The sequence below is a fragment of the Ornithorhynchus anatinus genome, chromosome 1 (genome assembly GCF_004115215.2).
Source record: "Ornithorhynchus anatinus isolate Pmale09 chromosome 1, mOrnAna1.pri.v4, whole genome shotgun sequence".
Taxonomy (NCBI): domain Eukaryota; kingdom Metazoa; phylum Chordata; class Mammalia; order Monotremata; family Ornithorhynchidae; genus Ornithorhynchus; species Ornithorhynchus anatinus.
This window is the reverse complement of record NC_041728.1, coordinates 92,087,605-92,231,783: the sequence shown is the minus strand read 5'-3', so window position 1 is coordinate 92,231,783 and position 144,179 is coordinate 92,087,605. Positions and strand designations below refer to the sequence as shown.

The following is a 144,179-nucleotide window of genomic DNA, read 5'->3' as shown; positions in this document are numbered from 1 at the left end:
TATATAGCATAGCCTAGTGGAAAGAGAATGGGTTTGGGAGTCAGAAGACCTGAGTTCTAGAGAAGCAGCATGGCTCAGTGGAAAGAGCGTGGGCTTGGGGGTCAGAGGTCATGGGTTCTAATCCTGGCTCCGCCACTAGTCAGCTGTGTGACCTTGGGCAAGTCACAACTTCTCTGTGCCTCAGTTTCCTCATCTGTCAAATGGGGATTAAAACTGTGAGCCCCATGTGGGACAACCTGATCCCCTTGTATCACCCAGTGCTTAGAACAGTGCTTTGCACATAGTAAGCGCTTAACAAATACCACAATTTATTTAATTCCAGCTCCACCACCTTGACCTTGGGGGAGTCACTTAATTTCTTGGCACCTCACTTTCCTTATCCTTGAAATTGGGACACAATACCTGTCCTCCCTCTTAGTTAGACTGTGAGACATGTGAGATACGGACTGTGTCTGACCACGTTATCATGTATCTTCCCTAGTGCTTAGTTTAGTGCTTGGCATGTAGAAAATGAATGTCAAACAAATGTTATGACTATCATTGTATGAAGCATAAATAATCTCTTATTCAGTGCTCTGCAAACAGGAAGCATTCAAATACTTTTGTTTAATATCTAAGTTAAATTTTAATCAAGTCAATGCCATATTTATTGAAATCTTAGTGTGTACAAAAGCACTGTACTAAGCACTTGGGAGACAGTACGATATAGCATAATTGGTAGACACAATGAGCTTACAATCTAACGTAACATCACAACATAAATGTGTAGTATCCTTTTGAATGGCTGCAAAATCTGTCAATTGTATTTACTGAGCACTTAATGTGTGCAGACCACTGTTCTAAGAGCATGGGAGAATACAGTATAACAAAGTTTTTAGTCATATTCCCCACAATGAGCTTACAGTCCAGAGGTGGACAGACATTAATATTAATAAATAAATCATGGCTTTGAGTATAAGGGCTGAGGGTGGGGTGAATAAAGGGAGCAAATCAGGGTGATGTGGAAAGAAGTAGGAGAAGAGGAAAAGAGGATTTAGTCAGGGAAGGCCTCTTGGAGGAGATGTGCCTTCAGGAAGGCTTTGAAGGTGGGGAGAGTAGTGGTCTGTCAGACAAGAAGAGGTAGGGTGTTCCAGACCTTACAACATGGGCAAGAGGTAGGTGGTGGAATAAACAAGATTGAGGTACAGAGAGCAGATTGGCACCAGAAGAGCAAAGTGTGTGGGCTGGGTTGTAGTAGGACAGCAGTGAGGTGAGGTAGGAGTGGACAACGTGATTGAGTGCTTCGGAGCTGATGGCAAGAAGTTTCTGTTTGATGCAGAGGTGGAGGAGGTTCTTGAGGAGTGGGGAAACATGGACTGAATTGTTTTGTAGAAAAATAATCTGGGCAGCAGAGTGAAATATCGATTAGAGTGGGAAGGGACAGGAGGCAGGGAGGTCAGCAAGGAGGGTGATACAGTAATCACAGCGGATGGGATAATTGCGTGGATTAACGTGGTAGCAGTTTGGATGGAGTGGCAAGGGGAGATTTTAGCAATGTTGTGAAGGTGGAACCAACAGGATTTAGTGATAGATTGACTATTTGGGTTGAATGAGAGAGCTGAGTCAAGGATAATGTCAAAGTTATGGGCTTGCGAGACAAGAAGGATGGTAGTGCCATCTACAGTGATGGGAAAATCAGGGTGGGGACAGGGTTTGGGTGGGAAGATGGGGAGCTCTGTTTTGGACATGTTAATGTGTGAGGTGTTGGCAGGATATCCAAATAGACATGTTTTGAAGGCAGGAGGAAATGCAAGACTGCAGGGAGGAAGAGGAATGAGGGAGGCTAGAGATGTAGCTTTGGGAATCAACTGCATAGAGGTGGTAGTTGAATCCTGGGGACCGAATGAGTTCTACAAGGGAGTGGAGAATAGAAGGGGTCCCAGAACTGAGTGTTGAGGGACTCCTACAGTTAAGGAGTGGGAGGCAGAGAAGGAGCCTCCGAAAGAGAGTGGAAATGAGCCACAAAAGTGGAAGTTATACTGACTGTAGTTTTCCAACTTTAGTGACAAATTTAAAATGTTTAAATTGGACAATTAATTGCCTTCATCTTCTTACACAGTCCCTTGTAGGATGGCAACTCCATGTGGACTCCTACAGGTTGGACTCCTACAGGTCAGGGTTTTCTATTATTTACACATTCATCAGCTTTTTGAAAAATAGAGACAAAGTATCTTATTCCTGTAGTTTTAGCAGCTGGTGGAGAAACCATAATCTTATGTTTTGTCACCATGCAATGATACATTGAATCATGAAGGCATCTGACCATATCTGTTGTATTTTCTGTGTTTAAGTATCTTGGGGTGGCTGTATTCTTGGGAAAGGAATCAAACTGTAATGGGTTGATCTCTGAGTTGTCTGTATCCTGGAGTGGCTTTGACCTGGGGTATGTCTGTATGTCACAATTCTTTGAGCTCAGATTGAGAAAGATACCATCACTATCTTAGACATAGGAAAAGACTGAGGCGCAGATGAGCTGAATTACCCCAAATCATATCACACCTGAGTTTTAGGCCCAAGTTTTCATCATCAATCAACCTATGTGCAGATTATATGCGGAACACTAAATTAAGCTTTTGAAAGGGCACAGTACAACAGAGTTAGACATGTTCCCTGCTCACAATGAGCTCTTCAGGTTGAGAAGTTGAGAATGAGTGTATTTGTGTACTTCATGATGTGTACATACACACACATCAAGAGTTAACAGATATCAAATTGGTTGCTTTTTTTTTTCCTGCCCATAAGAAATTCTAAAATTGAAAACACACTCAGGATGGAATCTAAACTTTATTCATGCATCTGTTTAGATTATCCATTTTTCTTTGGAATGCTTGTTCAAATAAATTTTGGTTAGATTCCAGGGTTGGGGATTACCTAAAAGGATATCAATTGACCACATCTAAAGGATGTTGTATTCTTTGGTTGCTCCTTCTGAAAGGAGCTGCCAAGGAATGGAAATCCCATTTCATCATTTGCACCCACTATCGATTGCCTCTTCAAGTTTCCTCTCTCAAAAACTGGACGACTCATGTGTTTATTGAAATATGCAAAAGTAGTAGACTTTCAGGCATTGAGTAATCATATATGCTCGGTGTTCCAAGTACACATATGCCCTGATAGTGCTGTTCTGTAGGTTTCCATGTTGAAAAGGTGTCAAGATATTCTATTTTCAGTATACTATGTGTGGGGTGAGAGTATTACTTTTTTTAGTGGTATTTGTTAAGCATTTATTATGTGCCAGTCACTGTTCTAAGTGCTGAAGTAGATAAAAGCTTATACAGTTGGACACAGTCCCTGTCCCACATGGGGATCACAGTTTTATTCCCCATTTACAAATGAAGTAACTGAGGGACAGAGAAGATAAGTGATTTACCCAAGGTCAGATGGTGGAGCTGGGATTAGAACCCAGGTCCTTCTGACTCCCAGGCCCATGCTCTATCCACTGGGCAACACTGCTTGTCTATTACTTCTTGTTGAGCTGCTTATTATATTTATTATTATGACATTTAAGTGCTTACTATGTGTCAAGTACTGTTCTGAGCACGAGTGTAGATACCAATTAACCAGGTTGGCATAGTCCCTGTCCCCCTTAGGGCTCACAGCCTGAGTTCTAATATAGCAGAAACATAATTTGCATCTGAGTGTTTATAGCCCAAGTAATATTAGTCCCTGGACATCTTTAGGATTGCTCTTTGTGCATGATCTCTGTGTAGCTGCACTTAATGTTTCAAGATGCTCCATCTAACAGCTGCAGCAGTTCTAGTTGAAGTGATTAGAAAGGCCCTCATTTGATTGTTGTTTATCTCCCCCCCTGCAAAAAATGCTATTTAATATTGTTCTAATATAATAGAATATGTTTTTAAAGAAGTATAATGAATTCAAGTTAGTGGATTTTCCACAATAATGATAATTGAATGTGAGTGTGTTTCAGGCTTTGCCTTTTGGGTCAATCCATTTTACTGATAAGTGCTATATCAGTGAGAGAAATATAGTAGGCATTCTGGCAACCGAGTTGCTGTGATTTCCAATTTTATTTTAGTATGCTTACAAATTGTGGAAGCCCTCCTTCCCCCCTCCCCCCCCCCCCGCCCCTCGTATTTTCTACTTAAAGCATGGTAACCTACAGAGGACCAAAATATAAGAAACTACAAATAATGTTGTTGAAATGGTCTAGCATTTGGGTTTTTCAACCCTGTTTCCCTGGTTGTTCTATATCTGTTTTGTTTGACTTTTGTTTTGTTTACTTCTTTTCTCATTATTTATGGAGTGTTTAAGTACTTACTAAGTGCCAAACATTGTACTAAGCACTAATGTAGGTACAAGCTATCAGGTTAGACACAGTCCCTGTTCCACATAGAGCTCAGAGTCTTAATCCCCATTTTACAGATGAGGTAATTCAGGCTCAGAGAAGTTAAGTGACTTGCCCAAGGTCACACAACAGAAAAGGTACAGAGCCAGATTTAGAACCCAGGTCCTTCTGACTCCCAACCCAGTGTTCTATCCATTAGGTCATGCTACCCCTGGTTTCTGTCAGGATTAAAACAGGGCTGGACTGGTTTTCTGAGATGCCCAGATAATCTGAATTCCCTGACACTTTCCTCTCCTGGTTTTCCTCATATGTCTGGATGCTCATTCTCAGTCTCTGTAACTGGCTACTCTTCTGCCTTCTTCCCTCTAACTGTGGGGGTCCCTCAAAGTTCAGTTCTGGGTTCCCTTCTACTTTCTATCTACACCCATTCCCTTGAAGAACTCATTCACTCCTGTGGCTTCCACAACCATCTCTATGCAGATGATTCCCAGCTCTGATCTCTGAAGTCTAGTATTTCCTTGGCCTTCAGGATATCTCTACTGGATGTCCTGCCAACACCTCAAATTTAATTAATATATAAAATTAATATATTAATATATGAAACAGAACTCCTTATCTTCCCACCCAAACCCAGTCCGTCCCTTGACCTTTCTGTCACTGTAGACAGTACCACCATCCTCTCTGTCTCACAGGCCCATGACCTTGGAATTATACTGGACTCATCTCTCTCATTCAACCCACATATTCAGTCTTTCATCAAATCCTGTTGGATCTACCTTCATAACATCGCTAACGCCGTCCTGCCTCTGGCATTCCAGGCCAGAGGCAGGACGTGGGCAAGGGGTCGGCAGCGAGATAGGTGTGATCGAGGAACAGTGAGAATGTTTAATGGAAAGAGCACAGGATTGGGATTCAGCGGTCGTGGGTTCTAATCCTGGCTCCGCCACTTCTCAGCTCTGTGACTTTGGGCAAGTCACTTCACTTCCCTGTGCCTCAGTTCCCTCATCTGTAAAATGGAGATTAAGACTGTGAGCCCCATGTGGAACAACCTGACGACCTGCCTTAGAACAGTGCTCGGCACATAGTAAGCGCTTAAAAGTTACTATCATTATTATTAGAGGAGGGAAGTGTGCATTCTGGGCTGTAGTAGGAGAGTACAAGGTGAGGTAGGAAGGGGGAAAGGTGATTGAGTGCTTTGAAACCAATGATGTGGAGTTTTTATTACACCGTAAACTCGTTGTGGGCAGGGAATGTGTCTGGTTATTGTTTTGTTGTCCTCTCCCAAGCATGTAGTGCAGTGCTCTGCACACAGTAAGTGCTCAATAAATATGATTGAATGAATACTCACGTGGAGGTGGATGTGGAGGTGGATGGGCACCCCTGGAGTTTTTTGAGGAGTGGAGAAACATGTTCTGAATGTTTTTTGTAGAAAAATGATCTGGGCAGCAGAGTGAAGTATGGACTGGAGTGGGGAGAAACAGGAGGTGGGAGGTCAGCAAAGAGGCTGATACAATAATCAAGGCAGGATAGGATAACCAATTGTATTAATGTGGTGGCAGTTTGGAGGAAGAGGAAAGGGCGGATTTTAGCAATGTTGTGAAGGTAGAACTGACAGGATTTAGTTATGGATTGAATATGTGCAATTTGATTGTGTATATCCTGGTGCTTAGTACAATGCCTGACACCTAGTGAGTGCTTAAATGCCACAATTATGATTATTGTTAATATTATTATTACTATTGCTCTGCGCAGAGTAAGTACTTAATAAATGCGATTGAATGAACGAATGAATGACTGAACCTCTCTACCTCAGTTTTCTCATCTGTGAAATGGGGATTCCCTCCTGCCTAGACTGTGAGACCCAAATAGGACAGGGACTGTGTTCAACCTAATTATTTACCCCACCACTTAGAACAGTGCTTGGCATAGAGTAAGCACTGAACAGACACTATTATTATTATTATTATTATTATTATCCTTATCTGTCCCTCCCTCAAACTGTAAACTCATCCTGGGCAGGGAACGTGTCTTTCAACTCTGTTATATTGTAATCTCCCAAGCCCTAGGACAGTGCTGTGGACACAGTAATTGTTCAATAAATACCATTGATTGAGTGATTGATTGAACTTGAAGACTGCTGGCCTTAGCTAATCTGGTTTGCCTATGATTCCAGGCAAATTCTCATTTGATTGGGGCGGGAAGGCCTTCTCTGCAGGCCCTTCCTCTTCCCTTCCTCCCCACTCCTCACTCTTAAGCCTTCTGGTAGATTTCAGGTAGTGATCGAGGAGCCATTTTGACTGTTAAAATCTGTCTTAAATCATTTTATTTTGATTAATTTTGATTCTGCTCCCAAATATTTTGCACAAATATTCCAAGCTGGGTTCTGCTCTCTGGAGAATACTCTGTATCTTGAATCCATTCATTAACCTTGTAAAATGGTATGCCAGAACTAACCCCCAGGGGAAATAATAATTCTATATGTAAGCTGGTTATAGTGAAATCAGTCTTCAAAGGGATTTACAAACATTCATTTTCCCCCACCACACCCTTGAGAGACATCCAAGTATTATTATTTCCTCTTTACAGGTGAAAAAACTGAGGCCTAATGCTAAAATGACTTGCCTTAGGCAAGTTAGCATAAGATCTGCAATTAAAGTCTCCCTGACTCAGACTCCAACTCCCGGTGCCCACACCATGCCTCAGTGCTGGTGTTCAAACCTCACTCAGATTTCACGACTTGACAGCAAAAGTAAACCATATCACAGAAGTCTAACACTCAGAGACATGCTATAGAGAATAAAGAACATGTTCTTTTCCATTTGCATGTCTCTGTTTTACCAAGAGTGAGTTCTCAGCACTGGAATCACATAGTGTATTATTTTCAGGTGGTATTTTTACATCACCCAAAGAAAGAGTGGAAGCAAAAATTCTGGATGCAAATCAAATAGTCACGAATATTTGGGGAGATTTTATTATGGTTTTCAGCCCCAGGAGCTGAAACCTTTTTATCTTTACTTCCCTGCTTTTAAGATTCTTCCTGTTCTTCTTCCTGTTGGGACATGTTGCTATTATTATTATTATTATTATTGTTGTTATGATTATTATGTTGTTTTAGATTGGGAGCCCTCAAGCCAGGGACTCCGATTCTTTCCTGAATATTATTTCCCAGTGTTTAGTACAGTGCTCTGCAGGTAGTAAATTCAGTAAGTACTACTGGTAGTAATCCTGTTTATTAAGAGCATAGTGTGTATAGAGCCCTGCACAGAGCACTAGGAGAGTATCCAGGTGGGAATTAGACACGGTCCCTGTCCCTCGGGGGGCTCACAATTTAAGTTCTATTACTACTACTATTCTTGCCTTCTCTTCCTCTTCATCTGCTGGAGAAGTTCATTGCTTAGATGCCTACCAGTGGAATTATCAGGAGACAGTGTGTATGAGGAGACAGAATTCTGCTGTCCTGAGCAGACATTCCCTGCGGGTATTCAGGTGCAGGCTGAAGCCTTTTTCTCTGTATTTATCCCTTCCAGTATTCTGTAGGCATGTGACATCTGTGACTTTGTAACCAATGGGGCTCGATTTGGCGCCCTTTCAGCATTTAGTGTGATTTTTTTTGTTCCTGCAATATTTTTGAAGGGACTTTTCCAAAATGATTCAGTTAGGTTGTCCTTTTCATAGATAGCACATACCTAAAAGAGGGTATATGTGGAGACTGAATCAGGTTGACAGGGTGGTTTTAATACTCTAATTTTCAAGGCTCTGACCTTCAAAGTCATTTTTCTGGTATGTTTCTGTGGAGCTGCATTGATTGTTGAACAAAAGCAGCATTCAATAATTCAGATGTGGGAGGCACACGCTGACACATATCATGGATTATATATGGAATCGTAAGTACTAAATTACCCAAGTATGCATTTTAATGGCTGTTCTGTAACAGGCTGTCACAACTGCTCCTGGTCGCCAAAAGAGAAACCAGGGTGCTAGTGACATGGCAGGAACGTGAGGAAACGAGGTGCCAGAAAAGCCACCTCTCACGCAGGCTCCGGAGTTCTTTGTTTCCAGCGTATTCTTTAATATCGTGTTCAGGGAGCGTGGATCGTGTTCAGGTAATGGCACACACTCATACACAGTCGAGTAGATGATGTGAGGAGGCCTGCTCTCACACAGCAGTGGGGGATGGGAACCTAGCTAGGGCAGAGCTCACAACGGTCGGGATTCATGCTGCCCTGCTGAAGTGAACAGTCATTGTCGTGAAGCTGACTTCCTTCTGGCTCTGCCCATAAAAGGAGAAAAGTGCTGCCATCTGATTTGTATTGGAGAGGAAGACTGATTATACATTTTTAAGGTGTGAATTTCCTTCAGCAAGGCGGCATTTGTATTTTCTCTTGGTTTCATCGGGCCTCCATCGCACATATGCTAACAGATGGTATTCTGTCTTGTATTTTATTTCATGGGAGGTGTTACAAGAGATAAAATTGAAAGTTTGTGCATCTGTGCCTCTGAATTTTTTTTTCTTTCTTTCATTTGAATGGTCTGATAGGGAAGGTCGCTTGTGGTTTATCCTATTAATAAAGAAAGGAGTGGTTGGAACTCTTTTTGGCTTCCCTCAAAAGCAACACACAAAGGAATCATTTTGACATTTTAAAGATGTATATTTCTCCCCTCCATTTAAATGGCTCCTATCGAAAGTGGAACAAGCACAAGGTACTCATTAATAATATATTAAGGAGCATTGCCACCCTTGTTTTAGACTTTAGACACAATTTTTCGGGGTTAAAATGGAATGACACAAATTGCTCTTGCAGAACCAAATTTGAAAAGCATTTTGAGAAAGCTCTAGACAGATGCTATGCTAATAAGATTAGGTGCAATTGTTGAAAACCATTTCCTTATGTGCAAATGCCTTTTATGCAGTACTACCATTTCCCCTCTTACTGCACATGCCAGGTATTTATAAAGATGTGTCATTTGGGCTTTGTTGGGTTATTTTAATAGAAGCTCAGAGGAGCTGTGAAGTGAGGGCTTGCAGGAGAAGAAAAATTAACTTATAAAGATGAAACTATGATTTTAAACCTGTAGTTATGACTCATTCTTTTGTATTGAGATATACCATAAATTTATTATTTTACCACTATGCCACAGATACTTCACACATGGGTAAAATTTCCCCTTGGGGGTGTGTGTGTGTATGTGTGTGTGTTTGTGTGTGTGTCTTTAGTGCTGCAGCTCTGTCACTTTAGTCCAGACTATGACGGTAAAATCAAATTGTGTGAAGAAGTTATCTGGTGCAACATCTGACCTCTAAGGAATTCTGAATGGATGGTTGCCTGAAGTATCACTCTCTTTTAAAAGATATCCCCTTTACCTCTTTTTCTAACTTATTTTAGGGTAAATATTTAATCAAAAACATCTTCCTTGTGTCCAGGCTCTCTTCTGCAACAAGTTTAAGTATAAATATATGAATTAATAGTATGTATGTGGGTCGGAGACCACTCGACAGCATAAAACAAGACATTGGGTGCAGAGCACAGCACTAAGACTTAGGAGAATACAATCCAGGTAGTAGATTCCCTGCCATCAGGGAGTTTACCATCTTCTGTTCTCCTAAAACATGGAGCTTGTGTTCTCACAAAACCCTGCCTTGTGGGCAAACTTACCCTATACCCAAATAGGCTTGTGTTGTCCAATCAACTAATTCCTCCACAATGCTCTAGCCAAAAGATGTTGTGAAAATAAACTGCTGGTTGTGACGGAACTGGGTGTAGTTTGGATCAGTCAATACATTCAGTTGACTGAGTCCCTACAGTGAGTGGAATAGGTACTTAGCATATGGGAGGCAGTGCTAAGCAGCAAGAGACATGGTCCTTAACCTTAGGCTCTTGCAGTCTAATAAAGGGTGGTAGGAGATAAATGCCACACAGGGCAATTACATGGACTTCTTCTACAAACGTTCTCATTCTGTATCTCCTCCTCTAGACTGTAAAGTCCTTGTGGGCGAGGAGTGTGTTTACTAGCTCTGTTGTGTTATACTCTCCCCAATGCGCTGCACAGCACTCTTTACCTCTTTGCAGTGCTCTGCACTCAATCATAATTATTGAGTGCTTACTGTGTGCAGAGCACTCTACTAAACACTTGGGCGAGTACAAAATAACAGACACATTCCCTGCCCACAACATGCTTACAGTTTAGAGAGGGGAATTACCATTGATTGGGAACTGAATATAGAATTACAAGGACCTCTGCAGATATGAAGATATTAGAAAATCAGGTGTCTTAGCATGGTTAAACATCCTCAGTCTATTAACCTTAACAGACAGACTTTTCACTCTTGGCCATTCTTCTCTGAACGCTGACCAGTTTCTTTACACCCTTTAAAAATAACACTGGGCATGGTACTCTTATAATCAGAGTCTGATGGAGTCAGAATGCAGTATCAGAGTAACATCCTAGGCTTTACATGTGAAATCATAACAAAACAGTGCCATCCTTTCAGGTAACAGATCTAGCACTGACTTACCCATGTTATAATTTGATTGTCATCTCCCTGAAGGCTTGGAGCATGTCACTTATCCCAACTGTACTTTCAATGCTCTGCACACAGTAGTTGCTCAAATACTACTTTTGGCCACAACCCTCAATATTTTTTTCTGTTTTATATTAATCCAGCCTGACTCTCCTGCCAATCCTCTATTTGTTTCAAGGCTGAATCCTGGGATTCCCAGCTAGTTATGAACTCCAAAGCTGAATACGACTGTAAACATGTTCTATGAGATCATCAACCTAGTGGGAGTATGGAGAGGAACATTCTTTCCCAGCTGGTCAGTAAGTGCAATTAATCAATCCGTGGTATTTATTGAGTCCTTACTCTTTGCTGAGCACTATATTAGGCACTAGGGAGAGTACAGTAGAGGAAGTCCACACAATTCCTGCTTTCAAGAAGCGTATTCATTCAATTGTGTTTGAGTGCTTGCTATGTGTGGACCACTGTACTCTGTGCTTTGGAGAGTACAACACAACAATAAATAGACACATTCCCTGCCCACAACGAGTTTACGATTCAGTGTGGGAAGGCAGACACTAAAATGAATTATAGTTAGGGATTATATGTTATACTAATATCTGTCTCCCCCTTTAAACTGTTGTCTCATTTTAAGCAGGGAACATATCTACCAACTCTGTTGTATTCTTCCAAGCACTTAGCGCTGTGCTCTGCACAGGATGAGTACTCAATAAATACCACTGTTGATGAGGTATTAGATGATGATTCTCAGATCTAGCTCTCCAGCCCTGATCTCTCTCCTTCTCTGCAGTCTCACATTTCCTCCTGCCTTCAGGAATTCTGTACTTGAATGACACACCAACACCTCAAACTTAATAGGTCCAAATTGGAACTCCTCATAGTCTCACTCAAATCCTGTCCTCTTGGCCTTCACTGTAGACAGCACTGCCATCCTCTCCATCTCAGAAGCCTGTAACTTTGGCCTTATCCTCAGTTCATCTCTCTTTCAACCCACAAATTCAGTCTATCATAAAATCCTGTCAGTTCAACATTCACAACATTGCTAAAATCTGCCCTTTCCTCTTCATTTATTTATTCCCCTCTGGACTGTAAGCTAATTGTGGGCAGAAACTTGTCCATCAACTCTGTTGTATTGTACCCTCCACAGCACTTTAGTACAGTGCTCTGCATACAGTAATTGCTAAATAAATATAGCTCAATAAATATTGAGTCCATCCTAACTGCTACTACTTTTATTTAAGCACTTATCCTATCCTGTCTTGATTTCCCCACTCCTCAAGAACCTCCAGTGGTTGTCTATCCCCCTTTGCATCAAACTCCTTACCATTGGCTTTAAATCACCTTGCCACCTTCTACTTTACCTCCCTCATTTCCTACTATAACCTACTCAGCCCTCACACTTTGCTCCTCTTACGTAAACTATTCACTGTACGTCATTCTTGTCTGTGTCACGTTGACCTCTGACCCATGTCCTGCCTCTGGATTAGAATGCCCTCCTTTTTCTTATCTGACAGAGAACCATTTGTTAAAATCACATCTCCAAGAGGCTTTCCCCACCTAAGCCCTCATTTCCTCTTCTCCCACTCCCTTCTGGGTTGCCCTTGCACTTGGATTTGAACATTTTATTCACCCCGTCTCCTCTCCCCACAGGTCACTGTCAGCAGGGAACATGCCTACCAACTCTGTTATATTGTGCTCTTCCAAGCACTTAGTACAGTGCTCTGCACTCAGTAAGCCCTCAGTAAGTGAGGCTGATTGATTAGTAAGAGAAACAACCTGAGTATAAGGATATATTTGTAAATGCCTTGTGGTTGGAGCTAAGTGAACGAGTGAGGGAATAGGGAGGGATAATAAAATGGGAGGATTCATTCATTCACTCAGTCGTATTTAATGAGTGCTTACTGTGTGCAGAGCACTGTACTAAGTGCTTGGAAAGTACAGTTCAGCAACAAATTGAGAAAATCCCATTCCACAATGGGCTCACAGTCTAGAACAGGGGACACAGATATCAAAACAAGTAACAGGCATCAGTAGCATCATTATAAATAAATAGAATTATAGATATATATGCATAATTAATAAAAATAAATAGAATTATAATTATAAATATGTACATATATACACAAGAGCTGTGGGGCAGGGAGATCTAAGTCTTGGAAGACTTCCTGGAGGAGATGTGATTTCAGTAGGGTTTTGAAGATGGACGAGCCGTGGTCTGTAGGATAAGTAAGGGGAGTTCCAAGCAGCTAGGAGGATGTGAGCGAGTGGTCAATGGCAGGTAAGGAGAGACCATGAATAGCTTGGTACTAGAGGAGCTCAGTGTGCAGTCCGGGTTGAATGAGAGAGGAGTGAGGATGAGTAGTATGGAAGAGAGCTGACTGAGCATTGAGAATCTGATGGTGAGGAGTTTCTGCAAAGGATAGGTGCAGTGTAGTCTTGCATTATTTATATTCAGTACTGGTATCCAATCAATCAGTCGTATTGAGTGCTTACTGCCTGCAGAGCCTGCACTAAGTGCTTGAGAGAGGAAAATAGTGAGTAAACACAATTCCTACCTTCAAGGAGTTTCCATTCTAGCAATGTAGTCCCCAGTTTGTTGGATATGAGGTGTTCAGGCTCAATCGGCTTATATTTCTCTATAAAAGGTTCCAAAAGTCTGTGCTCTGGGACAGTGTCCAGGTCACACATGATCTTATAAATGCTTGACTTGACTAGGACAGGGCTATTCCTAACCTTTGTCTTTCTGATTTTGGTTAGGATGATCTATATTACTGTAAAGACAGTGAATGGTAGGTCAGGGCTCTGGTAATACCACTGATTGATTGCTGGGAATCCAGGGGAAGGAATTTGCTTTCTGAAATTCTTGGGCATGGCTTATTCCTCCAGCAAGGCTAACTGGAATGGAAGGTGCAGAAGTCTGAAACAAAGGCACATAATAATAATAGAAAAAATGGTATTTAAGTGCTCGCCTATGTGGCAAGCACTGTACTAAGTGCTGGGCAAGATACAAGGTAATCATACCCTACATGAAGTACAGTGTCTAAGTAGGCGGGAGAACAGCTACTGAATCCCCATTTCACAGATGAGGGAACTGAGGCACACAGAAGTGAAGTGACTTATACAAGGCCACACAGCAGACATCTGGCTCACTTCCCTGGGACCAGTAACAGGCTCCCAGCCCAGGTAGCAGTTGATGCCTTTGTCTGGCTGAGGGAGGTTTAATCCCGAGGTTTAATCTTGGCCCTCATCAAGGACAATAATGATGGGGCAGGGTTAACATTACCCTGCTCTCTTATGGTATGTGCTAAAGGTGAGCAAGATCAATAAATCAATCATATTTATTGAGCGCTTACTCTGTGCAGAACATTGAACTAAGCACTTGGGAGAATATAGTGTAACATTTGATAGTCACGTTCTCAAGATCCTTCTGGATGTTCATTCTAGTACGCTTAACACTGGCTTATGACCTGATGATATGGGCAGCATCAGAGTTTTTACTTATTTTGAATGCTTCTGAATGTCAGCACCATGCCCTGAGTTCAGTCAGGGCTGCTGCTGCTGCTGCTGCTGCTCCTTTGAGAAAGTTGCCCCATTCCAGCATGGCTCAGTGAATAGAACCGCGGGCCTGGGAGGCAGAAGGACCTGGGTTCTAATTCTGAGTCTTTCACTCGTCTGCTGCGTGACGTTGGACAAGTAATTTCACTTCTCGGTGCCTCAGCTCTCTCATCTATAAAGTGAGGATTAAGACTGTGAGCCCCACATGGGACAGGGACTGTGTCCAACCTGATTATCTTGTATCTACTCCAGTACTTAGAGCAGTGCCTGACACATAGTAAGTGCTTAACAAATACCCCTATTATTATTACTTTGCATGGCCCAAGATCTTGTGCAGGTAAGCAGTGTGGCAGAGTGGCAAGAACATAGGCCCAGAAGTCAGAGGACCTGGGTTCTAATCCTAGCTCCATAACTTGCCAGCTCTGTGCTCTTGAGCAAGTCTCTTAACTTCTCTTTGACTCAGTTTCGTCAGCTGTAAAACAGGGAATCAATACCTGTTCTTCCCTCCTACTGAGACTGTGAGTCTCATCCATGTGCAACAGAGAGTCTGTCTGACCTAATTACCTTGTATCTATCCCAGTGCTTGGAACTGTGTTAGTTACCAACTAACTGTAACCAAATGTTAGTGGTTTGCCCAGCACCACTGCACTCCCTCATCTCTGCTCCTCTTGTTCCTTCCAGGGCATTGTGTGCAGCAAGCACATAGATGGGCCAGACTGGTCCAGTCTAGTACGTGCAAACAATTTTTACGTTCAGGACCTAGTTTCTGTCAAAATAACCACCATGCAGTGATAACATTGTGCCGAGGTACCATTTACCCACCAGGGCAAAAAATGAAAAAGAAAGGCAGGCCTTCATAGCCACTGTGTTCTCTGCAGTTTGTATATAATAGCTACCTTTTTCAAGATTCCTGCCAGTCCTCTTCACCTCTGGAGTGCTCTAGCTGTTTCTTTAGTCATAAGCCTTCACTGCTATCCATCGATACTATTTTGCACCTATCTGTAATTTATTTATTAATGCCTGTCTCCCCGTCTCTAGATTGTAAGCTCATTGTGGTCAGAGAATGTCTACCAACTCTATTATATTGTACTGTCCCAAGTACTCAAGTGCTCGGCACAATCCAAATCCAAATCCAATACAATACAATACAAATAAATTGAGCATTTAGTGCCAAGCACTAAGGTAAATTCTTGGAAGAGTACAATAGAGTTATTAGGCACGAGACCGGAACCCAGTTCCCTTGTTTCTTAGTCCATATCAGCAGAGCACATTGTAGGAACTCATTAAATACTGCTAGCAGTGAGAAGAGATGGAGAAGTATGTGGCCTATAGGAGTGGACTGGGAGAAGGCAAAAATGCTAACTTGGTGGCAATATTTGATTCAGTGGCATGATTTGATGATAATGATAGCTTAGTTTATCTCACCACCCTTCAGCCTTTTGGGACAAGTAGCTTACTATTCATTCATTCAGTCAGTCAGTCATATTTATTGAGCACTTACTGTGTGCAAAGCACTGTACTAAGTACTTGGGAGAGTACATTTCTACATCAGACACATTCCTTTCCACAATGAGCTCACAGTATAAGGTGGGGGGGAGACAGACATTAATATAAATAAATGAATAGATAAATTACAGATATATACTAGGCCTGGGAATTGATGTCAACCTATGATAATAATAATGATGATGATGATGATGATAGTTTGCATTAAGTGCTTACTCTATATAGAGCATTATTCTAAATGGTAGGGTAGATACAAGGTAATTAGGTTGGACACAGTATCTGTCCCACATGGGGTCCACAGTCTTAATCCCCTTTAAAGAGGAGGCCCCGAGAAAAGAAGTGACTTGCCCAAAATCACACATCAGGCAGGTGGTGGAGCCGGGATTAGAACTCCGCTCTGAGAAGCATTGTGATCTAGTGCATAGAGCACAGGCCTGGGACTCAGAAGGACCTGTGTTCTCTTGCCAGCTCTGCCACTTGTCTGCTGTGTGACCTTGGGCAAGTCACTTCATCCCCTTTATGCCGATGAGGTAACTGAGGCATAGAGAAGTGAAGACTTTGGATGTGGACTGGGTCCAACCTAATTAATTTGTATCTACCCCAGTGGTTAGTACAGTTCCTGGAACATATTAAGTGATTTAAAAAATACCATAAAAAAACAACCAGATCCTTCTGACTCTCAGGCCCATACTCTATCCAGTAGGCCATGCTGATATAGTTTGGCTACCAGGGGATAAAATGGCCTGAACATTAGGATATGGCTTAGCCCTATTTTGTTCACTGCTGAGTATCCTGGACCCGAAGACAGAGATGACACCTCTGGTGCTAAGAGGGAAGGAGAAAAAGAGGTAGATTTTTCACCCTTCCCATCAAGACCTGAGACAGTGGGGATGAAGTCTTTCTCCCCCTTTCCTCTCAGCCATTTGGACATGAGGGAAGCCGTAGTGTTAACAGGGGACATTAGCTGTAGGTTTAGGAATTAGCTATAGGCCGTCCCAGGCTGCTTCTCATCACCTTTAAACAACATACCTAGTTCCTGACCAGAGCCCTAGGGTCTAATTTGCACACTTCCTTTAGTTCAGTAAACATGTCTCACTCTTTTTGCTTTTACATGGTATTTGTTAAGTAGTTACTATGTGGCAGGCACTGTACTAAGCACTGTAGTAGACATAAGATGATACCCCACATGGGGCTCACAGTCTTAATCCCCATTTTATAGTTGAGGCCCAGAGAAGTGAAATAATAATGATATTTAAGCACTTACTATGTATCAAAGCACTGTTCTAATGACTTGCCCAAGGTCACATAGCAGACAAGTGGTAGAGCTGGGTTTAGAACCCAGATTCTTCTGACTGTCAGACCCCCGCTCAGTGCATTAGGCGACCCTGTCTCTCACTTCTTTCCTTCATCTTCTTTGGCTGGGTCTCTTATCTTTCCTCTCTTTCATCTTTCCATGGACTCTCGGTAGTAGTAGAAATAATCATAAGGATTATGGTATTTGTTAAGCGCTTACCATGTGGCAGGCACTGTACTAAGTGCCGGAGTAGATGCCAGAAACCCAGGTCATACACTTTCCCTGTCCCATATGGGGCACACAATTCAAGTAGGAGGGAGAACAGACATTGATTCCTCATTTTATGAAGATGAGGAAAAGTTAGGCTTAGAGATGTGAAGTGACCTGCTCAAGGTCACACAGCAGGTAAATGGCAGTGCTGGGATTATTCATTCATTCATTCAATAGTATTTATTGAGCACTTACTATGTGCAGAACACTGTACTAAGCGCTTGGAATGAACAAGTTGGCAACAGATAGAGACAGTCCCTGCCGTTTGACGGGCTTACAGTCTAATCGGGGGATTAGAGTCCAAGCCTCTGACTTCCCGGCCCATACTTTTTCCACTAGACCACTCTGTTTTTGCTGAATATCTACTGAGAGTACAGCAGTTTTTTTCTTTTTCCAAGCACTCAGAAAGCATAACAGAAGCCCAAAACACACTATCTATCCAGAGGGAATTTATAATCTGATAGTCATTCCTGGTTTGTCTCTGGAGCCTGGCTGAATCTCTTTCTGCTGTTTCTTACTTGTTCTTACAGAGACTTGACTTCATGAATTCCTGCACTCACACCCCATACTAAAAGTTTGAGAAGCAGCGTGGCTCAGTGGAAAGAGCACGGGCTTAGGAGTCAGCGGTCATGAGTTCGAATCCCAGCTCTGCCACTTGTCAGCTGTGTGACTGTGGGCAAGTCACTTAACTTCCCCGTGCCTCAGTTACCTCATCTATAAAATGGGGATTAAGACTGTGAGTCCCACATGGGCCAACTTGATTCCCCTGTGTCTACCCCAGTGCTTAGAACAGTGCTCGGCACATAGTAAGCGCTTAACAAATACCAACATTATTATTAAAAGTTGAAAGGTAGTATCTATAGCTGATCACATTGACCTCTTCTCTTTGGGTATATTCTATTTAGAGGAGCAGCATGGCATAGTGGATAGATCATGGACCTGGGAGTCAGATGGTGATGGTTTCTAATCCTGGCTTAGCCACTTGTCTTCTGTGTGACCTTGGGCAAGTTACTCCACTTCTCTGTGCTTCAGTTACCTCAGCTATAAAATGGGGGTTGAGACTGTGAACCTCACATGGGATAGGGACTGTGTCCAACCTGATTTCATTGTATATACCCCAGGACTTAGCACAATGCCTGGTACATAGTAAGTACTTAGGAAATACCAGAATTATGATTGTTATCATTATCATTTTGTACATCACAGTGAAGAAGGCATCCATCTTGTTTCCCTATTGGAATTTAGTTCTGAAGGCTCTCCTTTTCCTATATTGAAGCACTTCTTCTCATCACATTCAGGAAGGGAATACAGTCTTCCCCTCTTCCTCAAAAGGACATTTAAGATTATTTCACCATCATCATGTGCCCTACAATTAGCCTGCTCCCTGAAAGAGAGGGAAAATTGACTATCTCTAGTGTCAGCAGATTTAAATTGCTCTAGCTCAACTTTTTCCTTTACAGACCAACTCAGACGAATGTATCTGCTCTTCTTGCACTTATATTTTAGGGCACAGCCAGTGCTCTTGACTTTCTGCAGGAGTGATGGGAAAAAGCAAACAATCCAAGGGCTGTCCCTTTAATTCTCTTTGTAATTAGCAATGGTGTAGAGAGGTCAGAAAAAGGCAGCACACTAAAATACACAGAAGTAAAGGCAGAGGATCTAAGTGTAATCTTTTAGGAATGCCAAGATCTGTTGGGCCTTGCAGTTGTAGATTCCGCAGTGGAAATATTGACAATCTCATTAAACTACACATATCGAACACATTCTTTGTTTTTGTTTTCCGTTGCTGCTGTTGATTTTCAGATGAAAGGGAGTGCCTTGCTATCCTAATTCACATAGTGGGGGAAATGAGATGTCAAGGGGACTCTAAAGTCTGGTGGGAACAGGTATTGAACTCTTTGAAGATAGCAAAACAAACATTAATCTTATAGATTCTAAATGTGCAGAGTGGTAATGTTCCAGATTTGGATATGTTATGGGTGAAGAGTTAGCCAAGACAGACTTAATGAAAGGAAATGTACAGTAAAATTGGGGTGAACAGGGATTGATGGAGAGACTTGGATTATTTGGGGATAGTTTGAGAACACCAACAGGCCATTATTTTAAACCTGTCGTCAGAAGCAGCATGTCCTAGTAGAGCACTGACCTGTAAATCAGAAGGACCTAGGTTTTAATCCTGGCTCTGCCACTTGTCTGCTGTGTGACCTTGGTCAGGTCACTTAACTTTGCTGTGCCTCAGCTACTTCATTTGCAAAATGAGGATTAAGACTATGAGCCCCATATGGGATATGGATCAGGTTAGCCTGATTAGCTTGAATCTACCCCAGCACTCAGTACAGTACTTGATACATAGTAAGCACTTAACAAATACTGTATTAAATAATCAATCTTATTTAATGAGTGCATACAGTTTGCAGAACACTGTAAGCTAATTGTGGGCAGGAAAATATCTGTTTATTGTTTATATTGTACTCTCCCAGTGCCTTGCACACAGTAAGTGCTTATGCTTTGCACATAGGAAGTGATTAATAAATACAATTGAATGAATTAGTGTATACTAAGCATTTGGGAAACAGACTTGCTGGACATGTTCCCTGTCCACAAGGATCTTACAGTCTAGAGTTCGTGGTTGTTGAACCTGCATATAGGAAATTATATCTTGGAGTTCCAAGACAGTAAAGAAATGAATTTAGAGGTATAGCTTGAATCATGGCTTTCTATTGCATGTGTCAAGTAAGAAACTTAATAGTATGGATGATGCCTGATGGAGAAATATTAGAATCTAAGTGGTTGAGAAGTGCTGTGACCTTGTCACACCAGTGGGGTGTCCAATCCAGCATTCTGCCATGGACAGTAACGTGTGGGCAGGAAATGTGTCTGTTTATTGTTCTATTTTACTCTCCCAAATGCTTAGTACAGTGCTTTGCATACATTAAACACTCAATAAATGCAAATGAATGAAAGAAAATGTTTGAAGGAAGAGTGTGGTGATTGCTCTGAATGACATCCTCATAGTTAGGGAGCGATCATCTCACATCCCTAAAATAATCCTGTTATGGATTTCCTCTCTATGAACGTATTCACATCCCTCATGAATTTAACTGGTATAGTCAACCTTGATAGATTCCTCTGATAAAACACTACTGTCACCTCTTTTCTCTGAAGAAATCTTTCATTTCGTCAACCGTCGTTGTGCTATGATTTTTTTTGACTAGATGTAGTAGTAATGCTACTTATGAAGCATGTATTGTGAACAAAGCACTGTATTAAAGAAGTCTTGGATGAGATATTTAAATGGTCTCTGGCCTCCAAGGGGCTCTAATCTAAGAGTATCTTGGAGAGAGAGTTGGCCACAGACACGAAAGAAAGGTGAAATGACAATATAAAGAAGTATTGATAATAAATGTGTCAGACTCAGACCAAGATACACAGAAGTCACCAGCACAGCTGGGGTGGTGGCCTGCCCAGAGGTCGAGAAGGCCTCAAGCTGCCACTCACTGTGTGAGGCCTTTCTGGGCTGGAGCATGGTCTGATTGGAATTCCTATGGCATGGGAATTGGGCAGCCTCTCTCGCACTTGGCAGTTGTAAGGGTGGAGGGCTTTCATGGCTGTTTGTTTTTTGTCTGTTTGTTTTAATGGTATTTATTAAGCCCTTATTATGTGCCAGGCACTGTTCTAAGCACTGGGATAGATTAAAAAGTAATTATGTTGGGCTCAGCCATGTCCCACGTGGGGCTCACAGTCTTAATCCCCATTTTACAGATAAGGTAACTGTGGCTCAGAGAAGTTAAGTGACTTGCCAAAGGACACACAGATAAGGGGCGGATCCAGGATTTGAACCCAGGTCCTCTGACTCCCAGGCCCACACTCTATTCTGAATTTCTCTTGGGCAACAATTCTATGGACTACCTGTGTGTGATTTTGCAAACCTCCTTGATCTTCTCTTTCCAGCTTCACCTCTATGGACTCATAATACTTAATATTTTCATCTCTTCTTAAACCATAATCTTCTTCATCTCCCTGATTGTTTGTCCATCTCCCCATAGTCTCTATTATGTCCTTGTTTGGGTCTCCTAGACTGAGTCTAGAGAATTGGGTTCTAGTTCCAGCTACCTGTTTGGCCTGCTGTATGAGTTTGGGCAAGTCACTTCACTTTTCTATCTTCAATTTCCTCTTCTGTAATACAGGAATAAGGTAAATTGTGTCCCTGTGTGTGATGGGAGTCTGTCCAATCTTTTATCTACCCCAGTGAATAATACTGTAAGATATAGTAATAATAATAATAATAAGAAGAATAGTGGCATTTGTTAAATACTTACTATTTGCCAGACACTGTTTTAAACGCTAGAGTAGATACAAGGTAGCTGGGTTGGACACAGTCCCGTACCCACATAGCGCTCACCCTTTTAATCCCCATTTTACAGATGAGGGAACTGAGGCACAGAGAAGTCAAGTGACTTGTCTAAGATCACCCAGCAGTCACGTGGCAGAGCTGAGATTAGAGCCCAAGTCCTTCTGACTCCCAGGCCCATGCTCTACCCACTAAGCCACAATATCAATCTTAGTGATCACAGTACCTTAGTCCAGTGCTTGAGAGAGAGAATACAGTAGAACAGAGTTGGTAGACATGTTCCCTGTACACTGGCATTTACAGTCTGGAGGGGGAGACAGACATTAAAATAAATTACAATAATATATGCATAAGTGCTGCTGTGGGGTTGAGGGTGATGTGAATAACAAGTGCTTAAAGTGTATAAATCCAAGTGCATCAGTGGAAAGAAGAGGTAGAAGAAGGAGTAGGAGAAGGAGTAGGGAAAATGAGGTCTAAGATAAGGTTTCTTGGCGAAGAAGGGATTTTAATAAGGCTTTGAAGGGGAGGAGAGTGGTGGTTTCTTGCCCAGATTATGGGCTTGTGAGCACTTTTCTAAGGGCTGGGGTAGATTTAAAAAAAAAATAAATCCAACACAGTCCCTACCCCACAAGAGACTTAAAGTCTGACTAGGAAAGAGTACAGATACTCAATCCCTATTTTATAGATGAGGAAAGGGAGGCACAGAGAAGGTAAGAAACTTGTCCAAGTTCAGACAGAAGGTCTGTGCTCTGTCTACTAGGCCACATTGCTTTTTTATTGAAGCAGCTACCAGGCTGTATAGCCCACTGAACTGTGGTATCCCATTCAATTGTCTTAGTGTGCTATTCTCTAAAAGTGAGTGTCAGCAAACAGCCAAATTTATTGAGCACTTAGTATATGCAGAGAACTAAACTAAGCGCTTGGGAGAGTACATTATTTTTGGGGGGCAGTCAGTTTGTCTATATTTGAGCCTCATTTTGAGGGCACACGACCCAAACCAGTTCAGTGAGTTCCACTGTCTAAAACCTCTGAATAGTCAGAGCTGAGGGCATAGTACAGAATCACTCACTTGTTTCCTCTCCTGCAGTCCTCCCTTCCTCCTTCTCCCACAAATCGGGCCAGCTTCCTACAGCTCTGCTCTGATTGTCCAGTTGTAGTCACTCCCCTGCTACACCAAGACAGCTGTGAACCTCTCTCAGGTCATTGATTTGGCTAAAGGTATTTACTTTCTGTATGTCAAAGCTTGCTTTGTCCCAGTTGGGGATAGGAGAGGGAGGTTTATGTGTGTGATATAAAAGTTGTTTTTTACTCAGATTCAAATGTGTCAAACCGTAAAGGTCCCTGTTACAGTCACCTTATTAACAACAGTCTCCCCAGGGAAGAGTTAGAGGTTGTACTTATTTCTAGATGTTTTCTACTTAGAAAAGAACTACTGCATTGGCGATAGATGTGCCTAGGTGATCACAAAGTCTTTATCGTATGCAACTTCAATCCCTTCTTGATGCAAATTAAGGTTATTTCCTCTTGTGCTGGTAGAGATGGATTATCAGTGCCCTCCATATAATAACCCTTCATTTACAAGAAAACCTTTTATTAAGTCACCTATGAAGTTTCCATTCTTCAAGCTAGATAAACCCAGTTCCTTTCATCTTTCCTTGGGACACTTCTGTAACCCTTTAATTTTATGCATTTTTCTTTTCTTCTGGACTTTCTCCAAGTTCTCCACATCCCCTTTTAAATCAGAAAGCCTCAAATTGAACCCAGACGTAAGAAATACAGTTCCTGGGGTGGGTGGAGATGTTCAACTCTATGGCTGGTGGTGCCTCCCAGCTTCACCAAAGCCCTTGCGGACTGAATAAATGCATGAAGAGAATGCTTGTGGAGGGCAACGGGTTGGCTGTGTTGTCTAGGAATTTTAAAGACAAAGTTAGAATTCAAATTGACCGTGGTTCAGTTCGTGGTCTCTCCTTGTGGGCAGGGAATGTGTCTGTCTATTGTTGTGTTGTATTCTCCCAAGTGCTTAGTACAGTTCTTTGTATTCAGTAAGCACTCAATAAATACAGTTGGATGAATGAATGAGTGATCAGAAATCCCAAGGTGAGATACTGCATTGGTTACAGGTCACAATTGGTCCAATTTATACCCCAAATTGGTGCCCAGGTGATAATGATTATTATTATGGCATTTAAGCACTTAACTATGTGCCAATCACTGTTCTAAGCCCTGGGGTAGATATCAGGTTGGACACAGTCACTGCCTCACAGGGGGCTCACAGGCTTAATACTTCCAATGGCAAGAAGAGTTGGTGCCTGATATTAATGTTCTGAAGATTGAAGGACTACTCAATTATTTTGACTTTTCAAACTGTAGCTGTTGACTGTGTTCTTCTCCATGTGATATATGGACAGCTACCCCACTTCTCTGAGTCAGGCAAGCCTCTTTGATGTTCCCAGCATTCATTGCTCTCTTTTCGTTATGTGTTTATTCATCACTCAGTAACTTTTAACCGAGCGATTACTGTGTGCCGAGAACTGTCTTGGGCTGTTGGGAAGACACAATAGAAAGATTGAGAATCAAAGCAGTCTAGTGGAAAGAGCACGGGCCTGGGGGTCAGAGGACCTGAGTTTTTATTCTGGTTCCGGTGCTCGTCTGCTGGGTGACCTTGGGCAAGTCACTTTAATTCTCTGTACCTTAGCTCTTCTGGAAAATGGGGATTAAATCTGACTTCCTCCCACTTAACAGATGCCATAATTATTTACTATCATTATTATTAAGTGCTTACTATGTGCCAAGCACTTTTATAAGTGCTGGGGTTAATACAAGGTAATCAGGTTGGACCCAGTCCCTCTCCCATCAGGGCTCACAGTCTCAATCCCCATTTTAAAGATGAGGTAACTCAGGCACAGAGAAGTGAAGTGACTTGCCCAAGGTCACACAGCAGACATGTGGCAGAGCTGGGATTAGAACCCATGACATTCATTTAATAGTATTTATTGAGTGCTTACTATGTGCAGAGCACTATACTAAGTGCTTATGACATCTGACTCCCAAGCCCCTGCTCTTGCCACTAAGTTATACTGCTTCTCTAGACTCTCAGTCCCATGTGGGACAGGGACTGTGTCTACCTTGGTTACCTTGTTTCTTCTCCAGTGCGTAGTAATTTTATCGTATGCCACTTCAGTCCCTTCTGATGCAAATTAAGGCTATTTCCTCTTGTACTGGTACAGATGGATTATCAGTGCCCTCCATATAATAACCCTTCATTTACAAGAAAGCCTTTTATTAAGGCACCTATGAACTTTCCATTCTTCAAGCTAGATATGCCCAGTACTATTGAATGAGTGAATGAATTAGTACAGTTAGTACAGTTCTTGGCACATAGTAAGCACTTAAATAGTACTATCAAAAAAAAATGATACAGTTCCTGACCTTGAGGACCTTACATATAATGGAGAGAATAATAATAATGATAATTATTATCATGGTATTTGTTAAGCACTTACTATGTGCCAAGCACTGTTCTAAGCAATGGGGTAGATTCAAGGCAGTCAGGTTGTCCCACGTGGGGCTCACAGTCTTAATCCCCATTTTACAGATGAGGGAACTGAGGCACAGAGAAGTTAAGTGGCTTTCCCATGGTCACACAACAGGCGAGTGGTGGAGCAGGGATTAGAACCCATGACCTCTGACTCCCAAGTTCGTGCTCTTTCCACTATGCCACGCTGTCATCTCATCTATCAAGCTTTCCACAGGTTGACTCAAACAAGTCTGTTTCCAGATTCTTCTGTTTAGAGAAGGGTAAAACGTAACCTGCAATCATCCAGTGGTATAAACACCTTTTATATGCAGAACACTGTAGTTTAAAGCTTGGGAGAATACACTAGAGGTGGTAAACTTGATGCCTACCCTCATGGATCTTGCAGTCTACCTACAGATGCTAAAATTTACAGGTAAGAGGCAGCAGTAGAGTATAACAATATGTAAGTAAGTCATGTGGCAGGGCAGGGAATGTATGTCTCTACTGGTTTATTGTAGTCTCCCAAGCACTAGTACAGTGCTCTGCACACAGTAAGTGCTCAAGAAATATGACTGGCTGATGGGAGAGAGTGATCCGACTTGAAACTAGGCTCAGAGGTCTCAAACTCTCCCGAATGAAATTGTTGTTTTTCAGCAGTTGTGATGGGTTACATCTCTCTAGACATCCGCTCCTTTAGCAATAATATTAATAAGTGCCGTCGAATCATTTCCGATTCATAGTGACTCTCTGGAATATGCTCTCTCTGGAACATCCTGTCCTCTGCCAAAATCTGCAACCTTTCTAATGGTTCTTCTATTATCGTTGTTATGGTTTCTATCCATCTAGCTGCCGGTCTACCTCTTCCACGTTTTCCCTGGACTTTTCCTAGCATTAGGGTCTTCTCCAGGGAATCAGCCCTCTTGATAATGTGTCCAAAATTTGCTAATCTAAGTCGAGTCATTTGGCCTTCCAAAGACCACTTTGGTTTAATTTGTTCCCAAATCCATTTGTTTGTCTTTCGGGCAATCCTTGGAATTCACAAAAGCCTTCTCCAACACCACATTTAAAAAGAATCCATGTTCTATCTATCCTGTGTTTTCACTGTCCAGCTTTAGGATCCATACATTGTCACTGAAAACACCATAGAGTTGACAATTCATATTTTTCGTGGCAATTGTTACATCAGCATGTTACATCAGCACATTTCATGACTTTTCCCAGGCTCTTCATAGCAAGTCTTCCTAACATTAATCTTTTTCCCAACATTAATTAGCAATAGTACACTACTGTTTTTTTTAGTTTTTACTATTGCTCTGGTCTTATGTACTTTTTTTAGTCCTGCTCAGCTTTGTTTCGGCACTCCTTTTGGTCAGGGAACACACCTGCCAACTCTGTTGTATTCTATTCTAAGCACAGAAGCAGCGTGGGTCAGTGGAAAGATCACGGGTTTAGGAGTCAGAAGTCATGGGTCCTAATCCCCGCTCCGCCGCCTGTCAGCTGTGTGTCTGTGGGCAAGTCACTTAACTTCTCGGTCCCTCAGTTCCCTCATCTTGTAAAATGGGGATGAAGACTGTGAGCCTCACATGGGACAACTTGATTACCCTGTATCTACCCCAGCCGCTTAGAACAGTGCTCAGCACATAGTAAGTGCTTAACAAATACCAACATCATCATCATCTTCTTCTTATATAGAGAAGCAGTGTGGTTCAGTGGAAAGAGCATGGGCTTTGGAGTCAGAGGTCATGGGTTCAAATTCTGGCTCTGCCACTTGTCAGCTGGGTGACTGTGGGCAAGTCACTTAATTTCTCTGTGCCTCAGTGACCTCATCTGGAAAATTGGGATTAAGACTGTGAGCCCCACGTGGGACAACCTGATTCCCCTGTCTACCCCAGCGCTTAGAACAGTGCTCTGCACATACTAAGCACTTAACAAATACCAATATTCTTCCCCGATTAGACTGTAAGCCTGTCAAAGGGCAGGGACTGTCTCTATCTGTTGCCGACTTGTTCATTCCAAGCGCTTAGTACAGTGCTCTGCACATAGCAAGCGCTCAATAAATACTGTTGAATGAATGAATGAATGAATAGACTGTAGGCTTGTTGTGGGCAAGGAATATGTCACCCAACACTTTTGTACTATACTGTTCCAAGCACGTAATTGTATTTGTTAAGTGCTAGGCACTGTTCTAAGCACCGGGGTAGTTACAAGGTAATCAGGTTGGACACAGTCCCTGTCCCATGGGGGGGCTCACAATCTTAATCCCCATTTCACAGATGAGGCAACTGAGGCACGAAGAAGTCAAGTGACTTGCCCAAGGTCACGCAGCAGACTGGTGGCAGAACAGGGATTAGAACCCAGGTCCTCTGCCTCCCAAGCCTGTGCTTTTTACATTAGGACACAGTGCTTCTCACCAGGCCACACTGCTTTTCAAATACAACTCCAACTCTCTCCTGGACCCCCTCCAATCTGGCTTCCGTCCCCTCCACTCTACCGAGACTGCTCTCTCAAAGGTCACCCATGACCTCCTTCCTGCCAAATCCAATGACTTTTACTCTATCCTAATCCTCCTTGACCTCTCAGCTGCCTTTGACACTGTCGACCAACCCCTTCTCCTCCACAGCTTCTCTCACCTTGGCTTCATGGACTCCATCCTCTCCTGGTTCTCCTCTTATCTTTCTGGCTGTTCATTCTCGGGCTCTTTTGCAGGTTCCTCCTCCCCCTCCCATCCTCTAACTGTTGGGGTTCCTCAAGGGTCAGTTCTTGGCCCTCTTCTGTTCTCCATCTACACTCACTTCCTTGGTGAACTCATTCCCTCCCATGGCTTCAACTATCATCTCTACACTGATGACTCCCAAATCTACATCTCCTCCCCTCTTCTCTCCCCCTCTCTTCAGGCTCGTATCTCTTCCTGCGTCCAGGACGTCTCCACCTGGATGTCTGCCTGCCACCGAAAACTCAACATGTCCAAAACTGAGCTCCTTATCTTCCCTCCCAAACCCTGTCCTCTCCCTGACTTCCCTGTCACTGTGGACGGCATGACCATCCTTCCCATTTCTCAAGCCCGCAACCTTGGTGTCATCCTTGACTCAGCTCTCTCATTCACCCCACACATCAAATCCATCACCAATGCCTGCCGGTCTCACCTGTACAATATCGCCAAGATCTGCCCTTTCCTCTCCATCCAAACAGCTATCGTACTGGTACAAGCTCTCATAATATCCGGACTGGATTACTGCGTCAGCCTCCTCTCTTATCTCCCTTCCTCCTGTCTCTCCCCACTCCAGTCTATTCTTCATTCCGCTGCCTGGATCATCTTCCTGCAGAAACGCTCTGGGCATGTCACTCCCCTCCTTAAAAACCTCCAGTGGTTGCCTGTCAATCTCCGCACGAAAGAAAAACTCCTCACTCTGGGCTTCAAGGCTCTCCATCACCTTGCCCCCTCCTACCTCACCTCCCTTCTCTCCTCTTGCCGCACACTCCGGTCCTCTGCTGCTCACCTCCTCACCGTCCCCCGTTCACGCCTATCCCGCCGTCGACCTCTGGCCAACGTCCTCCCGCTGTCCTGGAATGCCCTCCCTCCTCACTTTGGCCAAACTAACTCTCTTCCCCTTTTCAAAGCCCTACTGAGAGCTCATCTTCTCCAAGAGGCCTTCCCAGACTGAGCTACCCCTTTTCCCTCTGCTCCCTCTCTGCTCCCTCCCCCTTCCCCGCTTCACCTCCCCTCAGCTAAGCCCCCTTTCCCTTTTCTCCTCCCTCTCTCCCTTCCCCTCCCCTCAGCACTGTGCTCATTTTTATATATTTTTATTACCCTATTTATTTTGTTAATGAGGTGTACATCCCCTTGATTCTATTTGTTGTGATTATGTTGTCTTGTTTTTGTCCATCCGTCTCCCCCAATTAGACTGTGAGCCTGTCATTGGGCAGGGATTGTCTCTGTTGCTGAATTGTACATTCCAAGCGCTTGTACAGTGCTCTGCACATAGTAAGCGCTCAAAAAATACTACTGAATGAAATAGAGTGCTCTGCACACAGTAAGCACTCAGTAATCAAATGTATAAATGCCATTCATTGATGAACTGGAATATTGGAAGGTTCTAGAAGAGGTGCCTTAAAAACTCTCTTCTCTAGTGTGAAGCAGGTACACCAGAGCCATAATCTCTCCCTGCTGCTTGGGTCTGGATTGTCAGCCACATATTGGTCCATCATTTACTCTTCTCTTCCCCATCCTGCTCATAGTGATGTGATCTCACTGTCGGTAGCATCATCTTTGAAAACAAAGGCAGGTGCTTATATTCATCTTCACACACAAAAGCACACATGCGCACGCGCGCGCACACACACACACACACCACACACACACACACACCCTTGGTTCCACATTGTAGTCCCCAGTGGGGCCTAGCAAATTTTCAATGATGAGGATTGAAGAGAAAATTCCTTCAGGTTAGTAGAGTAAAACAATTTATCATTGTATTGTACTCTCCCAAGCAAGTAGAACAGTGCTTGTCAAACAGTAATCACTCAGTAAATGCAGTTGACTGACTGACCAGATCAGGAAATGAATTAAGATGATGTTATAGCACTGCTCGTGGAAATTACTTTTTATTGGGGTTTTCAAAGGACATTATTCAAAGAAATGTCATCGGGCAAATGACTTGTTTGAAATGACATCAGGAAATTCATATAGTGGCTACCAGTGAATGCTCTGAGTTCAAAAAGTTGGACTATCAGTAACAAATAGTTTTGTTTTTCAGAACTGTCAAATTTGCTTACAGCAGAAGAAAGCCTTGTGTATTAGAGTAGTAACTTTTCATGTTAGCTATGCAGTTTATTTTGTGTTCAATTAAAGAGACTAAGGTGTTTTTTACATGGGTGTAACTGTTTCCAAAAAATATGATTCCATCACAACCACATTTTCCTATTGCTGAACCAAGGAGTTCTTGCCAAAATGGACTTCTTCATTTCTGACATTTTACATAGTTTTCCTTTGAGGTTGAAGGTGTCATTAGGGGTGTCAAGAGTGAGAAGCAGCATGGCTTAATGGATAGAGCATGGTCCTGAGAGTCAGAAGGCCATAGGTTCTAATCCCAGCTCTGCCACTTGTCTGCTGCGTGGCCTTGGGCAAATCACTTTACTTCACTGTGCCTTAGTTCCTTAATCTCTAAAATGGGAATTAAGACTGTGAGTCCCATCTGGGACAAGTACTCCAACCCAATATACTTGTATCCACCTCAGCTCTTAGTTCATAGGAATTGTATAACAAAAACCACAATTATTATTATTATCATTGTGAGTCTGTGTGGGTGTGTCTGGTGACAGTGATGTTCAACAAAATGCCCTGCTACATCGTTTGCATACAATGCGCCTGGGGCTAAGTTTGTTCTCCTTCCTTTTGTCTCCAATCTTATAGAAGCACTTTGTCCAATATTTCCCATTTCTAATTCCAGTTCACCTGGGTGGTTGATTATCTGCTGACATCTCCCAGCTGTTCAGTCAATCAATCAATGGTATTTATTGAGCATTTACTGTTTGCAGGATCCTGTACTAAGCACTTGGGGGGAGTAGTAATAGCGATTATGGTATTTACTAATCACACATAATGTACTGAGCACTTTTTTAAGTGGTGGGTGAATATTATTCAAGTTAATATAACTTGATTATACAAGATAATCAAGTTGGACACAGTTCCTCTCCCACATGGTGTTTGCAGTCTAGGAGAAGAGCAGGTATTGAACCCCCATTTTACAGACAAGGACAGTGAGGCACAGAGAAGTTAAGTGGCTTGCCCGGTGTCTCACAGTAGGCAAGTGGCAGAGCCAGAATTGGAATCCTTATCTCCTGATTCCCAGGCCTGTGCTCCTACTACTAGGCCACACTGATCCTGTACAACTCTATTGTACTGCACAGTAGAGTAGGTAGACATGATCCCTGCTCTCAAGAAGCTTACAGTCTAGTGGGAAAGACAGCTATTCAGATGATTTACAGATAGGGGAAACAGCAGAGTTGAAAGATATGGACATAAGTGCTGTGGCCAAGTATCAAAGTGCTGAAGGACCTGCGTCAGCAATTGAGGCTTTGCTTCATTACTCTTGTGTCTCTCAAACGTTTCTTCTTTTCTTTTCTATGATTTCCTCTTTCAGCTCACTAAGCAGCAGCTGTTTGTATATCTATTCTTCTCATGTGTCCCACCCCAGGAGGTTTTTTTTTAATGTTATTTTTTTTTAAGCACTTACTATGTGCCCTAAGTGCTGGGTTAGATACAAGCTAATAAATCTAACTTTAGTCCTCATCCCACATGGGGCTCACAGTCTAAATCCCCATTTTACAGATGAGGTAACTGAGGCACAGAAAAGTTAGGTGATTTCCCCAAGAACCATGAGTCAAGTGGTGGAGCCAGGTTTAGAACTTAAGTCCTCCGGACTCCCAGGAATGTGCTCTATCCATTAGGCTACACTGCTTCTGGTTATGGTACTGTGACTTCTTCAGTTGGTAGATTGACTATATCCCTTATTGTTTGTGATACTCTCCTACCTTTTGCCACCTAATTGGTATAGATGAAAGTGTTAATTATGGTGTTTAAGCACTTAATATGTGCCAAGCACTATACTAAACTCTGGGACAGGTACAAATTAATCTGGTCAGACACAGTCCCTGTCCCACCTTGGGCTCCCAGCCTAAATCGGAGGGAGTAGGATTGAATCTCCATTTTCCAGAGACATGAGGTGACTTGCCCAGGTCACCCAACAGATTAGTGACGGAGCCGGGATTAAAACCAGGGCCTCTAAACCCAGGTGTTCTAAAACGTGGGCTTTGTGATAAAGACCGGGTGATAGAATAGGTTGGACATTTCAATTGCTGTGACAGGTAGGTCTATAAATACAGCTTCCACGCACGTACATGACCTTCCCTATGATAACCTTTGTCTTGTAGGCTTTTGATTAAGATCTAGTCATGTACCAGAGTCTCTAATTGATCCCCACCTTCTTTAAGAAATCTTCATTCTCATCATTAATTCATATTCATTAAACAACCCACACGTTCATTATATGGCATATTATTACATCCTAGACAAAACTAATGAAAGACACAGCCTTTGCCCTCTGGGGGTTAGCAATCTAAAGCCGACATCAGTGATGCATAAAAGGAAGTAAAGTGATGTGGAAGGGCGAATACGGCTTTATGACAAACAGGGTGTGAGCCTTTGAAAAGGTCTGGAAAGCATAGCTAACTAAGAAGAAAGGGGATAAAGATGCTTTTGAGAGGTTCCAAGCTGCAATTATGAATATTTTTTCGAATCTATATAAATTTGGCAACTTGACTTCTTACAGGTCAGTAATTTTCAGGGCAGACACTGAAGTCGTGCTGTGTAGGATTAAATAAGGAGCCTACTCCTTTCCGCAGTGGGAGAAGGTGCAAAGATGTAAACATTTAATGCAGTTCTTCATTTTTGAAGCTGACAGTATGTACACACAGTTTTGTCGTAATGCATCCTTTCCTTATATATTTCACTGAAATGTTGACAGGGGATTTGCAATTTTTTTGGGGGGGAGGGGCGGTCTGAGAGTAAGTACCTGTTGTGTTACACCACCATCCCTGCATTGTAAGAAACCATTTGGGTTCTTATTTATAGCTTTGGAAAAGGTATTAGGCTTATTTTCCTTCATTTGGGTTTTATAATAATAATAATAATGTTGGCATTTATTAAGCACTTACTATGTGCCGAGCACTGTTCTAAGCACTGGGGTAGACACAAGGGAATCAGGTTGTCCCACGTGGGGCTCACAGTCTTAATCCCCATTTTACAGATGAGGTAACTGAGGCACAGAGAAGTTAAGTGACTTGCCCACAGTCACACAGCTGACAAGTGGCGGAGCCGGGATTCGAACTCATGACCTCTGACTCCAAAGCCCGTGCTCTTTCCACTGAGTAACGCCGCTTCTCTTTACAAAAGTGCAACCTAGCACTATAGGGAAACTGGGTGTACTGTTCATTCAGTTCGTTCATTCATTCAATTGTGTTTATTGAGTGCTTACTGTGTGCAGAGCACTGTACTTAGCACTTGGTAAGTACAATTCAGCAAAAAAGAGAGAGGTCCCTGCCCACAACAGGCTCACAGTGTAGTAGGTGGGAGACAGACATCAAAACAAGTAAACAGGAATCAATAGCATCAATATAAATAAACAAACATATATATATATATATATATATATATATATATATATATATATATATATACACCAAGACAAGTAAACAAACATTAATACAAATAAATAGAATTAAAGATATGTACATATGTACACAAGTGCCGTGGTGTGGAGGGGTAGGGCAAATACTGTAGAGTTACTATCACAGATAGATAGATACACAAGTAGATCTTATAGCTACATGGCATAGTGGATAGAGCATGGGCCTGGGAGTCAGAACATCATGGATTCTAATCCTGGCTCTGCCACTTGTTTGCTGTGTGACCTTGGGCAAATCACTTCACTTCTCTGGACCTCAATTCCTTCAGCTGTAAAATGGGGTTTGAGACTGTGAGCCCCATGTGGGACAGGGACTACGTCCAACCTGATTACCTTGTATCTATCCCAGTGCTTACAACGGTGCCTGGCACATAGTAAGTACTTAACAAATACAGTAATAGTAATGATAATAATACGAAGATTGGTGCCTTATTAAAACACTATTTCACATTTTTCATAAGAAAGTACCTTGCCTAACTGATTCCTTTGCATCGTTCCCCACCTCTCTGTTTTCTGTGCTGCCTCTTAAGATCACAGTGCTAATTGTTATATTTGTTAAGTGCTTACTGTGTGTTGAGCACTGTGTAAGCATAGGGGTGGATACCACACAATCAGGTCGGACATAGTCCCTATCCCACATAGGGCTCACAGTCTAAGTAGGCTCCCAGAGTCACGATCTCTACAAAGCCTCCACTTAAGTAGAGCTGTCCGCTGTCACTTCTGCCAACTCTTGGATTGTACTCCAAGTGCTTAGTACAGTGCTCAATACATACCACTGTTGGACTGATTATACTGCTGCCTATAAAGTTCATTTTCCTGTTTCATTGCTCTCCTAACCATTCATTGTTTTATCACTTAGTTTGAGGCCGTGCTTCTCTTTGTCTTTAAAATCTTTTTAGTTTTCCACTCTCTACTTCTGTGTGTCCCCTTTCAGTTCATTATACATCAGTTGCTTTTGAAATCGCCTTCCCATTCATATGTCTGTCACCCAGTGGCAATATGTGAAATAGCATTGTGTCATTGCTTTTGCTCTGACCTCGTTGAAGGTAATCTTCTGCTATTTGATGTTGAGAATGATTCATTGGGGATGCCGGTGAAATGGATGTAAAAAGTGGATCCATCTTCTAGAGCTAGTCCAGATCGCGGGTCATATGTAAATTTGACATTACTGCAGTTATACAGACTTTTCAACTTGAAATGAAATCTGATCACTTGTTATAATAATAATGATATTTGTTAAGCACCTACTATTTGCCAAGAACTTTTCAGAGTGCTGGGTAGATACATGATAACCAGACCAGACAATGTCCCTGTCCCCCAAGGGGCTCACATTCTGAAGAGGAAGAAGAACATTATTGAGTCCCCATTTGACAGATGAGGAAATGGAGACGCAGAGAAGTTGACTTGCCCAAACTCACATAGCAGGCAAGTGGCAGCAAATAGATTAGAACACAGGTTCTCCGACTAACAGGACTGTGCTTTTTCCACTTGGCCATGGCACTTCTCTAAAACTTTTTGTTTTTGTAATTCTGTTTTTTATTAGTTTGTCTAGCTATATATCCTTGTGCTGTGTGCTAAGTAGCAGAATTTGGTATGGGATTGGGTTGTGTGTCACCAATGAAAATCTTTGGAGTTATGTAAGGTATCTTGCTTGTTGGCTGGGTCACCCCAGCTCTATTGTGCTGTGTCAGCCTTGCACAGCAGTTAATAATCACTGGCTGAATTTGTTGGGAAAAGCCTCAAGATGAGAGTCACAGCAATCAATAGTCCCAGGTGACTAGAATAAAAACCCTTGATGTTGCAAGTTTCTTTGGATCAGAAGAATGCTTACTTCAGTGTCTAGGTCCCCTGTACCTTCAGGTTTTCACTCAGTTGCATTTATTGAGCACTTACTATGTGCAAAGCACTGTACTAAGAGCTGGCAGCACAGAATCGTTTAAATGGGACAGGACCTATCTCCCAGCCCAGCTTCACTACAGGGGTGATGAGGAAATGGTCAACTCCATTATTACTTTTTTACTTTTTAAGCACTTCTGCCTCTGATCAAAATAATTGATCATTTGGAAGATTGAGCTTACTATGTGTCAAACACTGGGGTAGATACAAGATAATTAGGTTCCACATGGGGCTCACAGTCTAAGAAGAAGGGAGAACAAGTATTGAATCCCCATTTTTGCAGATGAGGGAACTGAGGCACAGAGAAGTTTAGTGACTTGACCAAGGTCACACAGCAGATGTGATAATAGATCCCAGGTGCTCTGCCTCATAGCCCTGTGCTCTTTCCATGAGGCCCATAGCTTCTCCCAAGCAGTATGGGAGAGACAGACATAAGACGTGGCTGAGTGGAAAGAACATGGGCTTGGGAGTCAGAGGTCATGGGTTCGAATCCCAGCTCTGTAACTTGTCAGCTGTGTGACTGTGGGCAAGTCACTTAGCTTCTCTGTGCCTCAGTTCCCTCATCTGTAAAATGGGGATGAAGACTGTGAGCCTCACGTGGGACAACCTGATTACCCTGTATCTACTCCAGCGCTTAGAACAGTGCTCTGCACATAGTAAGCGCTTAACAAATACCAACATTATTATTATAAGAATAAATGCCAATAGTGGAATCTGAAACAGTGATACAGTTGAATACACAAATAGGCACGAGTGCGGAAGATGGGTTAAGTTGGGGTGTTCGGAAGTAGTCATGGAAAGCTTGTTGGAGGATCACGTCTGCAGTGTTGCATTTTGTTCGTAAGCCACCTTTCGATCAGGTAATGTGGAGTTGACTATATTCTGTAGTAGGTCTGCCATGGGTCCTTTGGAAAGAGCCATGCTATGTGAATCAGAAGAGCTGGATTTTGATCCTGGTACTGCCTTAGGTCGTTAACATAATCAAGGGACCATACATCCTCCTCTTCTCGCTTATGCATCTAACCTGCCTAATCATGGTCATCATTATTATTATCATTATTTAAGCACTTACTATGTATAAATAAGCACTGGGGCAGACACAAACGTGAGCCTGTTATGGGCAGGGAATGCGTCTGTTGTTGTATTGTACTCTCTGAGGCACTTAGTACAGTCCTTTGCACACAGTAGGCACTCACTAAATATGATTGAATGAATGAAATCAGTCAGGTGCTCTCCCCGACCTCAAAACCTTATTGAAGGCACATCTCCTCCAAGAAGTCTTTCCTGACTAAGCCCTTTTCTCGTCTTTTCGTACTCTCTTCTGCACTGCTCTTACTTGCTCCTTCATTCATCCTCCCTCCCATCCCCACAGCACATATGTATGTATCTGTATATATCTGTAATTTATTTATTAATTTATATTAATGTCTGTCTCCCCCTCTAGGCTGTGGGCTTGTTGTGGGCAGGAATGTAATATTGTACTCTCCCAAGCACAAGTACAATAAATACAATTGAATGAATGAATGAATGAATGAATGAATGAATGAAGTGTCTCAACTTATCAAAGAGCATCCCCCTACCTTCTGGTCTTGTCATATGCTGTTGAGTCATCTCTGACCCATAGCAACTCCATGGCACATTTCTCCTAGAATGTCCCACCTCCATCTGCAATCGTTCTGGTAGTGGATCCATAGAGTTTTCTTGGAAAAATACGGAAGTGTTGTACCATTGTCTTCTTCAGCGCAGTAAACTTGAGTGTCTGCCATCGACTCTTTCCCGTACTGCTGCTGCCCAGCACAGGTAAGTTTTGACTTGTAGCAGATTGTCTTCCACTTACTAACCACTTCTTAAGCTAGAAGTGGAATGGGTAGGCCTCTGCTTGACTCAGCCTCTGCTTGACTCTCCCTCCAGTAGCCGAGACTGATAGAGTATCGGAAACTCTCCAGGTGCAATCCTGAGAGGGGTCCCTTATCTTCATATCTTAGCATAGCACTTTCCCCGACCTTCTTCCCTCCCTGACCATCATATTCAACTGTTCATTCTTCTTTGCCTATTTCCCCCCTGCTTTCAAACATGCTCATGTCTCCCCATCCTAAATAAAACTCTCCCTTGACTCCATGGCTCCCTCCAGTTATCAATCACCCTATCTCTCTCCTACCATTCCTCTCCAAACCCCTAAAATGGGTTGTCTACATCCTCTGTCTCCACTTCCTCTCCTCCAATTCACATTTTTCACATTTCCTCCCTCCTTCAGGATATCTCCTCATGGATGTTCCTCTGACATGTCGGGCTTAATATGTCCAAAACAGAACTCCTTATCTTCCCTCCCAAACCCTGTCCTCCCAGTGACTTTCCCCTTATTGTATACAGCACCACCCCTAACCTTAGTGTTATCCTCGACTGATTTCGCTCAGTCAGCCTACCCCGTATTCATTCATTCAGGCATTTTTATTTAGCATGTACTGTGTGCAGAGGACTTCATTCTGCCATCAAATCCTATCAGTTCAGCTTGCACAACATCACTCTCCTTCCAAACTTACCACATTAATTCAAGCACTTATCTTATCCTGCATTGATTATTGCATCAGCTTCCTCGCTAACCTCCCTGCCTCCTGTCTCTCCCCACTCCAGTCCATACTTCACGCTGCTGCCCAAATAATTTTTTCTCAATGAAGTTCAATCCTCATATTTCTCCATTCTTCAGGAACCTCCAGTAGTTGCCTATCCACCTCTGCAGCAAACAGAATCTGTTCATCATCCCCATAGCACTCATTTACATATCTGTAATTCATTCATATTAATATTCATCTTCCTCTTTACAGTAGAAACTCATTGAAAGCAAGGAACATGTTTATCAATTGTATTACATCGTATTCCCCCAAGTGTTTAGTATAGTGCTATACACACATCAAGTGCTCATTAGATACAATTGATAGCTTGCTCTGCTCACAGTAGTGCTCAATAAATACAATGGATGGATGGAACGTATCCTGCAAGAATTAATGCAGATGGCACTGTTTCAACCACTAGCACCATAATCTTCTGGGCAGGTTCTCAGCCCTGAAGCCTCCCACCAAGGCTCATTGGTTCATCCTGACTGCAAACACCATTCATCCATTCCTCAGTGGCCTGTCCCAAAGAATTCCGGACATATTCTTGCTGGTAGTCGAAAACACATAAATAACAGTATTCAGTTGCAAAGAGAGTCATGATCTGAAAAAGCTCCCAAGACATACTGGAGAATATTATCATCTTTGCAGAGGGATGACTTCCTGCAGAAAGGACAGGAAAACGAGTTTCCTATATAGCATCTGTTTTTCTCCCATCCAGGGACATTGACCCTTCTACCTTGTGACACAAGAAACCAAGATTATATAGAGAGATACATATGGTTGTGTGCATGTGGAAGGCAGTGGTGAATTGGAAATTAAAGAAAAAAAACAATTTCAGAGCATTAAATGAAGTGTGGAGGTATTGGTGGTGGTGGTGAAGGGAGCAGAAACGATCAGGGCACAGGTCTACAATCGTGCTGAAATATGAGAAGCAGTGTGGGCTAGTGGAAATAGCGTGGGTCTGAGAGTCAGAGGATGTGGATTCTAATCCTGACTACTCCACCTCTCTGCTGTGTGACCTTGGGCAAGCCACTTAACTTCTCTGTGCTTCAGTTACCTCATCTATAAAATGAGGATGAAAACTGTGAGCCCCATGTGGGACAACCTGATTACCCTATATCTACCCCAGCACTTAGAATTTGTGAAGCAACACTTTGTGGGTGCAGCCTCCTGGGAATATCCTGAGAGCGTGTTGGGAGTGCTGTGGTTTTGCTAGCGGGTATCTGATCAAAAGTGGCTAAAGCCAAACAGCCAAGGTCACTATGTTTGAAGCTTTAGGACAATCAGGGTGTAAGACCTGGCTGCAAAAGATTCACAGCACACTCCCTCTAGTATTGGACAGATGACCCCATTTTCCCCTCACCTGTCTCTGTCCTTTGGTGTCAGATGCCACTAGTGATGAGTCTTTATTGAAATGTTTATGATGATGGTGTGGCTGATAGAACCATTATGATTAACAATATTGTATGTATGTGTGTTTATGTGTGTGTGTGTTTGTGTGCCACAACTAGTGCTATCTACATTTCTGAGAACAAGGGTGGGACGAATACATCAAAATCGGGCAGACCCCTTCACCATTGGCAAGGATGAGCCCCTCCCCGTCACAAGTCCATCTTTTCACCCTCAACCTCACAGCCCTTATGTACATCACTTTAAACCATATAGGATAAAGTAGTTATTCATATTAACATCTGCCTCCCCCCCAGAATGTAAGCTCATTGGGGGAAGGGAATATACCTGTCAAATCTGCTGTATTGTACTTGGGCCAGTCACTAAACTTCTCTGTGCCTCAGTTACCTCATCTGTAAAATGGGGATTAAGACTGTGAACCCCATGTGGGACAACCTGAATACCTTGTATCTACCCCAGTGCTTAGAACAGTGCTTGGCACATAGTAAGTGCTTAACAAATACTATCATTATTATTATTATTACTGTTCCAAGAGCTTAGTATAGTGCTGTGCACATAAACACTCAATGAATATCACTTGATGATGATAATTTCCATACACTTCTAGGAAATTCTCTAACCCCATTGTAGAGTGAAAGTAATGTTTATGAGCCAGAGATGACTCTTCCCGAGATGACTCTTCTGTTTGGATGTAGATAAATTAATAATCCTGGCTTTGCCATTTCTCTGCTATGTGGCCTTGGGCAAGTCACTTCACTTCTCTGTGCCTCAGATACCTCATCTATAAAATGGGGATTAAGACTGTGAGCCTTGTGTGGGACAGGAACTGTGTCCATTCCAATTACCTTGTACCTACTCTTAGTATGGTACCTGGCACATAGTAAGCACTTAACAAATACCACACTTATTTATTGTTATTTATGTCAGTAAAGAACTAATAGCAGTGAATAAGTCTTAGAATAAATTTGGGATGGTAGGTGCACCCAGACAACCCAATTTTGTGTTGAGCATTTATTGCTATTTTAATTCTTTGATTTTCATCCTTAAGCACTTAGTACAGTTCAGGTGCCTAGCATAGTGCTGATTAAGCACTCAATAAATACGATTAACTGATACTTAACTTTTGTATAGGAATTCAAATTAAGAAGCAGTTTAATTTTATAATGTGAAAGGATTAAGAAAGTATTGGGGAACTACATATCATATTTCTTATCCACGTGCTTAGTATAGTAAGTGCATGTACTACACAATACACAAAATAAATCAATGATTTATTCCCATTAATTTTGTTATATTGAAAATTTTTTGTTCATATTGACCCTGCATGAAAATATAATTCATTTTTCTATCCATTATCTGCAGAGTATTGATCATATGGTATTTGTGATATTTCACAGCTGGGAACTTCGAAAGCATCAGCTATGTTAAACCATATTGAAATTGCCCTTTTCAAACTGTGGAGTGTAAATTAGACAGAATTCCCAAGTTGTTCATAAGAACATAGGTTTCTGAGTTCTTTTTCATGCTCTACAAAGACATTTTATTTTTGCTCTGTATATTTCAGGCAGCAATAGGTTCGTACATTCTGGAAATGAAAACCAACACGTATTTTGCTTTCTTGAAATTTTGGGAAAGTGGGTTTATCTTAAAAATCAAGCTAAAAAGATAGGCAGTGCCATGGCATAACTTTGTCTTACTCGTGGGGAAAATTAAAGGGAGAGGAGTTTATTGGAAATGCTCAAAACTGTATATATCCACCTTTCCTGAAGATTAGTGTTCTGTGAGTTGTTCAAACTTTCTAGTCTATGTACTTTAATTCATACCAGAACTGATAGTTCACCGCTCTTCCATTGTACAGATAGAGCATAGGCCTCATTTAGTCCTGGGAAACGAGCCAGAATCTATGTGCTTGCGCCGCTCCCATTGCTATGGCCTCCAGGTGTAGCAGAGCAAAGTGGGTGGAAGGGGTTTGAGGGCCAGAATAAACTGGGTGGTGAACTCACCCTTCCCTAATCCTTCCGTCCCCCAGGCTACTGAGTCTCTCCCCATAGTTACAGAGGTATGGAACTTCTGTCTCAAAGCAGCATTTATGGCCTCCTATTTTGTGCTTAAATATTATGATCTTGATAATGAAATCTGCTGTCAGGAGTAATAATTTGTTAAGCGCTTACTATATGCCAAGCATTATAATAAGCTCTGGGATGGATACAAGCAAATCAGGTTGGACATAGTCCCTGTCCCATGTAGGGCTCACAGTCTCAAAACCCATTTTATAGCTGATGTAACTGAGGCCCAGAGAAGTGAAGAGACTTGCCCAAGGTCACATAGACAGGTGGCAGAGCCAGGATTAGAACCCATGACCTTTTGATTCCCAGCCCTGTGCTCTATCCACTACGCCATGCTGCCTCTCTAATGGCTAGTGAGACTCAGGAATGGCTAGTCCGGAAACTGTTACCTAAAACTGTGCCCAGAGGAATTTATTGTAGTGCTGGTGGTTTGCATAGTGCTAGTCACATTTCTTGACCCTGCCAGTCATCTTTCTGCCAGGACTTGGTGTGCAAAAATCCAAGAGATGCTGTGAAGTGTATGTGTGTGGGACTGTCCTTGTATTAACCTGCTAGAAACAGAACCAGAAGTAGAATGCAGGACTCTCAATTCCCTCAGCCATGTTCTTTCCACATGTTCATTCATTCATTCATTCATTCAATAGTATTTATTGAGCACTTACTATGTGCAGAGCACTGCACTAAGCGCTTGGAATGTACAGTTCGGCAACAGAGACAATTCCTGCCCATTGACGGGCTTACAGTCTAATCAGGGGAGACAGGCAGACAAAAACAATAGCAATAAAAAGAATCAAGGGGATGTACATCTCATTAACAATAGCAGAGTTCAAAGCGTGTCAATACTGTACCTGTCAATAGCTATCGATGAATGTCAAGTCAGTCAATGGTATTTAAGCATTTACAGTGTGCAGAGCACTGTACTAATCAGTCAATCAATCGTATTTCTTGAGAGCTTAACTGAGTGCAAAGCCCCATTGTCCTAAACACTGTACTGTCATTTAGACTGTGAACCCGTTATGGGGCAGGGATTGTCTCTATCTATTGCCAAATTGTACATTCCAAGTGCTTAGTGCAGTGCTCTGCACATAGTAACCGCTCAATAAATACTGTTAAATGAATAAGCACTTGGAAGAGTACAATGTAATAATATCAGAGACACTTTCCCTGCCTACAACAAGTTTATAATCTGAACCTAAGTGCTGTGGGGCTGAGTGTGGGGTGAATATCAAATATTTACCAGATCAAAGGACATAGGTGACACAGAGGGAGAGGGAGTAGAAAAAGAGAGAGTTTAATCAGGGAAGACCTCTTGGAAGAGATGTGATTTTAGTACAACTCTCTTGTGCTCACATGCAAAGGAAGTGCTCAGTGAATACAGTTGAATACCAAGAAGACATTTTAATTCAGTCAGTATTCTATTTCCTCTGTGTAGCAATTGTCTTTAGTAATCCTAACGGATTTTGCTACTCCACACTCCTTTAGGGTGGTTTATGATAGCACCCAGATGCTTTTAACACATATGTTATGTAGGGCGCTCTGTATAACATAATGCCATAATATTTTATTTGCTGTCTTTAAGTCCCTGCTATATGACAAACATTACCAAAAGCTGAAGTAAATGCTAGATAATCAAGTAGGATGCAGTCCATACCTCACATGGGACTCACAGTCTAAGGTTGAGGGAGGGTGGTTATTTTATCCCCATTTTATAACTGAGGAAACTGAGGCACAGAGAAGTTACATAACTTATCAAAAGTCAAAAGGCAGGCAAGTGATGGAGGTGGGATTAGAACCCAGGTCCCGTAACATCATCTGGAACATTTTAAAATTTTTATTTTGTTGTTATTGTTCACCTAAGTTCTTCCAAGCATGTTCATATTTCTGGGAAACCCCTGACGTCACCAACTTTGCTCCAAAGTCATCATGTTACTCTCCCAGGCTCTTGAAAACACATAAGGCACTTCAGATTTAAGGAATTCAGAGCCAAGAACCAAGATGGAGGAAGGCAGGGAACTTAATTTTAAATTGCTAATCTTCTGACCGATCAGGGTAATGACTAGCCAAAAACTGGAATGTTGGACATAAAATTGGCTGGAAGACCTCCCTACTTTATGCTTACCAAGGGGCATCATTTACTAATCACTCTGCAACTTTCATTTAAAGTGCCCTTTTGGCCATCCTTGCTTTGTTCCTCTAATTGTGACAGTGGGAAAGAGATAGCACTGCCCTTCAAATGCCATTTATAATTTTTATTTACATTGCTGCCCACCCTGTCAGATCTGACAAAAATGCAGACCTGTTATTTTTACCTTATTTGATCCTTGACCTGCCATTCATAACATTTGCTTTTTTTTTAAATGGTATTTAAGTGCTTACTGTGTGCCAGGGACTGAACTAAGAGCTGGGGTAGATTCAAGGTAATCAGATTGAATGCAGTCCATGTCCCAGATGGGGCTCACAATCTTAATCCCCATTTTACAGATGAGGTAACTGAGGCACAGAGAAGTAAAATGACTTGCCCAAGGTCACACAGCAGATTAGAGGCAGAGCCGTAATAGAACTCAAGTCCTTCGACTCCCAGGCTTGTGCTCTACCCACTAGACCATGCTGCTTCTCTTAAAATGCCAATTAAAAACCTGATTCTTACGGTTGATTTTTAGGGATGGATAATTCTGTTCTGAGTGGGGATGGGATTAAATTACGGCTGCTTACACCAGTAGATATTGCCAGATGCTAATGTATCCATTTTATTTTTCTGTGGTTTTGCTTCTGCGATCCACTCCCTTGAGCCTCTTTATACCTCTTTTTCTTTATCTACAGGTTAAAATGCAGTGGGCAAGTACTTCCACCCTGACAGGACTTTCTAATGTCCCTTGCACTTGATAGCAATTTCTGAAATCTACTTCCCGGCTCAGCCTCAGCCTGGATCCTGAATTCCAATCCCCTGCCCTCATCTCTCAGCTGCATGGAGGAAAATATGGGCTCTCTCTAGCATTTAAACGATTCAGTGTGTCCACCTGAATGCCAGCCAATGCTTCAGTGGCATTGGCATACATCTCTTAGTTTTTGAGTCTGTGCTTGTGTTTCTGAGTGTCATTTTTTGTGGGTGATGGTTTTCTTCACGAGTATACTTGTCGATTTCTACTTGGAATTCTGTTCTCCTAATGAATACTCAGTCTGTGTTAGATTCAAACAGACAGTCACCGTCTTTCAAGTTAGAAAAGCTAGGTTCCGGTCAAAGACTTGTGCTGCATTTAAAAAATGATAATGTTTTTAATAGGCAAGTCTTCCTACTGACATTATCCCCTGCCTCTACTTGATCCAACCTCCATGGCTCATCTCTCTTGGTTAAGAAGCAGTGTCGCCTAATGGATAGAGCACAGGCCTGGGTTCTAATCTTGTCTTTGCCACTTGTCTGCTGTGTGACCTTGGAAAAGTCACAAACTTCTCTGCCCACAGTATGAGTTTAATGAATATGATTGACTTAACTTCTCTGTGCCTCAGTTACCTTATCTGTAAAGTGGGGATTAAGAGTGTGAGCCCCATGTGGCACATGGACTGTATTCCACCTAATTAGTTTCTATCTACCCCAACTGTTTGTACAGTGCCTGGCACATTGTAAGAGCTTCACAAATACCATGGGGAAAAAAAAACCCAACAAACAACAAAAGAGCCTTAAGGGAAACTGGTGAAATCCTTCCACTGGATGGAGGTGTGCCTGAACTCCCAATTTGAGAATCTGGGACTTGTAAAGCAATGTTGGTTGACCCAGCTCATAGCCTAAGTACTTGAAAACTGGAGGTTTTGGAGAAAATGAAGTGTCCTTGTGCAGAAACCTCTAAGCCCTCAAGACTTCAGTAAGCATAAACCTAATCTCCTTTTATGGTTTCACGATGAACAGGGCTCTGACTCAGCACACAACTTCCACTGTGGACAATTATTTTGCAGTAGTGGAACTCTTATGAAATGTTACTCCTGCTAGTGACTTGAGATTCTCTTGTTTCATCATTTTTTATTTCTAATTTACAGAACTGAGTCCTTTGTGGAAGTGTCCAGTTGATGCTGAAGCAGCTGTGAAACTGAGAGGAGGTAAGGGAAGAGGACACTATTAAAAAATCCTGTTGTGGAAATATGTCTGTTTCTGATTAAAAAAAAATCATTGTTCGGTGAACACCTGTCCTTCCCCCTCATATCCCCTCCTTGTTTTGTCATCACAACCCCCTCCAGAGTACCACACTATTCTGGGCATAATCTATGTCATGAAGAAATAATTTAAAGTTCATGCACTGTTATAACACATAGCTATGAGGGTCTTGCATCTCATTCCACAGTCATGGGCTAACGAGTCAGGTAATCATATTTATCGAACACCTGCACTTGTAGAGAACGGTCCTAAGGTTTGGGAGAGTACAACAGATGTCAAATGCTCAGTCTTGACTTCAGGGATCTTAATCAATTGATCATATTTATTGAGTGCTTACAGAGTTGGTAGACACACTCCCTTCCCATAAATAGCTTAAAGCAAAAGACAGGCAGGCAGAAATTATTTTAAAATAGTGAGAGTAGGAGGAAAAAGAAGGATGCAACTGGGAAGTAAGTATGGAAAGATGAAGTAATGAATAAGCATCGATCAATATATACAGTATAACAGATGGCACCCAAAACATGAATTGCTGGAAATTATTGGGGAAAGTTTGGATGAGGTAGGATTTCAGGGGGGCTTTGAAGGATGGGAGAGCTCTGGCCTGGTGGTCTTGATGTGGGGAAGGAGTTTCAGACAGGAGAAAGGCCTGAATGATAGTGCAGAGGTTGAAGATTGATTTTTGGAGTTTGCTGGAGAACACTTGGCTTATCTGACAGAGGTAAAAGAACTATAAAGGAATTGGTGTGTCTAGAACTACAGACTAAACCCTACCCATGAGGTAAATTCATTTTTCAGAGAAAAGGAATGCTGTTTAAATTAAAATCTCAGGAAATCTAGAAGCCCTTTTCTGAGCCTTAAAGCCTGGCGACCCTCTGCTACATCCACACCTGACAACCCTCAGCTACATCCATTTCTATGGGCAAGTGCCACATTTAAATCATCAGCTTCTTTGACTCTTGGCATGGGCAGAGGATGTCATTGAGAGAACAACAACAATTTTGGTATTTAAGTGCTTACTATATGCAGAGCACTGTTCTAAGCACAGGGGTAGATACAGGGTCATCAAGTTGTCCCACGTGAGGCTCACAATCTAAATGCCCATTTTACAGATGAGGTAACTGAGGCACAGAGAAGTTAAGTGACTTGCCCACAGTCACACAGCTGACAAGTGACAGAGGCAGGATTTGAACCCATGACCTCTGACTCCCAAGCCTGTGCTCTTTCCACTAAGCCACGCTGGGAAGAAACATTGGAAAAATGGGATTCGTGCATTGGATCCATTTGCTAAGTAGGCGAGAAGTGGCACTTTTTTGAACGTATAGAGAATCATCACTGCTGCCACTACTGAGCAAGTCTAGAGATTCTGAATGAATGATATGGAAAAAGCATCATTCATCTCAAAGATTAAATTTGTTTTTTACCATCTTGAAAGTAAGGACAGGTACATTTTCTATTACTGCCATTAGAGAAACTCTGTTAGAGGTCTAACAAGCAGAAGAGGTTTTTGTGTAGCGTTGCTGCTGGATTCTACCAACTTGTGTAAAACGACTCTGACGTAGCGCTTTAAAAAACATCTGAGTTCCTGAAAAATTGTCGTCAGAGCTATGATATTAGACATACAGAGAAACGGCTAAATCCTATGCTTCTTCCATACGATTTCCAAATTTGCCCCTTCCTTCTTCTCTACCCCAACTGCTACCGTTCTGGTTTAAACTCTGCTTACGCCTAGTGGAAAAGCTTGGGCCTGGGAGTTAGAGGAACTGGGTCCTAATCCCAGCTCTCCCGCTTGCCTGTTGTGTGAACTTGAGCAAGTCACTTAACTTCTCTGTGTCTCCTGACTTATGTTTTGTATTTTGTATTTTTTGTAGACTAACTTCTTTGTAAGTCGTTCTGGTATGTGTTTCCATAGAATTTTCTTGGTAAAAATAAGGAAGTGGTTTACCATTGCCTTCTTCCACGCAATGAAAACTTCACTCTCTGCTGTTGTCTTGGATCAACATTTTGATCACTCGAACATTCACCTTTGACTCTTTCCCATACTTCTGCTGCCCAGCACAGGTGAATAAACTTTGTCTGATGCTTCAGCTTAGTCCATTCCATTATGGGTAACCCTAGCCAGAGAGTATCTCTCAATGGCATAGCTCTGAACTTCATTGACTTACGCAAACTCTTCTACCACAGTAAGGCATTGACTGATAGGAGAGGCAGAGGCAGGAAGAGGCAGACCAGCAGCTAGATGGCTAGAAACCATAATAATAATAATGGAACAACCATTAGCAAGGTTATGGATTATGGCAGAAGATAGGGTGCTCTTGGAGAAAATATATTCATTGAGTCATTATGAATTGGAAATGATTCTATAACATTTGATAATAATAATACCTGCTCTGGCCATGGTTTTTCCTTCCACTATTTGCAAAGCACTTAATATGCTCCTCATTAGTTTGTAAACTTCTTGAGGTTAGCAAAGGTGTGTCTTGGTTCTTTTGTACTCTCTTGAATTTAGTACAGTACTCCACACTGTGATTAATGATTCATAGAGCAGAGCTGTTGTTTTTTTTAATTGTGGTTTTGCTTTAGTTTAACAAACTTGACAATATGAGCATTCTAATGAATTGTTGGATAACTTTTTCCAAAAGAGCTGAGTTATAATCAAAATATGTCATAAATATTTTGTTTCATTTTATGACTCTTTTCATGGAATTGAGGGAACTTTAGCCATAATTTATTTACAAGGCAAGGAGGGTGAAGGCTGGGGAAACATCCTTGTTCTTTTGGAAAGATTGATATGATATAACAACAAAAAAACCTTTCCAATTAAACGTTTCAGTATTGAATTAAAATTCCACCTAAGCTTATACCTGCTATGAAACTGTCAAACCTTTTCATGATAAACTTTTAGACATTTCTTAGTTAAGATTTTTCTTGGCATAATCCGGTTTGTGTTTCATTTTAGCTGGAAAGTATCATCTATAAAACCAGAGAACTCAGAAGTGGCAAAAATTACTTTCCTCCTGACTGACCACTGTAAAGAGATTTTATCTCATAAGCCTGGATTAGTAAACCCGCATCAGAAGAATTGAATTTCCAGGTAAAAAACTTTCCTAAGTGCTGTGTAAATAGAACATTATTAAACAATTATCTTTTAAAGTTCCAGATGCATCCTTATATCCATGAAGTACTGTTTTATGTAAATGACACATTCCTAGACTTCTGTGAATTAAGAAGGATTGTCTTTAATTTGATATTACTGAGGTAACTCTGATTAACTCCTCCCTATTGCCTTTTTTATTAACCCATATTTCAGAATTGAAATGGCTTCAGCTTGCATGTATTTTCAAAACTTATTTTGATTTTGAACTAAAAGTATTTCACACTATCTTCAGCATTTATTAAAAAAAGTTATACTTTAAAAGTAAATGTTAGTGTGGCTTATAATTTTGAATAGTGAAAGTTAATATTTAAAATACTTGATTTTTTAGCTTGCAGAAAAGTTTATAAAATCTGGAAATAAATCTCAACTCCTTTTTTGTTGTCACCTTTAAAAGTATGCATTGCTTAGGTATTGACTTAAAGCAAGCCACAGTTTTGTCTTTTAAACGATTCCTGGGTATAGACCTATGTGGAAATAAACACTGAAGCCTTTTATTATGCTAATCACATTAATTTATGATAGTAAGTTCGAGAGCCAAAATAAGGTAGATTAATCAGCAATATCATCAAGGGTATGTGTTGAGCTGCTACTAAGTGGAAAATACTGCATTAGAAGTTCAGTGGAAAGCCAGATGAAAATTATTTGATCTCTCCATATCAAATGACTTGGAGTTAATGGGGAAAATGAGAAATACATAGGCAAGAATACCCATCATAGATCATTTTATTTGGATTTTATAGTTTTATTTTCCCATATTCCTCCTCTCCCTCCCATAATCTCTAAACTAGTTTTATTTGGTTATTATATCTCTGATTTTCTTTGCTTTCTGGTGTTTTGTCTTCCCTACAGCTACAGAACTCTTCCTCTCAACATTTTATTCAATGTTATTCAATCAATCTATTAATCAGTGGTATTCATTGGATACATAGTGTGTGTGCAGAGCAATGTATTAAGCATTTGGGAGAGTACAATGCAACAAAGTTGGTAGATAACTACCTTACCCACAAGGAGCTACTGAAAATAGGAATTTTCTATATCTGTTTGGTTTACCCACTGTTCTGATCTCTGGGCATCAATATTTCATAGTGTCCAATAATTAAAAAAAGACAAAAAGAGAAGTGAGAAAATTAAGCAAGTAGGATTGAGACTCAGGGAAAGTTAATACTATCCAGAGGATCTTATCCTTCACCCTGTCATTGCAAGTGATTAGTAACCCATTTTGAATTGCTTGTCCTTGAGTTTATCCCAACTTCTCTTGAACCTGCCGATATTCCAGCCTACACATATTCTTGGGCTTACGTACACCATATATTTGCCTGCACTGTAGAGAAATGGTCCTTTTGCTTTGAACCAATCACCTGCAACCTGTAGTGGGTGCCTCTTTGTCCTTCCATTTGCGGTTTTTGTGTTCATACTCTTCATTATTTTGAAGATTTCATTGATATCACCTCTCAACTTTGCCATTCCCTCCAGAATATTTCTAATTGTTTCAGAGTCTCCTCAGATTCATTCTTTCAGTTGTATTTATTGAGCACTGACTGTGTACAAAGGACTGTACTAAGTGCTCGACTGTACAAAGAGGAACTGAAACAAGTACATTCCCCTGACCAATCAGTGGTATTTATTGAACACTTACTTTGTGCAGAGCACTGTGCTAAGTGGTTGGGAGAGTGCAATATATCAGAGTTGGTAGACTTGTTCCCTGCCCAAAAGGAGCTTACAGACTTGTTTACTTTCTCTATATCTTCTACAGGCCTGATGTGATTTGGAGTTGGTCAGGCTTGAGAGAAAATACCAAAACTAAGAAATGGGCATGAAAATGAACTGCTATTAGTCCTTCTTTCCCACTGACACCAGATTCAATTCTGGGAGCCGTGTAACCTGTTGGCCCACTAAGAGTAGATGCGATCTGGCTGCTTTGAGTTATCCTGAAGTTTCCCTTCAGAGATAATGTTCTTATTTCTCATTAACTCAGAAACACACTCCAATGAATCCTGTGAAATCAAAAGGTTTCATAGCTATTGCAGTTGCCTTGGGTATACTTTTAGGGATGGAAGGAGTAATTGCTAAAATAGCCTAGACTGTGATCCTAGGAGGTGGAAACCTTAATTTAAGAACAACATGCTCTCCAATCACTATCCTTGTTATGCTTTTCGTATTTATTCTTTATTCCCCTTACTATAGAGTACCAACTCTTTCTTATCTCATGTGAGCATTAGCCAAGTCACTTGACTATAAACCCCTGTTCCTTCCAGGAATTAAAAGATATGAGATTTGTCACTGTTGATGTCAGATAAAAAGCAAGGATTGAGCTCAATATTTCTCACTATTTTTCAACAACTCTTACATTGTTGAGCTCTCTGTAGACTGATTTTGCAAAGAAAGAGAAGCAGCATGGCCTAATGGAAAGAGAACATGCCTGAGAGTCAGAGGACCTGGATTCTGATCCCAGCTCTGCTAATTGCTCTGCCACTTACTTGCTGTGTGGCCTTGGGCAAGGCACTTCACTTCTCTGTGACTCCTTTTCCTCAACTGCAAAGTAGGGATCTGATACCTGGTCATCCTCCTACTTAGATTGGGAGCCCCAGGCAGGACAGGTACACAGACTGATCTAATAAACTTGTACCTATCCCAGCACTTAGAATAGTGTTTAACTGTTACAAAAGTGTAATATCCAGTACAAGGGCAAAACGCTATCAAGTGCTGCATAGAAAAGTAGAAAACTAAGTTAAAAAGGCCAACATGTCCTTTTTGAGATTGGCAGTTTGGTTATTTAGAAAGTCAAGCTTCATATTCATCTGAGGTCTGAATAACTGACCTGCTTGCTGGCCTTCTATTTGACTGTGAGTCTGAAGTCTACCCAGGAGATGCATGTGTGTTCATGAACAGTTTCATTAGTGTCTCCAGCAAGCAGTAATAAACATCCAGTGGTAAACCAGGGTCATTAACAATGAGATCCTGGGTATTCGTCACATCCCAATTTTGTTAGATAGAATATCTGAAAAAAGCAAGTTGTTATGGTAAACTGAAAGCATGTGAAAGTCAATATGGGCCAGAACAAATATTTTAGAGTCCATAGTAAAGCCTAATCTGGGTCAGAGCGGTATCACAGCAGGTTGTTAGGAGATAGCGGCAGCAGACAGATCAGTAGGGAGCCCGTCAAATGGCGGGGACTGTCTCTATCTGTTGCCGACTTGTTCATTCCAAGCGCTTAGTACAGTGCTCTGCACATAGTAAGCGCTCAATAAATACTATTGAATGAATGAATGAATGAATGAATGAATTGTTGCTCTTTCTGAAGTTGGATGGCCATTTGTCTGAAAGTCAAAAAAGAAAGCCAATCTGGTTTTCAGGTAGACTGTTGTCTGGTACAGACTTGCAACTGGACACCTTTATATTCGGTATTCATCTTTTCAATTAGACCAGTCTCCTTCGCCTACTTATACCAGCTTATGTAGCCTGGAACCAGTGCCCATATTCAGAGGAACCAAGGAAGGAAATGCAGTGACTTTGAGTTCTGGGTGATTCATGTGATGTCAGGTTCATCCTGGGGTCTGTTTATTTTTGTTGTCACTACCCACCCTACTTGAACAGTGTTCAAGAAGCTCAGAGTACAAAAGGACAGAGTCAAAAGCTGTGGCAAATACTGCAGATGGCAAGGTTATCATCTTACAGACTCAGGTGGAGTATAATTCCCACTAAAGCCTTTCTAGCACGTGAGCATATTTGAATAAAGCTCAGTTAGTAGCATCTACTTTCAATACAAAAGTTAGTAACATGTATGTGTGTAAGGAGAAGATATGGCATATAGAATTTTGGCATAGTTTCCAGGTCACTGGACTCTCCTGATCAGTTCTTGATCTGAACCATTGCAGGTGTCTTCCTTAGGAGTCAATTGTTCAGATAATCCTAGAGTTTCAGAAAGGCTCAGAGACGAGCGCAGGAAAGTTGCACTGATAAGACCAATCTCCCCTCCAGACTGCCTCCCCCTCTAGACTTTAAGCTTGTTGTGGGCAGGGAATATGTCAGATTATTGTTGCATTCTACTCTCCCAAGCACTTAGTACAGTGCTCTGCACACAGTAGGTGCTCAATAAATACGAATGAATGAATTGGTTAATATTGCTCTTCCATCCAAATAGATCTTATATGGTCCTTTTTTTTTTAAGGGTATTTGTTAGGCTCGTATTATGTTCCAGTCACTATTATAAGCTCTATGGTAGTTACAAAATAATCAGGTTGGACACAGTCCATGTCCCACATGGGGCTCAAAGTCTTAATCTCCATTTTACAGTTGAGATAATTGAGGCACAGAGAAGGGAAGTGACTTGCCCAAGGTCACACAGCAGACAAGTGGCAGAGCTGGGATTAGAATCCAGGTTCTTCTTACTCTCAGGCTCATGCTCTATCCTCTAGGCTATGCTGCTCCTCTTTTCTTCTCCTTTCAATATTCCCCCTCCTCAAATATCCACTGTCCACCTTATGGTACATTTTCAGTGTGAGGAATTATTTTGATGTTGCAATATTTGGCTAGTGCTGTGACTCTTTCAGTACACTAGATTATTAAAAGCCACCCTTATTCCTGAAAGCCAGTACTGCATGTGGGGGCAGTAGATGTTTCCCTATCACCGTGGATGGCATGACCATCCTTCCCGTCTCTCAGGCCCGCAATGTCGGTGTCATCCTTGACTCGTCTCTCTCGTTCACTCTACACATCCTATCCGTTACCAAGACCTGCCGGTTTCACCTTTACAATATCGCCAAGATCCGCCCTTTCCTCTCCACCCAAACGGCTACCTTACTGCTATGGGCTCTTGTTATATCCCGGCTAGACTACTGTGTCAGCCTTCTCTCTGACCTCCCTTCCTCCTCTCTCGCCCCGCTCCAGTCTATTCTTCACTCCGCTGCCCGGCTCATCTTCCTGCAGAAACGATCTGGGCATGTCACTCCCCTTCTTAAACAACTCCAGTGGTTGCCTATCAACCTCCACTCCAAACAAAAACTCCTCACTCTAGGCTTCAAGGCTCTCCATCACCTTGCCCCTTCCTACTTCTCCTCCCTTCTCTCTTTCTACAGCCCACCCCGCATGCTCCGCTCCTCTTCCTCCCACCTCCTCACCGTCCCTCGGTCTCGCCTATCCCGCCGTCGACCCCTGGGCCACGTCTTCCCGTGGTCCTGGAACACCCTCCCTCCTCACCTCCGCCAAACTGATTCTCTTCCCCTCTTCAAAACCCTACTTAAAACTCACCTCCTCCAAGAGGCCTTCCCAGACTGAGGTCCTCTTCTCCCTCTACTCCCTTTACCACCCCCCCTTCACCTCTCCGCAGCTAAACCCTCTTTCCCCCCCATTTCCCTCTGCTCCTCCCCCTCTCCCTTCCCATCCCCTCAGCACTGTACTCGTCCGCTCAACTGTATATATTTTCATTACCCTATTTATTTTGTTAATGAAATGTACATCGCCTTGATTCTATTTAGTTGCCATTGTTTTACAAAATGTTCTTCCCCTCGACTCTATTTATTGCCATTGTTCTCGTCTGTCCGTCTCCCCCGATTAGACTGTAAGCCCATCAAACGGCAGGGACTGTCTGTATCTGTTGCCGACTTGTTCATTCCAAGCGCTTAGTACAGTGCTCTGCACATAGTAAGCGCTCAATAAATACTATTGAATGAATGAATGAATGAATGGTTTGTGATTCAGCAAATGTGAACATATTTTATGTAGAAGGTGTTAAATATTGAAAGCAATAACAAAATAGCCCTTTGGAGAGAAACCTTGGAAAGTGAATCCATTTTAAATGAGACATGGTCTAGTTTGGTAAATTCTGCCTAAATGTTTTCTTTGTCTTCATCTCTTAGCCAGTGCTCTCTTATAGTGAAAATAGAGTTTGCTCTTTACATGGGATAGCAGTAGTGTGGAATTTTAATGAAATTTGCAGAGGGGTGAGTCTCTAACTTTTTTTCTCTTTTGTTATGAGTTCCAAATTAGAAGAATGGGAAATTTTTTAGGAAGATTTGTTAAGAAAACCATCAAAAATAGTCATGAGAAGATAAAACCAAAAAAAATCCTTTGACCTACTGAAATTACACCTTGATTTTCTTCTAATTCTCCCCACAACTAATTTTCCTTGTGTATATTGTGTATATTGACTTCTAGTCTGTGAGCCCGTTGTTGGGTAGGGATTGTCTCTATATGTTGCCAAATTCTACTCTTGGATTGTCTCTCTCTGTTGCCGAATTCTACTTTCCAAGAGCTTAGTACAGTACTCAGCACACAGTAAGCTCTCAGTAAATATGATTGAGTGAATATATATAGGCATGAAAACTGCTAATCAGTGGTATTACTGAGCATTTGGTGCAAAGTACTATACTAAGCACTTGGGAGAGTAGACAGGATAACCAGTATTCACCGAATAGTGACCCACAGTTCATTTATAGTCTGGCAGTGTTTGGTCTACCAAAGCCCTTTTGTTCCCCCACTAGCTTTACTGACAATGCCAAAGAATGACATTTCCCCCCTTCAAAGACCTAATGAAGGCTCACCTCGTCCAGGAGACCTTCCCAGATTAATACCCCCTTATCCTCAGCTCTCCCTCCCGACTCCGCGTCACCCCAACTCACTCCCTTTGCTCTACCCCCCCAACCCCACAGCACTTGTGTATATATGTACATATCTATAATTCTATTTATATTAATGCCTGTTTACTTGTTTTGATGTGTATATATCTATATTTCTATTTATTTTTATTGATGTTATTGATGCCTGTTCACTTGTTTTGATGTCTGTCTCCCCCCTTCTAGACTGTGAGCCTGTTGTGGGCAGGGATTGTCTCTCTTTGTTGCTGAATTGTAGTTTCTAAGCGCTTAGTAAGTAATTTGCACACAGTAATCACTAAATAAATATAATTGAATGAATGAATGAATGAATGAATGAATGAATGAAGCAGCATGGCCTAGGGGAAAGAGCACAGGCCTGGGAGTCAGAGGACTTGGATTCTAAATCCATCTCCATCACTTACCTGCTGTGTAACCTTGGGCAAGTCACTTAACTTCCTTGAGCCTCACCTTCCTCATCTGCAAAATGGGAATTCAATACCTGTTCTTCCTACTTAGAATGTTGGCCTCTTATGAGACCTAATTATCTTGTATCTACTCCTATGCTTAGCGCAGCTTGGCACATAGTAAGTACTTTTACAAAAACCACAGTTATTGTTATTATTCATTGATCTACCTTATTCTCTGATTGACAAAACTGATAGAGGGACTCTGGGTCACTGATAATGGCTACATGAGAAGCAGTAAAGATGTGATAAATCCACAAATGACATAATTTATAACGAAACTTATCTGAGAATCTTCAGTAGGCCACATCAATGATAGATAAATGTTTCTGTGGTCCTTCCTATTTCAGATGCCCCAGATGTGGCCCTCAGGAAACTAAGAGTTGAGAACCACCTGTGCAACTCTGGTTTTCCTGTTCATTTTCTCTGTTTGGATGATTATCATTGCAAATTACTTTGGTCTTGTAAAAACGTTTTGTGGGTTTTCAAATGACAGGTAAAATCTCCTTCAGGAGTTCTGAGAGAACCCAAAGCTTTTCAGTGTCTAAACTGTAGTTTACCAAGGGTGTGGTTTTTTGGGGTTTATTTTGCCTGAATTGAGTAATTGACATGCAGAACAGGTCATTCAGAAATGACTATGTAAAATTCAGTCAAATGGTATTTATTGAGCACTTTGCACAGAGCAGTATATTAAGTTATTGGGAGAGTACAGTTATGACATGTTCCCTCCCCACATGGACCTTAGTCTTTTATTTATGTATGTGTTTAATAATAATAGTAATGATGGTATTTGTTAAGTGCTTACTACATGCAAAGCACTGTTCTAAGTGCTGGGGGGATACAAGGTGATCAGGTTGTCCCACATGGGACTCACAATCTTAATCCCCGTTTTACAGATGAGGTAACTGAAGCACAGAGAAGTGAAGTGACTTGCCCAGAGTCACACAACTGACAAGGGGCGGAGCCGGAATTAGAACCCATGACTGCTGACTCCCAAGCCAGGGTTCTTTCCATTGAGCCATGCTGCTATACACACACATATACATGCATATTTGTATATATGTGTATTTATTCACACACATGCATATATATGTGTGTGTGTGTGTATGATGCATATCTGTAATTTATTTATATCAGATGCTGATCTGTTCCCCCCTCTAGATTGTAAGCTCAGTGTGAGCTGGGAATATGTTTACCCATTCTGTTATATTGTAATACTGTACACTCCCAAATTCATTTATTCATTGAATCATATTTATTCAGTGCTTACTGTGTGCAGAGTACTGTACTAAGCACTTGGAAAAGTATAATACAACAGTAAGCAGTGACAATCATTGCCCACAGTGTGCTCACAGTCTAGAGGGAGGTAGACAGACATCTATACAAACAGACATCAATATAAATAAATAAAATTATAGCTGTATGCATAAGTGTTGTGGGGCTGTGAGGGGTTGGAAAAGAGCAAAGGGAGCAAGTCAGGGTGACACAGAAGGGAGTGGGAGATGAAGAAAGTGAGGCTTTGATGAGGAAGGCCTCTTGGAGGAGATGTACCTTCAATAAGGCTTTGGAGGAGGAGAGAGTAATTGTCTGGCAAATTTGAGGAGGGAGGGCGTTCCAGGTCAGAGGCAGGACATATGCTAGGGGGTCGGCGCCAAAACAGGTGATATCGAGGCACAGTGGGAAGGTTAGCACCAGAGGAGTGAAGTTTGCGGGCTGGGTTAATAGAAGAGAATTTAGGTTAGGTAGAAGGGCACAAGGTGATAGAGGGCTTCAAAGCCAATGCTGAGCAGGTTTTGTTCACTACAGAGGTGGATAGGCAACCATGGGTGATTTTTGAGGAGGGGGGTGACATGTACTGAATGTTTCTGTAGAAAGATGATCCAGGTAGTGGAGTGAAGTATGGACTGGAGTGTGGAGAGACAGGAGGTTGGGTGGTCAGCAAGGAGGCTGATGCAGTAATCTAGATGAGATATAATGAGTGATTGTATTAACATGGTAGTAGTTTGCATGGAGAGGAGAGAGTGGATTTTAGCAATGCTGTGAGGGTGGGACTGAGAGGATTTGGTGGCAGATTGAATATGTGGGTTGAATGAGAGAGGGGAATCGAGGATATTGCGAAGGTTATGGACTTGTGAGATGGGAAGGATGGTAGTGCTATCTACAGTGAAGGGAAAGTCAGAGAGAAGACAGGGTTTGGGTGGGAAGATGAGCAGCTCTGTTTTAGACATGTTAAATTTGAGGTAATGAGAGGACATCCAGATAGAGATGTCTTGAAGGCAGGAGGGGATGTGACCCTGGAAAGAGGGAGAGAGGTCAGTGGCGGAGATTCAGATTTGGGTATCATCTGCATAGAGATGGTAGTTGAAGCTGTGGTGTGAATGAATTCTCCAAGGTAATGAGTATAGGTGGACAATAGAAGGGGCCCGAGAACTGAACCTTGAAGGTCCCCCATAGTTAGGGGCTGGGAGGCAGAGGAGACTGAGAATGAATGGCCAGCGAGATAAGAGGAGAACCAGGAGAGAACACCAATATTCTGCACACAGTGAGTGTTCAATGAATACGAGTGATTGATATATAGCTATATAGTTATGTATATGACTATAAACATATACACACATGTATACATATATGTGTTTGTGTGTGTAAGCTTAGAACAGGGGCAGCACTTAGAACAGTGCTTCAGTGCTTAGAAAAGTGCCTGGCATATAGTAAGCACCTAACAAATACCATCATAATTACTTAGCAGAGTACACTAGAAGCAAAAGACACAGTCAGTGGCCTTAAGTTTCCAATATAAAGGGGAATGTTGATAGACATAACTAATTTAAAATGAGTAATAGGAAGAACAACAGTATAACAAGGAGCAGCGTATATATAAGAATGCAGTAGCTGAATAAATGATGGGGTATATTTGATTCTCAAGTTCTTTAGAAGTGCTTACTACAGTGCTCTGAACTATGGAAGCACTGAATAAATACCGTTGATAGATGTATTGATATACATATAAATTCCTCTGAAATCCGTGGGCAGATAATTACTCTTGGAGACTTAGGAGGTCTGTTACAAACCATTTTTGTACAATCTAGCTCCAAAACCCTGTAGAGTTATATTTGTTGTTTAAATACTTTATATAAAAAACCTGTTAAAGAGCAATTATCAGGCTGAAATAGAAACTTCACAGATGTCATTTTTGGCTGTTTCCCACTTTAAATATGCATTGTAAAAATCAATTAATTTTATTAGTTCAAAGTACGGTCACTGAATCATGGAAGAGTGCCTCATGACACAACCTTATTTGGAACATCTCTTGGCAGCTGCTAAAACTCCATATGAAAGTTCAAATTTTAATTTAGGATGCCATTAGATACTGTCACAGCACAGGTTTTCTCAGTTAGAGATTTGCAGGTAGACTGTCTTTTTTAAAAATATATATATATATGCATATATATATATATATATATATATATATATATATTTCTGGTGTAAAATGTTAAAACTGGGCAGTTTTATCCAGTTTTCAGTGTATATTTTGAGGCTTCCTGTTAGAGATTCACCATACTAGACATCTGCTAGTCTATTTGTAAATACAGAGTTTTGTGTACTGATTACTGATATTGCATCTTGGAAAAAAACACAGTCATGTGTAACCTTGGAAAACATACATTTTTATAGGACTCTTCCTAGAATTAAGCATTCCCTCTGAATGAGACCAGGAAATTCATTTTGGTAAATGGTAAAATTATTTCACCATGCCCTGTTGTTCACACTAGGACACAACAATTGAGTTAATTATTCACAAAGACAGCTGTTTCCTTTAGTGATAAACACTGATTTAAGAATTGAGGGAGGTGGGTTTTTTTTTTTTTTGAGGCCAGATGGATGACTCCATTGACTCATCCTTTCCACTCTCATGACTCAGTTGTGGCAAGTTTATTGAGGCAAATAAGCAGGAAAGCACTGCTCAATTGGAACCCTCCACTATTGAATTGGAGTAATGAAGTGCTTAAAATCTTTGGGGCAAATAAAGCCAGTTGGCCTGCTTGTCCAGGTTTCGCCCAACTCCGGTTTCCAGGAAATGTTTTCGCTCCCTGGCTTTCTTTAGCTTACCATGAGTTCATCATGCCACTTAGTGGATAACCTCCATAACTGCAGTTTCTCTTGCAACATGAAAAACTCTCCCAAGTCTGCCTGTTCGGCGTTTCCAAAATAAGACTTGCGGAATATGTTCCTCACATAGGCAAGTCATCTCAGCCAAAGCGTTATAAGTTTCTAGCTTACTCTGCCAAGTAATAATGATGGTACTATCCGTGGAGTGATTTTGAAATAAAAATACCTGAGGTCAGGGACCATGACAGGGAGTGGATCGGTAGAAAGGCATTGGCAGGAGAAACTTAGAGATCCAAAAGAGGGCGTATAAATTCAGGTTTAACATAAAATGAATCAAGGGACTTAAGATATGCTTGCAAAGTCAGTAGCCTGCCTTCTTCCCTGCCTGGCTTCCCCGTTGATACAATACCTGCTGCCATGATGAAGTCAGTCCGTTTGTTGGCGGCACCCAGAAATGCATCTTACCAACTGAGCCAGAGAGTCCAGGAAGCTGTAGTAATGGGTGAAACATCCCCTGAAGGGGAAGAGTAGTGATATTATTTATTAAGCACTTACTGTGTGCTGAGCACTGTACTGAGCACCGGGAAAGAAAACAAAAAGAGCTGTGCCGGGTGGGCACACAGTTTAAAAAGAGGAAGAAACTAGGCAGTCTTGCCACTCCTCCACCTTCCTGAGATGCTGCCACTGCACATCACCCCACCCCAACCCAACCCCCACTCCAGCCAGAACTGAGAGTCCCCTTGTTGGTGGCGAGACAAGAACCCCCAAAATAATGATTAAAGTGCCTAATACAGGAAATTCAGTCCAGTTATATAGATAAGTGGAACTTTTATAAATGGCCGAGAATTACACCGGTACAGTCTGTTCTGCTGGAACACATGTTCTCATTTTGCATTTTGGTTAGAATGCCACTGGGGAATTGAGAACATTCTCTCAATGCTATGTGATAAGGGGTTGGAGGAAATACTTGTGCATCTGAGTATGGCACTGGACCCTGCATGAGTAATACAAGGCAAGTTTTCTGTAACATGAGGGTCTTTGGGATGATTCCCCCACCCCTAAGGTTAGAGGATAACCAACTAGACAGATAAAGCACACCAGTGGCTACAGACTACAGATGGTCTGTGAGTTGGCAATGCAAGGCTTTGCTGAAATGAGCAGAATGGTTTGGCTTTCCCTTGGGTATGAGAATGGGTCACCTCTCACCTGCTAATCTGATCAGCATGTGAAAACACCACACAACCCCTGAGAACTGTCACTCAATCCACCTACCTTGCTATCTTCCACATTCGGCAGGATGCGACCCTTATCCCTCCATTACTTTCAGGTATGTACCTTTCCCTTCTCACTCTCCTGTAGCACAATACACACCCCTTCTCTCCCCACCAGAAATACTATGCTAAATTGACGTCTCTGAAGAGTAGCAGTGGGGAGAAAGAAGAAAGAAGAAAAGCCCTAGGCAAAGGGCCAGGTTGTTGTCAGCCCAGGTTTTGCAGAGTTCATCCTGATACAACCTCGTGGCATCAATCATTCCGTGTATTTATTGAGCACTTACTCTATGCAGAGCACTGTACTAGGTGCTTGGGAGAGTACACTACAACAGAGCTGGTAGACACATCCCCTGCCCACAACGAGTTTACAGTCTAGGGATTCTCTGACTCCATTTCATTTAAATGAACTCATACCTTCATGTTGCTTCTACATCTTCAAGCAATATATCAAGAAAAAATGTACATAGTGTGTAAATTAAATAGTGTATAAGAGCACACGTTAGTGTTTATTGACTGCCCAGTGTTTATTGACTGCCCAGCACTGTACTAAGATCTTGAGAGATTACACTAAGTAGTAGACATGATCCCTGTTTTCAAGGAGTTTACCACTGAACAGTAGACAGACCCTAAAATAATTTACAGATAGGCATAAAACTTCAGTAGGTCATATTTATTGAGCACCTACTCTGTGCAGAGCACTGTTCTAAGAGCTTGAGAGAGTACAATATACCAATAAGCAGACACATTCATTGCCCACAATGAGCTTAGAGTCTAGAGGGAGGCATGTATTTAACATTAATAGTGTACAATGAACCTGCCAGTGCCTATTTAAGTAATAGGGAAAGTACAAAAAAAGTGCTTTGGGTGGAAGAATACTAAATGTACTAAAACCTGGAATACATTACAAAAAGGTCACTGGCCAACAGATCTTCCATTCTGGAGAGGAAAGACCTAAAGAAATAGACTTAAATTGAAGCAAAAAAATTTGGGCTAGAGATGTAGAAGACATTCATTCCTTGAGATAAAATATAGGTATTTACAACAAAGGGAATCTTTGTCAGTGGAGAGTCATGGCTGAGCAGGCATTGTGCTTAATAGATTTAGGTGTAGACTCATCCATGGAGGCAGGAAAGGGAAGAAGGAGAGCACATGAAATCTATCCTTGTTTTAGAATATTAAGATTCTCTGTTCTCTCATCCAGTCTGTCATTTATAGACCAAGGCAAAAAAAAAATTATACTTCTGTATTGCACTATTTGCAATGCAACATACGCAGAGGGCACGATTGAAAATTGTGACAGTTTTGTCACTAAAAAAAGACATAAATTATTTCCTAAAATAGATTCTTGAGCATTCACACTCCACATGGTTTAAAGAAAGTCTAGGAAACTGTTGTTACTTCATTCCAAGAAGAAAGATTTAGTTACAAGGCACGACATCACTCATCTGCCTTTCTGGACTAATTTTTACAGTTACATATAGCCAGAGGCCAAACTGAGGCTTTTAAGCTAAGGCCGCACACATCCTTTTCCTTGGGGAAAAAAAAAAGAAAAAATGAGTCATTGGTTATCATTTCCGGATTCTCCAAACTGTTTTTCTAATCATTTGCTGTAGTAGTGCAGAACAAATCGGCTCATCTGCTCTACTGTCTGTAATACATCTTTTGGATAATTTTGCTTTCATAGTGACCAAGGGTTTTTGTGTTTTAGTTAATTATCTAGGTTGTAACTAGTTCTTTAACTACATATTTAACTTGAACGATAAAACATTTAAGCCAACCTTTTCCTTTGGAAAAAAATGAGTCATTGGTTAATGTTTTCTGATCCTCCAAACTTTTCCCTTAATAATAATAATAATGGTATTTGTTAAGCACTTAATATGTGCCAAGCACTGTTCTAAGCGCTGAGGTAGATACAAAATAATCAGGTTGTCCCACATAGAGCCCACAGTCTTAATCCCCATTTTACAGATGAGGTAACTGAGGCCCAGAGAAGTGAAGTGACTTACTTGCCCAAGGTCACACAACAGACAAGTGGCAGAAGCAGGATTAGAACCCATGACCTTCTGACTCCCAGGCCTGTGCTCTATCCACTACACCATGCTGTTTCACTACAGAACTTTTATCAAATGGCTTTGTAAACACTGATTTTACTGTGGTATTCATGAAGAGGAAGAATCTTTTAGCCTTAATCTGATTGAATTTCTGGGTGTATCACTTACTGTGTAGCTGCAAAATAGTGAATTTTCATCTCTAGGTATCTGTCTACATGGTAATGTGAAAATAAATGTATATAGCAACTGTATCTATATTGTCATCAATATTAATAGGATTTATTGAGTTCCTACTCTGGCAAAAGTACTGTATAATGTTCTCTGAGTCAGTCCATTGTGTTTATTGAGCACTTACTGTGTGCAGAGCACTGTACTAAGCACTTGGGATGGTCCAATATGACAGTGTAATGGCCACATTCTCTGCCTTTCATTCTAGCTTACAGTTCTGAGCAGGACATATAAAGGGAAGACAAAATGAAACAGAGGATGGGCCTGGGAGTCATAAGATCTGGGTTCTAAATATGACTCCACGTGGTTGTTGTGTGACCTTGGGCAAGTCACTTAAACTTTCTGTGTCTCAGTTGCCTTATCCTGTAAAACAGTGATTCAGTATCTGTTCTCCCTCATATGTAGACTATAAGCCCCTTGTCAGAGAGGGTCTGGGTCCAACATGATTATCTTATATCTATTCCAGTGTATCATACAGTGTGTGATGCAGAGTAAGCATTTAATAAATATTGTCATAATTATGATGATGATGGTTATTATTATTGGAGTACATGGAGCAGGAGGGTTATGCTTGTAGCCAAAAAGCTAAACAGATGCACTTGCATTAACAAATGCCCAAATAATAACTTTCACTTTGATAACACTGACAAACAAGAGACCTGCGTTATAAGGAACAGAGGTATGAAGAGAAGGCTAGCAAATTTTGCAGTTTGCCTGCCAAGTCAATCAGTGATACTTATTGAGCACTTATTGTACAGTGCTCTGTACTGAGCACTTTGGAGAGTGCAGTACAACAGAGTTGGTAGTCACGTTCCCTGCCCACAGCGAACTAGCAGGCTAGAGGAACCATTTCTGTACATCAACACCTCCAATCAGGCAATCAATCTACTGTATTTATTAAGCACTGACTGTGTGCAGAGCACTGTACTAAGCACTTGGGAAAGTACAATGCAATAGAGATGGTTAGGTGCAATCCCTGCCCACAAGGAGCTTACAGTCTACAAGGAAGAAATGCAGCATGGTTTTGTGGAAAGAGCACTGGCTTGGGAGTCAGAGGTCGTGGGTTTTAATCCCGGCTCCCTCACTAGTCTGCTGTACGACATTGGGCAAGCCACTCAACTTCTCTTTGCCTCAGTTACCTAGCCTGTAAAATGGGGATTAAGACTGTGAGCCCCACATGGGACAACCCAATTACCTTGTATCTACCCCAGTGATTAGAAGGTGCTTGGCACATAGTAAGCACTTAACAAATACCATTTTATTATAATTATTATCATTATTATTATTAAATGCATTCAAATATATTTCAGAGAGAGGCTGCAATAGAGTATAAGGATATTTTTCAGAAGTCTGCCACAGAAAGTGAACAGCCAGAGCAGGAAGGAAGCAAACAGGGAAAGAAATGTAGGAGAAATTAAATGCTTAGTACAGTGTTCTGCACATAGTAAGCGCTCAGTAAATATTATTGAATGAATGAAGACCCTCAGCAAGTGGAGTAGAATGTGAATTAGAATGGAAGGTGTCTTTCCAGGCATATAGTGGTGGTAAGGGCAATGATTTAGGAAGGACATGAAGACCTTCTTCACTCCAGTTCTGATGTCCTTTGGCCTTCCCTTCTTACCTGTAAACATCCCTAGTTTTAGTCTGCTGCTTGAAAAGTTTTCTTTTTACTGGGTTCATTAAAATAGGTGTTAATTTGAGTTGTAAGTACACATTCCCCTAATTTGAAAAATAGTCACATCTCCTATAACGTAGGGGGTTATATTCTTGAAGAGCCTTATGTTCTAATATATATCTCTTCTAATATGCTTCCCTTAACTGAGCCTGGACCCATGCGGGCAATTTATTTCTTCGAACAAGGCCTTCACAGTCCGTCCAAACACTCACTCTGATGGAAAAGCATCCCCTAATTCCATCCCATGCTATCCAAAATGGATGGAAAAATATTTTAAGATGGAGAACACGTTAGTTAACTTACGGGGAAATCATTTTTGTTTTATGAGTTTTTGAAAGACATGATTATTTTTTGAAGCCCCTCCCCTTCAGAAGTTTAAAAAGAAGGAAGCAGCATGTCCTAATAGAAAGAATATTGGCCTGAAAGTCAGAGGACCTGGGTTCTTATCCCAACTCTGCCACTTGCCTTCTGGCAAGTCACATTGCCACACTTGTCACATTGTCACATTGGGCAAGTCACTTAACTTCTCTGTACCTCAGTTTCCTCAACTTTAAAATGGGTACTCAATGCCTACTCTCCCTCCTGCATAGATAATGAGCGCCATATGGGTCAGGGACTATGTCCAATGTGTTTAACTTTCATCTCCCCCAGAGCTCCCCCAGGAGAGCAGTTGACTCATAGAAAACTTTTAATGAATACCACTATTATTATTGTTATTACAAGTAGAGGTTTCTCTCTGATGCAGATGTGTGTCGTGTATGTATTTGTGCATGTACCTGAATCTCATCTTTGTGTGATTTTCACTCAGGCAAGGAGTTAAGCATTGTTGTTGCCATTTTTCAAATGAGAAAAATACATCACAGGAAGGCGAAGTGACTTGTTTAATGACCCGTGCCATTTGCACTCCTGACAAAGGTCACCAGCATCAGAGGGGAGGAGAGCAGTAAACTGGGCTTCCTGATGATTAAAATGAAATTCACTCATAATGTTATTCTTTCAAGTGGATTTCAAAGCCCATTACAAACAGGAAAACAAATCACACCCAAGAATATAATGTCATGATATCCTATGAAGATTCAGCTACTCAGTGTATCAGGGAAACTCAGTAGAAAAATGGCAATTTCTAGCCACTGCGAAGATACACCCAGTCTATTGTGCCTTGGGCCATAAACCAGTCAGATCCATACCTAATAAAAATCATATATATGCTAGAAATTGAGTAAAGCTTGCTTTACCTTTTAAACTCATCATGCACATACTGTGAGGAAGGAGAACTTAGTCAGGGAAGGTCTGCACTGTACTAAGTGCTGGGGAGAGTACGATATAACAAATAACAGACACATCCCCAGCCTTCAACGAGCTTACAGTCTAGAGGGGAAAACAGGCATAAATATAAATAAAATTCATGTTAGACTAATGGTTAAAAAGTATTTATAATCCACACCAATGTCTTTTTTAATAATAATTATTATTATGGTATTTGCTAAGCACTGTTCTGAGAGCTGGGGTAGAGACAGGCTAATCAGACTGTCCCATATGGGGCTCACATTTTTTTAATCCCTATTTTTACAGATGAGGTAAGTGAGGTACAGAGAAGTTAAATGACTCTCCCAAGGTCACACAGCAGACAAGTGGCGGAGTCAGGTTTAGAACTCATGTCCTCTGACTCCCAAGCCCGTGCTCTTTCCAGTAACGTATCACCTCTTTATTCTCTACTTCCCAAATGCCTAGTACAGTGCACTGCTTTAAGTAGGAGCTCAACAAATGCTGTTACTGGCAGTGGCAATTTTCGTCATCAACTGGTTTAAATCAGTCTCTGTTGGAACATGTATACCTTTGGCAAGGGCCATAGATTTTAATGGTTGCACATGTGTCTGGGTGTGATGTTGAGAGATTCCACAAGAAAGGCACACTGTCTCTGTTAATGACACCTTAGTGAAACACTTATTCAAGCTTGTTTTGGGCAGGGAATGTATCTGTTTATTGTTATATCGTACTTTCCCGAGCACTTAGTACAATGTTTTTCACAAGTAAGTGCTCAATAAATACGATTGAAGGATTGAATTAATGCCTCAGGTTTCATTTCTCCTTGCCCTAGTTGAGCATCCAGGGTACTGGTTTTATTGCAATAAATATTATTAATGCTATCGTTTTTAAACAGCATGGCCTCGAGAAAAGAGCAGGGGCCTGGGAGTCAGAAGACCTGGGTTCTGATCCCGGCTGTGCTACATGTCTGCTGTGTTACTTCGAAAAACTCCCTTAATTTCTCGATGCCTCAGTTACCTCATAGGTGAAAAAAAGGGATAAAATCTTACTCCCTCTCAATTAGACTGTGAACCCCATTTTGGACAGGGACTATATCCAACTTGATTAACTTTTTTCTATCCCAGTGTTTAATACAGTGCTTGACACATAGTAAACGCTTAACGAATGCTTAAAATCATGATTATTATTGATAATAAAAACATCATTATAATCATCATGCTAATGGTAAAAGACATTTGAGATCTGGAAAGTTTAAAGGGAGGATGATAGAGATAGTTAATACTCTGAGAAGTTTTGGCAACCCAAGACATTCTTCAGTAAGCAACTCTTTTTAAACCAGCTTGTTAATAAAGTGAACAGGACTTTATTGGTCCTTCCGTTGGACCTGGATATTGGTCACTGGAAATGGCCTCAATTCACATTAGTCCAGGTAACCATTTTGTTTGGGAATACTTGAATCTACGGCACTGTAATCCAGGGATGATCAACCCATTGTTAGTTTAAAAACTTCTGTAGAAAATAAGCATTTTATGACACAATTTCAGTCTTAGCCCAAACCATGCGTGCTTTTGACTCCACCCACATCACAGACTTGAAAGCTAGGTCCTGGGCAATTGAACTGATATTCATTTTTGGGGAGCGCTCCAAGGAGCAGGGACTGTTTCAAATTCCCACTTGCATATTCTCTCCCAGTGCTTAATACAGGGCTCTGCGTACCGTAGTGCTTAATAAATACTATAACTACTATTTAATACTCTTAGTGCTGCTTTGTAAATCCTTACTTGTCATTTTGGCAGATTTTCCTCCCTCACTGTCTCTTCTCCGTGTGCTTCCCCACCCATACCAACCTCACTTCAAACTCTCAAATAATGAAATGTTGAGGAAAAATAGGAAAATCCTCCCCCTAACCTCAACCACCCCCAAATTTAGTAGTTTTCATTGATGATCGGGTTTCGAATGGTACAGCAGAGGGCACTATATAGTCAGTTTTCCCCAGCCTGTTTTATTCCTTGCACACGAAGGCAAATAGAATGAGCAAATGTCTATAGACTAGTCTGTGAGTTTTAAATGTCTCCTTCACAGGAAATCCACTGAGTAGCATTGCAGGGTTGTCAAAACAACTGCACAATGTTCACTTTTGTGCATGTGTTAAGCTTTGCCCACATCAGTGAACAATACCCCGTTTTCTTTGTATGAGAGAACTCTGTGTTCAGGAGCATTTTGTAATATGGAATAGCCCACGTTTATCAAAAATGGTTTTGTTACATGATTGATTACTTGAAAAATCAGCAGCCTCATTCAAAATGCTCTTCTAAAGTTGTTTCACATATGTGTGTGCCTGCTTTTCTTCCTTTAGTCCAAAATATATAAATTTTTGTGGTTAACTTGGTTTGTTTTGTTGTAAGTTTAAGTAGCTTTCACCCTTCTTGGACCATACTTTGAAATGCCCTTCCCACTTTTCAGTAAAAGAAAAAATAGATTGAATTGTCAGATGAATTTTGTGCCCATATAACTTGTGAGCCGATTGGTTTTCATGGAATTTCCAGTTTCCTGTTTTGATGAATTATCTGCTATTTAAATAATCAAGTTGGCTATGGTGTTCTTTAAGTTAGTATACTGGCATAGCCTCTTTTCTCACTCCTAGATTTAATAGCTTTAGGATTCCCTTTCCACTTGAGTTAACGTTAATAGTTTCCTTTCTGACACACTGCTTACCTCTCATCCCAGCTTGCCTCAGGAAAGCCACTGCTATAAGCATACTCAATTGTTATTTTTGTTTTCAGACATGATTGGCTTGACCATAGTGGCTCTCCCTGTGGCTGCTGATTCTTTTTTTTTTTTTTTTTTACTTTGAAGTTCATTTCTAAACAGAAATATGGTATTTCAAACCACAACAGGGAGTGCTTTATAAACATTCTCTTTTGGATATGTCAACTTTGATATTAATAGAACAAATTATTTTAGTGTTGTGTTGTATTTTTCATTTGGCAAATGACTTTATTTGTCTTGTCACTTTTGCAAGTTTTGCTTCATGATAGTAAGGTGTGAAATATTCTGGAAACATTTTTGCTGTGTGATCCTGGGCAAATAACTTCCTTTCCCTGGGCCTCAAAATTTCCTCATTTGTACAATGAGAATAATAGTGCCTGCTTCTTTCTACCTCATAAGATATTGTGAAGGTTAAATGAGATAACTGATGCGAAAGCTCTGAAGAAGATAAAAGCAGTATGCAAATTCAAGTTATTCCTATTCTACCAAACATGGCTTTGTTCCCATCAAATGAACTGATAAGGGGTAGAAAAAGTTTTTGTGTGTGGTGTCTCAAATGTAGGTCCTTAATGATTTTTTTTTAGTTGTCACCCAAACATTGTGAAAGATGTATTTGAGATCCATTAAAATATCAGTCTGTGGAAGAATTGCACAAAATTTTTGGCAAAGAAAACTATTCTTTGATCAATTAGTTGTGTTTCTTTAGTGCTTACTGTACAAAGCACTTGGGGAGAGTCCAGTACAGCAGAGTTGGTAGACATGGTTCCTGCTCACAATGAGTTTACAGCCTAGATGGGGAGATTGACATTAATATAAATAAATAGATTAGGGATATGTTGTGGGACTGAGAGTGAGTTGAATATCAAATGCTCAAAGGGTACAGATCCAAGTGCCTAGACAATGCAGAAAGAAGAGCATGTCGGGGAAAAGAGTAAATTTGTCATAAAAGAGTCCCTTTCTAATACAAGCCATAATTGTGTTAAAACAAAACCATTGTACAGCTTTTTTTAAAAAAAAATAAGGATTGTCTATTGGGGAAAACTTTCTCATGTTCTCCTTTTGAAAGCCTAACTCAGTTAACTTTCAATTCATGTGGAAATTTTGTTGTTATACAATGTTTCACTTCTTGTGTACTCTCCCGAGTGCTTAGTACAGTGCTTTGCACTGAGGTGCTCATTAAATTCAACTGATTTCATGATTTAACCTTGTCTTAGAGAACTGAGTCCCCCTATAGCCTAGATCATTCATTCTATTATGACAAATGATGTCTAAAAGTCTTATTTTAAAGCCATTCTTTGTTGTCCTGAAACAGTTAAAAATAACACAGTTTAGCAGTAAACTATTGAGTGCCAGACTTATAGGTACTGATAAGATTTTCCATTTTCCTGTTGTGTGACCTTGGACAAGTCACTTAACTTCTCTGTGCATCATTTTCCTCATCTGTAAAATAGAGGTTAAATACCTGTCCTCCCTCCTCCTTAAACTGTGAGCCCTATGTGAGACAGGGACAGTGTCTGATCTAAATGTATCATATTTCTCCCAGGATTTGTCACAGTGCTTTGCACACAATAAGCACTTAACAAATGCCATTATTATTAGTACTAGTATTATCAGTGTTATTAGTAATAATCAACTCTCAATTCACCTGACTTTTAAAAATATTGCTGCATAATCTCTGTATATATACATATGCACACATATACCTAAATATATATATTTATTCATTTATACAATTGTATATATTGAGTGCTTACTGCTTGCAAAGTACTATACTAAGTGCTTGGGTGTACAACAATAAACAGAGACATCCCCTGCCCACAACGAGCTTACAGTCTAGAGATGGGGAGACAGACATTAATATAAATAAATGAATGACAGATATGTGCATAAGTGCTGTGGGGCTCTGAGAGGGGAAGAGCAAAGGGAGAAAGTCAGGGTAAGGCTGAAGGGAGTGGGAGATGAGGAAAGGTGTGGCTTAGTTTGGAAAGGTCTCTTGGAGGGGATGTGCTTTCAATAAGGCTTTGAAGGTGAGGAGAGTAATTCTCTGTCAAATTTGAGGAGGGAGGGCATTTCAGTTAGAGGGAGGATGTGGGTGAGGGATCGGCAGCAAGATAGATGAGATTGAGGTACAGTAAGAAGGTAAGTGTCAGAGGAGCGAAGTGTGTGGGTTGGGTTGTACTAAGAGAGTAGCGAGATGACGTAAGAGGGGACAAGCTGATGGACTGCTTTAAAGCCAATGGCGAAGAGTTTTTGTCTGATGCAAAGGTGGATAGACAAGCACCGGAGTTTCTTGAGGCGTGGGGAGACACATCTTGAACGTTTTTGTACAAAAATGATCTGGGCATCAATGTGAAGTATGGACTGGAGTGGGGAGAGACAGGAGGCTGAGAGGTCAGCAAGTAGGCTGATGCAGTAAACCGGGTGGGATAGGATGAGTAATTGTATTAACATGGTAGCGGTTTGGATGGAGAGGAAAGGGAAGATTTTAACTATGTTGTGAAGGTGGGACCAACAGAATTTAGTGATGGATTGAATATGTGAGTTGAATGACAGAGAAGAAGTTGCAGATCTGCAGTGCTCGTAACCAAGCGGTGTATTTAGAATTTTTGTGGCATTTGGATTAAAAAGCACTTCCATGCTGCTCCTGCTTGATTAGGAAATATTTCTATTAATTGAGTAACTGCACCCGAGCTGTGTATTGGGACCTATGTGTTGAGTACTATTGTGTGTGTCTTCCCTTTGCTCTTCTCTGCTTGTCTCTCTTCAGCCTTCTGTTGCAGTATCTCTTGCCTGGTTCCCCTAACTATTCAAGGCCCATCTTATTACACAAACCAGTGGGATCCAATTAAGAGTGCAGACTGGGAGTTGAAAGTAGTTCTGGAAGAGAGGGGTGAAGTGGAAATTTCTGGCTGAAGAATGCAGCCTCTTTACCCACGAGAGGATAATAATGATGGCATTTGTTAAGTGCTTACTAAGTGCAAAGCACTGTTCTAAGCGCTGGAGAGGATACAAGGTGATCAGGTTGTCCCACGTGGGGCTCACAGTCTTAATCCCCATTTTACCGATGAGGTAACTGAAGCACAGAGAAGTTAAGTGACTTGCCCAAAGTCACACAACTGACGAACGGCTGAGCTGGGATTTGAACCCATGACCTCTGACTCCCAAGACCGTGCTCTTTCCACTGAGCCATGCTACTTCTCTGGCCTGAGATAGAGGCTGAGCCAGCCTCAGAAAGGTTAAAAGGATAGAGTGGAAACAGGAAGCAGCATGGAGTTATGAATAGACCACGGTCCTGGGAGCTAGAAGGTCATGGGTTCTAATCCCAGCTCAGCTACACGTCTGCTGTGGGACCTTAGGCAAGTCACTTCTCTGTGCCTCAATTATCTCAGCTGTAAAATGGGGATTGAGACTGTGAGTCTCACATGGGACAGGGACTGTGTCTAATTGATTTGCTTATATCCACCCCAGCCCTTAGTACAGTACTTGGCACCCAGTAAGTCCTTAAATACCATTATACAGGAGTCGAGCAGGATTCATTCAATCATTCAATAGTATTTATTGAGCATTTACTATGAGCAGAGCACTGTACTAAGTGCTTGGAATGTACAATTCGGCAACAGAAAGAGACAGTCCCTGCCCAATGATGGGCTCACAGTCTAAACAGAGGAGACAAACAGCAAAGCAAAAGAGAACAAAACAAAAACAAGACAACATTATCACGATAAATAGAATCAAGGGGATGTACACCTCATTAACAAAATAAATAGGGTAATAAATAATATATACAAATGAGCACAGTGCTGAGGGGAGGGGAACAGGGAAGGGGGAGGAGCAGAAGATGGGGTGGGAAGGGGAGGGAGAGCGAGGGAAAGGGGACTCAGCTGAGGGGTGGGGAAGGGGGAAGAGCAGAGGGTGGAGGGGGAGCAGAGGGAAAAGGGGGAAGCTCAGTCTGGGAAGGCCTCTTGGAGGAGGTGAGCTCTCAGTAGGTCTTTGAAGAGGGGAAGAGAGTTAGTTTGGCAGACGTGAGGAGGGAGGATGCTTGGAGCTTCAGGTTTCCTTTGCTGGTGAATTTTCGATCTTTATATCGCAGCTCTTTAGCAGTCATATAGCTGCAGGAGAAACTTCCAGTCAGATGCGACTCTCGATGTTAAGCAAGTTTAAAGGCCCACGGCCTCTTTCTAAGTCAAGCCAGTGCCAGACCAGGAACACTGCCAGGTTAGTCCCGGGTGGGGAATATGGTTGTGACTCAAGTTGTAATGGTTTGTTTAACATTGATCCAGACCTCTCTTGATGAAATGTTCCATCATAACTGCACCTTGGCGAAAAGGACCCTCTGGCCTATTTATAATGCCAGTAAAATCATTCATTTTCCTTTCCGAGTTGGAAGTGGTTTCTCAGCTTGCAGTGGTGTTTTAACTAGGACTCTGTGGCACATTCATGTAAGTGGGAAACCTTATTTTTCGTAAAAAAAAATTGGATACCCATCCAGAGGCTTTACTGCATAGAGCGCACTTTTGATTATCTCTGTTAATACAGGCAGTCAGCCGGGGGATGGGATGGGTGTGCAGAGAGAGCGTGCATGAATCCAAACATAGTATAGTGAATAGAGCACAGGCTTGGGAATCAGAAGGTTGTGGGTTCTAATCACAGCTCTGCCACTTGTCTGCTGTCTTATCTTGGGCAAGTCACTTCAGTCTCTGTGCCTCAGTTTCTTCATCTATAAAATGGGGATCGAGACTGTGAGCCCTACATGAGAGAGGGACTATGTCCAACCCGATTTGCTTGTATCCACCCCAGCACTTAGTACAGTGCCAGCACACAGTAAGTGCTTAACAAATACCAGAATCATTATTATTATTGTTATTAGGGCATGGGCCTGGGAGTCAGAGGTCATGCTTTCCAATCCCGGCTCCACCACTTATCAGCTGTGTGACTTTGGGCAAGTCACTTAACATCTCTGTGCCTCAGTTACCTCATCTGTAAAATGGACATTAAAACTGTGAGCCCCACATGGGACAACCTGATCATCTTGTAACCTCCCCAGCGCTTTGCACATAGTAAGGGCTTAACAAATGCCATCATTAACTTCTCAAGGGCAGAGTGTGTGTTTTGCACTGTGGCCATGGGCAAATAAATTAACCTCCCTGAGCTTTGCATTCCTCTTCTTCAAATTAGAATTCTCTCCTAAGCCCTTTCTTCCTCCCCATCTCTCCATCTCCTGTCAATGAGTGGAATTTGTTAAGCGTTTTCAGTGTGCAGAGCACTGTGTTAAGTGCTTCTCTCCTTTGACAGGACCACTGTCATCCTGTGACCCAAGCCTGCAGTGTTGGTATGTCACCCCTCCGCCTCTCCCCTCCCCCTTCACAACCCCCTCCCCTACTTTCCCATCCTTCCCTGCAGTATCCTCAGAGGAGATCTCCTCCCTCCTCGCAAGTGCCACCCCCTCCACCTGCGCCTCGGACCCCATTCCCTCTCACCTTCTTAAAACCATCGCCCCTGCCCTCCTCCCTTCCTTAACTTCTATTTTTAACCACTCAATCTCCAAGGGCTCCTTCCCCTCTGCCTTCAAACATGCCCACGTCTCCCCCATCCTAAAAAAACCCGCTCTTGACCCCACTTCCCCCTCCAGTTATCGTCCTATCTCCCTACTACCCTTCCTTTCCAAAATCTTAGAACGAGTCGTCTACAATCGATGCCTAGAATTCCTTAACTCCCATTCTCTCCTAGACCCCCTCCAATCTGGCTTCCGTCCCCTCCACTCTACTGAGACTGCTCTCTCTAAGGTCACCCATGACCTCCTTCTTGCCAAATCCAATGGCTCCTACTCCATTCTGATCCTCCTTGACCTCTCTGCTGCCTTTGACACTGTCGACCATCCCCTCCTCCTCCATACCTTATCTCACCTTGGCTTCACGGACTCCGTCCTCTCCTGGTTCTCCTCTTACCTCTCTGGCCGATCATTCTCGGTCTCCTACGCTGGAGCCTCCTCCCCCTCCCATCCTTTAACTGTTGGAGTTCCTCAAGGGTCAGTTCTTGGCCCTCTTCTGTTCTCCATTTACACTCACTCCCTCGGTGAACTCATTCGCTCTCACGGCTTTGACTACCATCTCTACGCAGATGACACGCAGATCTACATCTCCGCCCCTGTCCTCTCCCCCTCCCTTCAGGCTCGCATCTCTTCCTGCCTCCGGGACGTCTCCACCTGGATGTCGGCCTGCCACCTAAAACTCAACATGAGCAAGACTGAGCTCCTCATCTTCCCTCCCAAACCCGGTCCGCTCCCAGACTTCTCTATCACCGTGGATGGCACGACCATCCTTCCCGTCCCGCAGGCCCGCAATCTCGGTGTCATCCTTGACTCGTCCCTCTCGTTCACCCCACACATCCTATCCGTTACCAAGACCTGCCGGTTTCACCTCTACAATATCGCCAAGATCCGCCCTTTCCTCTCCACCCAAACGGCTACCTTACTATTAGGGGCTCTCGTTATATCCCGGCTAGACTACTGTGTCAGCCTTCTCTCTGACCTCCCTTCCTCCTCTCTCACCCCGCTCCAGTCTATTCTTCACTCCGCTGCCCGGCTCATCTTCCTGCAGAAACGATCTGGGCATGTCACTCCCCTTCTTAAACAACTCCAGTGGTTGCCTATCGACCTCCGCTCCAAACAAAAACTCCTCACTCTAGGCTTCAAGGCTCTCCATCACCTTGCCCCTTCCTACCTCTCCTCCCTTCTCTCTTTCTACCGCCCACCCCGCACGCTCCGCTCCTCTGCCGCCCACCTCCTCGCCATCCCTCGGTCTCGCCTATCCTGCCGTCGACCCCTGGGTCACGTCCTCCCGCGGTCCTGGAACGCCCTCCCTCCTCACCTCCGCCAAACTGATTCTCTTTCCCTCTTCAAAACCTTACTTAAAAATCACCTCCTCCAAGAGGCGTTCCCAGACTGAGCTCCTCTTCCCCCTCTACTCCCTCTGCCATCCCCCCTTTACCTCTCCGCAGCTAAAACCTCATTTTCCCCTTTTCCCTCTGCTCCTCCACCTCTCCCTTCCCATCCCCACAGCACTGTACTCGTCCGCTCAACTGTATATATTTTCGTTACCCTATTTATTTTGTTAATGAATTGTACATCGCCTTGATTCTATTTAGTTGCCATTGTTTTTACGAGATGTTCTTCCCCTTGACGCTGTTTAGTGCCATTGTTCTTGTCTGTCCGTCTCCCCCGATTAGACCGTAAGCCCGTCAAACGGCAGGGACTGTCTCTATCTGTTGCCGACTTGTTCATCCCAAGCGCTTAGTACAGTGCTCTGCACATAGTAAGCGCTCAATAAATACTATTGAATGAAAATAAATACTATTGAATCCTTGATTCCTCGCCATCATTCTGCTCTCTCAGCCAGTCAGCTACTAACTCCAGCTAACCTTTCCTCTGAAACATGTGGAGGGGTCAGTCCCTTCCTTTCTAGGTATACCCCCACGTGCCTCATTGAAACCCTTGTCATATAATGAATCGATTATTGGATTGACTTGATCTCCTCGATGATTTTCCTGATACCAAGTCCTCCGTACCTCAATCCTTATTCTATGTTCTTACCTGGATCATCTTCCTGGATCTCTACCCTTTATGCACTTGATATTCACCCCACACTTAGCTCCACAGCCCTTACGTACATATTTGTCATTCACGTAAATATCCGTCCCCCGCAAACTTGACAATATGTTCCTAACGGGAAGGGAAAGAGTCTACCAAGAAGCACGTGGCTTAGTGGATAGAGCATGGGCCTGGGAGCCAGAAGGACCTGGGTTCAAATCCTGGCTCCTCCCTATGTTTGCTGTGTGATCTTGGGCAAGTCACTTCATTTCTCTGGGCCTCAGTTATGTCATTTGTAAAATGGGGATTAAGACTATGGGCCCCAAGTAGGATAGGGATTGTGTCCAACTTTATTAGCTTGTATCTACCCCAGTGCTTGGAACATAGTATAGGCCTAAAGTGTCATAATTATCATTATTATTATTACCAACTCTATATTGAACTCTCTTAAGCACTTAATATAATGCCCCGCACATAGTAAACACTCAGTAAATACCATTGATTGATTGACATGTCACTTAGAACTTACCTCCCTTTTAGTAATAACACTTTGTTTTTCATACAGCCCTTTTAAAATTTTTTTCCAAAGTGCTTTCACTTCCCCAATTATGGCCTCTTTTCCCCTACTCCCTCTCCCTTCTGAGTTGTCTGTGCACTTGGATCTATACCCTTTGGATGTCAGTATTTGCCCATCCTCAGTCCCACAGCACTTATATACATATCTGTAAATCATTTATTCATATTAATGTCTGTCTCTTCTAGACTGTAATCTCTTTGTGAGCAGAGAATATGTTTACCAACTGTTATATTGTACTGTCCCAAGCACTTAGTACAGTATTTGCCCACTAGAAGCACTCAGTAAGTACCATTAACTCAATTCAACTCAATTCAGTTGTAGTTATTGAACACTTACAGTGTGCAGAGCGCTGTACTAAGTGCTTGGAAAGTACATTTCAGCAACAAAGAGAGACAATCCCTGCCCACAATGGCCTCACAGTCTAGAAGTGGGGAGACAGACATCAAAACAGGAACACAGGCATCAATAGCATCATTATAAATGAATAGAATTATAGTTATATAAACATCATTAATAAAAATAAATGGAATTATAATTATAAATATGTACATATATACACAAATGCTGTGGAGTGGGGTGGGGGTAGAGCAAAGGGAGTGAGTTGGCGTGATGGGGAAGTGAGGGAGCAAAGAGAAAGGGGACTTAGTTTGGGAAGGTCTCCTGGAGGAGTGAGGTTTCAGTAGGGTTTTGAAGGGTGGAAGTGTGCTATTTCAGCAGATTTGAGGAAGGAAAGCATTTCAGGCCAGAAGGAGGGCATTTCAGGCCAGAGGAAGGATGTGGGCCAGGGGTTGATGGCGGGACAGATGAGAACAAGGCACACTGAGAAGGTTAGCACGAGAGGAGCAGGATGTGCAGACTGGGATGTAAGAGAAGAGAAGGGAGGTGAGGTAGGAGGGGGCAAGTTTGGAGAGCTTAGAAGCCAATAGTGAGGAATTTTTGCTTGATAATTTTTGACTGAATGACATCAACTCTCTCCTGTTCAATCTTATAATATTCCTGTGAGGTAGCATAAGGCAAGTATTATCAATGTCATATATTTTGAGCACTTAATGAGTGCAGATCATTGTACGAAGTGCTTGGGAGTGTATGGTATAACAGAGTTGGTATATATGTTCTCTGCCCACAGGAAGCTAATTAACTTTTTTTTTAATAGCTGAGGAAGCAGAGGCCCTAGGAGGATAAGTGATTTGCACCAGTCACTCAGCGGGGCAATGACAGAGTCCATACTAAACCTCAACTCTCCTGACTCCCAGCTCTGACTGTACATGTACTTGTATGAACGTGTTTGTACATTCATCTGTATTCTGGTACCACTGCTTGTGAATATTTCTGTCTTTATTCATTCATTCAATAGTATTTATTGAGCGCTTACTATGTGCAGAGCACTGTACTAAGCATTTGGAATGTACAATTCAGGAACAGATAGAGACCATCCCTGCCCAATAATGAGCTCAATCTAAACGGGAGAGACTGCAAAGCAAAACAGAACAAAACAAAACAAGACAACATCATCAAGGTAAATGGAATCATGCAGATATACACTTCATTAACAAAATAAATAGGGTAACATAATATATACAAATATGTACGGTGCAAAAGGGAGGGGAAAGGGGAAGAGCAGGGGGCGGAAGGGGGGAATGGAAGGGGAGGAGGAGCAGAGGGAAAGGGGGACTCCATCTGGGAAGGCCTCCTGGAGGAGGTGAGCTGTCAGTAGGGCTTTGAAAAGACGAAAAGAGTTAGTTTGGCAGAGGTGAGGAGGGAGGGCATTCCAGGACAGTGGTAAGACATGGGCCAGGGGTCGATGGTGGGATAGGTGAGAACGGGGGACATTGAGGAGGTGAGCGGCAGAGGAGCAGAGTGTATGGCGTGGGCAGTAGAAAGAGAGAAGGGAGGTGAGGTAGGAGGGGGCAAGGTGATGGAGAGCTTTGAAGACAAGAGTGAGGAGTTTTTCTTTGGTGTGAAGGTTAATAGGCAACCACTGGAGGCTTTTGAGGAAGGGAGTGACATGCCTAGAGCATTTCTATAGGAAGATGATCTTTGCAGAGGAATGAAGAATAGACTGGAGAGGGGAAAGATAGGAGGAAGGGAGATCAGAGAGAAGAGTGACACAATAATCCAGTCGGGATATTATGAGAGCTTGTACCAGCACTATAGCAGTTAGAATGGAGAAGAAAGTGTGGATCTTGGCGATATTGTGAAGGTGATGGATTGGATGTGTGGGGTAAATGAGAGAGCAGAGTTAAGGATGACACCAAGGTTGGGGGCCTGTGAGATGGGTAGGATGGTCCTGCTGTCCACAGTGAGAGGAAAGTCAGGGAGAGGACAGGGCTTGGGAGGGAAGATAAGGAGCTCAGTTTTAGACATGTTGAGTTTTAGGTGGCGGGCAGACATCCAGGTGGAGACATACTGGAGGCAGGAGGAGATACGAGCCTGGAGGGAGAGGGAGAGAACAGGGGAGGAGATGTAATAATGTTGGTATTTGTTAAGCGCTTACTATGTGCAGAGCACTGTTCTAAGCGCTGGGGGAGATACAGGGTCATCAGGTTGTCCCACATGAGACTCACAATCTTAATCCCCATTTTACAGATGAAGTAATTGAGGCACAGAGAAGTTAAGTGACTTGCCCAAGGTCACACAGCTGACAAGCGCTGGAGCAGGATTCGAACCCATGAGCTATGACTCCCAAGTCCAGGCTCTTTCCACTGAGCCATGTAGATTTGGGTGTCATCTGCATAGAGATAAAGCTCCTCATCGACAGGGAATAAGTCTTGTGCTTTTGTTGTACTCTCCTAAACCCGTACACAGTTAATTTTACTTATATGGTATGTTGTCAAGTGCTTAGAATGTTCTGCACAGACTAGGCATATAAATACTGTGCATCCCCAAACCTCATTTTGGTTAAGACAGTAAAAATGTTGCTCTATAGGACTTTAACAGCTGGAAAGATCTACTAGGGTATCGCCTATAGAAGAGCGATCCTGGGATCTTCAATCAGTGGCATTTATTGACTACTTACTATGTGTAGAGCAGTGTGCTAAATGCTTTGAAGAATACAATAAATTAGATTATATCCCTGCCTTCATGCAATTTTACAATCTAGTGGACTTCCAGGGTACCACTGTTCCTCCCTCGGAATGTTTGTTAATCAGAGAAGCAAAGAGTTTTATTCAAATGGCTTCGGCTCATGGTTTATTAGTTATTTCCTTCTCTCTGCTGTTGCCTGTTCCTATGGCTTTAGGGTGCTTGTGCTCTCCAAACCCTACTTAGTAGAGAGCTATTTTCCACTATTGTAGTTAACAAACAGTCTTAATAACTCGCAGTAGCCTCAGTGTGGGTTGCCTCCTAATCTGAACAGCAAATAGAGTGCTCTGAATGTAAGCACCCAGGAGTCACTGTGTGGTCTCCCCAGCCTTCTGAGAGATTAAGAAAGCTTCCTATTGATCATCTTGCCTCTTGGATACCTCTTTGATATTTAATCACCTGACTCGTCTATTCTAAATGTGCTGTATGGCAATGCTTCATATTATAATTTTTATTTCTACCACTCTAGATTAATATATTATTATTATTATTATTATTATTAACAAGGAGAGTTAACTTTGAAGTGTGGGCATCTTATTTATTTCTGTCTAGTATCTCATGGAATCTATCATCCGGTCGTATTTATTGAGCACTTACTCTGTGCAGAACACTTTACTAAGCACTCGGGAGAGTATAATATAACAGAGTTGATAGACACATTCCCATTGAGGAGCAAAATGACCAAATGACAAAAGGACAGAGGGAAGCAAAGTCTGTAATCCTCAAGTTCAATCCATAGCTTTCAAATAATCAAGAATTTACTGTAGTAACAACATTGCAAAGAGGTCAGTATCCCAATCCTTTAGAAGTTTGGGGGAATTCAATATTTGGTCATTGTGACTTACAGGATCTCTTTTACCTGTTGGTATATATTTACTGAGTATTTTTTTTGGTGGTACTTGCTTATCGGTTACAATGCATCAAGCATTGTACTAAGTGCTGAGGTAGATACATGGTAATCAGGTTGGAAATAATCTATTTCCAACACGGGACTCACAGTCTTAATTCCCATTTTACAGATGAGGAAACCGAGATGCAGAGAAGTTAAGTAACTTGCCCAAGGTCACAGTGCAGACAAACGATGGACCCGGGATTAGAACTCAGATCCTACTTATGCCCATGCCCCATCCACTAGTGTATCCATTCACTTCTGTAGTAGTGTTATTTTACCCAAAGTGCTTCAGTATTTCCCACCTCTCCCATTTGGATGAAGAGAATCATCCATACATGTGTCTCTCTCCTCTCTGCCCACCTATGTTTTCTTATGTGACAAGGTATGTTGGAGGTGAGGATGCCAATAATATTTCCATCTCCTTCCCCCAACTCTATAGCTCTGTGCTCAGAACAAGGCCATTATTCCTCTCCTTTTTCTTGGGGTAGCTCTGGGGTTATAGGACTGATGTGGACAAGTGACTTTTTTCTAATATTACAAGAAGTCCTGACTGGTTATTTGAGTGTGGGGAATGGGATAGGGAGGAGAATCAATCTTGTCTTGTCTTATGCGGTCAAGTCGTTTCTGATCCAAAATGACACCATGGACACCTCTCTCCAGGAACGCCCCGCTCTCCATCTGCAGTCGTTCTAATAGTGTATCCATAGAGTTTTCTTGGTAAAAATGCAGAACTGGTTTACCATTGCTGCCTTCTGCACAGTAAACTCGAGTCTCTATCTTTGACTCTCTCCCATTCCGCTGCTACCCAGCACGAGTGTGTTTTGACTTGTAGCAGATTGCTTCCACTCGCTAGCCACTGCCCGAGCTAGGAATGGAATGGAAAGGCCTCTGCTTGACTCTCCCTCCCATAGCCAAGACTGGTAGAGTACTGGAAACTCTCCAAGTAGGTGCTCAAAAATTAGAGATGACGGGGAGCCAATACCTAATGGGGAAATGGAAAGCAGAGTCTTGTATTCTAAAGTTGTTTCCTTGACTCTTGATATTTTGCAAATGAATAGGGCCACCACTCCACATTTGGAAAACAACTGTTCAAAACTTAATTACTTAATCAGTGTTGTTTTTTGAGCTCTTACTGTATGTACAGCACTGTACTAAACGCTTAGGAGAGTACACTACCAGAGAGTTGGTAGATATGTTCCCTGTCCACAACGAACTTATAGTCTCTAGGACAAGAGAGACATTAATATAAATAATTTCTAAACCTAAGAAACACATTTTCATCAATTGATTCCCCCCTTATCTTAGGAATATGAGGAACCTAAAATTACAACAATTTTTAGAATAATATTTGTCTGAAAGTCAGCGATTTGCACTTGATTACTCTGAACCAGAAAGCAAATATGTAAAATTGGAGCTCTGAAGAAGAGAAACTATATTACAAAATACATCTTGGCCTCATCTTAAAATTACCATCTTCCTATCCGGTAACAAAGGCTAGCTCTGTGGGGATATAATGTTGCTTTCTTCTCCTGCTCTGATTCGCACGCTTTATTAGAAGATGGCTCGTGCCTAACTTGAGATAGAGAGAAGACAGTGTAATTCAGTGGAAAGGGTACCTTGGAAGTCATAGGGTCACCTAAAGTGGTAATAATAATAATTATGCCTATTGTTAAATGCTCACTGTATACTAAGCACTGTAATATATGCAAGATCATCAGATTGGACACAGTCCCAGTTCCATAAAAAAAGGAAAAAATATGATTGATTGACATGGAGCTCACAGTCTTAAGTGAAAGGGAGAGCAGATATTGAATCCCCATTTAACAGATGAGGTAAATGAGTCCCAGGGAAGTTAAATGAGCTGCCCAAGATCATACAGGGTGTCTTATTGTAAAGAGCACGGGCTTGGGAGTCAGAGGTCGTCAGTTCATTCATTCAATAGTATTTATTGAGCGCTTACTATGTGCAGAGCACTGTACTAAGCGCTTGGGATGAACAAGTCGGCAACAGATAGAGACAGTCCCTGCCATTTGACGGGCTTACAGTCTCCCGGCTCCACCACTTGTCAACTGTGTAACTTTGGGCAAGTGATTTAACTTCTCTGCCTCAGTTACCTCATCAGTAAAATGGGGATGAAGACTTTGAGCCCCACATGGGGCAATCTGATAGTCTTGCATTTATCCCAGTGCTTAGAACAGTGCTCAGCACATAGTAAGCGCTTAACAAATACCATCATTATTATACAGCAGGCAAGTGGCAGAGCCGGGATCAGAATTCAGATTCCCAGGACCATGCTCTTCTCCTTGGACATGGTTTTTCATCTGTTAAATAAGTATATCAATCAATCATTCATATTTATTGAGCCTTTATTGGGAGAGTACAATATAATAGGTTATAGAGAAGCAGCATGGCCCAATGAATAAAGCATGGGCTTGGTCATCAGAAGGACCTGGGTTCTCCTCCTGGCTCTGTCTCTTGCCTGCAGTGTGACCTTGGGCAAGTCACTTAACTTCTCTGTGCCTTAGTTACCTCATCTGTAAAATGGGAATTAAGACTGTGAGCCCCATGAGGCTCATGGACTATATTCAATCTGATTACCTTGTATCTACTCCAGCACTTAGAACAGTGCCTGGCATATGGTAAGTGCTTAATGAATACCATCAAAAAAACCAAACCTAAACCAAAACAGAGTTAGTAGACATATTCCCTCCCCACAATGAGGTTACACTCCAGAGGGGAATACAGACATTAATATAAATAATTTTCACATATATATATGTATAAGTGCTTGCCACTTGTTCAGAGAAATGTTATGAGCCCAGAATACCATAAGTAATGCAGAAGTCCTCTGGAAAAATGAAAGTACTCTACCAATTCAAACCTTTAATATTATGATGAGGTTTCTCTATATAGGCTCTTTGAAGAAGTTGAATTGTGTGGAATTAGTAGTTCTTGACAAATGAAATCCTTCACTTTCAAGGAAGGGGAACTTTATAATGTGCTAAGGATCCCCTCTATTTACAAATACATCTTTTTTAGACCTTCATAATTGAATAGAAAGTGGAATAGAAAAAAGTTGATCCAGAGAAGAGTTAGCGAGATCCATTGTCTCCAATTTTTGAAAAAAATTATTTGTTTCCGTTAGGTCTTGTTTTGTGACTTGCTTTTAACTCATGGAAGTTTTATCATTTTTTCTCCTCAGTTTTGACTTTATTCTCTTCAATTTCCAACCCCAAAACAGACTTGGGAGTTTGAAGAAATAAGTAATAATAATAATAATTGAAGTATTTTATAAGCACTTACTATGTACTAGGCTCTGTACTAAGCACTGGGGTGGATACAAGGAAGTTGGTTAGACAGCCTTTGGCCAACAAGGGACTCACAGACTCAATCACCATTTTACAGATGCGGTAACTGAATTACGGAGAATTGAAGTCAATTGCCCAAGGTCACACAGCAGACAAGTGACAGAACCAGGTTTAAAACCTATTCATTCATTCAATCGTATTTATGGAGCCCTTACTGTGTGCAGAGCACTGTACTGAGCATTTGACCTTCTGAATTCTGGGCCCATAGAAGCAGCATGGCTCAGTGGAACGAGCATGGTCTTGGGAATCAGAGGTCACAGGTTCGAATCACAGCTCTGCCACTTGTCATCTGTGTGACTGTGGGCAAGTCACTTAACTTTTCCGTTCCTCAGTTCCCTCATCTGTAAAATGGGGATTAAGGCTATAAACCTCATGTGGGACAACCTGATTAGCCTGTATCTACCCCAGCACTTAGAACAGTGCTCTGCACATAGTAAGCGCTTAACAAATACCAATATTATTGTTATTATTATTATCCACTACACCTGGTACTACTGGTTGTCTTAACGATTTATCTACATACTCTCCATTTTTGGTTTGAGGATTTTTTAATTTCAAATGTTACATTACCATAAAGCAGTGGATGTAAACCCAGGAATTTTTAGGTTCCATTTTTGCAGCCTCCAGCCTGGGATGAATGGCCGTCATATATCTGTGTCTTGCTTGATCCTGTGCTGGAAAGCCAGTGCTGTGCTGCCTAATTCCTAATGACTCAGACCAAGTTGGAGACTGAGGTGGAAGATGTCGAACCACACGGCTAGTCCGCTTATCTTTTTAATTCCTAACAGTGATTGCAGTGCACCCCTAGAAGAGAAATGCGGTTTCTGCATGAAATAAACTTGCCCTTGGATTTATACCCTTTATTCTCCCCAGCCCCAGCTCCACAGCACTTAGGTGCATAGCCATAATTTTCTTTAAGTCTCTCTCTCCCTCTAGACTGTAAGCTCCTTTGGGGCAGGAACGTGCCAACCAACTGTGTTATATTGTAATAATAATAATAATAACAATGTTGGTATTTGTTAAGCGCTTACTATGTGCCGAGCACTGTTCTAAGTGCTGGGGTAGACACAGGGGAATCAGGTTGGCCCACGTGGGGCTCACAGTCTTAATCCCCATTTTACAAATGAGGTAACTGAGGCACCGAGAAGTTAAGTGACTTGCCCAAAGTCACACAGCTGACAAGTGGCCGAGCCCAAGCCCGTGCTCTTTCTACTGAGCCAGGCTGCTTCTCTGATTGTACTCTTCCAAATGCTCAGTACAGTGCTCTATACAGAGTAAGTGCTTTGTAAACATGATTAATTGATTGATTGATTGATTGAAGGAGCATAGTCATGGCTCAACATTCTGTAATGTCAGCTAGATGACCGACTTGGTGAATGAAATTATTATTTTTGGCTTTGAAAATAGGTTGTGTGGCTTTTGGATTTTGGGGTGGAGTATTGAGAATTGCAGTTCTTTTGCTCTCTATTCATTTTCATCACACAATAAGAAGTATAGAATAGATAGGAATAAAAGTGTAGGAAAGTAGAAAGGAGGGATGAGAAATGAACTTGAAGTGTAATGAAGGTCCTATTAATTAAACATTTAATCATCTTATTTAAGCAGCACTATTTCTATATTTTAAAGCTCTTTGTTACCTCTTAATGCAACACAATATTGTTGGCAGTAATGGCATTTGTAATTCATTCAATGTTCATTTATGAATTTACATGTACAATCATTTCAACTTCAAGTGATAGGTAAGTGCGTAAGATTTTATACAGTGTGATACTGAGGTTAAAACCGCACAGCCTTGACATTACCTTGCTTAGACGCCTACTGTATATCAATCTCTGTAAGTAAGCAAGAAACTATTTAGAAAAGCTAATGTTCAAAGGTCATTTTATGATATATTCTTGCATATCTTCTTTGCAGAACATTACTAATTTTCAAAGCCTTGACATATCCCCTGTGTTCCAGTAGTCAAATAATGTAGATCACTTTGGGACCCCAAAGCATTTATGGCTCTTATGATTTATAGTTTGCATAAAACAAACAATGCTGAGTGTATTTTACTTCTTTTCAAGTTTTCATGTGAAAGTTGGGGCTGCTATTAAATAATGGAATTGTGTAAGAGATTCCTTTATATTGTTACAATTCTCATTTTTCTAGCATGCTCGATGAAATTTGCTCCTTCAGATAGCAGACCCTGGAGAAATTCCTTTCTCTTCCCGAACTTTGATTTGAAGAAAATGAAGTGTAAAAAAGTTATAGGATATAATAGAGCTGGAAGTGACAGCAAAGGAAAATATTGTATAGAATAAAAAAGTGGGAAGTGACATCAAGAGATTTTCTGGCCATCCTCTCTGCCTCCAGGAAGGTGATTTAGTAACTATCCAAAACAGAGAATTATCCATTTTTTTGAGTTTTTGAAGGAAGAAGTCAGAGAATGAGAGAATGGAGTTGTTTATGAGACTGGTCGATATTTTCCCAGCTCACTTTGTTTACTGAATTGGTGCTTAATTAATGCCCAATTCAGTTTCTACTCTCTGTACTCCATTTTAGGAAAGGACAAACTTCTCAAATTAGGTTTTTGATTTTTATTATTTTGATTATTATTTTCTTAGTCACTCAGCCAAAGCAAAGCTATTCTTCCTAAGCATTAAAGGGGTAGATGCAGAAAAGAAGAGTTCTTGGAACATATAGGGCCACTCATTCTGTGTATGTAACCTGGTTTCTAAATTCTTGGATTTGTTTCCTATTTTCTTTAATTATCGTTAAAAAAACTAATATGACCATTTACACACTAGAGAAATTGTCAATATTTTTCTAGAAGCCCCAAATTTCATATCAGGTAGGTGTAATATTGGTAACATTCTTCTATTGTATAAAACCTTGAAGTAATTTTCTGTCTAATCAGGACAAGAGTTTTTATATGGAGACTTTAAAATATTATTAATGTTCACTGTTGATATGTCAAGCCCTTTTAATGGTCCATTTTTGCATTTATAACTGTCTATAATTTTGTGTTACATCCACTAGGTTTGCTGGGATGGGTAATCTTCTTAAGGTCCTTACCAGGGAAATTGAAAACTATCCACATTTTTTCCTGGATTTCGAAAGTAAGTTCAAAGAATTACAAGACAATGCTAGAACATTTTCCTCTGACTTTACAGCTGGTTGACAGAGAAGTTTTAAACTTGCAAGATGTCTGCAGAACCCAACTGTTGGGGTGGATTTCTCAATGAATGTTTACTCAGGATGGTTTCTTTCTTCCTTTTCTATCTTTCAGGATTCCAATGGGAAATCTTTTAAAAGTTCTCACTTGCACAGAGCTTGATCAGGGGCCAAACTTTTTCCTTGACTTTGAAAGTGAGCAAAGTTTGTTGGTCTGGCTTAAACCCGCTTCTTTATTTTCCTAATATAACTCATGCATGGATGCATCTTATTTCAATGGACATAACAATTGCAAAATTTAAAACATTCTGTTGAATCACGTTTTTCTGTAGATTTTTGTGGGAAAGAAGAGATAATACAGTGGTCAACTGTGCTATTGATTTGATTTATAAAGGAATTTATTATCCTAAGACACTTAGCAACATCTCATGAATGGGTTTGACTGTTTTCAAAAAGATTTGCTTAAGAATTATGGATGAGTAAACACATTTTATTCGGTTTTATTGGCTGAAATTGTTTATATTTAAACTTCATCTCACTATTATACTATTTGGATTTTTTTGTTTAATTTCAAAGTAGCAACAGAAGCTAAATATGCATATAATTAATTGAATAATCTCTAATTATTTGCCAGCACAATTTTCAAATCTAATTTTCAAATCTAACGCACTGATTTTATAACTGGTTTTTAAAACACATTTATTTGACTTTATTCATTTTTTCTTATAGATTAAATAATCTTTGGGGCAAACTGGTTTGTGGGCACATCCCAGGTTTTTTAATCTCTCACAAAAAACATGCCCTTTCCTCCCCCCGCCCCCCCAAAAATACAAATGCTTTCATTGTGATGTGTTTCTTGGCAAAATTTCTGAAGGTACTTAAAGTAGATGCTAGGAGAAAGGGGTTTGGGTCAGACTTGTGTATTCTGATATAAGTTTTCTTTTCCAATTATACCCATTGACGGTTTACATTTAACTCAATTTGTGGCATCCCTATTAAGGCCTACATTTTTCTTGCCTTACTTCATGGAAGTGTCATATGGCCTATTCTCACTGTGTTTTGAAGAATACTGTTTAAGTGATGGTGAACACTCACAAATGCACCTGCACACCTATATTCCTAGACTATTTAATTTTGATTCTAATGCAAACAAAGTGGAGTGTATTTTCTATGGCCTTAATCCACTATTAGTACATGACCAATATTTGTAAGCCTGTAAATGTGGGTTTTTTCCTCCTGTAGGTTTTATTTGCTGCCTCTCAGAGAGCAGGTTGAAGCTGTTTGGGTTCCTTATTATGTACTCAATTGTGGGTTTTATGTGTCAGTGTTTCTTAGTGTGTATGTGTTTTGGGGTGGAGATTGGCAAAGAAAAATGCAAGTCTTAGAAGCCCAGAGCCAGTGCACATGACTTCAATCATTTTGAATTCTACTTCATCCAAGAATGCGGATGTCAAAACCATCTCCAACAGTACTGTAATCTAGTGCATGAGGATAATTTAGTAAAGCTCTAGGGTTTCTGACTGCCTCACTACAAAGGACCATATTAATCCATGGCTCCTTCCATTAAAAAATAAAAGGAAAGTGCTCCTTGGGTTGGAACCCAAACTCTAGAATTGGAAGGAAACAGCTGGCCTGGTAGTTGGAAGGCATTAAACAATCTTCCTTTGTTTTTTGTTGGTTTTTTTTAACAGAAAATGGAATATCCCTCAGTCAGATTACTTATAAGCTCTAAAGATTACTGAAGGCATAGAAAATTTTTTCCTTATAAATTCAAGCAAAGTGCAAGATTGGAGAAGCATATGCCTGTCCCAATTTTAAAAGTTGATACTATCTTTGACAAGTGTCTATCAACTTAAATAATTTTGACATCCCAGAATATATTTCTGTTTTTAACATCCCTTTTAATATTTTGTCAAAGATGAAATATAATTGTACTTAGTTTCAAGAATGTTAAGCTATTTAAGATGTCAATGTCTAGAATTCTGACTGTTTGCATCTGCTTGAAATTATTCTTTGGACTTTGAAAGGTGTTTTCTATAAGCTCGTTATGGAAAGGGAACATGTCTGCTAATTCTGTTATATTGTACTCTCCCTAGCACTTAGTAGTGTGCTCTGTGAACAGTTAGCATTCAGTAAATATCATTTATTGATTGATGTATATGCATAATCACTTTTCTTCCTGTTTTTTTTTATCACTAAATATTTCTAGATCTATTTCTTTTTCCAATATTTTATTTTTCTTTTGTGGAGGCATTGGGAGTTGTTGTGCTGTTACTATTTGAGAGGCAAGAACTTAGATCAGTCAATCAGTGGTATATATTGAGCATTTAGCATGTACAGAGCGCTGTTCTAAGCACTTGCGAGAGTATAATAGGGAGACACCATCCCTGCCCTCAAGGAGTTTACAGTCTAGTGGGGGAGACAGACATTAAAATGAATAATAGATAGGGAAAGCAGCATAGTATAAAGATATATACATAAGTGTTGTGGGGATGGTAGGGGTGAGCAATGAAGTGCTAAGGGGGTAAGACTTTGGAACATAAGTGACATAGAATGGAAGGAAAAGAGGGTGGGAGATGGGATATTAGATCAATTTTGGGGGGAAATATCATTTTAGTATGGCTTTGAAGATGGAGAGAGTGGCGATCTCTTGGATCCAAAGGGGGAAGGAATTCAAGGCAGGATGGAGGGCATGAACAAGGCAACAGTGATGAGAGGGTGAGATTGGGGCAAAATAAGTAGGTTGATATTAGAGGAGCTAAGAGGAAGAAGAGTGATGTTAGGTTGGAGGGGGAGTGTTGATTGAATGCTTTAAAGTTGATGATGAGTGTCTGTTCAATGGATGGGCAACCATTTGAAATCTTTAAGGAGTGGGAAATATGTGCAGAATGATTTTGTGGGAAAATGATACATGCAGTCAGAAGAAGTACGATCTATAGAAGGGGAAACCTGGAATCAGGGAAGTCAGTAGGGAGGTTGATGCGATAGTCGAGGCTGGATATGACAAGTGCTGCATGGTGGCAGTTTGGATGGAGAGAAAGTGGCAGGTTCTGGAGATTTGAAGAGAATGACAGGATTTGATAACTGGCTGAATTAGTGGGTTGGATGAAAAAGGTAAGTCAAGGATGATGCTAAGGATGTGGGCTTGGGAGACAGGAAGTATGGTGGTCTACAGTGATGGGAAAGGTTGGTGGAGGAGAGGGTTCAGGTGGGAAGACTAGGAGATCTGTTTTAGATATGTTAAGTTTGAGGGGTCAGCGGGATATTCAAGTAGCAGTGTAACCTATTGGACAGAGCATGGGCCTGGGAGTCAGAAGGACTGTGTATAGGGCACTGTACTAAGCATTTGGGAAAGTACAACAGACACATTTCCTGCCACAAAGAGCTTCCAGTTTACAGGGAGAGACAGACATTAATATAAATAAATAAATTATAGATACATACATAAGTGCTGTGGGTCTGGAGGACAAGGGTGGTGAATAAAAGGAGCATGCCAGGATGATGCAGAAGGGAGTGGGAAAAGAGGAATTGAGGGCTTAGTCAGGGAAGGCCTCTCGAGGAGATGTGGCTTCCATAAGGCTTTGAAGGTGGGGAGAGTAATTGTCTGTCGCATATGAAGAGGTAGGGCATTCCAGGCCAGAGGCAGGATGTGGGTGAGAGCTCGGCAGCGTGTTAGATGAGAGTGAGGTACAATGAGTAGGTTGGCACTAGAGAAGTGAAGTTTGTGGGCTGGGTTGTAGAAGCAGAGTAGCAAGCTGACATAGGAGGGAACAAGGTGATTGAGTGCTTTAAAGCTGATGGTAAGTTATTTTTGTTTGATGTTGAGGTGGATGGGCAACCACTAGAGGTTCTTAAGGATGAGGGAAACATGGCCTGAATGTTCTTGTGGGAAAATGATCCATGCAGCAGAGTGTGGTATGGACTGGAGTGGGAAGAGACAGAAGACAGGGAGGTCAGCAAGGAGACTGATACAGTAATCAAGGTGTCATAGAATAAATGTTTAGATTAACTAGGCATCAAATTGGATGGAAAGGACACATTTTAGCGATGTTGTGAAGATTGAACCAGTAGGACTTAGTGATAGATTGAGTAATTGAGTTGAATGAGAGAGAGGACTCAAGGACAACACCAAGGTTAGGGCTTTGTGAGACAAGAAAGATAGTGGTACTGTCTACTGTGATGGGAAAGACAGAGAGAGGATAAGGTTTGTGTGGGAAGATAAGTTCTGTTTTGGACATGTTAAGTTTGAGATAATGGTAGGACATTCAAGTAGAGATGTCTTGAAGGCAGGAGGAAATGTGAGACTGCAGAGAGGCAGAGAGATAAAGCCTGGAGATTTGGATTTGGGAATCATCCACATAGAGGTGGTAGTTGAAGCCATGTGATCAAATGAGTTCTCCAAGGGAGTGGGTGTAGATGGAGAATAGAATGGGGCCGAGAACTGAATTTTGAGGGAAGCTTACAGTTAGGACCAAAGGAGGATCCTGCGGAAGAGACTGAGACAGTCAGAGAGGAGGAGCTGAGAACCAGGAGAGGACTGTGTCAGTGAAACCGAGGTTGGATAATGTTTCCAGGAGAAGGGGGTGGTCAACAGTGGTCAACAATGTCGGAGGCTTCTCAGAGATCGAGGAGGATTAGAGAGGAGTAGAGGCCATTGGATTAAGCAAAAAGGAGATTGGTGGTGACCAGTGAGAGGTTTGTGAAGTGAAGTGGATAGAAGTCAGATTGGAGGGGCTCAAGAAGAGAATTGGAGGTAGAGAACTTGAGACAACTCAAGTTGGAGTTTGGAGAGAAATGGTAGGACGGAGATGAGACAATAGTTGGAGGAAACTGTAAGACCAAGGGAGTTTTGTGTTGTTTTTTTGAGGGGAGACATGAACATGTTTCAAGGCACTGGGAAAGAAGCCAATGAAGAGAGAACAATTGAAGATGGCGGTCCGGGAGGGAAGAAGGAGGAAGCAAGTGTTTTGATAAGATCAGAGGGGATGAGGCTGGATAAGGTTGTGATTTTGTCTCTTACCCTCAGAACAATCAAATTAGACTGATAGGTAAAAAATGTGGGAAGAACAGTAAAAATGCCTTCTCTCCATCTTCACCTGATCTGTCTTTCTAGCACTTTCTGATCATAGCAGAAAAGGAGAGCAAACTTATAGTTCACTGTAAGGGTGCAGCATAAAGGGCTGCTTCCTAGAAGGAGAGCATATTCCGAGAATGTAGACAACAGAAAGCACACTTATACTCTCTAGCTTTTCAGTTCTGATTATCTTTTCTTCCTCATTGCCAATAAGAAACCTAATTGATCTTAACTGGGTATCCCCAGTTATTTCTGTTTTCTCATTGTATAGTCATATTAGGAAACTATTATTACTACCATTGGCAAATAGAACAAAAAAATGTTTTATGTTTCTCACTTTAACCTGAAAAATAAAATATGGAAGAGATTGTATCAATTTTCATGAAACACGCGAAGAGGATCATATCTTTCGACACCTAGTTTAAACAAACTTATAAAGAAGATTTTATTCCCTGAAAAAGACATATAACTTGGTGAAAACTTGAAGTGTTTTCAGAGGGCAGGAGAAACATCAAAATAAAGTATTGAGTGAGTGTTTAGGGTTTTTTTGTTTTTCAATTCTATGTTGCATACAATGTCACCCTAGCCATTTTGCAGAATTAAAGTGCAATAAATTTCCCTATTGAAAGTTTTAAAACTATGGTTATTCTGCTCTGATCAGAAAAAAATACACGATTAAAATACAAAATGTTTAAAATACAAATGGGATCAAATGAAAATGTTGACAGATGTTATTTATCATCATGCTTTTAAATGGATCAGATTTATCTGCAAAGAATATCCATTGGCAAACTGACATGCATTATATTAAAAGAGCCAGGTCCCATGAATTAATGAGTTCTTAGTAAATATATATCTGAAAAATTATAATAAGCGTGATACAATTCAGTGCTTCTCATTATTGTCTGCCCAGAGTGGACTTTTAAATCACTTCAAGTGTAATGGACTGTACAGAGTTGTCCTTATACCTCTGAAAGTAATGGTTTCCAAAATTGCTAGTGTAAATCACAGTGATTGTTAGCTACTATATTGTTGGAGAAAATGTTTCCTGTATGTGAAGCAATTTTTGGTAACCTCAAGGAGGACCTTGAAAATTATTGGTTCTTTAGCATGTAGACATTAAATTTCACAAGAGAAGTCTATTATAATCAAAATCATATTTATTGCACACCAATAAAGAAGTTGCCCATACATTTAGAAAATCGGAAGTTAATTTCTGTACTATATTTTTCATGATTGAATAAAAAAGTATTATCATTGATCTGATAGATTTTGAGCCCCATACAGGACAGGGATTGTGTCCAACTTGATTGCCTTATATCTTCCCCAGCACTTAAAACAGTGTTTGACACATAGTAATGCTTAACAAGTACAGTAATAATACTGATAGTAAACAGTTGCATAGAGTGAGTGAAGTAACTTAATAATAGTGTCTATGCCTGAAGCCTTAGGACACCCTGAGCTGAACTCAATTGGGAAGATAAATAATTTTAAATACAAACACAGGTTAAAAAGAAGAGTTGGGATGAATCTAGAGCAATATGATAGGCAGTGAAAATTTTAAGACAAAAAGCACAGCTGAACAGTTTATTCATGGATAAACTACATCCTGTATTTCATGGTAGAGTCATACAAAGGTTTCTATCAGGCTTTGATTGAGCCATTTCCATGAAGGTTTCTGTGCAAAGTCATAAAAGACAAATGGCTCATATTCAGTGTATCTGAAGCTGTAGGTGACCTTTCTTGTCAATATTTCATTTCCACATGTTGAATCCAGGAATCAAACTCATCTCATTATTGTTAAATATTAGAAAGAAATGTCAGAATCCTAATTGACAGTCATTCTTCATAACCAGATACAATTGCAGCTTTTAATAAATTCTCAGAATACAGAATTACTTATATCCCACTTTGTAAAAGGAAGAGAATTTCTTCAAAATTGGGGAAGACTTTATACCTAGGACTATCAGAATTGTGAGAAAATACTGTTTATTTTGCTCTGAAATGAAGAAACATCCTCTGGTTCTCCTAAAGCTAGAAATATTCCAACATTTCCCCTTTGTCATATACAATGATAGAGTAACTTTGTCTTTTTGTACCTTCTTATTAGTCATTTGGGAGAGAAGGGACAGAGGAGAAGATGATGAAGGTGTTGGTCAAGTGATACTGAGATCTGGTGCCTTGGCAAATAGTTGAATTGTAGTTAGCGTCAATAATGACTACTCTGATTATTCCATGTTATGTTATGAATTGGGATTTAAATAAGACTTCCTCCCAAAGGGAAAATAACTAAATTTGCCACTCTGAGGCTGGATATAGCTATGCTGTCTCCTAATTCTTCTTTATCATTACTTAATTATTGCAATTTCCACATCAAAGGTATTTGAGCACACAGCTAGTCCCATGTTCTGCCTTTCTCCAAACTGAACAGTTGGCTGTATTTCCTGAACAGTGCCTGTAAAGACAGGAACTCCAGCTGAGATCTCGGGAATTTCTTTGTCCCCATCCAGCCCTGTCACCAAGGGACAGTTTTCCGTTCACTTATTCAATCAATCATATTTATTGAGTGCAGAGCACTGTACTAAGCAGTTGGAGAAGCACAGTATAACAATGAACAGACACATCCCCTGCCCACAATGAGCTTACAGTTTAGAGGGGGAGACAGACATTAATATAAATTACATATATTTGCGTAGGTTCTGAGGGGCTAGGACCAGGGAATGAATGAAGTGAGCAAGTTAAGGCAGCACAGAAAAGAGTGGGAGAAGAGGGAAGGAGGGCTTAGGGAAGGCCTCTTGAAGATTTGCCTTGAATAAGGCTTTGTAGACAAGGCGAATCACTGTCTGTCAGATTTGAGGAGGGAGGGCGTTCCAGGCCAGAGGGAGGACATAAGCAAGGGGTTAGCAGTGAGATAGATGACATTGAGGTTCAGTGAGACAGTTAGCATTAGAGGAGCCAAGTGTGGGGACTGGGTTGTAGTAGGAAAGTAGTGAGATGAGGTAGGAGGGGGCAAGGTGATTAGTGCTTTAAAGCCAATGGTGAAGAACCTTTGTTTGTTGTAGAGGTGGATGGACAACACTGGAGTTTCTTGAGAAGTGGAGAAGCATGTCTCGAACGTTTTTATAGAAAAATGATCTGGGCAGCAAAGTGAACTATGGACAGGAGTGGGGAGAGACAGGAGGCTGAGAAGTCAGCAAGGAGGCTGATACAGCAATCCAGGCATAACAGGAAAAGTCTGCAGTTGGCAGCAGCAGCACAGACTTCTGGGGAGGCATTGGAGTGAGTGAACTTCTTGCTTCTGCGGCGGCTGCTTCTGCTTTCTATCAGGCAGGGAAAAGGAGTGGGACGAGGCGAGGGAGAACTGCAGAATAACATCGGTGAAAGGGGAGGAAGAAGACGGATGTGGCACTATTAAGAGATTTGTTGATGTGGTTTTATGTGAGCAATGAGTGAGGTGATCCCTGAGTTACTGTCTCTCGCTCGATGTGAGGGATGTGTCAGAAACTACGCCAATACTGAGAATATAAGAAAAGGGGGAGATGTAGTGAAGAGGATGTTTGGACTTTAGTGGGTGGGTGGGATGGCAATTTCTCTCTCCCTCCTTTGAATGTGCACCCTTGGGCTTATAATTGAGGCTTGGCCCCAAGAGAGAAAATCCAGATACTTTACCATGATGGATTTATGTGTTTTGTATTCCTTAGCAGAAAGCACATCTGACACCAGAAGACGTTTCACTCCATGAGAAGCACCATGGTGTAGTAAATAGAGCACAGACCTGGGAGTCAGAAGCTCATGGGTTCTAATTCTGTCTTTACCAACTTGTCTGCTATATGACCTTGAGCAAGTCATTTAACTTCTGTGGGCTTCAGTTACCTTATCTGTAAAAAATGGGGATTGAGTGTGAGCCCAGTGTGGGAAAGGGACTGTGTCTCCAACCTGATTAGCTTGTATCTACCCCAGTGCTTAAAACAGTGCTTGGAATATAGTAAGCGTTTAACAAGTACCATAATTATTATAATAATAATTATTATTACTACAGTGGTTTCCATGTGTTGTTCTTTAATTCAGCAACATATTTGACTGTAGCAACTGCAGGATAAGGAACTGCATCAGTCTTGGGCCTGTCTTTATCGATTACATGCCACAGCTGCCGTTCAGTTGTGGGGAAAAAGGGCATTGCTGAACTCCAACAGCCCTTGGGTTTTTCTGTCCTGGCTTTGCCCCCTTTCAGCTGTTCTGCAGAAGTAAGACTCATTGACTTTGGAAGACTGCCTGTCTGCCTTCCTGCTTGTTTTTTTTTTTTTTATGTCTATGTCATTTCCCTTCCTAAATCTGTGCCTGTCAAACGGCAGGAACTGTCTCTACCTGTTGCCGACTTGTTCATTCCAAGCGCTTAGTACAGTGCTCTGCACATAGTAAGCGCTCAATAAATACTATTGAATGAATAGTTCTGCTAGGTACTGGATACAGTCTACTCCTCTTTTGAAACCCTGGTTTATAGGGAGTTTACATTTAAATCTAGGATGATCTTAGTTTCAAACGGTGTGGTGGCTGCATTTTCTTTGAATGGCACTTTTTTGTTGTTAGGCTGGATAGTTTGTGTTTTTGAGGGAACTGAAATGTATCCAGCCAGACGTTTATGCTTTCTATTCCCGATGAAACAAGGAATGGTTGAAGGAGGTGAAAATGAATCAGGAGGGTACAGGCTACGCAGGTGGGAACGTTGCAAATAAGGGCTGGATGAATGGAGTTTTTAGTGGACCGAGAGTGCCAGCTAGCATTCTAATCTGCATGCCATAATGGATAGAGCATGGCCCTGGGAGTCAGGAGGTCTTGGATTCTAACCCCGATCTAACACTTGTCTGCTCTATGACTTTGGGCAAGTCACTTAACTTCTCTGTGCCTCAGTTCCCTCATCTGTAAAATGGGGATTGAGACTGTGAGCCCTGTGTGGGGCAGGGACTGTGTCCAACCTAATTAACTGTATCTACCCCAGTGCTCAGTACAGTGCCTGGCTCATAGTAAGTGCTTTACAAATACCATTATTATTAATTATTATTTTAAACAGCAGTTTGGCCTATCAATCAACCAGTGGTATTTATTGAGCATTTCCCAGGTGCAGAGCACTGTACTAAGGCTTGAGAGCGTACAATACAACAGATCACAACCAGCATACTTTCAGTACTAGTAGTTGGAGTTTATATCATAATTAGAAATAGCGTGGCTTAGTGGAAAGAGGTTTTAGGAGTCAGAGGTCATGGGTTCTAATCCCGGCTTCACCAATTGTCAGTTGTGTGACTTTGGAGAAGTCACTTAACTTCTCTGTGCCTGTTACCTCATCTGTAAAATGGGGACTGCGAGTCCCATGTGGGACAATCTGATAACCTTGTATCTATTCCAGCACTTAGAACAGTGCTAGGCACATAGTAAGAGCTTCAAAAGTACCATTATACTATTAAGCACTTAGTGTATGCAGAGCATTATACTAAGTCCTGCATTGGTTGCAATTAGACCTGACCCCTCAGGTTTAAATGGCTCATAATTATTATATAAGGCAGGAGATGGGACTGGCAACAGATACACAGGAGAGGTGAAATAATAAAGCACAAAAACAACATAAAAGACAAAGACAAATACCCAAAATAAAAACAGAGATCAGGAGAGCGCTTTTGCTAAAGGAGCAGAATTTGAAGGCTGAGATCATAACCAACTCTAATGTATTGTGCTTCTCAAAGTGCTAATAGAGTGATTGATTGACTAGTCAGTGCTATTTATTCCTGGTTGCAGAACACTGTACTAAGCACTTGAGAAAGCCCAATAATGTTTCCATCATCATCATCATCAATGGTATTTATTGAGCACATACTATGTGCAGAACTCTGTACTAAGCACTTGGGAGAGTACAGAGGGAACAGAGTTGGCAGACACATTCCCTGCCCACAACAAGCTTACAGTCAAGGTGGGGGCGGGGGGGGACACAGACATTAATATAAATAAGTGATTAATAAAATATAATTTAAAGATACATATGCATCTTTACGTATTTGCAGGTGGGGCAAATATCAATGCCCAAAGGTCACAGATCCAAATGCATCGGTGACAGAGAAGGGAGAGGGAGCTGGGGAAAGGAGGGCTTACTCGGGGAAGGCATCTTGGAGGAGATGTGACCTTAATAATGCTTTGAAGGTGGAGTGAGTAGTGGTCTGGCATATATGGAGGAGGAAGGAGTTCCAGGACAGGAAAGGATGTGAGAAAGGGCTCGGCAGTGATGTAGACAAGACTGGGCACATTGAATAAACTACTGTTAGATGAGCAAAGTGTGCAGGATGAACTGTAGTAAGGCTACACGTGAGGTGAGGTAGGAGAATGTGAGCTGACTGAGTGATTTAAAGCCAATGGTAAGGAGTTTCTTTTTGATGCAGCAGTGGATGGCAACTACTGGAGGTTTTTGAGGAATGGGGAGACATGGACTGAATATTTGTTAGAAAAATGATCCATTCAGGAGAGTGAAGTATGGGCTGGAGTGGGGAGAGACAGGAGGCAGGGAGTTCAGCAAGGAGGCTGATGCAGTAATCAAGACAGGATAGGATAAATACTTGGATTTAGGTGGTAGCAGTTTGGATAGGCAGAAGAGGGTGGATTTTAGTAAAACACAATCCCTGTGAAAAGGTGATTTACAGTCTAGCTGGCAGTGAGTCACATTCCCATCCCCTCTCCTGCCAGTTGGGGATCAGAACATTACCCGTTCTACCACATCCAACTTTTTCCATATACCTAATAATTTTGCTCAGACCTTTTTAGGGGGAAAACAATTAAAAGACGTTGGAAGACATTTGGGTTTTGTTTCCTTTTGAAAGTAGGCAAATGTGTCATTTCTGTATCTGTCAAAACAGTAGAGAACCTTCTTATGGCTGTGATTTAGTAATTCCTCAAACCTTATTATCTCCCATTTTCTCTCATCCTATCTGTTATTACTGCGCCCAAGGGGCCGACAGAGTGCATGGAAACATGCAGCTGATTAGGAAATGCTGTTAAGAATGGGCAAATTGCAAGGTACCAAATGAATGCAAGGTTTGAAGAAAACTGAGGTTATCACTTTATACCTGCCCCTCTGGCCCTTTTATCCAGTCAATCAATTGTATATATTGAGTACTTGCTTGATGCAAAGCACTGTACTAAGTACTTGAGAGAGCACAGTACAACAGAGTTGGTAGACAAGGTCCCTTCCCACAATGAGCTAAAGAGGAAATCAAGTATATCCATTGGGATCAATCAATTGAATTTATCCCTTCTTGATTACTGCATTAGCCTCTTTGCTGATTTCCCTGCCTCTCCCTGCTCCAGTCCATACTTCATTCTGCTGTCCAGATCATTTTTCTACCAAAACATACTGTCCATATTTATTATAGTGCTCTGTACTCAGAGATCGATAAATACCATTGTTTGATTGATTGTTATGAATCACTGGGAGCGGGAGACAAGTTAACCTAGCTCACAGCAGTTATGAGTGGGATGACTCTCATAGAACGGTCTTTAAGAAGTTCACGCATTTGAGGGAAACAAAGTGCAGCAGTGCTGCAAAATTCAAAATTCATTATATGCTGAGGCTTTCAGTTACATTGGTTTTGTCAGTCAGATTCACATACTCGGATTAAAAAAAACAAGATTGTAAAAATCTCTCTTAGAAGCAGCATGGCTCAGTGGAAAGAGCACGGGCTTTGGAGTCAGAGGTCATGAGTTCGAATCCTGGCTCTGCCACTTGTCAACTGTGTGACTGTGGGCAAGTCACTTAACTTCTCAGTTACCTCAGTTACCTCATCTGTAAAATGGGGATTAAGACTGTGAGCCCCACGTGAGACATCCTGATTCCCCTGTGTCTACTCCAGTGCTTAGAACAGTGCTTGGCACATAGTAAGCGCTTAACAAATATCAACATTATTATTATTATTACAATGGAGGAAATTAAGGACACTGAGAACCCTAAGACCCAGCATGTGACCAACACTCATTCATTCATTCATTCAATCGTATTTATTGAGCTCTTACTGTGTGCAGAGGACTGTACTAAGCACTAAGGGCATAAGGCCTCCTTTGCTATGGAGGCCCCATGTGAGAGCTTCTGCTGCAACCTCACTGAGAATGAAAGCCCAGTGTTGTCTTCAGCTGACTGGGTCTCCCATCAGCACTGACCTGCAACCTCTATGCCTTAAACTGCCCCCAGTCCTGAGTGCAGAAGCCAGGGAATGCTGAAGGTGAGACACCCACCCATAAACTGCCTTTTCTTAGACCCTACCTCAGCTTTATAATCTCCCTGGTTACATGGATAGGGAATGTATTCTTCACTCCTGGCCTACCGTAATTTGGGCATAGATTTCTATATTAGAGAAAAAACCCAGACATATTTTAAAGGGAAGATTTTGAATTTTCTTGTGTTCAGGCGAAATTTGGATTTTACATTTTAAAATATTTGAGTATAAGATCCAGGTTTTTAATAGTTTTTTTCTAATAATTCCCTGGGTTGATGTCCTAGCTTTGTTTCTTCTTTCTTCTTCTTTGTTTCTTCTAAGCAGCATAGCTGAGTGGAAAGAGTACGAACTTGGGAGTCAGAGGTCTTGGTTTCTAATCCTGGCTCCACCACTTGTCGGCTGTGTGATTTTGGGCAAGTCACTTAACTTCTCTGTGCCTCACTTACCTTATCTGTAGTATCGGAATAAGACTGTGAACCCCACGTGGGACAACCTAATAACCTTGTATCTACTGCAGTGCTTAGAACAGTTCATGGCACATAGTAAGCTCTTAACAAATACTATCATTATTATTATTATTCTTTCATCTATTCAATAGTTCATTCAATAGTATTTATTGAGCACTTACTATGTGCAGAGCACTGTACTAAGCGCTTGGAATGAACAAGTCGGCAACAGATAGAGACAGTCCCTGCCGTTTGACGGGCTTACAGTCTAATCGACGGGCTTACAGTCTAATCTACTGAAGGGACTGGTTTTGGGGTTTCATCTTCCTTATTTTTGTAAGTTTTAATATTCGGGGTGCTTTCAGGTAATGCAGGCATGGAAGGGATGAAGCCAACATAAGCTTTACCAGGCTACTTTGAAGTAGCAATAGTATTAAGTGGCTTCTGTGTGCAGAGCACTGTACTAGGCTCTGGGAAAAAAATACAAAAGTGGGAATTAGACATGGTCCCTGTCCCTAAGGGGGCTCATGAGAGGGTTATAAAGTACCTAGGGAAATGAGAGATTAACAATAATAATAATAATGTTGATATTTGTTAAGTGCTTACTATGTGCAGAGCACTGTTCTAAGCACTGGGGTAGATACAGGGTAATCAGATTGTCCCATTTGAGGCTCACAGTCTTCATCCCCATTTTACAGATGAGGGAACTGAGGCACAGAAAAGTTAAGTGACGCCCACAGTCACACAGCTGACAAGTGGCAGAGCTGGGATTCAAACCCATGGCCTCTACTCCCAAGCCCGTACTCTTTCCACTGAGCCACACTGCTTCCCTAATGTTGGTATTTGTTAAGCGCTTACTATGTGCAGAGCACTGCTGTAAGCACTGGGGGAGATCCAGGGTCATGAGGTTGTCCCATTTGAGGCTCACAGACTTCATCCCCATTTTCCAGATGAGGTCACTGAGACACAGAGAAGTAAAGTGAGTCACCCACAGTCACACAGCTAAGTGGCAGAACCAGGATTCGAACCCATGAGGGAAGGCCTCCTGGAGGAGATGTAATTTCAGAAGGACTTTGAAGATAGAGAGAGTAGTAGTCTGCCAGCTACGAACAGGGAGGGAGCACCATGCAAGTAGGAGGTTGTGATCAAGAGGTCAGTGCAGGAAAGAGGAGAATGAGGCATAATTAGTAAGTTAACTTAAGAGAGAAACACAACGTGCAAGTCAGGATGCAGTGGGAAAATGATGTGGATAAGTATCAGGGAGAGAGCTAATGGAGGCGTGATGGTTGATCAATCAATCAGTGGTATTTATTGAATACTTACTTTGTGCAGAACACTGGATTAAACCCTTGGGAGAATACAATGCAGCAGAGTTGGTAGACATGTTTACAGTCTGGAGAGGGAGACAGACAATATAAAAAAAATTATAGATATATACATAAATGCTGTGGGGCTGAGGGTAGGCTGTTGATTCGGAGTTTCTGCTTGATGTGGAGAGAATTGGAGAACGAATTAATTGAAAATTAATTCATACTGCTCTAAAATTGGAAAGTACTGAGTCCCTTTATCATTGTCACTGTTGTTAGCCTAACTTTGGTGAGAAAAAACAGAATTTTCTCTGCTAAAAGGCCACAGGGACCTGCTGTAATGGAGATCTTCCCTCCAGTCTGTGGGGATTCCCTTCCCTCCAGGCCACCAAGAGATAGAGGAAGAGGAATCAATCAATTAACCCTATTTATTGAGCACTTCCTGTGAGCAGAGCACTGTACTAAGGACTTGGGACAGTAAAATATAACAGAGTAGGTAGACACATTTCCTCCCCCCAATGAGCCTACAGTCTAGAGCAGGAGATAGATACTAATATAAATAAATTATGGGTATGTACCTAAGTGCTCTGGGGCTGAGGGAGGGGAGAATAAAGGGAGCAAATCAGGGTGACATAGGAGGGAGTGAGGGAAGAGGAAATGAGGGTCTAGTCAGGGAAGGCCTCTTGGATAAGATGTGCCTTCTATAAGGCTGTAAAGGTGGGGAGTGTGATTATCAGCTATGAAGAGGAGGGGCATTCCAGGCCCCAGCCTTCTGGGACACCAGGACTCCATTCCCTAATAAGTCCATTAGTCCGTTTGAATAACAGGTGGCTGTTTTTGACTGGTCTATCCTGTCGCGGGTACCAGATGCTTTTATGTCTAGTATTTTCATTTTCAATACCAGCTGCCCTCCACCTCAGCTTCTGTTGTCTCATTCCATGGCCTAGAAGTGATGCTCATGTTCACAAGGAACTGGGAAGGGAATTCAGTGGCTTTAGAGCATTGGCGGGAGCCAGAGGTGACAATCAGTAAATGGTGTTTATTGAGCACTCACTCTATGCTAACTGCTGTATTAAGTGCTTGGGAGAGTACAGTACAGTAGAGTTGGTAATCAGTTTCCCTGCCCTCAAGGAGTTTATAGTCCACAGGGTGAGACCGAAATGATGAGAAGCAGCGTGACTTAGTGGAAAGAGCACAGGCTTTGGAGTCAGAGGTCATGGGTTCTAATCCCAGCTCTGCCATTTATCAGTGTATGACTTTGGACAAGTCATTTGACTTCTCTGTGCCTCAGTTACCTCATCTATAAAATAAGGACTAAGACTATGAGCCCTATGTGGGACAACCTGATTACCTTATATCTACCCCAGTGCTTAGAACTAGTGCTTGGCACATAGTAAGCACTTAAGTGCCATCATCATCATCATTATATAGATTGTACTTTCTTATCTGTATCAGGTAGAAACTTGGTAATTGTCTCTGAGGTCTGTAATCTACTCTCTGACCTCTGCTTATCCTTTCTTTGCTATACTCTCTCTGGCATTTTTCATTCTTACGTGATAAACCCTAGTTTGAAAAACAAGGATTAACCTACCTTCAGTGCCCGCTGTTATCATTGAACACTACAGATAAGGGCTAAATGGCTGTACCATCTTTTAACATGTATTTTGATATAAATTATTTTCCACCCTGTAAAATGAGGTTAACAAATCTTTATGCTTTCATCATGGCTATCTTATGTGACTAGGCCATCTGACAATTTATTGGTTCAGAAATGTCAGTGTGTATTAATGTTGAAACATCTTAGACTTCATTGAATCTGTGACGAAAGGTTTACGTTAAATCACGTGAGTGAATCAGGCTTGTATTTGTCTTTAAATCCATCTCACTGCACTGCAATACAGTAGGTATGAGCTAGGGATTAATTAGTGTGATAGAAAATATCTAAAGTTGTGGATTTTTCCGCACCGCTCGTCCCTAACGTTACATATGCTTTTGCTTTTCCTGTCACTCAGATGCACAACCTACCGATGGCGAGAGAGAAGTGTGGAATCAAGTTAACGCCGTCCTCCAAGATTCTGAGAGCATCCTCACGGACCTGCAGGCATACAAAGGAGCGGGACAGGAGATTCGAGATGTAGGCCATCCACACAGCACCACACTCTTCCCAACCACTCTTTGAAATGAAAAAGATGAAGTAAAAGTTGGTGGGATTTCCTAGGGTACTGCAAAGAACAGGGAATGCAATGTTTATCTAAACATTTGAATGAATGGTCCTTTTTACTTTGCAAATTCATCTGGCCAGATGTGAATGTGGATCATGTAAAAACTTAGTAGTTCTTTCAAATGTTTATTCAGTTTAATAGTGTGTTGAAATGGTCATTTGTCAGTGGAACATTTATTAAGGGAAAACATATGTGTATCAGATCTGTGGAAAGCCAACTTCAGGACCCATCAGTGAAAGATAGACTTAGAGAAACATCCTGGCCTAGTGGATAGAGCATGGACCTTGGAGTCAGAAGGATGTGGGTTCAAATCCTTGGGCACAAAATCTCACTTTTCTGTACCTCTGTTTCCTCATCTGCAAAATGGGGATTAAATACCTGTTTCCGCTGCCACTAGACTGTGAGCTCCAAAGGCGACAAGAGACTGTATCCAACCTAGTTTTCTCGTGTCTACTCCAGTTCTTAATATACTGCTTGGCACAGAGTAAGCCCTTAACAAATAGCACAATTATTAGATATTCTTTCCAGCATATGCTAAAGCTTGTGGAAGCCATTACTAGTACTACAAAGAACTTCCTTAGCCAGAGAAAGCCCAGCTTTCAGGTCTTTCATTTTATTTGGAACAATCCCTTCCTTTGAATGTAAAAGCTGGAACTCAGAATTTCTAGTCCGTGAGAAACCTTTATGTATCCTGAATGCTAAACTTTGAAAGTATCTGTGTTTTAAAATTTTGGTTTTACACTCATTTACACTCATAAGATCCAATTATAGACATTATGGTTTTGTTCCTGAATTTAAATTACCTCCAATGGGAATTTCTCACTTTCCTATGTGCTTAGAGATAATTTTCAGAGGAAAGTAAAAGAAGTATATTTGAATCCTTAATTGAAAATACCAATAGATGATTCCTTCAGAGCTGCTGGTAGGAAAAACATTTTAGTTGCCAGACATAAATTGGATCGATTTAATGATACACAAAACATATAGGTCTGCTGTTGGCAGTATTGGAAGAACCTGAGGTAATGTTGGTATGATTCTGAGTGAAAATAGAATCTCTCCTTAGAAGGTTACAGAAATAACTGTGTTTCTTAAGTGGTGTTATCTTAAAGGCTTTTAAGACCTATTGTTTAGATGTTGAATTTTCAAGGAGGAAATCATAAGATGGTGTCTTTTTAGGCAATACAAAATCCCAATGATATCCAGCTTCAAGAGAAAGCATGGAATGCCGTATGTCCACTGGTTGTGAGACTGAAGAGGTTTTATGAATTTTCTATAAGGCTAGGTAAGCATTTCCAAACATGCTGTAAACCTAATTTCATGCTTCCTGTTCTGTTTGGGGTTTGATTTTAAAAAAATGCATTGCAAGAACAAAATTTCAGAAGAATAATGAAACTCCATTTCCAAGAAAAAAGTATCAGCAAATACTTGTTTTGTACTTTATACCAGACAATCTGCAGAAGAAAACACAGTTCTTGTAACTCATTGCATAGAGATGCTAAGGTAGAAGTGAGGAAAAGGGTACCCTCACCAAGAGTGGACTCTCACCTGATTTAACGTCGGAACTGAGACAGAGCAGGTGGTGAACAACTCCTTTTCTGGAGAATGGAGACATTGGTGGGCTGCTGGTTATGATCCTGGAATTCGTAGAGGAATATCACTGGCCTGGGCATGTGGCAAACATTCAGAAGAATGAAAAGACACAAATGGGAGGATCAGCAGACACAAATTCATAGTTAAAAGTGAGGTAATAAATAAAAATAATAGGCTCAGATGAATTTTTTAAAAATGCAAAAACTAGGCAGCTGATGCGAGTAGGGGGTGGAAGAAATCAGACATTCCTTTCTGGAGGAGGTGTCTTTGTAGGAAGGTTTTGAAGGAAGGAAGGGATTTCAAGTGGAGGGAAAGGTATTCTAGGTGGGAGAGTGACCCCGTTGTAGGGTAGGGACTGTCTGTATCTGTTGCTGAATTGTACAGTACAAGCGCTTAGTACAGTGCTCTGCACACAGTAAGTGCTCAATAAATATGATTCACTGAATGAGTGAATGGATGAGAGAAAGTGTGAGCAATAACTTTAAAGTGCAGAAGTTGAAACTAAGGACGAAGAGTAAGTTTGCTTGAGAATAGCGAAAATAATGAAGTGGGTGAGAAAGCCGATAGGAAAGAGTGAGACAGCTGGTGGATAGCTTTGATTCATTGGTCGGGAATTTTTGTTTCAGACAAGAAGCAGTGGGTAGCACTAAGAGATTTCTGAACCAAGAGGGAAGAGACTGGTGAGCTACAGAGCATTTTTATAATGTGATAACTGACTGAATAAAGGATGACTAAAGGGGTAGAGGCAGAGGGAAGCAGCCTGGTAAGAAGACTATTTTATTAATCTAGAAAGGAAATTCTGCGGATGTGTATCAAGGCAGTGGGTTTATTTTTCCTTATAAAAGGTAACATTAATCAATTTGTGAGCAGGGAATGTGTCTACCGACCCGGTTATCAACTTGCCCCCTCCTACCTCACCTCCTACCACACCTCGCTACTTTCCTACTACAACCTAGCCCGCACACTTCACTCTAATGCTAACCTTCTCACGTACCTCAGTTTCATCTCTCGCACTGCTGACCCTCATCCACGTCCTCCCCCTGGCATGGAATGTCCTCCTTCCTCAAATCCTACAGGTAATTACTCTCCCCCTCTTTCAAAGCCTTATTGATAGAGGCTTTCCCTGATTAATCCCGCCTTGCCTCTTCTCCTACTTCATTCTGGTTCGGCCTGACTTTGCTCCCTTTATTTATCCCCACTCCCAGTCCTACAGCACTTAAGTACATATCTAATTTATTTATTTAGATTAATTGTCTGGCTCCCCCTCTAGATTGTAAGCTCATTGTGGTCAGGGAATATATCCATTTATTGTTATATTGTACTCTCCCAAGTGCTTAAAACAGTGTTCTGCATACAGTAAGTGCCCAGTAAATATGGTTGAATTGAATTGAAATTGAATGATTGGAATTTCTTTGCCCAGCGCAAAGGGGCCAATTCTCCTGAGGCTGGTAGGTGCAAGAGTGTTATTTGCATTTCCAAAGACACAACTCTGAAACACCCATAACACATTAGTAATAGGAAGGTTTCCCCCAGACTGTCCCTTTTGCTTCTCCATCTCTGGTGACATCCTCTAGATTGTAAGCTCATTGTGGCCTCTGGTTTGACATCCAGTAGAGTTACCTCTCTCACTTTTCACCTCTCACCTCTCTCCCCACCCTTCCAGCCCCAGACCTTTAAAGCCCCATCCTTGGGATCCACACCTTTCAGAAACCTCAGAATGAAGAAGGGCATTTCTGGCTCAAATGTAGACCTCTCTCCCTAATATCACCAAAGGCCAGGTACATTTCTAACTGCTTTCATTAAAGGCACAGATAAATGTAAGCTCCTCAAGGCCTGGGTCCATATCTTTTACCTATATTATAGTCTTCCAACTGCCCAGTACAGTGCTGTGTATTCAGTAGGCACCCAGTACAGCACTCACCTCACATCAGATACTCAACCAATGCTCTTGAATATACTAATGTACTGCACATATTTTAGAAATCATCAAGAATAGCCTCCAGAGGCCACAGCATTTTAATCATCTCAAATTTAATACCTTACTTGATATATCCTTACCATGAATGGCTTTAAGTGTTCAAGGCATAATGCAGAAGCAGCATGGCTCAGTGGAAAGAGCCAGGGCTTGGGAGTCAGAGGTCATGGGTTCTAATTCCGGTTTCACCGCTTGTCAGCTGTGTGACCTTGGGCAAGTTACCTCACTTCTCTGGGCCTCAGTTACCTCATCTATAAAATGGGGATGAAGACTGTGAGCCCTACGTGAGACAACCTTATTACTTTATATCTACCCCAGCACTTAGAACAATGCTTGGCACATAGTTTTTTTTTTTGAGAAGCAGCATGGCTTAGTGGAAAGAGTACGAACTTGGGAGTCAGAGGTCTTGGGTTCTAATCCTGGCTCTGCCGCTTGGGCAAGTCACTTAACTTCTCTGTGCCTCAGTTCCCTCATGTGTAAAATGGGGATGAAGACTGTGAGCCCCACATGGGACAATCTGATTACCTTGTATCTACCCCAGCGCTTAGAACAGTGCTTTGCACATAAGAAGCGCTTAACAAATACCAACAAAAAAAATTCTAATAATAAACTTACATAATAAAATAATAAACATAAACTGCCAAGCACTATTCCTAAACACGATACCTAAGAAGGTGTGTAGGGTTCATGAAGAACCCCAGTTACTTGAAGGTAACTTAGGATCAGAAAAATCTAAAGTGACATTTTAACTCACTTCTGAATCATCAGTGTATTTAGTCAACCTTTCAATGTTTAGATACTGTTTGATAGAAATAGCAGGGTTGGCCAAAATGGTTACGATTTGTATCCTGTGTCGTCTATTAACATAGTTTGAATGATGCTCCTATCAAAGCAAACATGAAAGACATTAATTTTTCTCCAAGAATTTTAATTAGCAATTGAGATAGTTAAGATCCCCCTCCTGCCTGTACAGTAATTCACAATGCCTCTGTGGAAGAGAAGAGGAAATGATCACTGAGAATTGGGTGCCAAGGAAGAAATACATTGTCGTGTGGAATTGTGTTTATGAAGGAGAATTTTCCTCACATATTTTCCTGCCTGTGTTTTTCAGAGAAAGCTCTACAGAGTTTATTGGAGTCCCTCACCTGCCCACCCTACACGCCAACTCAACATCTGGAGCGAGAACAAGCTTTAGCAAAGGAATTTGCAGAAATTTTACATTTTACTCTCCGTTTTGATGAACTGAAGGTTTGACGTATTTTTAAAAATAAATTTTGTCCCTCAGAGCATTACTATCATTTAGCAAACTTTGATTATTGCTGAAGAACATCATTCTCCATTATTTGAATTTTAGATGAGGAACCCAGCAATTCAAAATGACTTCAGTTACTACCGACGGACAATAAGTCGCAACCGAATTAACAATATGCACGTAAGTAGCTGTGTTTCTCAGGCTGCTCGAACACCATTAACACAGTTCTAACATCTTCTATTGAGAAGAGAGGAGGTCCCAGCCTATAACTGAACTTGAGGGAATGTGACTATGTTCTCTTTCTTCTCTTATCAGCTAGACATTGAGAACGAAGTGAATAACGAAATGGCCAACAGAATGTCCCTTTTTTATGCAGAAGCCACACCGATGTTGAAGACACTTAGCAATGCCACAACCTATTTTGTCTCAGAAGTGAGTTTTAGCTGGAAATTGGGGAGGAAGTGTTAAAATCTTGGGTGTAAAAGCTGCTTGGGCAATTAACAGATATACCTTGTTTCCATTTTAGAACAAGACTCTGCCAATTGAAAACACAACAGACTGCCTTAGTACCATGACCAGCGTATGTAAAGTCATGTTGGAGACTCCGTAAGTTGAAGCATCAATGACTATCAAATGCATGTCCAGCTATCCTGTTAACAGTCCAACTTTCAAAGCAGTCCTTGGGTTTTATTTCCTATTCTCACTTCTTAACAGTTAAGCCTTTTATAATGTAGTTTAGCCCACAAAATAAAGCAGTATAAAAAAGTTTATTGTGTACCTTAGTATTCAACTTCTTGGACTAAAATGGTTTCATTTCCCCTGTTCTTAGTTGTACAAGCAGTCATTTTTCTTTTAGGGGTCAATTTTAGTGGAAATAAATGATCATGGTTTTTCTTCAAGTGCAATCTCTGTTCTTAACTGAAAACGCATTTACAATTTTTACTTTCTTTTACAAATAGATATTATAGTGCTTTAAATTTAGGTTTCAATTTTTGGCAATTGCTGAAAGCCATCCCTTCCTCCAAGTTTTGGACAATAATTCCATTCACTCCAAGGCCGTTTTAAGTGAGGAAATTGCCATTTGAAGAGGAAAAGTGTCCACTGTATAATGCAAAATTGTACTACTCTATATTTTATATGCCACAAGGGCCTTAAAATTGATATTTCAGAAAGTGGCTTTGAATCATAAAGAAAATATAATACTGAAGTAGAGGCACTTTCTACACAATATGGTTTACATGGATTTATAGTATAATATATGTAGTGCAAATTAAAGTAATTTATATGTCACCAAACTAAATTACTTTGAAATTTCAATGTATTAATTCTCATGATATCCAAGGTGTATATTCGATTTTTATGGTTTTGCAGGGAAGAACAGCAGCTTTTTGATAAATCAAGAGGGAAGTTTGGAAAAGTGTAGTGGGCAATATGGATCATTTAGGTCAAATCTGTTAAATCAGTAGTTGGGCTTTTCTCTGGTTGTTTGTTCAGTAAGCCTGGACTTGCTGTGTGTTATTGGCGGAGCTAAAAATGACTCCTATTCCAGACTTTGGAAACCCTTCTATTTTTAAAAATTAGTGTTTGCATTGTGTGGCTTGTTTTCCTTGTTAACCCTGTGAAATGTGTAATTCGCCTTTTAATGGAAAAAATTCATTTAGCTAAAAAACACTTAATCTGAAAAGTCCAGTTTTTTAAAAAAATAATGAATCATTATCTTTTATAATGTTCTGTAACTTAAGGGAACTTATTATGAAATATTCATGATCAGTGAGTTTTTGTGTAGTGAAAATAATCAGCTTCCCCGCTGAAAGGCAAAAGAGAGGAGGATTTACGGCCCGTTAGTTTAGTTCCCTTTCTGCTGAATTCCCAGGTTAATAGCTGCAAGGAAAATTGCCAATATTAGTTTTTCGGAGTGCAAATCTCAGTAGGTTTGGGAATGGCCTCATGCGGGATTTGGAAGGGGAAAAAGTGTCAGACCTTTCATTTGGACAACCCATGCACTTAACAATAATAATAATTGTGGTATTTGTTAAATGCTTACTACGTGCCAGACACTGTATGAAGCGCTGGGGTAGATATAAGCAAATTGCAATGGACCCAATCCCTGTCTCATGTGGACCTCACATTCTCAATCCCCATTTTTCAGATGAGGGATCAATCCCCATTTTCAAGAAAGACGAGAAGTGAAGTGACTTGCCCAAGGCCACACAAGAGACAAGTGGCAGAGCTGGGGTTGGCAGATAGGGTAAAATCTGATTTTCTCTCTTTCAGGGAATATAGGAGTAGGTTCACCAACGAAGACACCCTTATGTTCTGCATGAGAGTAATGGTGGGCGTTATTATACTCTATGACCATGTGCATCCTGTGGGAGCTTTCTGTAAGACATCCAAGATTGATGTAAGTAAAATGGATGAACTGGGCCGGGGGAGAGGGGTTGTTTTTTTCTTTTAGAACTATATTTCAGTTGTATAGTTTGGACTATCTGGCTCTGGATATGGCATTGAAAACTGCTTTTGAGCACTCTTATTGGAAGCCTAAATCACGTGCTACATCATCTTGATTAGTTGAAAATATTTCTAGGAAGAGGTAGGTTCAGGAAGACACTTGCTGTCATCTGTTTGAGAGAGACAAGAAAGAGCAAGTAAATGCTGAGAGATAATAATAATGTTGGTATTTGTTAAGCGCTTACTATGTGCCGAGCACTGTTCTAAGCGCTGGGGTAGACATAGGGGAATCAGGTTGTCCCACGTGGGGCTCACAGTCTTAATCCCCAGTTTACAGATTAGGGAACTGAGGCACAGAGAAGTTAAGTGACTTGCCCACAGTCACACAGCCGGCAAGTGGCAGAGCTGGGATTCGAACTCATGAGCCCTGACTCCAAAGCCCGTGCTCTTTCCACTGAGCCACGCTGCTTCTCTACAGATGGCACCTGTCCCTACCCATCTATCAGAAAGATGTGGATTCTAATCCCTGCTCCACTACATGTCTGCTATGTGGCCTTGGGCAAGTCACTTCACTTTTCTGGGCCTCAGTGACCTCATCTGTAAAATGGGGATAACGATTGTAAGCCCCATGTGGGTCAGAGATTGTGTCCAAACTGATTAATTTGTATCTACCCCAGCACTTAGAACAGTGCTTGGCACATAGTGCTTAACATGTAACATAATTATAATTATTATTATCTATGTTCTCACAGATCCCATTGGTGTTTTTCTGTTGTTATTATTATTATTATTATTATCAACATACTATAATAGTAATGTGGTATTCATTAAGCTCTTACTATGTGCCAAACTGTTCCTGAGCACTGGACTAGATATAGTTTAATCAGATTAATTAATTCATTCAATCATGTTTATTGAGTACTTCCTGTGTGCAGAGTACTGTGCTAGGTGCTTGGAAAGTACAATTTGGCAACAGATAGAGACATCCCTACCCAACAATGGGCTCACAATCTAGAAGGAGGAGACAGACAACAAAACAAGTAGACAGGGATCAGTACCATCAAAATAGGATTAAAGAATTATAGATATATACACATTATTAATAAAATAGAGTAATAAATATGTACAAATATACACAAGTGCTGTGGGGAGGGGAAGGGGGTAGAGCAGAGAGAGGTAGTGGGACGATGGGAAGGGGAAGAGGAGCAGAGGAAAAGGGAGGGTTCAGTCTGGGAAGGCTTCCTGGAGGAGGTGAGTTCTCAGTGGGGCTTTGAAGAGGTGAAGAGAGCCTAGTTTGCCGGATGTGAGGAGGGAGGGCATTCCAGGTCAGAGGTAGAACTTGGGCCAGGGTTTGACAGCGGAACAGGCAAGAATGAGGCACAATGAGGAGGTTAGCGGCAGAGGAGCAGAGTGTGTGGACTGGGCTATAGGAGAGAAGGGAGATGAAGTAAGAGGGAGCAAGGTGATGGAGAGCTTTGAAGCCAATAGTGAGGAGTTTTTGCTTCATGTGAAGGTTGATAAGCAGCCACTGGAGAGTTTTGAGAAGGGGAGTGACATGCCCAGAGCATTTCTGTAGATAGATAAGACACAGTCCCTATCCCACATGGGCTCACAGTCTAAAGGGGAAGAAGAATAGGTATTTATTCCTTAAAATCCCCTCTAGACTGTAAGCTCATTGTGGTAGGGAACACGTCTATTAACTCTGTAGTAATTTGGTCTCCCAAGCATACACCATACGCCCTGCACGCAGTAAGCGCTCAATAGATACCACTGATGGATCAATCTTTTCTTATGATATTTGTTAAGCACTTACTAGGTGCCAGGCATTGCATGAAGCACTGGGTTAAATACAAGCTAACCAGGTTGCACACAGTCCTTGTCCCACATGGGGGTCACAATCTTAATCTCCATTTTCCAGATGAGGTCACTGAGTCCCGGGGAAGTTAGGTGACTTGTCCAAGGTCACCCAGCACACATGTGGTGGAGTTGGGATTAGAACTCAAATTCTCTGACTCGCAAGCCCATGCTCTTGCCACTAGGCAACACTGCTCCTTCCCTTCCTAATCCTTTCTACCATCTAATTTTGAAATCTATGAAGATAACACCACCATCCTCCCCATCTCTGAGGCCTACATCCTAGCAGTAGCTTTAACTCTTCCCTCTCAGTCCAATCCAAAGAATATGGGTGGGTAGCCATTAGCCTTCAAGTCGCAGGGAGCCAAAGAGCCAGACAATGGATGTTCCTTTCTTCCGATATTTAGTGGGTGTTAATTCACAAATGCTACACTCTAGATTTCCGTAGCTCTGTGGCCTTCTCACATATAAATAAATGACTGTGGTATTTGTTAAGCATTTACTACATGCTAAACTTGAGGTAGATACAATTTAATCAAATCAGGCACAGTCCATCCCCCATGTGGGATCTCAAGTGTAAATCTCCTTTTGGTGTAAATCAATCATATTTATTGAGTGCTTACTGTGTGCAGAGCACTATATTAAGTACTTGGGAGAGTACAGTAGAACAGAATTGGTAGACTTGTTCCCTGCCCACAACAAGCTTTATAGTGTAGAGAGAGAGAAAGATATTAACATAAATACATAAATTATGGTTATGTACTTAAGTGCTGTGGAGGGGAAACAGTTATTGAATTTCTGTTTTATAGATGGGCAACTGAGCTTGGAGAAGTGACCTACCAAGGTCACACAAGCAGGCAAATGGTGGATCCAGGATTAGAACTCAGGTCCTCTGACTCCTGGACCCATGTTCTTTCCACTAGGCCTTGATACTCCCCATTCTTTCATTCAAATCTGTCTCATTTCTGCACCTAAGGAAAGGTAGCCCCTGAAGGACCAGCCTGGCAAACAGTGTGATCTAGTGGAAAGAGCATAAGTCAGGGAGTCAGGAAGTCTTAAATTCTAATTCCAGTTCTGCTTCTGATCTATTGGTTACCCTAGGCTTTCTGGGCCTTAGTTTTCTCATATGAGGAAAAATATCAGCCTCTATCTGATGAGATATGATGAGAATAAAATGAGATAATTGATGTGAAAAGTGAAAAATGAAAATCCCTGTATAATTGCACACACATAGAATGTCCTTGTCTGTCAAGCAGGATCTGGGGCCCACCTAAACTTCAGCTCAGTTTTCTGTTAGATTTTTTTTCCCTCACTATGAATCGCTATGTGCCCAGCATTGTTCTAAGCACTGGAAGAGCTATAAAATAATCTGGTCCCACATGGGGCTCATAGTCTAAGTAGGAGGGAGAACAGGGATTGAATCCACATTTTGCAGATGAGGCACTGAGTCACAAAGAAGTGAAGTGAGTGACCTACCCAGAGTCACACAGCAGGCAATTGGTGGATCTGGAGTTAGAACCTGGGTCTTTTGGCCCCCAGACCCATCCTCTTTCCACTAGGCCATGCTGGTTCTCTCGAGGAACTGTAGAAGTGCAGGAGAATCATCTCAACCATAGATCTCCTTTTGGTATATTTTATTGTGCCATAACTGTAATATAATGTTTATCAACAGGACTATTTCCTTGTTCCTTTTAAGATGCTTCTGGAATGCCTTGAGTGCTTTTGTTAGAAATGATTGTTTTAAGGAACAGGGAAGACATTTAATGAAAAGGTTTTTGATTGTTCCTATTTCTTTCATAGATGAAGGGTTGCATAAAGGTTTTGAAGGAGCAGCCTCCAGACAGTGTGGAAGGTCTGTTGAATGCCCTCAGGTAAGATGCCATATCAATGTGTGCCACCCTTGCTCTTATAAAATGGCAGGAGATTTTGATTTCCCTTGTTAGCTCCTCTAGCTTTCCCCCCATAGAATCCCTATTTACTTCAAGTGACCAGCACCCCTAGATAAAATTGTGTTATGGAGAAGAATCTGACTAAAACACGAGCAGTTCTTTCAAACCTTATGGCAGGAGGGGAGAATAGACTCTAATATTGCCACCTCATGGCCACCCATCCGACGTGACTTTGGTATAATACAAGTCTGAGAGAAAGGGATGGCTGACATTGATTGCCAATTGATCAGACCCCTGAAGGTAAGGTCATCCTGCTTCTCTTCTCCCTGTCCTCTTGAGCTAACCTCTCCTGACAGTCTGATCTCCACCTCCTCCTCCCCAACAATCTGACAATATGAGTTAATCATAGAGTCCTTCTGCATGTTGGCTATTGGCATTGCATCCAACCTTGGGTTTTTCAAGACCACAGAATTCATCCTGCTCAGCACACAGTAAGTGCTCAATAAAAGCCATCCACCTTTGTACTTGGATTTTCACTATTCATTCATTCAGTCGTATTTATTGAATGCTTACCATGTGCAGAGCACTGTACTATGTGCTTGGGAGAGTACAATATAACAGTAAATGGACACATTCCCTGCCCACAGTGAGCTCACGCTCTAGGAGGGGAGAGAGATACCAATATAAATGAATAAATTCAGCGCTTAGTACTGTGCTTGGAACATAGTAAGTGCTTAACAAATGCCATCATTATTATTATCATTATGGTTATTAAATTACTCTTTATTCATCCCTCCCTTAACCCCACGGTACTAATGTACATATCCGTAATTTGTATTTTAATCAATGTTTCCCCCTCTAGACTTTGAGCTCAGTGAGGGCAGGGAACCTGTCTACCAACTCTATTATATGGTACTCTCCCAAGCGTTTTGTACAACGCTCTGCACACAGTAAACAATAAATATGACTGATGGATTGAACTGATTTATTTCTGATCCTGATTTAATATCTTGGTGGCTAATGTTAGAGAAGCAGCATGGCATAGTGGATAAAGCACGGGCCAGAGAGTCAGAAGGTCATGGGTTCTAATCCAGGCTCTGCTACTTGTCTGCTGTGTGAAGTTGGGCATGTCATTTCACTTCTCTTGTTCTTGTCTGTCCGCCTCCCCCGATTAGACTGTAAGCCCATCAAACGACAGAGACTGTCTCTATCTGTTGCCAACTTGCTTCATTCCAAGTGCTTAGTACAGTGCTCTGCACATAGTAAGCGCTCAATAAATACTATTGAATGAACTTCTCTGTGCCTCAGTTCCCTCATCTGTAAAATGGGGATTGAGACTGTGAGCCCCTCGTGGATGAGGAATGTGTCCCACCCTATTTGCTTGTATCCACCCCAGTGCTTATAGCAGTGCCTGGCACATAATAAGTGCTTAAGAAATGCCATAATTATTATAATTATTAGTGTTCCATTGACTAAGAGACTGGCAGCCCAGCTGGTCTTTAGCCAGTGGATAAGTAGTAAGTTCAGAGCAGTACTGTAAGTACTCTCACCTCTTTGCAAATTAGTTTTACTTCCAGTGAGCATAGGAAATGCAAATCATTCTCTCTGTGGCATTTCTGCAGCATCATGTCAGCCAGCGGCAGCATAGTGACCAGATATTGTCAATCAATCAGTGATATTTATTGCACGCTACTACGTGCAGAGTGTTGTACCAGACACTTGGGAAGTTACGGTACAACATAATTAGCAGACAAGCTCCCTGCCCATATCAAACTTACAGTTTGGAGGGGAATACAGACTTTAATAGAGGTAAATAAGTAAATTTTAATATCTAAAGATACGCTCATAAATTTAAAGATATCCTTCTAATAGGGAGCCCTCCCTGGCCTGCAACATCCAGTATCAGAGACACTCTGCATTTAGAGCTAGCAACCCATATTGAAAAGTGGCATGCTTCTGCCTGCTTCATGGAACCTCCAGCTCATGAGTAATATTGTCAGGCAGACATTCAGTACATGTATTTTTTTGAGAGTTATTTTCAGGGATATTTCCAAGATCTGCATGTGACAACCCCAATATGTTTATTTGGTAAATTCCACCCAAGGTGTAAATATCTGTGGCCCGAGGGGGTTGTTGGGCTAGAAACACCCCCTCACATAGCCATTTCATTTTCAGAATCATGGGGTAGGAAAAGTAGAGCAGATAGGGTGTTACCATAATTCATAGAGTGACTATTGTATTCAGCATTTGGAAGAGAACAATAGAAATGTCCACTTACCTCTCTCCCTCTTTCCTCCCAGCTTCTTTTCCTCCTCTTTTTCTTCTCTTTTTTCCCCCCTCTGTTCTCTTTATTGATAAATATTCCCCACGTAATGGCCTCACTCTTGTTTTGGAGTTGCAAAAATTATGCAGAGTGGTAATTATGCAAGTACATATGGTATCAAGGCTCTATATTAAAAGTATGTCTTTAGTTGTTCAAGTTGTTCACATAATAGAACATTAAACATTGCCAGACAGTCAACAAAAACTCTGTCGTATTTATTCTTTGTCACTTTCTGTATCACAGATTCACTACAAAGCACCTGAATGATGAATCTACTTCAAAACAGATTAGGGCAATGCTTCAGTAAAGCCCTGTAAGAGAAGAGGATCTGGGTTCCGAGCTCAGAAGATGTATATGTTTACATAATTTAATACAGATTGATGTTAATACTGGTGTATTTACATAACCATTTCCTTCCTGTCACTGAAATTTATGAATGTTAATGAATAACCTGACTGACTTTACATAACATAACAAGCTAGCCTTACCTTTGGCGTTTAAAAAAAAGAAAAAAAAGGATTCTGGGGAATTTTTGGTTTGTTTTGTTGCCTGAGGACTTTAACTACACACTTTAAAAGTCCCTGGCATTTTGTATTTTAATTTGAGCTGCCCATCCTTTCTGAAAAATAGAGTTGTAGAAACAAACTTACTGTGTTTGTATAAAGTAATACCAACACTAGTTTTAAAAGAAAAAAAGAAAAATCCATGTCTTTTGAGGCACAAATGGGAATGGCCTCATTTTCAATCCATCGGAGTGGGAATGGCAATTCTTGCTTGTTGCTGTGAATTCCAGGGATAAGTATCAGTATGAGACTTCCTTATTTTGTGAGATTATTAATTACCTAGTTGAGGGTCTTCATTTATCCAGGAATCTGCCTAATTGACGAAGTGGCTTGCTTAGCTGGTTTCCTTTGCTGCTGGTTGCTGCTGTCTGAAAAAAAATTTGTAATGATTTGCCATTTGCTTAACTTCCTCAGTACCTCTCCTGGACAGTTGAAGCTCCTATGATACTTGGAGTGGGAGTCTGGTTTTTTATAATTGTAATTATTATAGTATTTGTATAGGGCATACTATGTGTCAAGCATTGTTCTAAGAGCTGGGGTGGATGCAAGTTAATCAGATTAGACAGGGTCCCTGTTCCACCTGGGGCTCACAGTCTAAATGGGGGGGGGGGGGGGAACAGATATTGAATCCCCATTCTGAGTAGAAGGAAACTGAGACTCAGAGACTGAAATGACTTGCCCGAAGTCACGCAGTAAGCAGGTGGCAGAGTTGGAGTTAGAACTCATGTGCTCTGACGTCTAGGCCCGTGATTTTTTTTCCACTAGGCAATGCTGCTTGGACAGTATAGTCCTCACACAAACTAAACCTCTGTTTTCCTTGGGGGAAAATAGCAGAAACCAGCTTGAGTCTCCTGCTTGGCTTATCTCTCCCTAACTGCCTGCCTGGACCCTGGGGTTTTCCCCATCATCTTCTGGGGAGGGAATGGGGGGAAGAGGGCCAGGCTTTGGATACTGGGTAAGGGGGTAGAAATTGAAAAGCAGCCTGTTGGTGCAATGAAAGTTGAAATCCTAGTTTGAGTTGAGCTCTGAGGCTGGCTTGTGGTCCAAGAAGCGCCAACCTTGTCTGCTACCCCATAATTTTTACATACATTTCGTGGTACGAAATGTTCATTTTCTTCTGTCTCAATTAGGATCAAATTTTTTTTTTCACTGAAAAAATCACTTTCAAAAGGCAACTTCTCCAAGAAGAACTTTTCCAGTGAGTTATATAGTTCCCAAATCCAGCAGCTTCCTGGGGACAGAAATCTAATGAAGTGTGTTTGGAGAATAAAACAATAGAAAGCAGGGTACTAGCTCATGCCTCGTTTGATGCTCATATGAATCATCAGGGATTTATGTTGTTTGATGACCAAAATCCACTTTCATCTCAATTTTTTATTGTTTCATTCTTCATTTTCTAGTGTGTGAGAGAAAAAGTATCCTTTGACCAGCTGATGAGGTAGCCGATACAGCTTGATGACTATTAGAGTTAGTGGGAATTCTTAAAATACATATTGTGTTAACCATCCATTTGTTAAAGAATTCCCAATCATCCCAATCGTTTCTTGATATGCTCTCAGGATGAAATAAGGGCACCTTGAGAGCCCCTACCAACCAGAAACAAAGCAAGTTTGCAACACTGTACAGTTGTACACTTCTCTGGTCTCCAGGGTACCTGAATAGGGCATTGCAGCAAATTTCCCAAGCATGCTTGCAGAGAGGAAGAGCAACATCTCCTTTGCCCAATTCCAAGGTCAGTTAGGCATGGGAAAGCAAATTTAGTGTTCAAGCATCTGAACTGGGAAACAATGAACACATTGTCTAGACTGTGAGCTCATTATGGGCAGGGAACCTCTTTGCTAATTCTGCTGTATTGCACTCTCCCAAGTGCTTAGTACAATGTTTTGCCAATAGTAAGTGCTCAGTAAATGCCATTGATTGATAAAGGTGTCACTGTGCACAGGGAATGTGTCTAGCTCTGTAATATCATACTCTCCCAAGCACTTAATAAAGTTCTCTACTCATAGTAAGTGTTTAGTAAATATGATTAATTAATCAGGTTGCTTCACATACTTTGATACATTGTCCTATGTTTGCACTTGGATATCCATATTCTAATACCATAATCTGACGTATGCAAATCCATGAGGAAAAGGGGACATTGTGCTAATTAGTAGCAAAGAAACATATACTAGTCGAGTCAGAATAAGATGATGAAGCTAGGAGCAAAGCTCTTGCCTCGTGGATTTCATTTTTTTGTTAAACGGCAGTTTGCCTTCTGAATGTATGAGCTACATCCCCTTAACTCCAGTACTAACCCACTTTTCAGAGATGCTGACTCCAAAATAAGTGTCATGGTGTTTATATTTGTATATAAAATTATTCTCCCTGAGCTTCTGTGGGGAGAATGTGTCATCCAGTAGTGTAGTGAGAAAAACAAAGCCACTTGGAAACAGAACCTGAACAATGACCACAACTAACCTGGCTGTAGCAATTCAAGGATATTAGCTTAAAAAAAATTTTCAAAGCATCTACTACGTGCTACCCCTTAGGTAATTTGAGCTCAGTGATTGTCAGTGTTTCCTCTAGGAGTGTCCTTCTGGTCAAAAACAATGTATATTTAATTTGGAGGAAAGTATTACTCAAATCCTCAACATCCTTAAGAAGTCCTAATATAAGTGCCATACCATTTGCATTTACCCATTTCCTTATCAGATTTTTTTCCAGGTAATAAAACTTTGCAGATAAAATCATCCCAGTACTTAAGCCAGTACAGAGTGAACATATTTTAGTGGTAGTGAAGAACCAATGTAAATGAGACTGCTATTATTTAGGCACTTTGAGAAGATGTTGACTTCCCTTGGCGACGTTTATTTTAGTGTGTGTAAGAGGTGTAGGCGCCCCACCCATGATGATTCTCCACTGCCATTCTGGAGTTTCCCTTTCCGAATAACGTGTCCCAAGGTCCCAGCATGGACCACCCCCAGATGTCAGCACAGAAGCTCTCATTTGTTTCTAGAAGATGTTTCAGTCTGCCAAGAGCTCTAACACCTTTGGTCTAAAGATGCTACCTTCTTTTTGAGTTCTCTAACCTTTTAACTCAAAAAAGAAAAAAAAATAAGACAGCAAATCAAGATGCTGCCCCTAATTCCATTGAATTCTAATCCAGGAACAAAAGTGTTGGACTGGAGTCACTGTCTATTCAGGACTAGTGATGGCTTCTTACAAGATCTGGGAGTTAAAGGGTTTGGAAGCAATGCCGTCCACAGGCTTTTCCAACCAATACATGTGATCTTGGACAACATCTCTCTCTGTTTCACCAACCCAACATTCTCTCACTAACAAGTCCCTCAGCTTTCACCTTCCTGGGGTTCCCACTGAGACTGTGAGCCTTTTGTGTGACAGGGACTGTGTCTGACCTGATTATCTTGTATTTACCACAGTGTTTAGTAGAGTGCTTGGTGCATTATAAGCACTTAACAAATACTGAGTTTTTGGAATTATTTTAATACATCAAGAAAAAAGTAATAGTTGACAGATATATAGTGTTTTAGTTTAAATAATTTTACCCCATTAACAATTGAGCAGATAAAATTTAGGGGTTCTACTTAAGTAGTAGAATACAGGGATTTTATTTTGAGTTTGCTCTAGGCAAGTACTAATTTTTCTTCAATTTGTCAGTGATGATGAAAATTGTAAAACAGTGGAATTTTATCTTATGAGCCAAAAATGAGTTGCTTCCCACTAAAGTTTGTAAAAAAGAAACTACACTTGTAAACAGAAAGCTGTTTAAAAGGTGTTGTATGTATGTTGTTTGAAGATGTCATTTTAATTTTTGCCTGCTTTCTTGTACTTTTTGTACAAAAGTTTGTGTGAGATGAAAATAAAATGTTTGGTACATATATCAAGTTTTGCAGGTTTATTTTTACATTAAAGTGATTTAACTTGGGAAAAAAAAAGTTTAACCTCTCTCAAATGATTTGGGTAGCACAGTAGCTTTTCATCCCTGTACTTTATTAATCCCCTAAACAGGGTCGCACCTAGAGAGTTTCCAGTACTCTGCCAATATGGACTATGGGAGGAAGAGTCAAACAGAGGCCTACCCATTTCTAGCTTGAGCAGGGCTAGCGAGTAGAAGGCAATCTGCTACAAGTCAAAACCCAACTGTGCTGGGCAGCAGCGGCATGAGAGAGAGTTGACGGTGGATACTCAAGTTTACTGCACTGAAGGAGGCAATGGTAAATTCCGTATTTTTACCAAGACAACTCTATGGATACACTACCAGATCGATTGTAGGCGGAGTTCAGGTGCTCTGGGAGAGATGTGTCCATGGCGTCGCTATGCGTCGGAGGCTACTCAACAGAAAAAGACAAGTCCTTATTAATCATCAGTGAATTTATATCTAAAGGTGTACACTATGTGTAGGCTCTGACAGTGCTCAATAGGTTTGAAGTTTGCTAGCCTACAGTTCCCACTACAAATGAAAGACTTCTGGGAAAGCTTTGTTCAGATTCTTCAAATTAAAACACTGGTTTATGATCCACCCCTCCCTCCCCAACCTGGTTACCCTAAGCAGTATAGGCTTGGTAAGCAAATCCACCTGGTGAATACTCCTCACACGTAGGCCGGATCTTATTGGTGGGAAGATATGCTTGTTGAGTTACCAGCCCCAGTGATGCAATCCTCTCAGGTTTTGAGAGCAGGAAGTTGGGTACGCTAGGTACTCCGCACACACTGTATCTTGCTTAAGTCCCATGCTCTTTCCATAGCGAAAACAAAAGCTCTGAGAAAAAGGAGTATCAGAAACATCTGAGGGTGGGGTAGGATGGTAATCGGAGCTGTAACACACTCATCAGAGTTTGAGGTGGAAGGGAGAGAGCCCTGCAGACATTCAGTACCAGTAATAGTCTTCAAACAAGGAGTAGGGGAATGAGAATACATTTTCCAACCCTTGTCCAAGGACTGGAATAGGCAACTTTTAGCCTGTTGCCTCGGATCGCCACAAAAATCCTACAGTTCTTTGTCTTATTGGAAAAATGGTGGGGACCATCTATGGGAAGGCAAACAGTCTGGAACCCAGGCTTCCAGGTCTAGGAAAATTGGGGGCAAATGAGTGGACTGTGAAAATTACCAGAAATTCAGGGCTAAAGGAATGGTCTCTAAGCCTGTGACAGAGGGAGTCCCACCTTGCCTGCTTACCCTACCTGCTCTCTGTTAGTGGTCCTGAAGTCTAACCTTTGCTACTATGTTAATCCAAGCATGTATCATATCCCACCTAATTAGGAATCACAACCATGCTGATCTCCCTGCTTCCTGATTCTTCCCACCCCATTCCATACTTCACTCTGGTGCCCAGATCATTTTTGTACAAAACTGTTTCAGTCCATATTTTCCCACTCCTCAAGACCCTCTAGTGGTTGTCCATCCACTTCCACATTAATTAGAAACTCCTTAAAAGCTTTGAAGTACTCCATCATCTTGCCCCCTCCTACTCTATCCTAATTTCCTACTACGATCCAGTCCAGACATTTTGCTCCTCTAATGCCAGCCTACTCACTGTTCTTTAATCTCATCTATCTTTGCCGCTGACCCATTGTCCACCTCCTGCCACTGGCCTGGAAAGCCCTACCTTGTCATATCTGAAAAACAATCACTCTCCACCAAAACCTTATTGAAAGTGCACTTCCTCCAAAAGGCCTTCCCATATTATACCCTATTTCCTCTTCTCCTATTCACTTCTGTGTCATCCTTACACCCTTTATTTACCCCGCCCTCAAACCCACAACATTTCTGTAGGTATCCCTAATTCATTTGTTCATCTTAATGTCTGTCTCCCTATTTAGACTGTAAGCTTGTTGTGGGCAGGGAACTTGTCTATCAATGATGTCATATTATACTCTCCCAACAGGTTAATGCAGTGCTCTTGTAAACACTCAACAAGTATTGATTGATTGAGTTTTTGAGAAAGGGAATAGTCTCTTTGTAAAGCCGCTTCTGAAGTGCTTAATCTTGGAGAATTTGCCTAACAGGAGAATCTATGTCCATAAAGTCAGATTAGGTTCATGGTACCATCTCCAAGAGATCTTTAATTTGATTCTTACCAGAGGTGAAGGGCAGTGAGATTCCAAGATGTTTTCTGCAATTGGCTGTCTTTCCTTTCTTGTTAAAGATGGTGATAATGGTCAGTGTTCCATACAATTAATTAATGGTATTTGTTGAGTGCTTTCTGTGGGCACTGTGTATAGTAGAAGGAATGATGTAAAACCCAGAATCATTCATCTGGTTGAGAAATGCAGGTGGCAATAATGGAAATGTGAAGTGATATTCTAGAGTAGCTCAATCTTTAGTTATACATTACTCAAAGCTCACATGAAGATTGCTAAAAATTCAAACTGTGTCAAAGGAGGTCTCGAACTCCAAAATTAGCAGTGAAAAAGAAAAGAGGTTTCATCTCTCTTTCACAGAGACCACCTGCTAATCTTAAAATCCTTCTAATCAAAAAGATCAAATTAGCTTTTTAAAAAAAAAATTCAGCCTACTTATCTTGGTTTATCCAAATACTTCTAAGACTTTGCTGTTATTTAAGTGGATTGCTTAACACATTCTTTTATTTAAGCTTTTAAAAGTACCTTTGGTGTGTGACCTCTGGGAATTGCAAAAACTGCTACAGGAGTTCTAAACAGCTCTCAGAAGATAATTTTAAGCAAAGGATTTCTTTCAAGTGCCTTTAGAGTAGTGATTATATTTTGTTGTTCATCCCTGAGCTAGTGGTATCTATTGACATGCAAAAAAGATAACTTTAAAACAGGAAGCTTTTAGGTCTCCCTACAAAGCACTCAATAAATATCGTTAATCAGATTAATTCATACATGCGGCAGAGAGGAAATGATAAATGAAATCCTCAGATTTAATTTCTTCAAAAATCCTCCCCAAAATGTCATTTTTATAATACACTGGGTTCAAGATTCAAGAGAAATGATGATGGAAAATGCCTGAAAACTATTTAGACTTGGAGTTTGTGAAGTTGGAAATATTTTAAAGTGCCCATTATGATTTTGTATGTACCTGTTTAGAAAACAACAGCAAAATTTGCAGTTCTGAAATACTTCTTTCTGTCCTTAATATGATCCTTCCTATCCTTTTTGCACAAGACAGACTGTCTTCATCTCAGTGTACCTATCTCCATGTGCATCTCCAAATGACATGGCATTGATTTCAGTCAATTACCATATAAACCATGTGTTTCTGGGTCTTGGGTTTCCTTTAATGTAAAGTGTTAATATTTTTGTTGAAAATGACTCTTGGCTCTATATTATTTACCCTTTCACCCACACAGGAGACTTTTCTCCCCAGCTTCATTTCTCATTGACAAAATTTCATTTTTACTCTGCTCCTCCAACCCCAACCTCTTCAATGGGGGAGCAATCAATCAGTCAATTAATAGTATTTATTAAAAGCTTACTGTGAATAGAGCACTGTATTAAGAGCTTGAGAAAGTATAATACAACAGAGATAGTTGACATGATCCCTGCCCACCAGAACTTACAGTCTGGTGGAGGAAGCAGATATTAAGATAAATCACAGATAAGGGACGTGGCTGGGTATCAGGATATATATATATATATATATATATATATATATATATATATATATATATGTAAGTGCTAGGGACTGGGTCAGATAAATAATCAAAGTTCTTAAAGTATTCATATCCAAATGTATAGGTAATGCAGAAGGGAGAACAAATAGGGTGGGGTGAGAGGTTAATCAGGTAAGGCTTCTTGGAGAAGATGTGACTGTAGTAGAGCTGTGAAGATGGGGAGAATGATGGTCCCTCAGGTGTGAAAAGAGAGAGAGTTGAAATGTGAGCATTACATAGGTTGACATTAGAGGAATTAGTGTGTGGGTTGGGTTGTAATGAGAGATGATTGAATGCCTTGAAGCCAATGGTAAGGAGTTTCTGTTGGATGTAGAGGTGGAAGTGCAACAATTGGAGGCTTTTGAGGAGTGGGAGACATGGACTGAACTGCTTTTAGAAAAGTGATTCGGTCAACAGAGGGAAGTATAGACTGGAGTGGGAAGAGACAGGAGGCAAGGCGGATCAGGGAGGAGGCTATATTATTCAAGTCAGGATAGGAGAAGTGCTTGAATGCACCTACTAGCAGTTTGGAAGGAGAGGAAGAAGTGGATTCTAGAGCTATAGTGTGTGCCCTTGACCTTCTTCTCACCATGGCTGAGGAACTCTGCATGCTCTTTGTGCATCGGCCAGGTATAAAAGTTGCTTCTCTGTCTTCTTGGCCCCTCTTCACCTCTGGAGCCAAACAAAACATCCAGCATTTGCAGCCTTTTCTCTATGAGTGCTCTCAGCACCTCTTAGCAAACTGCCTTCCCTATGCATCACCGAGGACTGGCACTAGCTCCTCTCCCTTCTATCTAGGAGTCCCCATTCCATCCTGCTTTCTACCACCTTAGCTGGAATCAGAACAGCACCTGCAGCATGAGACCTCATAATAATAATAATAATAATGGTATTTGTTAAGCACTTATTATGTGCCATTGGATACAAGCAAATCGGATTGGACACAGTCCCAGTTCCAGATAGGACTCTCGGTCTCAATCCCCATTTTACAGATGAGGGAACTCTCAATCACGGGAAAAATTCAGCCCCTCTATTCACAACTCTGGAACTAGCTTTTGTTTTATGTATGTATTTCATATTTTTAATGGGATTCTTAATCACTTCCTATGTGCCAGGCAATGTACTGAGCACTGGAGTAGATACAGGCTAATCAAGGTAGACACAGCCCACATCCCACGTGAGGCTCCCAGTCTTAATCTCCACTTTATTGATGATTGTAACTGAGGAGCAGGGAAGTTAAGTGACTTGCCCAAGGTCACGCCACAGACAAATGGCGGGGCTGGGATTAGAACCCAAGTCCTTTGACTTCCAGACCCTTGCTTTTTTCACAAAGCCTTGCTGTTTCAAGCTTCTTGTCCTTGTCTCTTATGCTATTCTAATGTTATAGCATTTCATTTCTCCTGAGGCATCTTTCTCCGTTCCCTCCCCCACCAAACCTATGTTCACGTGAACCCCTCAAGAGACAGGGTCCATGTATGATTTCCACCTGTATACTCTTTCCCAGCACTTAATACTGGGCTTTGCAAACAGTAAGTGCTTGAAAAGTACTATTATTATTCCTGGAAGCAACAGGATTTGGTGACAGACTGACCATGAGAGTTGAATTAAAGAGATTAGTCGAGAAGTATGTCAAGATTATGGGCTTGTGAGAAGCAATGATGGTGGTGTTGGGGGAAAAGCAGGGGCCTGGGAGTCAGCGGATCTGGCTACTATTCCCTGCTCTGCCACCTGCCTGCTGCATGACCTTGGGCAAGTCACTTAAATTCTCTATGCCTCATCTGTAAAATGGGGATTAAATCTTACTCCCTCCTACCTAGACTGTGAGCCAGGGACAGTATTTGATCTTATTATCTTATATCTACTCCAGTGTTTAGAGCAGTGCTTGGCGCATAGTAAACACTTAAGTACCAAAATCATTATTGTCTACAGTGATGGGAAAGTCACAGGGAGGAGAAGGTTTGGGTGGGGAGATGAGGACAATGTCTGACTTTAACTGGCACAGTATACGAGATCAAACCTAGGGATCGAGTCAGCTGGGCTTCCCCAAGGGTCATTTTGGGGTCTTTCTTACTGAAATAAATCTAGATTGAATACTTACCCAACCAGTGTATTTTAGCACCATCTACACCCAGATTTAGCCCTGTCAGGATTCATTTCAATGATTTTGGATTACCGGCTACTCAGAATGCTGGTTGCCAAACAAAGCACGGGTTGACAAGTTAATGGACTAAGGCACTTCACAGCAAGGTATCTGAGACAACATTGATCAAACGCTTATGTAGATATTGAATCAATTTAAAAGCCAAACTTCCTTTTTTTCTGGTATTTCTTAAATACTCTATTCCAGGCACTGTGTTGAGCATGGGGGGTAGATACAAGCTAAATCAGGTTGGACACATTCTGCATAGGGCTCCTGGTCTTAATCCCCACTTTACAGATGAGGTAACTGAGGCCCAGAAAAGCTAAATGACTTGCTTAAAGTCACACAACAGAGAAGTTTCAGAGCTGGGACTAGGACCCAGGTCCTTCTGACTCCCAGGCTGAACTTTATCCACTAAGCCATGCTGGAAAGAGCACGGGTCTAGCATTCAGCAGATGTGAGTTTTAATCACAGCTCTACCAATTTCCTGCTTTGTGACTTTAGGCCAGTCACAACTTTTCTATGCCTCAATTCCCTCATCTGAGAGGGAAGGCTGGTGGGGGAGCAGATCCCCAGCAAGCTGCGGGCTCCGGGTTAGAGGAGACCCCTGGGACGGATGAGGGGAAGCCAGAGGGCAAATGATAATAATCATCATGGTATTTGTTAAATGCTAGTGGAAAAAGCACAAGCTTGGAAGTCAGAGGTCATGGGTTCTAATTGCGGCTCCACCACTTGTCAGCTGTGACTTTGGGGAAGTCACTTAACTTCTCGGTGCCTCAGTTACCTCATCTCTAAAATGGGGATTAAGACTGTGAGCCCCATGTGGGACAATCTGCTTACCTTGGATCTACCACCTTGCTTAGAACAATGCTCGGCACATAGTAAGGGCTTAACAAATATCATCACTATTACTACAATTGGTGTGGGGGCAGCACCCCAAAATTTGCTGCTCCCTGAGCTGAGACGTCATGGATCAGTGCATCCCCTCCCCACAACCTCTTTAGCAGCGTGGTCTGGTGGTCAGAGCTTGGGCCTGCAAGTCAGAAGGGCCTGGGTTCTAATCCCACCTCTGCCAGAGAAGCAGCGTGGCTCAGTGGAAAGAGCATGGGCTTTGGAGTCAGGGCTCATGAGTTCGAATCCCAGCTCTGCCACTTGTCAGCTGTGTGACTGTGGGCAAGTCACTTAACTTCTCTGTGCCTCAGTTCCCTCATCTGTAAAATGGGGATTAAGACTGTGAGCCCCATGTGGGACAACCTGATTCCCCTATGTTTACCCCAGCGCTTAGAACAGTGCTCGGCACATAGTAAGTGCTTAACAAATACCAACATTATTATTATTATTATTACCTTGGGCCAGTCACTTGCCTTCTCTCTACCTCAGTTCTCTTATCTGTAAAATCTCTCATCACCAAACAATCACACTTGCCCCTTTCAAAGCCCTCCTGAAGACTTATCTCCTCCAGGAGGCCTTCCCAGACAAAGCCCCCTCTTTTCCTCAGCTCCCCCTCTCCTCCCCATCATCCTGACTTGTTCCCTTTGCTCTTCCCCCCTCAACCCGCCCCATGGCACTTGTGTATATATTTACATATCTTCAATTCTATTTATTCATATTAATGTCTGTTTACTTGCTTTGATGTGTATATAGATCTATAATTCTATTTGTTTACATGGATGCTATTGATGCCTGCTTTCTTGTTTTGATGTGTCTCCTCACTTCTAGACTGGGAACCCATTGTGGGCAGGGATTGTCTCTCTTTGTTGCTGAATTGAACTTTCCAGGTGCTTAGTACAGTGCTCTGCACACAGTAAGTGCTCAATAAATATGATTGAATGAATGAATGTATGAACAGATACTACAGTCATTATTATTAGTAGTGGTAGTAGTACAGTTTCGAAGGGAAGGCAGAGTTTAAAATGTATTACAGATAGGAGAAACAACAGGATATAGGGATATGTACATAAGCATTGTGGGGCTTATTTTGAGGTGAATATGAAGGGCTTAAACGATACAGATCTAAGGGCATAGTTAATGTAGAAGGAGGACCGAGTAGGGGAAATCTGGTTTGGAATGCCTTGCTTCTCCCCAACACCTATCACTAGACTGTAAGCTCCTTGTGGGTAGGAAACGTGTTTACCAACTCTGTTATATTGCATTTTTCCAAGCACTTAGTATAGTGCTCAGCACACAGTAAGCGCTCAATAAATGCAATTGCTCGGCACAGAGTAAGTGCTCAATAAATGCAATTTATTGATTGATTGCTCACTCCTGCACTTAATAATAATAACAATAATAATAATTATGCTATTTCTTAAGCACTTACTATGTGCCACGCACTGTTCTAAGTCTTTTTTCATTGTCTTGGTCCTGCCACCTGGTTTGAGAATGAATCCATTTTTACTTCAAGCCCTGGAGCTTGCCATATCCCAGATCTAACACTAAGCAACCCTCACTAAATCAGCTGCTTTATTAACCCAGAATATGTTCCTTTTCAAGAACATGGCAATAAGAGACATAAAGCCTTGTGCATAAAGTACTAGGCCAGGAATTAAGAGACCAGAAATTCAGTCCCTGCTCTGTGTTGCTCTACTTTCCTGTCTGAAAGTAAGGGACAATCTTTGTTCTCATTTTCTTCCCAGGGATGCTGTTGGAGCTCATATGTCGGTTTCGGTCGTGTGAAGTTTACAGATGAAAGACATTACGTAAAGTGGAAAATTGTGTTTGATAATAATGTAAAAATAGTCTTCTGCCTCGTTGGACTCAGCCTTAAAAAGAGGAGATAAAAACAAATGAAACGGGCAAATTATATAGTAAAGCAGGTTTACCCGTAATAGGCATACAGCAACCAGAAATGTAATAGCATCAAGAATATAATTTAGAATATTATGTCTCAATATACGTATCCAGAACAGTGGGAGAGTCTTTGAGTAACGGAGTATGCTCTTTTTCTGCTCCACTTCTCACTATTTTAATTGCCTTTTTCCCAGGCTTGGGAAAGCACTTTCTTCTAAGCTTTAGTGAATCATTTTCTTCACTTGAACTGAATAAACTTCCCTGTTTTTTAGGCAATTGACTTTCACAAATTCTCTCCTTTCTCATCTATCCTTGGTAGCAAGGAGAGTGAAGGAGCTCTGTCCCCGTGTCTGTTTACTGTTATATTGTACTCTCCCAAGTGCATACTACAGTGCTTTGCATACAGTAAGTGCTCAATAAATAAGATTGAATGAATGAATGAATCCCCCTCCAGTAAATCTCCTTCTCCGATCCTGCGAAGAGCAGAATCTCCTGACCATTGCTTTTGAAACACTCAGTCAACTTTCTCCCCGCTAGTCATCATGATAACTCTTACTATCATTATTATTATTACTGTTATTATATGACATTTATTAGATTCACTGGGGTAGATACATGATTATTTACCCAGCCCTTGACTAAGCTCTTTATACACATTTTGCCTTATACCGTCGAGTCATTTCCGACCCATAGCTACACCATGGACACATTTCTTCCAGAACGGCCCACTCCCCATCTGCAGTCGTTCTGGTAGTGGATCCATAGAGTTTTCTTGGTAAAAATCTGGAAGTAGTTTACCACTGACACTGTCCACGCAGTAAACTTGAGTCTCTGCCCTTGACTCTCTTCCATGCCGCTGCTGCCCAGCGTGGGTGAGTTTTGACTTGTAGCCATTTACAGATGAGGAAACTGAGGCCCCAATAAAGTGCCCATGGTAGTGGTAGTAGTAGTATTTATTAAGTGCCTACCATGTGTAGAGCACTGTACTAAGTCCTGGGGAAAAAAGAGAAGCAGCACTGTCAAATGGATAGAGCACAGGCCTGGGAGCCAGAAGGACCTGGGATTTAATCCGACTCCACCACTATCTGCTATGTGACCTTGGGCAAGTCACTTCACTTCTTTGTGCCTCAGGTACCTCATCTGTAAAATGGGAATTAAGATTGTGAGCCCCATGTGGGACATGGTTTGGGTCCAAGCTTATTAGCTTATATCTCCCCCAGTGCTTACTACACTGCCTAGTACACAGTAAGTGCTTAACAAATACCATAAAAAAATACAGAGGTGGGAATTAGACTGAGTCCCTGACCCACGGGAGTTCACGGTAGCAGGCCGGTGGAAAAGTCAGATCTAGAACCTCAGTCTCTTGATTCCCAGTCCCCCGTTCTTTCCACTGCCTATACTCTCTTCTCCCACTAAACCCAATCCTCATTCTTAGTTTTGCTTGTTCTAACCAAGAACAAGTCATTGGCTCTCCCACCTCAAACTCCTTGCTTATGTCCCTCTCCCCTCACCCTCTCCACCTGGAACTTCCTTCCTCTTCAAATCTGCCAAAGCAAACCTCTCCCCATCTTCAAAACCCTCATTACATTATCCTTCCAGGAGGACTTCCCCATCTGATTTTTGTTCTCACCAGGTTAAATCCTCTCAACTACCACTTTAGTACTTCTGTACCCGATACACACTTGTACTAATAATAATACTTGTGCTATTGGTTAAGTCCTCTCTCAGGATCACACCTGGAGAATTTCCAGGTAACATACTGACTACAGGAAGGAGAGTGAAGCAGAGGATACTCATTCCATTCCTAGCTTGTGCAGTGGCTAGCAAGTGAAAGGCAATCTGCTATAATTTAAAACTCACCGGTGCTGGGTGGCAGTGGCATAAGAGAGAGTCGGGAGTGGAGCATAGCTCAGTGGAAAGAACACAGGCTTGGGAGTCAGAGGTCATGGGTCCTATCCCAGCTCCGCTGCTTGTCAGCTGTGTGACTTTGGGCAAGTCACTTCACTTTTCTGTGCCTCTGTTACCTCATCTGTAAAATAGAGATTAAGACTGTGAGTCCCACATGGGACAACCTAATCACCTTGTATCCCTCCCAGCGCTTAGAAAAGTGCTTTCCATATAATATGTGCTTAACAAATGCCATCATTATTATTATTATTGGATGGAAGAAGGCAATGGTAAACCACTTCTGTATTTTTACTAAGAAAACTCTATGCATACACTACCAGAATGGTGGCAGTTGGAGGTGGGGCATTCTGGGAGAGATGTGTTCATGGAATCACTATGGTCAGAAATGACTTGACAGCATAAAACATTTGTTATACACTTACTATGCACCAGGCACTGTATTAAGTGCTGGAGTGGGTGCGGCGAGTACAAGTAAATCAGATTAGACACAGTCCCTGTCCCACAGGGGGCTCACAGTCTCAATCTCCATTTTACAGATGAGGTCACTAAGTCACAGAGAAATAAAGTGATTTGCCCAAGCTCTGGGACTCTCTCGGCCGCTGGCCGCTTGACTTTGAGTCTGATCGGGTAGGGTAGGGTAGGGTAGGGTCGGCTCGTCCCCCGACCCTGGTCATCGCCTGCTTATTAACACTATTGTAGTGTGCCTTACTGTAGCATGTTGCTATATTTGCGATCTCGCTTTTTATTGTTTATTGTCGTCAGATTTTGAATTTGATCAGGTCACCCCTTAATCGAGTCTACCCCCGACCCTGGTCATCACCCCTTTTATTAACACGACTATATTGTATCATACTGTATCATGTTGCTATATTAGCACCACTGTATTGTATCATATTGTATCATGTTGCTATATTACCGATTTCGTTTATTACTGTTTATTGTTGTCAGTGCTGCCACCCACCTCTCTGGCCTCTCCATGTCCCCCCTCCCGCCCCTTCCTATCCTCCCCTTCCCCTTCCCCTTTCTCGCTCAGCTGTTTCCCGCTCTCTCCTCTGTCTCCTCCCCCCCTCCTCTCTCCCGCCCTAGAACCCCACTTTACCAGCGCTACCCCTCTTCCCCCTCCCCCTACTCTTCCCCCCACCAAACCCCCTCTTCACACCCTCCCCCCTTCTCTCTTCCCCACCCATGCCCCATCCCAGTCCTCTTGTCCCACCGCCACCCCTCATCCCCCTCTCCTCGTCCAGGGCCCCGCCACCTCCTTCCCATCCAAACCCTCCCCTCCCCCCGCCCTTCCCCCCCTCCTCCCCTTGCACCACAGCTACTTTCAAGTGTGGCCTCTGGAACCCCCGCTCTATTACAGGCAAGCTACCTTTCATCCATGACCTTTTCCTCTCCCGCTCTCTCCTCCTCCTCGCCCTTTCGGAAACGTGGCTCTCTCCCGAAGACACGGTCTCCGCCGCCGCTCTCTCCGGCGGAGGCCTCTCCTTCTCCCACTCCCCCAGACTCACCGGTAAGGGAGGAGGCGTCGGCTTCCTCCTCTCGCCCCGATGCCGCTTCCGCACTATCCCTCCTCCCCCCTCCCTCTCCTTCCCCTCCTTCGAAGCCCATATCATTCGCCTCTACCACCCACTCCAGTTACTTGTCGCCGTCATCTACCGCCCTCCCGGTCCCACCTCCGACTTCTTCAACCACCTTGACCCCTTTCTCACCTTCCTCCTCTCCTTCTCTCTGCCCACTCTGATCCTTGGAGACTTCAACATCCATACGGATGTACCCGACGACTCCTCTGCCGCCCGCCTGCTATCCCTCCTCGACTCTGCCGACCTCCTCCTCCACCATACCGCGCCCACTCACCGACTCGGTCACACCCTCGATCTCGTCATCTCCTACCGCTGCACTATCTCCTCACTCACCAACTCTGAAATCCCTCTCTCTGACCATAACCTTCTCACCTGCCTCATCTCTCACACTCCCTCCCCCTGCAAATCTTCGCTACTGCCCCACAGAGACCTCCGCTCTCTCGATCCCATCCGTCTTTCCAATAGCATCTCGCCTCACCTTGCCGCCCTGTCCTCTCTTCCCACTCTCGACGAGCGGGTCTCCGCTCTCAACTCCACCCTCTCTACTCATCTCGACTCTCTCGCCCCCCTTTCCCTCCGCCGCTCTCGCTCCACTAACCCACAGCCCTGGATCACCTCCTCCGTCCGCCTCCTACGCTCCTATGCTCGAGCTGCTGAGCGCTGCTGGCGAAAGTCCAAGCACCAAGCCGACCTCACACAGTTCAAATTTATCCTTTCCTGCCTTAACTCTGCCCTCTCCTCCGCCAGGCAAAGCTTCTTCTCCTCCCTCATCGACACCCATGCCCGTCACCCCCGCCGATTGTTCCGGACCTTTAACTCTCTCCTTAGGCCCCCTGTTCCTCCCCCTCCCCCATCTCTCACCCCCAATGATCTGGCCACCTATTTCCTCACGAAAATCAACACGATCAGGTCTGAGCTCCCCAAAGTCACCCCTCCGCCTCTCCCCTCCCCCCCAACAACCCCCTCCCCTACTTTCCCATCCTTCCCTGCAGTATCCTCAGAGGAGATCTCCTCCCTCCTCGCAAGTGCCACCCCCTCCACCTGCGCCTCGGACCCCATTCCCTCTCACCTTCTTAAAACCATCGCCCCTGCCCTCCTCCCTTCCTTAACTTCTATTTTTAACCACTCAATCTCCAAGGGCTCCTTCCCCTCTGCCTTCAAACATGCCCATGTCTCCCCCATCCTAAAAAAACCCGCTCTTGACCCCACTTCCCCCTCCAGTTATCGTCCTATCTCCCTACTACCCTTCCTTTCCAAAATCTTAGAACGAGTCGTCTACAATCGATGCCTAGAATTCCTTAACTCCCATTCTCTCCTAGACCCCCTCCAATCTGGCTTCCGTCCCCTCCACTCTACCGAGACTGCTCTCTCTAAGGTCACCCATGACCTCCTTCTTGCCAAATCCAATGGCTCCTACTCCATTCTGATCCTCCTTGACCTCTCTGCTGCCTTTGATACTGTCGACCATCCCCTCCTCCTCCATACCTTATCTCACCTTGGCTTCACGGACTCTGTCCTCTCCTGGTTCTCCTCTTACCTCTCTGGCCGATCATTCTCGGTCTCCTACGCTGGAGCCTCCTCCCCCTCCCATCCTTTACCTGTTGGAGTTCCTCAAGGGTCAGTTCTTGGCCCTCTTCTGTTCTCCATTTACACTCACTCCCTCGGTGAACTCATCCGCTCTCACGGCTTTGACTACCATCTCTACGCAGATGACACGCAGATCTACATCTCCGCCCCTGTCCTCTCCCCCTCCCTTCAGGCTCGCATCTCCTCCTGCCTCCGGGACGTCTCCACCTGGATGTCGGCCCGCCACCTAAAACTCAACATGAGCAAGACTGAGCTCCTCATCTTCCCTCCCAAGCCCGGTCCGCTCCCAGACTTCTCCGTCACCGTGGATGGCACGACCATCCTTCCCGTCCCGCAGGCCCGCAATCTCGGTGTCATCCTTGACTCGTCCCTCTCGTTCACCCCACACATCCTATCCGTTACTAAGACCTGCCGGTTTCACCTCTACAATATCGCCAAGATCCGCCCTTTCCTCTCCACCCAAACGGCTACCTTACTATTACGGGCTCTCGTTATATCCCGGCTAGACTACTGTGTCAGCCTTCTCTCTGACCTCCCTTCCTCCTCTCTCGCCCCGCTCCGGTCTATTCTTCACTCCGCTGCCCGGCTCATCTTCCTGCAGAAACGATCTGGGCATGTCACTCCCCTTCTTAAACAACTCCAGTGGTTGCCTATCGACCTCCGCTCCAAACAAAAACTCCTCACTCTAGGCTTCAAGGCTCTCCATCACCTTGCCCCTTCCTACCTCTCCTCCCTTCTCTCTTTCTACCGCCCACCCCGCACGCTCCGCTCCTCTGCCGCTCACCTCCTCGCCGTCCCTCGGTCTCGCCTATCCCGCCGTCGACCCCTGGGTCACGTCCTCCCGCGGTCCTGGAACGCCCTCCCTCCTCACCTCCGCCAAACTGATTCTCTTTCCCTCTTCAAAACCTTACTTAAAAATCACCTCCTCCAAGAGGCGTTCCCAGACTGAGCTCCTCTTCCCCCTCTACTCCCTCTGCCATCCCCCCTTTACCTCTCCGCAGCTAAAGCCTCATTTTCCCCTTTTCCCTCTGCTCCTCCACCTCTCCCTTCCCATCCCCACAGCACTGTACTCGTCCGCTCAACTGTATATATTTTCGTTACCCTATTTATTTTGTTAATGAATTGTACATCGCCTTGATTCTATTTAGTTGCCATTGTTTTTACGAGATGTTCTTCCCCTTGACGCTGTTTAGTGCCATTGTTCTTGTCTGTCCGTCTCCCCCGATTAGACTGTAAGCCCGTCAAACGGCAGGGACTGTCTCTATCTGTTGCCGACTTGTTCATCCCAAGCGCTTAGTACAGTGCTCTGCACATAGTAAGCGCTCAATAAATACTATTGAATGAATGAATGAATGAACAGTATACAAGTGGCAGAGCTTTGATTAGACTCCAGGTCCTTCTCACTTCTAGGTTCATTCATCCATTAATTCAATTGTATTCATTGAGCGCTTAGTGTGTGCAAAGCACTGTACTAAGCTCATGAGAGAGTACAGTACAAAAGCAAACAGATATATTCTCTGCCCACAGTGAACTCACAGTCTGGATGGGGAGACAGACATTAATATAAATAAATAAATAAATAAATTGCAGATGTATATATATATATGTATATATATGTGCTGTGGGGCTGGGAGGGAGGATGAATGAAGGAAGCAAGTCAGGGCAAAATAGAAGGGAGTAGGAGAAGAGAAGAAGAAGGATTGGTCAGGGACAGCTTCTTGGAGATGTACCTTCAATAAGGCTTTGAAGTGGGGGAGAGCAATTATCTGCCTGATATGAGGAGGGAGGGCATTCCAGGCCAAAGGCAGGATGTAGGCAAGGGGTAGGTGGTGAGATGACAAGATTGCGGTGTAGTGAGATGGTTAGCATTAGAGGAACAAAGTGTGGGGGCTGGGTTTCATTAGGAGAGTAGTGAGGTGAGGTAGGAAGGGGCAAGGAGATTGAGTGCTTTAAAGTCAATGATGAGGATTTTTTGTTTGACGCGGAGTTGGATAACCTACTGCTGGAGTTTCTTGAAGAGTGGGTAACCATGAACTGAATTATTTTGAAAAAAAATGATCTGCGGAGCAGAGTGGAGTATGGACTGGAGTGGGGAGAACAGGAGGCAGGGAGATCAGCAAGGAGGCTGACACAATAATCAAGGTGGGATAGGATAAGGGCTTATATTAATATGGTAGTAGTTTGGATGGAGGGAAAGGGTTAGATTTTAGTGATGTTGTGAAGGTAGAACTGACAGTATTTAGTGATGGCTTGAATATGTGGGTTGAATGGCAGAGTGGATTCAAGGATAACGCCAAGGTTTCGGGCTTGTGAGACAGGAAGGATGGTGGTGCCATTAACAGTGATGAGAAAGTGAACAGGAGGATAGGGTTTGGGTGGAAAGATAAGAAGTTCAGTTCCAGTCATATTAAGTTTGAGGTGATAGGAGGACATCGAAGTAGAGATGTCTTGAAAACAGGAGGAAATGTGACCCTGCAGAGAGGGAGAGAGAGCAGGGCTGGAGATGTAGATGTGGGTATCATCCTCACAGATGTGGTAGTTGAAGCCATGTGAGTGAATAAGTTCTCCAAGGGAGAGGGTATAAATGGAGAATAGAAGTGGACCCAGAACTGAACCTTGAGTTACAGGATGGGAGGCAGAGGAGGAGTCTTCAAAAGAGACTGAAAATTAGTTGCCAGAGAGACAAGAGGAGAACCAGAAGAGGACAGTATCATTGAAGCCGAGGTTAGATAATGTTTATGGGAAAAAGAGGTGGTCGATATGTCATAGGCAGCTGAGACGTAGAGGAGGTTCAGGATGGTGTAGAGGCCATTGGATTTAACAGAAAGGAGATCACTGGCAACCTTTGAGATGGTCGTTTCTGTGGAGTGAAGGGGATGGAAACCAGATTGAAGGAGGTCAATAAGAGAATTGGAGGAGAGGAACTTGAGACAGAAGGTATAGACAGCTCACTCAAGGTGTTTGGAGAGGAATTGTAGGAGGCAGATGAGGCAATAACTTGAGGGAGCCGTGGGGCCAAGGGAGGGTTTTATAGGATAGCAGAGATGTAGGTCTATGCTCTATCCACTAGGCCTGCTGCTTTTCACTTCTATGCTAACAACTACTCGTAGAACTTCAGTTCAGAGCTCAAATACCTTAGTTTTTAAACACTAACTCTAAGTATCCACTTTTTCTTCTTCCTCCTGCTTTTTTATTTTTGTTTTCATGGCATTTTTACTTACTTTGTATCAAGCACTGTTCGAAGCATTGTGTTAAATATATGTTAATCAGGTTGGACACAGTCCCTATCCCACATGGTGCTCATGTCTATGTAGAAGGGAGAACAGATATTTTATCCCCATTTTACAGCTGAGGAAACTGAGGCACAACGAAGTCAAATGATTTGCCCAAGATAGCACAGCAAGCAACTGGTAGGTCTGGGATTAGAACACAGGTCCTCTGACTCCCAGGACCATCCTCTTCCCACTAGGCCATGCTACTTCTCTTATTTGAAAATTACTTTGTCTGTCTCCCCTGCGAGATCCCAAAATACTTGAGGGTAGGGTTCATGTCTTCTAACTCTATTGTACTCTCCCCAGCAGTTGGTATAGTGTTCTGCATATCAATCAATCATATTTATTGAGTTCTTACTGTGTTCAGATCACTGTACTAAGGACTTGGGAGGGTACAAGATAGCAGAGTGTGTTGAAAGTTCCCTGCCCACAATGAGCTTACAGTCTAGAGGTGGGAACAGACAATTCTGCATTCTAGAGATGTGCAATAATAATAATGATGATATTTGTTAAGCGCTTACTATTTGCCAAGCACTGTTCTAAGTGCAGGAGTAGATACAGGGTTATCACATGTCTTATGTGGGGCTCACAGTCTTAATCCCCATTTTACAGATGAGGTAACTGAGGTACAGAGAAGTTGAGGAGAAGCAGCGTGGCTCAGTGGAAAGAGCCTGGGCTTGGGAGTCAGAGGTCATTGGGTTCTAATCCTGGCTCTGCCACTTGTCAGCTGTGTGACTGTGGGCAAGTCACTTCACTTCTCTGTACCTCAGTTACCTCATCTGTAAAATGAGAATTAACTGTGAGCCTCACTTGGGACAACCTGATTACCCTGTATCTACCCCAGCACTTAGAACAGTGCTCTGCATATAGAAAGCGCTTAACAAATACCAACATTATTAAGTGACTTGCCCAAGGTAACAGAGCAGACAAGTGGTGGTGCTGGGATTAGAGCCAATGACCTCCTGATTCCCAGGCCTGTGCTCTATCTATTATGCCAAGCTACTTCACGCTCCGCTCCTCTGCTGCCCACCTCCTCACCGTCCCTCGGTCTCGCCTATCCTGCCGTCGACCCCTGGGCCACGTCCTCCCACGGTCCTGGAACGCCCTCCCTCCTCACCTCCGCCAAACTGATTCTCTTCCCCTCTTCAAAACCCTACTTAAAACTCACCTCCTCCAAGAGGCCTTCCCAGACTGAGCTCCTCTTCTCTCTCTACTCCCTCTACCACCCCCCCTTCACCGCTCCTCAGCTAAACCCTCTTTTCCCCCCTTTCCTTCTGCTCCTCCCCCTCTCCCTTCCCATCCCCTCAGCACTGTACTCGTCCGCTCAACCGTATATATTTTCATTACCCTATTTATTTTGTTAATGAAATGTACATCACCTTGATTCTATTTAGTTGCCATTGTTTTTACGAGATGTTCTTCCCCTTGACTCTATTTATTGCCATTGTTCTTGTCTGTCTGTCTCCCCCGATTAGACCATAAGCCCATCAAACGGCAGGGACTATCTCTATCTGTTGCCGACTTGTTCATTCCAAGCGCTTAGTACAGTGCTCTGCACATAGTAAGCGCTCAATAAATACTATTGAATGAATGAATGAATATAAGAGTATGGAATAAATACTCTTGATTGCTTAGTACAGTGCTAAGCACTAAGTACAGTGTTAAACATTTAGTACAGTGCTGGGCACATAGTAAGCAATTAATAAATACTACTGAATAAATAATGATTGATTTTTATTCCATAAGTCATTCTCTCAAATAAGGGAATGTCCACATCATTCATTCAATCCTAATTATTGAGCACTTACTGTGTGCAGACCACTGTACTAAGATCTTGGAAAGTACAATTCAGCAACAAAGACAGACAATCCCTGCCGATACCAGGCTCACAGTCTAGAAGGAGGGAGACAGATATCAAAACAAGTAAATCAGCATCAGTAGCATCAAAATAAATAAATAGAATTATAGCTATATACATGTCAAAAAAGTGAACAGGCATTAATTATAAATAAATAGATTTGATTCCCCCAACATTACTCCTTTCACAGCCTCTTTTGTGATTTCGGATGTCACCTTCCTCTTGATTCGATACCAGTCCACAGTGGCTCAATGTCCTGGGATGGCTGTAGTGTGGGAAACATGCATCTTAGTCAGCCAAACGCTGACTTAGGTCTTCCCCAAACTGAAATTGATCTGATTCAACTCTCCAGGCTCCCTGCTACAACCTCCCTGAGAATCTTTAGGTTCAGGGTCAGGTCTAGGGACACTACAAGGCCTGCACACAAGGCGGCTCTCTCATTCACCCCACACATCCAATCCGTCACCAATGCCTGCCAGTCTCACCTTTACAGTATTGCCAAAATCCACACTTTCCTCTCCATCCAAATGGCTATCTTACTTGTACAGGCTCTCATAATATCCCGACTGGATTATTGTGTCAGCCTCCTCTCTTATCTCCCTTCCTCCTGTCTCTCCCCACTCCAGTCTATTCTTCATTCCGCTGCCCGGATCATCTTCCTACAGAAATGCTCTGGGCATGTCACTTCCCTCCTTAAAAACCTTCAGTGGTTGTCTATCAACCTCGGCACGAAAAAAAACTCCTCACTCTGGTCTTCAAAACTCTCCATCACCTTGCCCCCTCCTACCTCTCCTCCCTTCTATCTTTCTACTGCCCACCCTGCATGCTCCGCTCCTCTGCTGCCCACCTCCTCACTGTCCCCCATTCATGTCTATCCCACCGTCGACCTCTGGCTTCCGTCCTCACGCTGTCTTGGAATGCCCTCCCTCCTCACCTCTGCCATACTAACTCTCTTCCCCTCTTCAAAGCCCTACTGAGAGCTCACTTCCTCCAAGAGGCCTTCCCAGACTGAGCTTCCCCTTTTCCCTCTGCTCCCTCTGCTCCCTCTCTGCTCCCCGTTCACCTACCCTCAGCTAAGCTCCCTTTCCCCTTTTCCCCCTGCCCCTCCCCCCTCCCCCCCCCTCCCCTCAGCACTGTGCTCATTTGTATATATTTTTATTACCCTATTTATTTTGTTAATGAGGTGTACATCACCTTGATTCTATTTATCGTGATTAAGTTGTCTTGTTTTTGTCCATCTGTATCCCCCCATTAGACTGTAAATCCGTCATTGGGCAGGGATTGTCTCTATCTGTTGCTGAGTAATACATTCCAAGTATTGAGTACAGTGCTCTGCACATAGTAAGCGCTCATTAAATACTATTGAATGAATGAATGAAAGAAAACACTTGGTCTGCTACCTGAAACTGTGGGAGGGGAACATCCAGGCCTCAATTCTGATTCCACTTGTCCAAATGTGGTCCTGGGGTGTGGTGTCCAAATTTGGTCCTATTCCCACTTGGACCAAGATTGAACTTGGACACCACTTCCCAGAACCACATTTGGGCAAGGCTGGATCTGATCCAGTCTGACTGGATTTGGTTTAAGTTCAGTCATGAATTTTTAGCTGTAGAAAGCTCTAGCACTGACTCCATCCCCTGGGTTCCAGATGGGTTTGCAAGTGGAGCATGATCTCATATTAAAAACCATATTAAAAGCACCAAAGCTTTTACTGAAGGGACACCTGGTTCTTTGTCTTCTTTTTCTGTGCCTTTGCTCCAAATTAACCTGGTGCTAGTTTTAGTTTACATTTGGCTTTTCAGTCCACGTCTTGGTAGGATAAATTGGGTCTCTTAGAGATGGGTAGGATGTCTGCAAGCTACCTTGATGAATTTCCATCATCTGAAATAAAACTATCTGCTTCTATGTAATAATTCAATCTCTAAAAATAATGAATTCTCAATTTCTTCCTTTAGCTTTCCATTACTATACCCAATGAAGAATCACGGATATATCTGTTACATATGTGAGTTGATAACATTTGGGAATATAATTAAAAGAGAAGGTATTGCTACCTTTTTAATAAGATTCATTTCTCAAATTATGAATGCTTAGCTGCTTGTGGGCAGGGAGTATGTCTACTCTGTTGCATTATACTCTGCCAAAACCAGAGGACAGGGCTCTACACAATTAAATAGATAGTACTGATTGATTGATTCATTTTATGTTAAATAACTTTCTCATTGTAAATGAAAAAAGACAACTACATCTGAACTCAATGTTCTCACTGGTAAT

At 42.0% G+C, this 144,179-nt stretch overlaps 1 protein-coding gene and 1 pseudogene across 2 annotated transcripts; one reads left to right on the top strand and one right to left on the bottom strand.

Moving 5' to 3' along the window:
- Nucleotides 1–37,304: 37,304 nt before the first annotated feature.
- On the bottom strand, nt 37,305–37,458 carry LOC114816421 (annotated as a pseudogene).
- An 8,152-nt stretch (nt 37,459–45,610) lies between these two features.
- CYRIA (CYFIP related Rac1 interactor A) lies at nt 45,611–119,290 on the top strand. 2 transcript variants are annotated; one of them, XM_029068142.2, is made up of 12 exons: nt 45,611–45,671; nt 48,683–48,817; nt 88,079–88,158; nt 105,049–105,170; nt 106,435–106,540; nt 109,935–110,071; nt 110,178–110,255; nt 110,391–110,507; nt 110,602–110,681; nt 112,350–112,476; nt 116,178–116,248; nt 118,833–119,290. In XM_029068142.2, the coding sequence occupies exons 3-12, from the start codon at nt 88,086–88,088 to the stop codon at nt 118,894–118,896; spliced, it is 975 nt and encodes a 324-aa protein (XP_028923975.1). In that variant the 5' UTR covers nt 45,611–45,671; nt 48,683–48,817; nt 88,079–88,085; the 3' UTR covers nt 118,897–119,290. The 2 variants fall into 2 exon arrangements, with proteins under 2 accessions (XP_028923975.1, XP_028924047.1); XM_029068214.2 differs by lacking the exon at nt 88,079–88,158 and adding an exon at nt 87,829–87,908.
- Nucleotides 119,291–144,179: the final 24,889 nt, after the last annotated feature.

Bases quoted from the DNA above. Each gene is read 5' to 3' on its own strand.
- CYRIA (XM_029068142.2), top strand. From the start codon at position 88,086: ATGGGAAATCTTTTAAAAGTTCTCACTTGCACAGAGCTTGATCAGGGG. The intron at 88,159-105,048 runs GTGAGCAAAGTT...CCTGTCACTCAG, and splicing joins CTTTTTCCTTGACTTTGAAA to ATGCACAACCTACCGATGGC. The intron at 112,477-116,177 runs GTAAGTAAAATG...TTTCTTTCATAG, and splicing joins GTAAGACATCCAAGATTGAT to ATGAAGGGTTGCATAAAGGT.